Source organism: Lampetra fluviatilis, chromosome 4 (assembly GCF_964198595.1).
Source record: "Lampetra fluviatilis chromosome 4, kcLamFluv1.1, whole genome shotgun sequence".
Taxonomy (NCBI): domain Eukaryota; kingdom Metazoa; phylum Chordata; class Hyperoartia; order Petromyzontiformes; family Petromyzontidae; genus Lampetra; species Lampetra fluviatilis.
The window spans coordinates 8,254,629-8,398,807 of NC_136278.1; the positions used below are offsets into that span (position 1 = coordinate 8,254,629).

Genomic DNA, 144,179 nt, shown 5'->3' on the forward strand with positions numbered 1-144,179 from the left:
TTATTTAGCGAATGCTATTTCACGCGACTTCCCACAGTCAAAACAGCAGATACATTTACTATTTTTTTTTGTAAATGTTCTTTGCGTGAACGTCAGAGATATTCTGCAGTCTCCCCCTCCTGCACTACGCTGAGAGAGACAGAACGCGTGCGATCAGATAACGTACCAACAAATATATTCAGAGACATCGTAGATACCTTCAATGGAAGTTCGCGGGGCTTTTGGGTAGGCAACGTTACTCGATGGCAGTGGTCGAGACGAACAACGGCATGACATCTTCTTGGTTCTTTCGGTAAAGTCACGTAGAAGGGAAATAATAATAAAATAATAAAAATAAAACATAATAAAATACAATTCTCACGACGTTTCGGCCACAACGCAAGCAGCCGTCCTCAGGTGAAGAACAGGTCTGTCGGAAAGACATTCAGACGCTGTCTGAATGTGGCCGAAACGTCGTGAGAATAATATTTTATTATGTTTTATTATTATTTTATTATTTCCCTTCTACGTGACTTTACCGAAAGGACCAAGAAGATGAATCCCTGCAGTCATGAAAGCTTTAAATCGAAATTTAACGGCATGACAGCGACATGCGGGGACGCTCCCGAGAGGACCTTCGCTGCGGAGATGGAGCGAGGGAATCGGCTCGAATACGGTACAGTGTCGCATCGCCGCGAGACTGTGAGATGATGGCGGCTTTAGGGAGGCTTCCATCCAGCAGTAGAGAGAGATCGTGGATGATGTTTGTACGTCGAACTTATTTCGCACCGCACTGAGGCAACCGCGCTAAATTGGACGGCGGTGATGATGATGATGGTAAGTTGCCGAAAAACAAATTGGAGTTAAAATTTTCAATTCCTCACGTTAGAGTTCTTTTTGTGCTGATGTTTATTGGTTTCCCGTCATGTTGATGACCGAGATCACTCGCGAATGAGACTCCATCCTCGTCTCCTGAGAGTCCCCACCTGGTTCAACAAAATAAACTTGAAGCTGCGCCGGCGTTATTTATCGATGTGGTGTAGCAATTTTGTTACGAAACTTTGAATACATATTAAAAAAATGAAAACATCACAGAACGTACAAAAAAAACACTTATTGGTGTCGCTGGCAATGGCGGGATATGAATCTTGGCTGTACACATTTAAGTTGGTCATCCTCTGCAGGAACACTTTGTGTCTCAAAACAGTGCCTTGGCAACGATCCAAAAGTTATTTTTCTTATTTTCCATGCGTCTGATTTTGCCATCATAGCAAAATCTCAGAACCGCAAAAAAAGTTTAACTCTGCCCTTCCCCCAACCTCCTCCTCCTCCATGCCTCCCTAAGCCGTACCGCTCATCCACCCCCTTCCCCCCAGTTCCCACCCTGCTCTCTGTCATAGGGCTAGGGTCTGGGCATACAGAGAGCAACCAACACGTGTTTAAAGTGTAAAGGTTGAGAATGAGAACTGGCACCTTTATTCCCGCGTCTGCCTCCACCGCCAACACTCAAACACACTCCCCCAGCCAACCACACACCCACCCACCTAGCAATCAATCCAGCCACACACACATCCATCCAACCACACACCCACACACCCAGCAATCAATCCTGCCACCCAACCAACCACACATCCAGGCAAACACACACCCACCCATCTAGCAATCAATCCCGCCATCCACCCAACCAACCACACATCCAGGCAAACACACACCCACCCACCCAGAAATCAATCCCGCCATCCATCCACCCAACCAACCACACATCCAGGCAAACACACACCCACCCACCCAGAAATCAATCCCGCCATCCATCCACCCAACCAACCACACATCCAGGCAAACACACACCCACCCAACCAGCAATCAATCCCGCCATCCATCCATCCACCCAACCAACCACACATCCAGGCAAACACACACCCACCCACCCAGAAATCAATCCCGCCACCCACCCAACCAACCACACATCCAGCCAACCACACACCCACCTACTCAACCACACACCCACACACCCATCAATCAATCCTGCCATCCACCCAACCAACCACACATCCAGCCAACCACACACCCACCCACCCAGCAATCAATCCCACCATCCATCCAACCAACCACACATCCAGGCAAACACACACCCACTCACCCAGAAATCAATCCCGCCACCCACCCAACCAACCACACATCCAGCCAACCACACACACACCCACCCAGCAATCAATCCCGCCATCCACCCAACCAACCACACATCCAGGCAAACACACACACCCACCTACCCAACCACACATCCACCCACCCAGCAATCCGGTCACACACCCAACCATCCACACGTGCACCCAACCACAACCACCCTCACCCCTCCCACCCACGCATTCACCCAGCCAGCCAGACACGTCAGCCAGCAGCTCCCCCCTTCTCACTGACGTCAAGGTTCTGTTGTGGGCCCCGTGGCTCCTATGCCCCGGTGTCCCCCTCATCCCACACTCAGAGCTGCGACAGTTCATGTGCAGCAGCAGCAGCAAGCTCGGCTCCTGCAACTAGCATCACTGCCGGTGAGATCTCATGCCTTGTTTATCACACACACACATATACCTACATATAAGTAGAATCGTGAAGTGTATTTTGTAAGGATGAGATGTTTTTCATTTACAGATAGGGGCGCTTGAGTTTATGCTTATTTGATTTGTTACACGGATGAACCCTTGCTTAAATGCCTTGCCCCAACGATCCCATTGCCCTGCTGCGCGACACGCGTGTATGCGATGGAGCTGTCATTCATTGTCAAGGCTCGGATTGCCCAGGCAATGCGAGACGTGGTGGTGGCTCATGACCACACATTCATAAGTTCGCATCCGCAGACAGGCTAGACTTGCCGTTTCAATTTTCAATATCTTAGTTCTGCATCAGTCGGTGGAGGAAATGGTTGATGAAAAGGTGGAAGTTGTGTTCATTGAAAACAGCTCGGCAATACTGTACTCGCCATAGCAACGGGGAATTTCTTACACTGGCCGACAAGCTTAGGGCGGGCAACAGCAACGAGCGATCGGCTGAGTTAAGGGACACTTTGACCTGACAATGCACAAGTGTGCACACCAGAGGAGTAGCGCGTATACAATCACATACCTGTGTGTGTCTATATGTGTGTGTGTGTACACGAGGTTTTTGCTTGTCAGTGCACCTATGGAGCACTTACGCAACTGTCTGGCTCCCAAGGGATTGCCGTGCCGGTCTGTAAGGCTGAGCGAGGCGTCGTCTTTGTCCCCTTCGAGCTGTCGTTGCAGTATATATATAGCGTGCCCGTGCGTGCATACGTTGTACCCTAAGACACATATATATAGCAGAACCCTTCAAGGATGGAATTGGAAACAGGCTTGTACAGCTGCCATTTGCGTCCACTCACACTCATAAAAGGGATCGTCCAAGAACATAACGGAATGTCCCAAGGCACAAACCTCATTCACCCCGTGTTTCCTACCCGACAAAGCTGCTGCGCTGTCATGGATAGAACATTGGACTTGCAATCACCAGAGATCAATCAATTTTACGACGCAGAAAGTTCGCACAATTGCCACGTGTTTCTTACATTCACCGCCGCTAGCCGCCTCTGTCCAACCGGCGGCACGGAAGGGGGTCCCCGCGGTCGATAGGCGGACTGCGAGTGGTGGGGTCAAGTGTGGGTGCTGCACCGCTTCCAGCGCGTTTTGCCGGTGCGGAAGAGTAGACCTCGTGAGGGCTGTCCGCCAGCGGTGGCGTAAGCGGGACATTGCAGGGCTGCGCCTTTAACGTGTCATCTTGCCCGTCGGTCTGAACGTACGGAGAGCGAGCAACTGGCCATTAATTCGCCGTTCCGTCTTATTACTCAGATATGTCAGAGAACTGGCAGTATAGAGGCCTTCGGAATTGTGGGTTAAACCTTTAAATTTTCTGATTTCTTACAACATCCAGTTGCAACAACCCATTGCGTTAGTGAACGGGTTATCACAGCAGCGGATATCACAGAGTTCTCTAATCTCTGGAGATAGCACACTAATACCGGACTCTCTGGCAGTTTGTGTTTAAATTAATGAATTGGCAAGATAGGTTTTGTTCCGCGACAATACGACCAGCTTTGTGTTTTTTTTAAATTAGTATTCATGTTTATGCAGTAGGTTCAAAAGCTAAGAGCACTAAGCTCGTGCACGGGTACGAGATAGATCTTTCCGTCATGCATGATGAAGGTGATGATGGTGACCCCGTAGAAATTTAAATTTGCAGTCTTTGAAGTTTTAAAGTGGTCCCCTCTATGCTCAGACTGGCAGACCAGGTTGTTGTTGTTGTTGTACAACTACGATTGCAAGCTGAGTCATGACCAAGACAAACTAAGATGCAGACAGACGGTGGCTTAAACCCAGACTGAAAAGTTGTAAATGAAATGCACAAGAGGCCTGTCAATCATTTAACAACGAAACGGCGTCTGCGTAATGCCGCGAGTTCAACACGCCCTGCCGTCAAAGAACAACTACTTTAGAACCCGCATGAAGCACGTCGTGTTGTCCTCGGGATGTACTGATCCCTGCCATAGGAATGTGGAATTTCCAAAATTGGCTCGGGATGGATAATGGAGGCGAGCTAGGTGCAAAAAAACCCCACCTGAGTATGGGTCCATGGGTTGACTTTTTGAACGCGGGTGCATAGTGCTGGAGCACTGTGCACACACAAATCACTCCTTTATTTCTCTCGAGTACACGGAGAGCTCAGGGCCGTTCTCCGCATCGCGTCTGGCTCGCTACTTCGCACGGTAGCTGATGCTATACTCATGGCGCCACCGGTGGCGAAATGTGAACTACCTCGCCTGGTACACAGGTGGTCGTGGGTTTAATCCCGACCCTGACGCCTGCTGCATATTTGGAGTTTGCGTGTCTCTCCTCCCCGTGGTCGCGTGGATTTTTTTTCTCCGGGTTCTTCGGTATTTCCCTCCACATCTAGAATCAACGTGCGTTTAGAGTATTTGGCTGCTATATCATTTCTAAATGATAAGCTATAATTTGTGGCCAGGTCGCTTCTGAAAAAGATCTGTATAGCTCAGTGGGTCTTACCTGGTAAAATAGACATATTTCAGTTGAGTTTTAGTAACTTCGAAACGGAATCACCAAAGTTTGACGTTGCAGGGTGTATATTCAGGACCCCGCGACCTCATCTTTCACGAGCAGTCGTGCTCAATTTCTCACTACAGTGCATATTGTTTCCGGGTGGCTGATGGTCTGGAGTAGGCCCGTGACTTGTAGTCAAAGTCATGGCGAGGAGTATACTGGATGTGGTGTTCCGGCTGCGGAATTAATTCGGGGTCACTGGCCATGATGGATCGCGGTTGAAGTCGAGCCCTTGTTCACAGGAGTACACAATGATTTGCTGTGCCAATAATGAATCCATAATATAACACCAATTCCCAACTGAGTTATGAATTTATTTTTACAACTATGTATCGCTCTCTGGCTTTCCGTGCCTATCTCACAACGGAGAGCATATCGATACTCTGCATTAAAATACAAGTGAGTTGTTGGTATGATGATAAATGGTTGGAGAATATCAAAAGACGAACTGGGTGAGAGGGTGTGAGTAGTAGGTTTGTAATGAAACCAAGAGCCTATATCTGGGTGTAAATTATTTGGTTATGATTGTGTGTGTGTGTACAGTAACATTTTCTGAACTTCGCGAAGTGGTTACACCTAATGCACTAAATTCCACGTTTCTCATTGTGAAAATCCAAGTTGAATAAAAGTGCATGCCAAAGCTGTCTCCGTTCCAGCGGGGCTGGCTAACCCGGTCCAGGTTTTACGTTGCGTCGATGCATGCTGGCGCACGTTAGGTGCAAAACCCATTTACGGCTTAAACTAATGTCTAGAATACACGGGATTCCGATGAGTGAGCTGCATTCACGCCACAGCCTTGCGTGAACACGCGGGTGAGTTGTGGCTATTCAGCCCAAACTCTGAGCCAGAGGTGGGACAAAGTCATTGTTATGCAAGTCCAAGTCGAGTCGCAAGTCATCAAATTCATGACTCGAGTCTGACTCGAGTCCAAGTCACATGACTCGAGTCCACATCTCAGAGGTGGGACAAAGTCATTGTTATGCAAGTCCAAGTCGAGTCGCAAGTCATCAAATTCATGACTCGAGTCTGACTCGAGTCCAAGTCACATGACTCGAGTCCACACCTCTGCTCTGAGCCATATCGTAAACCACTGCAGCCTGCGCTCATTCAATGGAGGAGGAATAGAAATACGACACGAAATCTCTCATAAAGCCCTCTCGCGCCTAGCAGACCTCGGCATTGGAAATTATCTCCTGAATATATTGGCATGGTGAGTGGCGGTGTAAATATTCGACCCTTTATCCCAGAGTTACTGGGATAATTCCAGGCTCCTTGGCGGGTGAATTTATATCACTCACCACTGGACATTGACATTAACACAAAGGTCGCCCGCTGAGTATCTACAAATTCTACCGTGTTCAAACGTGGTGGTCACTAAACCTTTGATGTGGGTCCGTGCCAAAAATATAACCACACAATTACGTAGCCAGTTTTCAGCGGCTTTTAGCACGACGCGCACACTCGTACGCCAGCCTTTAATGAAAAATAGCAGCGGTGCCGTTTCAATTTTGCGACTGTGTTCAAGAAACTTCAACGCGGAGGTGCGGTTAAAAAAATAAAATCCTTGTCACGAACGGGCCGCGAAATTCTCATCACAAACAGCAGCGCCGTTATAAACGTTTGCATTCACTATTGTCCAGCACTGTTCAGGGCATTCCACACTAATTTATGCACGAACCGCTGGAATGTCTTTTGCGGGAATGTTTAACTTTGAACAACCTAGCCCATTATTTCAAAGGCCCCATTCTTAAAAGCCTCATTAATTTGTTGCATTTAAAGACGTTCAAACCTGGCACACGACTCACTTTACGTTGTGCCAAATAGCAACATCGGTGCACCGTGTAGACTTGCTGACGTTAGACCAACCAGCTCGCTCGTGAAGAGATTGTGGGACGCGTGCGTGCCACGTGTGTAGGGATATCGTGCTCGGGCGATAGACGCGCATCCGTGCCAGTTTTCTTTCCCGTCTAACCGCCGCCACTGCCATATGGACGGCAGTCCATGCTTTTTCCACGTGCCAGGTGTAAGTCGCTTCAGAATATATTAACTGCGCCGAATGTAAGTTCACTCATTCTTTTCGATTTAAAGCTTTCGTGACTGCAGGGATTCATCTTCTTGGTTCTTTCGGTAAAGTCACGTAGAAGGGAAGTAATAAAATAATAAAAATAAAACATAATAAAATAATTCTCACGACGTTTCGGCCACAACGCAAGCAGCCGTCCTCAGGTGAAGACCAGGTCTGTCGGGGAGACAGCGTTGTGGTCGAAACGTCGTGAGAATTATTTTATTATGTTTTATTTTTATTATTTTATTACTTCCCTTCTACGTGACTTTACCGAAAGAACCAAGAAGAGGGTTCACTCATTCTGTGTACACGACGCCGCAATATGCTCAGTTTGCAGTGGGCCACTGGCAATTTGCTTGAACTCACGCATTCGTAATAATTCAGAATCGCTTGGAACGAGCCTCTTTCCCGACCACCGTTGATAACCCACACGCACCGACCTGCCGAGGTGAAGTATGGTCAAACAACACCCACATGGCGTTGGCAGGCCTTTCACTCATTGGTGGATTAAGGATGTCTGGGAATTTGTTTCTTTCATTTATTTACAATTTTAATGAGAATAAATGTACAGGCCCTTTGTCGACGCACCGCCACCTGTGATCGGATGGGTTTTTAAATTCAGTCAAATCTCACAAGCAAATCCTTCTGCGCAACTTGTCAGCGTCATGCCATTCGTTATCCCACTGTCCAGAAGACACACGCGTGTGTATTCATATTCTTAGTTTTTTTTCGGTAAAGTCACGTAGGTAAAACATTAAAATTAATGAAAGTTAAATTAAATTAAAATAAAAATCACGACGTTTCGGAGGCAACACAAGCTTCCGTCTTCAGGTGGAACCGTCACAGCACGATAGCTGTATCAAGTTAGAGAAATTCCAAGAAAACAGTCCTTGTATATATATACTGGTTGAGGGTGGGAGGAGCCAAGGTAGGCCCTGGATATTATTGTTGTGAGGTTCGGTGCGGCTGAAGCACGCTGTTAGGAATGAGCCTTTGTTGTGTAAACTAGGTGCAGATGATGTACACACGCCGTGTGTGTTTTGCATGCGTCCTCCACACAGCCACACGCATCGAGTGTCGATGAGAACTGTGCAAAAGTAGGACGACAGTGGTCCTCAACACCAGCTCTCTCTCTCTCTCGCCAGTGTTCTTGCCGTTCATTATTCCACGTCCGAAAAAAACACACAACAGTCGCATTCACGAAGCGTGGCGTTGTTACGTAACGCATATCGTTGTACCTGGCCAGCGTGTGAACGGGGAACATTTGGCGTGGTTGAAAGCTGGACCGTAGATGAGCTGCGATCAGTGGCGTGGTCGCCACTGAGTACGCCAGGCCGTGCTGCAGCATGGAGACCCGTGGGCCACAAGGAAGACGAGTGGGGGACGGGCATTTGAAAGGCGGCTGCATTGAATTACGTTGCATCTGGACCTGTGCCAATCACAGCACGCTACTGCTTGCGAGCACTGCAGTTGATAACCAGCGGGCGGTGGGAATCGCAGCACAACGTCTGCCCCATTGAAAGCATTTCCCAAACGCCGCGCTGAAGTAGCGGGCGAATATCTATGGAGGAATTGTCCAAACCTTCCACGCGTGACCCTTTTTGAGCAAATAGAACCATCGTAAACAGAACCATGGTCATCAGCCATGACATCTACTCGTAGCTGTCAACCCCTTATCAGTGCCCTACCTTATTACAGACCTTACTGGTCACCCCGTGCCCTTATAAATCTTAATGTTTATCCTACAAGGTCCTATCACAAGGGAGAAACACAAACAAATAAAAAAAATTATGCCACTAAACAATTCTATTTTTGCCCATATTGAAACGGCTGTACGCCGTATGGACCTGAAAACTCAATTTCCCTATACAAGAATACGGGTAAACCGCATGGGTTGACAGGTATGTCCACTACTGGATGAAGGCCTCCCCAAGCCATCGCCGCCTCTCACGATTGCGCCCTGTGACAAGCCACGTAGCACGTGCACACAAGCCGCTGTCGTCGCCCCATCTCCCTTGGCGAACATCCTCTCCTCCGTCTGCCCCTTCTGTCGTCGTTCGCCTCGGTCAGCATACGATCATCCCGTCTGGCGATGTGTCCTGCCCAAGGCCCGCTCGCTTCCACCTTCAGGGTCAATACGGCGCGCGCCTAACTTGCGTGCGCGTGGCTCTCCGCGTGCAGGGACCGTGCGCCGTCTCCTACGGCGATGAAACCCCACGCGTCCCGAGCGTGCGCGCCCAAAGTCGCGACGCCGTCGCCGCCGCCGCCGCTGCTGCTGCTGTTGCTGCTGCTGCTTGGAGTCACCGGTTGCTGGGGCCAGGGAGAGGTGGACAACAGCGAGGGCGACGGGAGCACGCCGGGGGGTGACGCGGCCGAGCCCGCCGTGAAGGTCCGGCTCGCCGGACCGACCCGGCGCTACTTCGAGGGGCGCGTCGAGGTCTACTTCAACGGCGAGTGGGGCACGGTGTGCGACGACGACTTCAACCTGCAGTCGGCCAACGTGGTGTGCCGCGAGCTGGGCTTCACCGGGGCCAACACGTGGGCCCACAGCGCCAAGTTCGGCCAGGGCTCAGGTGAGGCGAGACCGTCACGTCACGCGCCGTGTCCCGCCGCTCCTCCGCAGTCGTTGATGGGATTCGGGCGGGTTAGGCCGCGTTTGTCGCCGAGGATTGTTGTGCTCTTGCCTTGGGCCTGTGCCAATCACACCACGCGACTGGTTGCGAGCACCGGAGTTGATAACCACCAGCGGTGGCAATCACAGCACAACCTCTGCCCCCTGTAAAAAGAACACACACACACACGCATCTCCAGGGCCATCGTGATGCACATATTTCTCCCACCCATGGCTTAATTTCAGCCGAGTCTGTCTGGATCAGCAACCCAGAAAATATGTATCGACCCAGCACACCACATCTAGTATGACTGTGGCTATTAGCCACGTGCCGCCTCCGGGTCTTCCTGTGAGAAATTAGGCCTCGCTCCCATCCTTGTGCAGCGGCTCGAAGTGGACTCATATTTAGATACTTTACAAGTCAAAATGTTACTCTTTTGTAAGCAAGCCCAACCATTGAAGCGGATGATGTTATATCGATGAGGGGAGGAGCGGTGGTGTAGAGGTTCACACACTCTGCTCTGATCCTGGAAACCTGCATTTTATTCCGGGTCACGGCTAACATCCGTGGCGAGTGATGTCTGAGCCGGTCCTGGGGTCCCTCCTTCGCCAGCCCACACTGACCAGCCCCCCTCTACAGGTTTTCCACTTCTGAGACATCTTCATAGTTTTTTAATATTATTTTTCATTTGTTTTACGATTGTATCACGATCGTACGTGTACAGCCCTTTAGTCACCGCTGGATGAGGGCCTCCCCACGCATCTAGAGCTGTGGGGGGTTGTTCGACCACACCTCGTCATATTGGTCACCGTGGGTTGGTGAAGGTGGGGAACATTGACGTGGGAGCATGGAATGATGGGACAACAATGCAATGCTGCACTACCCTCTCTTGAATTTCGATTTAAAGCTTTCGTGACTGCAGGGATTCAAATTCTTGGTTCTTTCGGTAAAGTCACGTAGAAGAGGTTCTTTCTATGTGACTTTACCGAAAGAACTAAGAATATGATACCCTCTCTTGCTCAACACGTCCCCCCCCCCCCCCTCTGAGCTTATAACAACCTCTCATGGATGCAGAGTCACCCATTCAAGCAATGTCCAGTCTCAACCCTGCTTAGTTTCCGGGATCCGATGAGATCGGGCGCATGCCGAGCCAATTAGTTCACAGGCGCAAATATAGTGACAGGGCGAATAACTTAGATGACTAAGAACCGTACGAATTACATTTCCTGTTGGGAGATAGATTACGTGGGGGCTCATACCAGAGCACCGAGATGTTTGGCAGCCCTCCACGACATCCACTGCCTGGGAAGTGTAACACTGGAGAATTTTGCGTGAAAAATGTTAAACATTTTTTTTATATATAAAACATTTCTGAGTATTTACATTTTACAACAACACCACAATAAATCTGCCTCCGGGCACTGGAGACCATCTGGAGAAGATTCCAGGCACGTGTTGACAATGATGACGAACAAGTAGAGACTCTTTCACTTTTTGAAGCTATTAACATACATTTGTTATCGTGTCACATTGTATTATCCGTTATTTTTCCATTAAAAACGATAGTCCCATATAAGTGTTAACATTTTTTGCAGCACCCTGTATAAGCACCGAAACACTCATCCGAGCGATCCCGAAACTGTGCACAATAATAACAAATAAGTTGACAATACATAATAAGCCGAGTCTGTTAACTCAACAACAACAAAAATAAGCGATATAGCAGCATTTGTTAATTCTAGATTTGAAGCTTTCGTGACTGCAAGGATTCATACTCTTAGTTCTTTCGGTAAAGTCATGTAGGTAAAAAAATGAAATTAATAAAAATTAAAACAATAAAAATCACGACGTTTCGGAGGCAACACAAGTCTCCGTCATCAGGTGGGACCGTCACAGCCAGATTTGCTGCATCAAGTGAATGATGCAGTAAATCTGGCTGTGACGGTCCCACCTGATGACGGAGACTTGTGTTGTCTCCGGAACGTCGTGATTTTTATTGTTTCATTTTTATTAATTTCATTTTTTTACCTACGTGACTTTACCGAAAGAACTAAGAGTAAGCATTTGTTAAATGTGGCCTGACTGTTTCAATGAGAGACTACAGTGGTCTGGAGTAGTCCTGCTCAAACAAACGCTGCTGAAAAGCATTGTGGTTCGCAAGGCCCATCGACGCACGGAGAACAAATATACGGGGTATATATATATTTCTAGTTTTTGTGTGGAGAGACACTGCTTTAGTCTTTATTTTATTACGCGCAATTCAACACTTTGGCGCACAATGCGTGAGTGTGCGCAGTGATAGATCCGCTCGAGGAGCACACTGTAATCTGATTGGAGCGTTCAAAGAACAGAGCTCGCTCGCAAGCACGGCTCTTCACCATAAACGAATCAAGGTCACCCCCCCCCCCCCGACCGACCCCCTTTTGATTTGGCTGGGTCATCGCCACCCAGACCGCCGATCGCTGCTCGGTTACTCGTGTTATGGCTTTTTTTTTTAAAGAAACCTCAACTCCTTTCGTATTGGTCGGGAGTTGATCAGCACCGTATACATGGACAGTTTTTCACTTTCAGTTTCATTTATTTGGTATAGCCCTGTGAGACATTCGGCTCTTGAATCGGGTGCAACCGCAACAAACAAAAAACAAAAACATGAACAAAAAAGCATATTAAAGTGACTATGTGCAAACAGAAAGTCCAAGAAAAGACAGCAAACTATTGCGGTCATGCCGAGGTTGGTGAGTGAGCCAGTGGATGGCTGCAGGAGTCACCTGATGAACATCTGACAATACGCTGCCAGCGAATGATGGCCAGCAGGCCGTGGTGTAGAACACTGATCTGGGGTCTCAGTGCACGCGAGTGTTACGCAAGCAATATTCCTGTGGCGTCCACTTGCTATTTTAGTCCTTGCTGTCAACTCTCAGAACGCATTCCAAACATCGAAAGTAATTTAGGATGTAACGCATCAATTTCTGTAATGATGATTGATTATGATGAAGCCTCTTGCTGACTCGCTCTCATTGATACACCAGCTAACGCTAATGATACACCAGCTAACGCTAACGCTGGTGTATCACTGTCCTATTAAACGCAATGCGATCATGAGGTCAGTTATGCGTACACTTCACCCCACTCGTAACGACGACCCTTGCCTGTGACATCTCGCGATTGAGAGGGCATTTCTTGCACGGGCCTGAGACCCGGCGAGTCAAAAGCGATCCAGTCTGTCCGCTTAAACAAATGTTGATGGAAAGCATGAGTTCAGATGGCCCAGAGGCTGATGGAGATCGTATTAAGGTGGGCAGGTGTTATTCGGTAACCGGGTGGTGGAGTTAGTGGAGTTATTATCGAGGTGACAGCTAGCTGCATGGCAGCAAAGTGCTTGTATTCAGGCAGTACAGCAAATAGGTTTCTGAGTTTGAGTGTGTGTGTGGGTTTTTATTTTCTTCTGGGAAATCGAGTTGACTCCCACACACAAAACGGCCTACGTTACCTGAACGTCCCAAGTTCTGTAGCAACTCCCTGAGCATGAGTCAGCCGCAGGATTACACGAGGCCTTACTGGGTTAGACGACAAATAACTGCTGCTGCTGTTGTTGTTTTTTTCCATTCATAAACGAGTATGAAAACATGCGTTGAGTAAAAGAGCCCAAGAGGAAGATGGGGGGAGGGGGGAAGTCCACTGTGACTCGGAGTGAAAGTACAAACACGGCCTTGCTTCCTGACCTGGATCAGGGCAGAAGAGAGTTGGTGAACACCGCACCCCGTGCACTGCAAATATAGAACAACAGGGTGTGCATTTCACGGTCCGCGTATCCAGTGGAGGGCCCTCCCAGTCTCCCGAAGGTCCCTCCTCTCTGGGTGGAATCGTTTCAAAGCCAGAATCTGAAATAGCACTCACGAGCCGCTACTTGAAAGGCCCAATCTTGATTTGAAGCTTTCGTGACTGCAGGAATCCATACTCTTGGGTCCTTTCGGTAAAGTCACGTAGGTAGAAAATAAAATAAATCACGACGTTTCGGGCGCAACACAAGCGTCCGTCGTCAGGTGGGAAAGCGTGGTCTGCTGCTGAGGCAGACTGTTTTTAAAGGTTTGAAATGGGTGTAGCTCCAGGGTTATAAGGAAGTGGCCGGGGCTAGTGATGTTAATGAGAGAAAATAGCATGGAAGTGGCTCTGTTAATGTGAGGGATTAGCATTGAAAAAACAAAATTTAAAAACCTACTCGGGGCTGTTGTATCATTTGCAAGGGTTATGCTGTCATCGTCGAAATCCCACATGTTTAAAATCACTTTTTCATGATGTCGGTTGTAACAACCAGCGAAACGTCGTACTCGAATTGTAAATGTTGTGGGTTTACTCTCCAACACACCGGTGTGCTGAACTAGCAACTAATTGGCACGTTTTGTTTACTTGAAAAACCTTACTAATTGTCTGTGCCAGGTGGTGGCGGGTTGAATGGAACATTTATATTCACGCTTCGTGCAGATGTATTAAGTTGAACGACTGTACTGCTCTATTGTAGCTACTGATTTCAAGTCGCGTAATGAATCGCATGGATGAGTAAGTAATTATCGTGTTCATTAAATAATGCACATTTATGTAAAACCTTTTTTTTTTTATCAAACTACATTTATAGCTTTTGATTTAAAGCGTTCGTGACTGCAGGGATTCATATTCTTGGTTCTTTCGGTAAATTCACCTAGAAGGGAAATAATAAAATGTTTTATATTTTTATTCTTTTATCATTTCCCTTCTACGTGACTTTACCGAAAGAACCAAGAATATACATTTATACCGTTTATAAAGTAATAAGATTAGTACTATAACAGCAAAATGCGAGAAATTGACGAAACTAAAGTTCAAGTGTAAATGAACAGATCGGAGAAGTCTTAAAAAAACACACCAACCCCCAACCCCTACTACTCCCAGGGTAAGACTTGAAATGTAAACACAGCACGAATAAAAGCAAGTCCCGCTTGCGGGCCGAATCACCACGCATGGACTCAACGCGAGACTTTCTCGGCAAACCAAAATATCACGTGTATATTTACAACAATTTGTTTTGTGACTTGTCCGTGTAATTGCCACGAGAAGAGCAGTAATAACGCATGCCAGCGGCCACAGCAGCGTCGCCTGAGGTCCATTTCTGTGAGGAATACAGATCGACACTGAAGGTCACTCGCGCCCTGCATTTAAACGGTCTGATGCTTCAGGGCTGATCGAGCCCCTCAGATAAAGTAATGCGCTACTTCGAAGGAAGTTCCTTTATCTGATCTGGATACGGCTGCAGTCAGTTTGGCAAGCGTTCTTGTACTTGTCCCATTGTGCAATGGCAGTTGGCGGTAGCGTGCGCACGCAATGCGCCGTGTACCCTAATACCCGCCGCCACGGCTGAAGTGTTACGAGAAGATATATCGACTCACGCTCTCTGCTTCTGCTTTGGCAACAGCGTCTGAGATATGCCGCACGATCGCGGCAAAGGGAGAGAAATCCCAGGCATCGCAATCGTCACCCTGTCGGTCGGCTGTCGGTTGGTTCTCCGACACATTTTGAGCTGGATCATTTGCTACAAGGATTGCCCCCCCCCCCTCTGCCCCCGCCTGTTTCCAGGACCAATTCTGTTGGACAACATTTACTGCAATGGAGAAGAGAGATCACTCATCCAGTGTCAGTCCAACGGCTGGGGAGTCCACGACTGCAAGCACTCGGAGGACGTGAGCGTCATTTGTCTGGAGAAGAGGCTGCCGGGATTCGAGGGACACGAGGACATCAGCAACATCGTCGAGGTGCCGGTCGCCGCGTCGGGTGCAGAGCAGTGCCCCCCCCCCCCCCAAACCTCCTCGCGGCTACTTGTGCCTTAGCCCCTTAAATTTCGATTTAAAGCTTTCGTGACTGCAGGGATTCATCTTCTTGGTTCTTTCGGTAAAGTCACGTAGAATGGAAATAATGAAATAATAAAAATAAAACATCGTAAAATAATTATCACGACGTTTCGGCCACAACGCAAGCAGCCGTCCTCAGGTGAAGAACAGGTCCTCAGGTGAAGAACAGGTCTGTCGGCTGCTTGCGTTGTGGCCGAAACGTCGTGAGAATTATTTTATTATGTTTTATTAGTATTATTTTATTACTTCCAACCTTACCCCCTTGTTGAAGTTTGTTTCAATCGAGTACCGCTCCCCCCGCCCGCCCGCCCCTGCTTACCTGACCCAATATGGTTCTAAGAATTACATCTGTGAATTAATGAACATCAATATTTTAACTCAATTGTTCGTTTTGTGAGGTATCCCTAACTAAGCTAGTAACTGCAAGCGAATAAAAATTAATACTAAAAGGACGCTCTGCGTGCATCACGTAATTTATAATAATAGGCCTTACCCTCTCTGCCAATAAAACAGTTGTGTTCAGATGTTAAATACCACACTGAAACCTTTTGCAAGGAATCATGTCTGCATTGACCACACACAGTACCTGTGGTGAACATGCAAACAAAAACAAAAACACGCTCCCGACGTGATTTATTCCTCAAGTATGAAATAATTTCACACGTTTAAAAATCAGCTCGCGTACCCCCGGTTCAGAACCGCTGGACTATAGAGGAACGGTGGCACATTCAGTTGCAGACAAACCTGGCCAAAGAGGTGGCTGGGTGAGTGAGATGAGCCCGGACCGGGTTCACAAATCGAGGTTTCAGCGCCACCCTTGATAATGATATACCGGTGTTCTCAAGTACAGCCAGTTTGTGGTCCCTGCTTGGTCACAATGACTACAGGAAAGCCATAATATTAGTTTTTTTTTTACTTGATTTAACAAAAATTAGGACTCACGGATAATAATGCTGACTCCGGTTTGACTGCCACACGATAAACATTTTTATACCAGGGCAAAGGAGAATGAACATTGTTCCTGAGAAGGTACTTAAATCGAGCTCAGAAGCAGTTCTATGATCTCAACTTCCGTAAGCTCTTCTCTGGTGCAGGGTGATGCACTGCTCACTGCATTGGTCCAAAATTGGCAACCTCTTTATCTCACGATATGGCACCGACAGCCCCGTTGCAATAACAATCGAAATAGACGCAAAAAAAGAGAGAAAACCCGTCCATTACGAGGCTCGTACTATGATGACATTTCCCGCGCGCCCGCCCAGTGCGATGAGAGTGCCCGTCCCACCGTATGCCATGATAGTGATTGCCTGTGCAGTCCTTCATTGGATAGAACACGAGCAGTGATCTGTTACTCTTTGTTTCCGTACACTGTGCTTACAGATGTGACCTCGCCTGTGCATTTACATCGACAGACACGATCACGTGGATGGCCTTGCTGATTTTAAACGAATGCCCTTTCTTACATCTCGGGAAACTATAAACTATTAAACTAAATTATTTTTTATTTTACCAGGTAAGGCCCACTGAGCTATTTCGCTCTTTGTCATAAACGACCAGGCTACAAATGATAGCTCAACGAAGTGGCTTATCACGTGTAACTGTGTTTGTAAGATGAAAAGTACCTGCACGCGTGCTAGCGCGGCAGCGAGTAGGCAGCCATCTGCGGTGGACCCAGCAAAACGCAACAGGCACAACGGAGATGCCCTGTGCCGAGTGTGGCAGCTGCTAATGATGTCATGTGCTCAACTGCCACAATGGGGAGGTGGCAGGCGAAGGGGTGAAAGGATGTTCCCCAAAGACCGTTTGCTTTCTCAGAAGCCGAGGTAACGCAGAGCCCCTCTGCTTTTCAATGACAAGCTTGGGCCCCGTAGCCTTTTTCCCTTTCCATCGCATTGACATGATGGGAGCTTTTTCTTTATTTGGATGACCTGCCTTAACCCCTCCGTGTCTTTTGTCCTTTGTTGTGCAAAGGCACCTGGGGTAGCCCTGAGAGCAAAGCAGCAGCATTCTTCAAACATCCTCACCAAACGTGCGCGTAGACGCGAAAACACTGCAGGCTTCGGCTCAGAAATCTGGTGTTGGCCTCGAATTGTGACCTGTGCCTAAAAATCCAATTATTGGACTCTAATTGGAATGACCTCATGGAAAAAAACGTAGGCTGCTGGCGTCTTTTGAGAGAGAGAAAAAAAAAGTTGTCCCCAGCTGTTTTTAAATCACATCCCTCCAATTTTTGTAAGAGTATAGAAGACCAGACACCGAGCCTGAATTCGTTCCCTGTTTTTGCTGACCATTACAAAGTTGGCGATTAACTAATTATTTTGTATAAAAAACTAAATGTAAAGACGTAGGTGCAGCCCTGAAATTGCTTGTTCACGACTGCTGATGGACGGGCCTCCACTCGAGGGAGCTCTTGAGAGCCCCTATGGAGGGTATTTTACCCCCTTGCCCATGCTGGTAAGGACATCTGTGAAAATGGGCTTCATAGCTATGAAAAAATAAGAATAGGTTTTACCCTTTCTGGCAATAAATCAGGTGTTAAGATGTTCAAACAGCAAATAGATATACTCTTTGGTTCTTTCGGTAAAGTCACGTAGGTAGAAATAAAATAAAATAAAACAAATCACGACGTTTCGATCGCAACACAAGCAATCTTCATCAGGTGGAACAACCACAGCAAGAAAATGCTGAAGTTGGCGAGAGCAAAAGATATACCTTTCGCAAGGAATCAAGTCTGCATTAACTACACGTACTTGTGTTGAACATGCAAACAAAAACATGCTCTGACAATATACGCATTGTATTTGAAACTGATTGTCCTACACCAGAGAGAGCAATGGTAAAACCTATTCCTTTATTCTTTGGTTTTTTCCGTAAAGTCACGTAGTATTTTTCTCTCTATGTGACTTTACCCAAAGAACCAAAGAATATGAATTCCTGCAGTCACGAAAGTTTAAAGTCAAAATTTAAGGGTAAACCCTATTCTTATTATTTCATACTTTGATACTGGCAAAAAAGCGTCCCATGATATAGCTTCATAGCTTATCGGATTCCTCATCCGGTCTAAATAAAGATGTTTGAAGAGGTGGGAGTACCCACAATTTACCCGACACCACAGCCACAACAGAGGCACAGCAGCAATTATTTTGGCCTCGCCCGAAGCCGTCGCGTGGCTTTCAAACTTGGGCGTGGATCTTCACGTCGCTATTCACGAAGCCATAACGCGAGCAAAATTCCAGACCTGCCGATCGACAACCTGTGCTGTACCAATGTACCCTGCTGGGTGGACATTGCATAGCTCCAGCAACCGGAGGCTATTGCACTTTTAAAGCCAAATTGAAAACTAATTTCTTTAGAACTACTTTTTTGTGTTTGGTTACTTGTCCTTTCCACAGCACCTCCAATACGCACGGTTGGTTGCGTATGGTTTGAATTAAGTTCAACATGCCTTGCATACATACATACATACAGAAGAAACTTTAACCGTGGTTTCCACTGATACGCTGGGAGTTGGGATCGAACCGGTGACCTCTGTGACTGCACATCGAGTGCTCACTGACCATCGCACCGCAGCGGCAGCATCCCCAATTATTGTGTAAAGTATTACATTTTAAGACCGGCTTTTTGTTGTTGTCGTCGATACTTGCCGAGTCGCAGTGGTAATAGTGGCAAGACTTAGGGTTCATCTTCTTGGTTCTTTCGGTAAAGTCACGTAGAATGAAAATAATACAATAATAAAAATAAAACATAATAAAATAATAGAAATAATATAATATATTTATTATTTTATTATAATCATTCTACGTGACTTTACCGAAAGAACCAAGAAGATGAATCCCTGCAGTCACGAAAGCTTTAAATCGAAATTTAAGACTTAGGGTTGTTCTTTTGTCTGTACTCTTCACGGGAACATTTCGTATAAACGCTGCTCTCTCGTGCACCCTGCCCCTTAGTCGTACTGTACACTGCGTCTTTGTGCCAAGCAGGGCTGGTGGTGGTGCTGTATCGACCGCCCAGGATCCCGGGTTGATTCATTTGGTTTTGTCGTCCGTTCTAAAGTTCACACGGTGCGTCAATTACGGTTCACCGTAGTCTTTGCAAAACAGAGCAATGCCGTTGCAATTTCGGGACATTCTGCTCCAATTAGCAAACAGGAGTCGAGTGAGGAATTTTAAATGCGGCGCAGACCCAGACGTGTACACCTACGTTTGTTCATACTTGCATGGATCATACGTCTGTAAAATCCGTATATTGGTACACATAGTGTACTTTAGTGTCCGTCACATAGTGCACCTACAGAGTATTGGGAAATACGGTGCGACTGTCCTTGTGTGGCGATACAACACAATTTGGATTCATACAACATTTCAATGAGACCGCATAGCAAACTGTGCGGATATTTTTTTCATACAGCGGGGGCGGTCAGTCCAAGGCAGCGGGAAAATATCTTGAGTCTGGCAGGGAGTTGATATCACCAGCGGCTGGGAGAAGCGAGATCCAGACTATGGGGGCCAGCAAAGGAGAATGAGCGACATCCCACTGACCAAAGGCTGACTGGGGGCTTCAACAGAAAAGCCTTGGTTGCTGTAGCGGAGAAAGTGCGTGGAGGCGAGTGGAGTGAGACCAGAGGGGGGAGGGTTTATGTGAGCGTTCAGAAATTCAGAACCTATTGGGGAAGCAGCATTCCGCAGTTTTGGTTCATTGCAGTGTGCAGCTGTGGCCAGGCCACTGAATTCAACAAGGCCAACCCTCTACGCATTTAGCACCAGAGACCACAATAACAAAAATAATAATTTACAGCCGTTTGCCCAGTCCGCTGATGGATGATGCCTCCCCCATACCGTATCGGCCGTGGGCGCTGTTTAACCATACTTCACCACGTTGGTCAATGCGGGTTGGTGAAGGGAGGTGCCCACGACTGCTTCAGTTATCACACGCCACTGATGTTAGCGGTGGCCGGGAATCGAGCTCAGGTTCGTGGGTCCATAGCGTGGTGCACTAACCCTCTGCATCTACCACTGCACTACCACGGAGCCATTGCTGTTAAAACAAAATCTGCCAATTTGTCTCCAATTAACAAACGAGGATGTGATTCCGCGGAGGACACAGAAGTGCGAACCTGGAGCGCGAAACCATTCAAATCTAAAGGCACCCGCCTCTACAGCCACCCTCCTAAATCTCCCACTCTGCCCATTCTCTCCATTTTTCTCGTTGAGTGGCCCTGACGCTGGCACCGAGAGCTCTGGCAATTCGCCTGGTGTCATGTGGGTGTCGGAGTTTCCCCGTCGGATTTAGACTCTGGGCTTTGATGATGTCACTTAACTCGATCCTAAATAAACAGCCTCCATGTGTTTGAGATTCCGTGCGCGCACTGCTGTGAGGCCTCCGCTACAGCCCGTGTGCGTTTTTTTTTCACCAAGAATATTCTGCAAAGGTCAAAGGTGCCACGCGCAAATTCCACGGCAGCCATCAATCGCTAATGCCCGGTGGAACGCTGACACTGTCTCCAGCCTGGGGGACGGCGGTGCGGAGGTCTTCAGCGAAGGGTAGCAGACTGTGTTTGTACAAACGCAACTTTCCCCATTGGGATTGGCAGTGAGTTCCAGAGATCTAATCTGTAATCTGAAGGGCGGGAAGGTGGGTTGCGGGGGGGGGTAGGGGGTGGAAGGTTGGGGGGAGGAAGGGAATATTTGTTTAGATTTGGGGAAGCAGCGTTCAGTCCGACGTGCACTGAGAAAGTCCACGGTGGGGGTGTTCCTGCAGCGGCAGAAGCGGAAAGGGAGAGAAGCTGAAATGTGAATGCGCGAATTGTAGGCCCGTCTGTGCCGGGGGAGTATCCGCCAGGAGATGCACTGTTCTGTCATCTGAAGTCTGCTGGAAATACCGCAAATAATCAATTCCAGTGGGATTATTGCGCTCATGCGCAATGTGTAACCAGGTAGACGTTTTTCTGGTGTTGCTCTTGGGCTTTTTTAAGATGACAGTGCCTTGTTACAATTGTTTTTTGTAACGAGTCCGATGACCACACTGTACAATGTGGAGTCGGGGTAGCATGCCAGTGCAGTGGTTTGCGCTCCACTGCACCACAAACCCCCAGTGACCTGAGGTCGATTTCCGCCCTCGGCTACCGTCACTGGCCCTGGGCCGCTACCCCGTTCAGCAACCTGCACTAACCAGCGTGGAGAAGTATGGCCAAACGAATCCCACACCTGACACGGCACGGAAAAGTCTTCATCTATTCGTGGATTGGCAAATGGGCTGTACATTCTAAAAGAAAGATGGGCATGCTGTGTGGATGCATAATGCTATTTGCTGGATGCAAAAGTTCATAATTGATTTCTGCTTGTAGGCGCTTGGGTAGGTGCTCACCGCCTGTCCAGTGGTTAGAATTCCACATTCCAATGGCTGCAAATTATATATTAAAAAACGCTGGATGTACCAGTGCTCGCGTGCGTTCGATGCTGCTCAGGGACACGGAGTGGTGGGTGTCTCACCTTATAAGAGGACACTGCTATAGGCACGCCAGTATACTGGTATCCCTATCAGATCGCTCGGCAGCCCCTCATGAATGAATGGAGACCTGGCTGGGAAGTGATAAGGCAGCTGTGTGACCCATCGTGAACGGTGAAACTGAATCCCTGTGGAAGAAAAAAAAACATATTTGAAAAATATGAATAATGTAGCTGCACGGAGTGAATGTTGTGCCGGCTGAGTGACGCTATGGCGCAGTGAGCCAATCGCAGTTGGATGGCTGGGAGTTCAAATCCCAGTCAGAGGTCAACTGAAGCCCATCATACTTCTGGAGTTGACAAATTGGGTGCCCCTATGTGGAAAGAAAGATGCTAGACGCCTGCAAGGTTTAGAGATGCGGGTGCATGCGGCGTCGAATGGAGAAAGTCAGTTGCACCGAAAGACAGAGCATTGAGGAAGTTCTAAAGTGGAGTAAGGGAAAGAGAAGTCTGCCTGAAGCAACTCAGAGAAGGCAACATCTTGCAATTGGGAGCACTGTGCTCGGGGAAGGTTTGCTGAAGGAAGCTCAGGACGGAAGCATGTGGGAGAAGAGAGAAGCAGTATAAGAAGCAAGATACATGCTCGATGAGTTTAAGAAAGAGCCGCTGAGTTATAACACGACGTGAAGGATGAAGGAAACTTGAACTAAAAACGTTGCCATTAGGCACAGACCTCAAGAGGAAGATGTGGAAAAGTCAACAGTGATTGTCCAACGTACTGGCCTCTGCCAGAGGAATATGACATTGCCATTAGTTGCTCAAGCCCATCATCAGAGATGAGCTCTGCCAAACTGTTATTGGAGTTCAGGGCCATGCTGGATTTTCTCAATGAGTATGGTGCACGTTGCCAGGGCCATTAATGGATTTGTGGAGTCCCAGAGATAAAATGTCAGACGGACTCCTCAGAGGCCCTTGCAACCTTTGTTGAGGCCCCCTCCTGATCTGAGCCCCAGAGAAAACTTCCCCACCTTGTGCCCCCGTCTTTACAAACTGCCCCACCTTGTACCCCCGTCTTACAAACTGCCCCACCTTGCGCCCCCGTCTTTACAAACTGCCCCACTTTGTGCCCCCGTCTTTACAAACTGCCCCACCTTGTACCCCCGTCTCTACGGCCCTGCGTATTGTCGCATAGATGCGCAATTGGGAATGGCAACAGATGTCGGCTGTTTATAGTCGGTGTCCTTTTCGCAAATAATACGTCAGGCCTCCGGAAGTCAGGCTTCCATTGCTTTGGCTCAGCCAAACGCGCCATGGAACAGCTTTAAATGTTACCATTTAGTTACTTGTTTTCAATTGCGCTACTGGCATCCTATTACGGGCCACAGAATCAATTCAGAGATCTCATGGAACTCTGTTATCTGTGTATCCGTGAACGGCTGTGGAAGAGGCTTTTTTTCTCGCAGACTTATCCCGAAAATCCCTTCCAGTTCCCCTTTTTGTCCTGAACACAGCCGGCACTGACTACGAGTTTGTTTGTCACGTGACAGTCAAATCAATATTTGAAAATGACACATCTTGTAATTTTGCTAAATTAAGTGCAAGACTGCATTTGATATGATGGAGCGGGTAATCTTGTTCAGACTTTGGTGACTGGGGATAAGACCGTCAATTCACTATGCCGGAGAACCAGATCTAACCACGGATGCCTGACACCTGTATTCCCATTCAGGATCTCAACGCAGCCAGTTCAAGGCTCTGAACCTAGAGCCACGTGGCCACCTGTAATGTGTAACTTTAAAGCCCAGTGACCTTTTGTGTTCCCATTCGCCATTCATCGTACAGGCACCGTACATTTATTGTATAAGCACCGAGATAGTTATCTCCCCCCCCCCCTGCCTCATTGGCTCCTCCCTGCCTAGCACCCTATATAAAAAAACACGTGTCTCTGAATAGCTCTCTTCACACGCTACAGCAATTTTACTGGAGCGGTTACACCTGATGACGGAGGGTTGTGTTGCTTCCGAAACGTCGTGATTTAATTTATTTGAATTTTCTACCTACGTGACTTTACCGAAAAAAACAAAGAGTATGAATCCTTGCAGTCACGAAAACTTCTAATCTAGAATTAACTGTGACCTTTTCTACGTGCTCAGATTATTTGCATATCTTGATGCATTGTGCCTCTACCCTATTATGTATTATCCTGACTGCCGCAGTGGTGGAAGATCAGTGCAAAACAACTCTAACAGTGCCACATGACAGGAAACAGCTTCACCCATCGTGACCAATATTGGCAAGATTTATATTACGCAGATGCCATGCGGTGCCGTCTAAAATAACTTTTTTAAAGACACAAACAACTCTGCCTCTTATTATTCATTCCCACAAATGAAGGATAATGGGAGAATAATTGTCAAGACATTTGTAGCATAGTGTTGTGGGTCCAATATACTATGTGTGGTATTTCCGGCTGGAAACAATAAACGGTTTGGTTTATTATTTGCTAAAAACCCCAAAACTCTTGATTTTTTGAAATATCCATAATTTATAGTATCCACGATTGTTAAAACCTGCAGCAGAAAGAAAAAAGATAAAAAGCACAGATCATATTTGATGCATTCTGTGGTGCAACGCTTTGCAATGGCAAAGCACATGTTGCTAAAGAAACATGGCAGGGAAAGCAGAGGCCCAGGTTTGCCAAAAGTTAGCCACGTGGAAGCAAACTGGGCCAAGTGGACTTCAAAACCATCGGAGTCTGTCCTGCATTAACGACAACCAGTGGCATCCATTCAGCCACGTTCAGAGCACATGATGTGAGATTTATTTTTTGTATACAACATGTGGCGCAGTATTTATCGTAGCTATGAAGCAGAGCAAATAAAAAAAAATATTGTTAGGCCGTTGTATACAAAATGTCCAAAACGTATCATTAGACATGTATATATATTTTTTAAAGACTGATAACATTGAAGAATAATAGTTTCATAAGGTGACCAGGTGGCTAATTAGTCAGAGCGATGAGCTGACAGCACTACGATCATCAGGTTGAATATGGGTTTCGACCGCCTGCGATTAAATCGGATTCTTAAGTGTAGGAAGTAGATTGTGTCAGCTTGGTCATCAATGACTGCACACACACATATGCCCGTCGTATTAAATGTTACACAGAAGGTGGCTCTAAGTTTCAGCTCTGAGAGTAAAAAATATCAGTTTCACTGTCGTGCGACAAATATCACTTTGTAGAAGGATAGGCGAGAAAGCTGGCCCCGAGTGTGGCTATGATGTCACTTGAAGATATTTCAGAAGGAGTTCTGTAACATCTGCTTCCGTAGAATATTCTGCTCTGTGAGAATTCACAATAGTTTTTTTCATATCATTAGATAATTCCACTCTAACAATGGAGATAGATCATGGGACCTCCTTTGCCTGTACTAAAATTTGAGAATAGGTTTTCTCCTTTTTTTTGGCAACAAAACAGGTGTTAAGATGTTAAAATACCAAACTGAAACCTTTTACAAGGAATCATGTTCGCATTAACCACAATACTTGTGGTCAGAATGCAAACAAAAAACATACTCTGATAATATATGTCTTTGAAACTGATTGGTCCACACCAGAGACAGCTTTCTTTCGAGCCTAGTCTCAAACGGTGTTAGATCAGAGGACCAGAGGACGCCAAAAGGCAAAAAGGCCTTTTGTCGGTTTTGCTGCCTTGCCCAATCTCGATCAATCAGACATATAATGAATGAAGCAGTTACTTATTTGTATTTCAATCTTGATTGGAAGCTTTCGTGACTGCAGGAATCCATACTCCTTGGTTCGTTCGGTAAAGTCACGTAGGTAGAAATAAAATAAAATAAAACAAATCACGACGTTTCGATCGCAACACAAGCGGTGACTTTACCGAAAGAACCAAAGAGTATTTATAGTTCGTGACTTGCTTAGCATTTTCTCTATTTTGCACTCCGATAATTTTTTGTTTGGTGTTGTAACTCGCTGACCCGCCCATATTGGACATCTGTGAAAAAGATCTTCATAGCTCATCGGATTCATGTAGCTTAGATAAAGATTGTGATTGCTTCCCGATGTTCCTTTTGCAAAGCGCTCTTGAGCCTGTTTGTTGCGTCAAGCCAGGTAGGAAGACCGTGCCAGTGACCAACACCGATCTAAACAAGCCACGTTTCTAACACAAATTCAAACCAATTAATTAAAAATTTAATTCTTAAATAAGGCGCTTTCCTGTGAAACACAAAGCATGGTACATTAGCTTACTTTTGTCTAAGTCATAAAATAAATTGCTTATTTGCTCAAGTAAAATGGTTTTGGACTTTATTCCAAAGACAGGGATTTTTTTAATAATTAGGAGGTAATGTAGGCTTAAACGACACACAGCTGCGCACTTAATTTGTTCAAATATTTACGATTATGAAAACCCTTTTGTTTTCATAATGAAAACCCTTCTATTTCAAAATCGGGGCTGGCACTGTCTCTTAAAACGTTTTTTTCTGAAAAAATGTTTCTTGACATTAAGAGTCCTGCTGAAATCTGCTTGTGGATAAGAACAAAAGCCCATCAATAACGTCTCACGATTCCACGCGACTATTCGCAAGACCAGACCATGGTGGAGCCCAATATATATTTTATTTTCCCCACTGCAAATTCCAAGCGCCTTCCACGCAGTAGCCTCTCCACGCCAGCTTTAAACTCCAAAGGCGCAGAGGAATTAAATAAATAGTGCAACATTCCCCGACTGGCTGACGGCGAGCTGCCTAGCGTCACGGGCCGTCGTTTCTCCTTCCCGAGCTTGCTGTTTTGGCTTCCGTCTGCAGCGCTATGCAGGTCGTCACAAGGCAGGTGCAGGACACCATGCAGGTGCCCTTTTCACCTCGTCACGTGCCATTGTAGGACACTTTACACGACTTGTACGTCCGCTCAGGTTTAGCATTTTACCGTAAGCTATATATTTTTGAATGGCCATTTAACAATGCGTAGATTCATCTTCTTGGTTCTTTCGGTAAAGTCACGTAGAAGGGAAATAAAAAAATAATAAAAATAAAACGTAATAAAATAATTGTTTTATTTTCATTTTATAATAATAAAAATAAAACATAATTTAATAATTATGTTTTATTTTTATTATTTTATTACTTCCCTTCTACGTGACTTTACCGAAAGAACCAAGAAGATGAATCCCTGCAGTCACGAAAGCTTTAAATCGAAAATAATGCATAGATTAATCAATTAAAATAAATTCTTATATGCAAGATACATGCATTGAGTTGCGTGTCTGTGTGAGATACCATTTCTGTTTTTTTTACTTATCCAAGCAATATAGGATGATATGCAAAAGTTATATAGCAGGATATGGAGTGAACAAAATAATACAAATGAAACAAAAATGATGCAAATAAGAATAGATCCTTGAATCGTATTGTGATCCCAAATTGTTCCATTTGCATGTTCGTGGCTTATTTACTTATGCAAGGTTGCTTTGAGATGTCGTGGCATTTAAGCACTCAAACATACTAAACCTTATTCATCTTTTCATCCGGATATAGAATAATACATAATGTGATGCCCTTTATAAATCCACTGCTGGATAAAGGATTCCCCATGCTGTGTTGGTCACCGGGGTTGTTTGACCATACTTCACCACGCTGGTCAGTGCTGGTTAGTGAAGGGGGCATCAAGGGACCCGTTGAGATGTCACGTGAGCCATGGCTGGGACTCAAACTCAGGTTGCCAGGTCCATGGTGCAATGCACCACTGTGCCACCATTGAGAGTGTTCAACTGCTGCTACTGTATGCCGTTACACATACTACACTTTTGTTGAGTCAATTCACATTTTTGAAACTGAGACCTTAAAAGTATGCACACGCTCACAAACAACACTTTCTTTTTCATTATAGCCTCCCCCATTAATGCAGTTACTACAGCGGTGATCCGAATGAGTAACTCACACCCACCATGGGAATGTGGAATTTCCGACAATGCCTTTTAACAGCAGATGAACGCTGCCGTGTAGTCATTTGAGATATGAAGCACTTTACTTTTTTTTTTACTGTATTTTTATTACTATCCTAATCTTGGGCAGTTGCATCGTGTGGCTTGCATCGTGTGGCCCTGGTGTCAATAATTAAATAGGGGCCCCTGTCCAATTTTCCCCGCTCTTCATAGTTCAGGGTTTGAGCCCCTTTGGCTAGTGTGCCCTGGTGCAGTTGCACTGCCTGCACACTTGCTAGCTACCCCACTGACCATGGCGAAGGAGCAGAGGTGTCGTGGTTTGCGTCCTGCGCTATAAACCCAACGGAATAAGTCTGATTCCCGGTCATGGCCAACATCGGTGGCGAGTGATATTTGAGCTTCCCCTTTCACTAACTACTGGACATCTACGAAAATGAGCTTCATAGCTCATCGGATTCCTCCAGTATAAATATTCTCGTTGTGAACCCGCACTGACCGGCATGATGAAGTATGGTCAAACAACCGCCGTGACCAACACGGCATGTGGAAACCTTCACCCAGGAGTGAATTGACAACGGACTGTTAATTATTGTGGCTATTTTGACCCATGTTTCTTTCGATTAACACGTTCCTTCTGAGTGGGCAGGTAGGAACTTGGTTGGACAGCGCATTCGTGCACGACAGACACATATGCACGACAGACAGACAAATAATCCCTGGTGGGCAGTGTGGAACCTGTTGTTCCTACCTGTAAAAAGAAGCCTTAAATGTTTAGTTGGAAAACAAATTATTCAGTGGCTTGCTCTGAAATCTTTGTTGAACTTATGAACACATATTTAACATTAGAAAGTCATATGAACATAAATAGTGCAATATATATTGTGACATCCGGTAATGAAACCCAGAGGCTCCCAGTTACCGGATGAATGTGTTCCATAAATAGGAATAAAATCAGGGCTTGCATTTCACTCTCTTGATGGACTATACAACTACTCTGTCTTATTCCTAGAGATGTTAATCACGTGATTTTTGTAAAATATATACAGTCTATTTATATGTGTGTGTGTGTATAGGGCTGGTCTGTGACGATACTTTGACATGTGGATTGAAGTTTGCTTATCTTGACACGCGGCCAGTTTGCCAGTCTTGGCCTTTGAGCGAATGCAATTACCACTTAAGCCAGCTGCGTGAGAGTTATGCAAGCAGAATTATGAAATAAAATAAATTCCGACCCCGTTTCCACAAAGGCGACCCGCTGGTGCGCGTTAAATAAATTTTCAAACGCCGCCCCGGACTGTGGTTTGCTTGATTCAGAAGTAAACGCCACTGGTTGTGTGGAGTCGGCGTTCGGCATAACCACACAGCCGCGGGAAATGAGACGCCTCGCCCGATTCGCGTTTCAGACCCCTTAACAGCAGACGCTCTGCCGTGCGAGACTTTTCCATCTTAAATTGGGGCCCCCCTTTATTTTCCGAATTGTACAAAAATATATAAACACGCGGAAACGAGGTCACACGTCCCTTCACTGTCGTTGCTCGTTTCTATCAAAGCAGTGTCGGTCAATCAAATCTCGCGAGCCTATGTGATTTTTTTATTATTTTATTTTTATTAATTTTAATTTTCTACCTACGTGACTTTACCGAAAAAACTAAGAGTATGAATCCTTGCAGTCACGAAAACTTCAAATCTAGAATTAGTCCCCGTGTCTGTACGCGTCGCGATTGACAGTCGGGAGAAAGCAGCCGTGCAGTTCCCTCTGCAGCCTGAAACAAGTGGAAAAGTGTTTTTACTGCGCAGTTGCTCTGTTTCAGGATACCGTGTTCAAATTCAACGACAATTTTGACTCAGCTCATGGCGTTTTAGGTTATGTCTTTGGAAGGCTACAATGTATGTATTTATCACTACAATTTTAGCATTGTTTTGCATGGCTATTTGCCAGAGGTGTGGACTCGAGTCATGTGACTTGGACTCGAGTCAGACTCGAGTCATGAATTTGATGACTTGCGACTCGACTTGGACTTGCATAACAATGACTTTGTCCCACCTATGAGATGTGGACTCGAGTCATGTGACTTGGACTCGAGTCAGACTCGAGTCATGAATTTGATGACTTGCGACTCGACTTGGACTTGCATAACAATGACTTTGTCCCACCTCTGCTATTTGCTCCATTCGTTCTATGTACATCATTCGCCCCGTAATTTTTCTGTCCTAAAATGTTCCCCTTCAGCTCACCTAAACCTTTGTCAAAATCACCCAGAACACAACCCGATATTGTCAGATCTCAGAAGCTAAGCAGGTGGGAGCCTGGAAATTGCTTGGAACAGGCGACTAGCAATCAGAACATAGGTGTTATAGGCTGTTGCGGTGCTATCTTTTCAGAGGAGACCAGTCCAGCAAAAGCCATGAGTGTACAGTACTATTGTCCAAATATTCCACGCTGCCCACCTTCACCAACCCGCGCTGACCAGCGTGGTGAAGTATGGTTAAATAACCCCCACGAGCCGCATAGTGTGGGGGAGCCTCTCATCCAGCAGTGGATTGACAAAGGGGCTGTTCATGTACATGCCACCTAATATACCCTCGCGGTAAATTACACCGGTTAGAGTTCATGAATGCTGGAGTTTCATTGCACTCCTGAGTCGTAAAACAAAATTGTGAACATTTATGGGAAGGCCAGAGATACAATCTTCCAATGTCTCACTCATGCAGTGACTGCAGAGAACATTCCCTGGCGGCTGGCGGGGGTTTGGAGGATGGATATATCAGCTGTGAACCACGCAGACAACCAAAGAAAAAGCCCGCTTACCCCTGGGATATGTCTGGCAAAGTCTCCCATTAATCACTCCGGGACTGTCACGGGGCTTTGCTGCTGACACTGATGCTGAGCGGCGACACGTTGTCAGTTGAAATTGTGCACGGCATGTTCCATATATCCTTGAGGTTATTGTCGTGGCAGTGAAGAGTTGGCGTACTGGTTAGCGCACTCGGCCATCAAAGCGGTGACCTCAATGTGATTCCCGGCCAGAGCGAGTGATATCCGAATCATTCTAGATTTTAAGTTTTCGTGACTGCAAGGATCCACACTCTTTGGTTCTTTCGGTAAAGTCACGTAGGTAGAAAAAGAAAAATAAGAATAAATAAATAAGTCATATATATTTTTTTCTTATTTTTTTTTATCTACGTGACTTTACCGAAAGAACCAAAGAGTAAGATATCCGAATCAGTTCTCGACAACACCATCACTAACCCACGCTGACCAGCATGGCGAAGTGTAGTCAAACAACCCCAATGACTGACACGGTTGGCTACGTACGGTGCGAAAGAAGTTCAACATACATACATAGGGCATGACAAGTTCTTCATCCAGCAGTGGATTGATGAGCTGTGCGCAACGTTGCATTCGGTAAAGGGGCAGCAGGCCTGCAAATCCTTGCTCACTCCTCTCATGGCAGAAGGGCCTCCGCTCGAGGGAGCTCCCGAGACAGCTCTCTCTGGAGGGTATTTTTGGCCTACTCATCCACACTGACCAGATATCTTGGGAGCGATGGGAGTACCCACACTTTACCCCACCACCCACAACCTGCCAACCGACTCCCAGCAGCGTGCACATGTAGATTAACTTCCCCATTGGTTCAACCGCCACGCAGGGGGATCGAACGAGCGACCTCTGGAGTTCAAGTCCAGTTGGTAACCATCACACCAGAGGTCGCAATCGGGTACCCGATACCCGTGCCCTACCCGATACCCGGCTACCCGTACCCAGTCGGGTACGGGTACCCGTTTGCTACCCTGGTGCGGCCGGGTACGGGTACGGGTAGGCCGTGAGTCACTGGTGAGTAACTGTTTGTCACTCATTTCCCAACGTCTTGTCTCTTCCCACAATGAAAGTTCCTAGAATCAACCCACCCCAGAGGTCGCAATCGGGTACCCGTACCCTACCCGATACCCGTACCCTACCCGATACCCGGCCGGGTACGGGTAGCCGGGTATCGGGTAGGGTACGGGTACCTATTTGCGACCCTGGTGCGGCCGGGTACGGGTACGGGTAAGGAATCAAAACCCGTTTGCGACCTCTGCATCACACCGAGGTGCAACCCGAATACCATTCCGTGTTCCAATCCACGAAGTTATCGTCGCCCGGTGGGTGTGCGCACGATCGGTTTTTATTCTTCGCCCGTTTGCGGTTCTGTGGCTTCTTGGGCAGGAAGCTTCTGTGGGTCCACGGGGTTTCCTCCCGGGACATCTGAGTTGTGGTGAAATCGAAGGCTGTGAAATCTAATCGTGAAATTGGAGACGGACTTTTTTTGCTCCTTGATTTATACTTCATGGCCAAAATGTGTTCATATTTACCAGACCGTCAAACAGTGACCTCTTCACAGTCGCTTGCTTTTGTATCTGTTTACAAATGTAGGTTGCTTGTTAAAATAGCTGCTTAAAACAAACACATAGAGAACCTCAAATTATATAGCAATTTTTTTGCAATTTAAAAAGTGTCCATTCGTTTGTCCAAAGTGGCTACAGTTTTATTCCATCCAGCCTACAGCTATGCGCAGAGAGAAGTAGTTTTCAAACTTTCCATTTGTCAAGCGCGTTCGGGCGTGGAACGATCAAATTACTCATTCGATTAAACGTATCTCCCCCGGCTCGCGATGCACGCATTGAGCCAAACGCACACATCGTGAATAGGAGCCGCAACGTGCCGGGAGCTTCTTCATGAACAACAGAGTCGACAACGACGCCGGGCACCGCGCGGCACAACTGAAAAAAAACCGCATCAGGGAGTCGCGCAGCACGACTGCCAAACCCAACGCAAATTGAATTGCCCATGTGGCGAGATGTTAACTACCTCATCTAGTATACAGGAGGTCGTGGGTTCGATCCCGACCCTGACGCCTGCTGCATATTTGGAGCTTGCATGTTCTCCCCGTGGTCGTGTGGATTTTTTTCCAGGTCCTCCGGTTTTTCCCTCCACATTTAGAGTAACCGGATGCTCAAATGTCCACAAGATAAGCCACTTTGGTGAGCCATCATTTGTGATAGCCGGGCTGCTTCTAGAAGAGAGCTACATAGCTCAGTGGGCCTTACCTGGGAAAAAACTAAAAAATAGTTTAATCGCTCATCGCCGTGTGACCTGCCCCTCTTTCCCAAACCCTCTTTCCTCCTCCTCCTCGCCGTCGCCGTCGTCCCGTGGCAGATGCTGCCGGGCGAGCGGCTCTTCACGGAGGTGCGCCTCAAGCCCGTGCTGAGGAACGGGGCGAAGCGCGTGCCGGTCACCGAGGGCGTGGTGGAGGTGAAGCACGGCGGGCGCTGGAGCCGCGTGTGCGACGCCGGCTGGGCCGAGGAGGAGGCGCGCGTCGTGTGCGGCATGCTGGGCTTCCCGAGCCACCGCGGATTCGACGCGCAACCCTACCGGTGAGGCAATGCTGGCGACGCGGGCGGTGCGGCAGGTGTGGGTGGCGCGGGTGCCGTGGGTATCGCGGGTGGGGTGGGTGGGGTGGGTGGCGTGGGTGGTACGGGTGGCATGGATGGCGTGAGTGGCATGGGTGGGGTGGGTGGGATGGGTGGTGTGGGTGGTGTGGGTGGTGTGGGTGGTGTGAGCGGTGTGGGTGATACGGGTGGCATAGATGGCGTGAATGGCATGGGTGGGGTGGGTGGGATGGGTGGTGTGGGTGGTGTGGGTGGTGTGGGTGGTGTGAGCGGTGTGGGTGATACGGGTGGCATAGATGGCGTGAATGGCATGGGTGGGGTGGGTGGGGTGGGTGGGGTGGGTGGTGTGGGTGGTACGGGTGGGGTGGGTGGCGTGAATGGCATGGGTGGGGTGGGTGGGATGGGTGGTGTGGGTGGTGTGAGCGGTGTGGGTGATACGGGTGGCATAGATGGCGTGAATGGCATGGGTGGGGTGGGTGGGGTGGGTGGGGTGGGTGGTGTGGGTGGAACGGGTGGGGTGGGTGGCGTGAATGGCATGGGTGGGGTGGGTGGGATGGGTGGGGTGGGTGGTGTGAGCGGTGTGGGTGATACGGGTGGCATAGATGGCGTGAATGGCATGGGTGGGGTGGGTGGGGTGGGTGGGGTGGGTGGTGTGGGTGGTACGGGTGGGGTGGGTGGCGTGAATGGCATGGGTGGGGTGGGTGGGATGGGTGGGGTGGGTGGTGTGAGCGGTGTGGGTGATACGGGTGGCATAGATGGCGTGAATGGCATGGGTTGGGTGGGTGGGATGGGTGGGGTGGGCGGTGCGGGCTACGACAGCGCAGGGGGAGAGCGGTGATGCAACCGATCGGTGTCCACCCGTGCCAGCGGCCGCCCTGGTTAATCCCGCGAGTGGAATGACCATAGATTTACGCGGTCAGCTTCACAGTGGACGCCGCAACGTTATTCGCGGATGCTATGTGTGTTGCGGCGTCACGGTCCAAATGTACAAAATTTTATAAACTGTTGTTTACTGCTTTGAGGAAAAACCAAAGAGCAACATCACCTTCTGCTCGCAGACTAACGCTCAGTTGCAGTCCGGTACTGCATACACCTTGTGTTGCACAGGGACAGCTGCCATTGGCGGTCCCCTTGGCTAAACCGTAGCAGGGCACTGAAATGGTGAAGATGTGAGACACGTAAACGCTCGAGTCGATACCGGCATCCAGATCGTATGTACGGAATTAGCGCAAAGCACGCGTCAGTGTTGCATTGTAGGCCACGTCAAAAAAAAAAAATGCGAAAATTGAAGATATGCAATTCCCCACGCGGACGGCCCTTTGTCGACCCAATCGGCAAACTCGGCGAGGCGTACGGTTCGCGCTGTGGAGTCACGTGCCGCTCGGTCGTGAGGCGTTTACGACGCCGTTGACCCGAGCCCACGCCGGCCACCGCTCCTGGGACAAAGAGCGGTCCTGAAGAGGGCCGTGTGGGTGGTCGAGGTCACGGTCAATTGAACGTCGAGGTCGCGTAGCTCCGCAGTGGTACGGGACGCTGCAGCTTTGCCTTGCGTTTTGCGCAAGTGCAGGCATGGCCCGTGTTTGTTCAACAACTGAAATGGTCGACACTTATCCCAGAGTTTGGCTGCTTGATCACACGCTGTTATGATTTGAGGGACTAAAAAATGTTTATTCAAATTCTAACGGACTTCCGTCTGCTTATTTTATGCTGGAGATTCATGAGTAGAGTGCTGCTGTTAGGGCGCTTGACTCAGACTCGAAAGGGCACGAGGAAGACATGAGTCAGTGGGTCAGGAGTAAACTCAGCCTGTCGTCTTTCCCGGAGTCGATAAACAGCAGCTTTCATGCGGAAGGACTGAATACCTGCATAGGAATGTAGAGTTTCTATCACTGGCCGAGGGATGTCACTCGAGGTGAGCACGAAGCCCGGTGCTCGTTCGAGCACAGAAGTAGTCTGACGCGACAGCACAGCTGGGATCGTTCTGGTAATACAACTGAAAAACTAAATAAGTCTGACATATTTGCGTCACAATCCCTATCCACCATTCTCAAAACTTACGCCCACCCCTTATAACACATACACCCACACACAGAACATAAAGGTCCCCCGAATAAACATTAACGAGCACCTACTAAGGCCGGAACAGTAGCGGTGTGGCCACAACCAAGCCTGCCTTTACCTGATGTTCACACTCTGCACCAGTTAATCACTTAGGGCTGAGTCTAACTAAGGGAGTAATTCACCACTGATGATCAACCTGACTGGGAATTAAACCCAGCTCACCAGAGGTTTGTAGCGTGGTGACCATGCTCATGTGTAAATCTTAGCGGGTTACCAACTGTCCTGGTTTTTCTGGGATTGGCCTCTTTTTGAGGCAGCTGTCCTGGGAAATCTATAAGTCTTCCCTGGTACAGTTTTTGTCAGTTGTATAATTATCCACCAAACATCTTAACGGATTGTCCTGCGACAAAAACAACCCTCACATCAGTGGTTCTCCCCTCTTCTGGCATTGTGAGGTATCCTTCACCTTGATACGTACGAGGTGGCAACCCCAGAGAAATCTCAACTCAACGAAACTTTACGCCGCCGGGAATCCCATCGCGTCTCGTCAGAACGTGGACGGAGAACGCCCGTGAAGGACGCCACGTGCGTGACCTTGCAGCGAGACAAAGCGGCCTTGTGCACGATCCCACGTGTGCCGTGTCTGGTGAAGCGTGCGCTCAGGACGTGGCGCCCGTCTGTGTCACATCTGCGTCTGACCAGGGTTATCATTATCATTATTATTGGTACAGTCTGTTCTCCTATAACGGGGTAGTTGGGTTCCTGATGAACACCGGGTGATGTAGAAATCGCGTTATAATGATGCAGGATAAAGGACAGTCCGCGATAACACGTGAGATGCGTATGCAGGCTGAACAAAGACTGATGCGCATGGGTAGCATCTAAAAGCATCCAGCAGCATCCCGCTTTTGGTGATGATACTACGCCAAGGCAGCGGTACGACCGCTTATTCCGACTCGTGTGACATAGTCCTGTTCATTTAATCGCATTATATCCAATTCAAATCCACGTTATAAAAAATGTGTTCCCCAATACATTCATTGCTTTATATCCATTCTAGATTTGAAGCTTTCGTGACTGCAATGATTCATACTCTTAGTTTTTTCGGTAAAGTCACGTAGGTACTTGATGCAGCAAATCTGGCTGTGACGGTCCCACCTGATGACGGAGACTTGTGTTGCCTCCGAAACATCGTGAATTTATTGTTTTAGCTTTTTATCCAATTCGTGTTATAACAACACGCGTTATGTGAGAACAGACCATATTGCTCTCCGCTTCGCTCCTAGGCGCCGCTCAGCGCGGGGGGTTCCACGTACAGACCTCGGTCGTCATCTTCAATGCCCCCTGCCGTTGTTGGCCAGACCCAGTTTGGATTTATTTTGGCATTGGCTGTGCTGGGATTATGATTTTGGGGTGGGGTCCTCATGAAGGCGTGCAGTGGCTAGGGCACTTCGCCTGTGAACGGCGTCCGTTCTAAAATAATGCGATAGCGTTTCAAGTGACGCAGTCATGGAAAGACACGTGTTGGCAATTACGGAAAGATCTCAGAGGCGCCGTTAAGTAATGATAGGAGTCATCGCTTCAAAAAATTCCGATGGTGATTTTAAATTATTTTGAAACCGATGTAATAAAAACATATTAATTAGTTTTATGCGCAGATGTCTGCAGACTACGGCCAGAAGATTATAGTTAGTGTTCATTCATTACCCACCAAAAACGCATCACCTTAGTGATGACTTTATTTAGTTGTAGATTAAAAATTGATGATGATCATAATAATGATGATGGTGGAATACAACCTCAATGTGGCGTCCTACAGCCTCCAGCTTTTGGAATGCAGTGGCAAAGCCAGTAGCCCGGTCATATAACCCGAGATGAAAATCAGACGTTTGAAGAATGTGCTCTTACAAGCATCCAAACAACTCACACAGGGCAGAATTCAATGGGGGCCCTATTCGTGTGTAGCTTTTGAATGAGCTCCCAACACGCATATTTTTGCGCGTGCGCACGTGTTGCCCAGAGCGCCTTAAACAGCGAGGAATCGCGGGGCGAGACGGGGGACAGGGCGACGAGGCCGTTGTTTGCGGCGTGCCGGCTGTCGTAGCCCGACCGCTTACCGAGCCACTCGGGAACGCGCGACAACGGAGCGTAGCGGCAGCAGCGGCAGCAGCAGCGGCGGCCAGCTACGTAAACAGGGCCACGGCATGATCCTGGAAGGGTTGGCTGGCGGTCGGCCTGTCTGTTTGGGTCTTGGCAGGTTGTGGTGTGAGAGGCACTGACATATAGAATGTATTTGCCCCTGTTTTACATGACATAATGAGGGCACGGCATCATTACATACGATGAATGGACACTCATCAATGCTTTCATTCCATCGTGGGTTTGTGGTTAGTGTACTCCGCTGCTTGTATGTCATTAAGGAGATCGTTTCCGAGGTCGTTTTGAAAATAAATGGGTGGAGTGGCGGCGCTCTGGTTAGTGCATTGCACGATGAACCCAGCGATCGGAGCTTAATTACCAGCCTTGGGTAACATCAGTGGCGAGTGATATCTGAACAAACCCTGGGTCACCCCCCCCCCTTCACCAATGTGCATTGACTAACATGGTGAAGTATGATCAAAACAACCCCCGTGACTTAGACGGCATGGGGAGACCTTCATCCAGCAGTGGATTGACCAAGGTTTATAAAACTATTGATAATGATTCTATACCACATAGCATGTACAGCATTCGCTATTGCATATACGTACATGTTCTTAGCATATAACATAAATGAAGACCTCAAGCAAAAGTCAAACATTTGTTTTTGGTGAAGGAGAAACGCGTGAGTCAAAAGCGCTGTTTGCAGATTTTCCCATTCTGTTTGTGCCAGTGACTCGTCCGTGCGGGAATGACTGCCACTCTCCAGGGTGACCCGTGACGCCCTTCCTCGCCGCAGCCATCCATTCACTGTGCCCTGCATGAGCCTCCCACACAATGCAGGGCTTTCCCAGCAAACAGCCACATGGGAACAACCTAAAAAACAATTATCTCCCAGCTCGGTCAGAGTGGTCTCCTAAAGGTCATTTTTCTCCATCTCAAGTGAGACATTTGTGGACCCACGCAGCTCCCCGTTGTGAGCAATGGCTTCCCATTTTTTCGGCTCATGGCACTGGAACTCGTAAAAGCCACACACCCCAGACAGGAATGTGACTCCAGACTTTTACAAAAGGGAAAAAAAAAACTTGCTAGGATTTAAAAAAACGGCGTGAAACGGGATTTGAAATTCCAATGGTATGAAATATTGTCTCCAACAGGCCTTTAGTCAAACGACTGCTGAATGAAGGCCTCCCCACGTCGTGGGGTATCGTTTGACCATACTTCTCCACGCTAGTCAATGCGAGTTTGTGAAAGGGAGCTCAGTACTCGTTTCGATATCACTCGACCGTGTGGTTATTCATGGCCGGGAATCGATTTCGGGTCATCATGTTCATAGCACGTTGTGCTAACCAAAGCGACACCGCTCCCCGAAATGTTGTCTTATTTGTACATTAATCATCAGTTGTCGTAAAGGGTGGTTCGAAGTAGGCCTCGGCAAGGTAAGGTAAAAGTGTAAAAACAACGAGCCTACCTTTACCCTACTTTTTACCTTTCCACAATACAATCACTCTACCCTACCTTTTACCCTTTATCAGGTAAGGTAAAAGGTAAAAAGCAACGAGCCTACCTTTTACCCTACCCTTTACTCTTACCCCTTGGCATGTCGACACCTTTACGCTTTACCTTTACCCTTTTACCCGGTAAAAGGGTACAATTACCTTACCTTGCCGGGGCCTAGTTCGAAGTCAGTTGCTTCAGGGACTGTTTTTAAAACAACGCCTGAGCAGTTATTATTTATAACGTTTTTGATAGTTTTAATACCCACTGGCACCGGTGCATCAATATAACCCGAAGCCTTTAAAAATATATAATATTTAAAGTTTGAGCTTTTTTTTATCCTACGTTGAAAGTAGATTAATGTTAAGTGGATTTCAGAAAATGATTAAGTGTTGTCCGGAAATCAATGTGACAGTGAATGGTTGGTTTGTGTTTGGTTTGACGGAACAAATCTGGTTGTCATTACTTGAGCTTCTTTATTTAGTGTCTCTTACGGTGGCTTGGTGGCCCAGAGGTCAAATCGCTGAGTCGGCACTGCTAAGATTCTCGATTCTGGGTTTGAATCTGTGTCCTAGTCGCTTTTGATTAAACCGAGCTCTCGATTGTATTGAGGTCATGGTCTCAGCCGATCCCATGGGTGATTGCACAAACAAACCCACCCATTTTCAATTGCGTTTAGCACTTCATTTGGTGAAATTTCAGCTCTGGGAGTCCAAAAAATTGGTTTGATTGTCATGCAACAAACAAAGGCATTGCAAAGTGCATGGCAAAGTGCATGGGAAAGTGCATGGGAAAGTGCCGCTCCCTATTGTGCAAAAGTATAAGGATTTTCAGGGGAAAGGCCTGTGAATAATGAATTATACAGCCATTCTCTGACACCCTGGACGCGTGCTCTCTTGCGAGATTTCAGTATTCTTCTTCTGATGACATGACACCGAGAGCACATTTGGAATAAACCGTGGCGGGAAGAGGACAAAATAAATAATCTTAGACATCCCACCGTGTAGTAATGGTGGGGACACTAGCCCAGCAGTCCAAAGGTCGCCGGTTTATTTTGCCGGCGGCGCTGCAGTGGAGACAATGGGAACGTTTCTTAAATCCTCCCGCCCCTGTCCAGCCAGCAGTATAAATGGGTACACCCAGTTAGCCAGCAATTCGGCAGGGTCACGTGTTTGGTGGGGTGAAGTGTGGGTACTCCCAGCTCTTCCAATACATCTGGCCAGCGTGGAAGAGTAGGCCAAATACCCTTTAGATAAGCAATCTAAAACTCCCCCGCGGTGGCAAGATGTTACTACCTCGCCTGGTATACAGGAAGTTGTGGGTTCGATTTAGAACCTGGAGTTTGCGTGACTGTGGTCACGTGGATTTTTCTCCGGGTCCTCCGGGTTTTCCCTCCACATTCAGAATCACGCGTTTAGAGTGTTTGCTACAATACATTTCCACGCGATAAGTTACTTCGTTGAGCTATCATTTGTGGCCAGGTCACTTCTTAAAAATAGCTATATATTTCGATTTAAAGCTTTCGTGACTGCAGGGATTCATCTTCTTGGTTCTTTCGGTAAAGTCACGTAGAAGGAAAATAATAAAATAAGAAAACATAATAAAATAATTCTCACGACGTTGTGGCCGAAACGTCGTGAGAATTATTTTATTATGTTTTATTTTTATCATTTTATTATTTTCCTTCTACGTGACTTTACCGAAAGAACCAAGAAGATGAAAAGCTATATAGCTCAGTGGGCCTTACCTGGTAAAAAATAAATATATATATAGTTTTTATATTCTTAGGTTTTTTCGGTAAAGTCACGTAGGTAAAACATTAAAATTAATAAAAGTAAAATAAAAAATGTTTACCTACGTGACTTTACCGAAAAAACCTAAGAATATGAATCCTTGCAGTCACGAAAGCTTCAAATCTAGAATATAGTTTTTAGTTTTACAGAGGGCCCTTCAGCCAGTAGTAGCATGAGCGAGCAATTGCAGGGCTGCACGTTAACCTCTTCAGACACTCTGCTATAGCTGCAGGCTACCTGAGTAAATCATCGTGGCCTCTGCACTCCGTGGTCAACACCGGTAGCTCCGTGCGGAGAGCTGGGTGGCTGCATCTCACATCGAGTTCCCTTCCCAGGTTCCTGCCAAGCACATCGCGATCCTGTCTCCAACCTCCACCCTGCGAGTGTTTTATCAAAAAAATATGCGTGTGCACACGTGCACATGTGATTCATCGCTAGCAGCTCAGCGCAAGCGCACGGATCCTGTCGTAGTACTGGCACAGCCGACTGTGGATCTCGGATCGTAAAGTACCGAGGGTCATTAGCGTCATGGATACACGTGGCGTGTTTATGTTCTCAAAGTTAATCCAAACTTCGCGAGAGAAGGGCCCCTTTATCGATTGAGTTTTTCTGCCTCCCACTCCCTTGAATGATCTTTGTTTCCGGATATATTATTTATTTACTTGATTTCAAATTGTTCTCACGATTTATTAACGGTTACACAGCGTTGAGTTTATGTCTTTGATATTTAGCCGTATTTGGACAATGTTGAGGGCAACCCGTGAACACACCCAACTGCATTGGCAACGTTCCCACTGAATGTTACGTGCATTGCAGACACAAACATTGGGGTCATTTCCCTTTATGTGATTTTGCAATGAGAAAAAAATATAAACTTGTTCTCAACACGCCCTTAAGTAAACACACTTGGCGTTCCAATGGCCAGTACAACAGCGGCACTATTTACACGCCCAAGATCGCGTTGAACGTCAGGCTTTTTTAAAAAAAATATTACGTAAAAAAAAAGTCATTAGCAGAATTTCTATGAGCGAGGCAGGTTTTTTCGCAACGTTTCGGAGCAAAGCAACCGTGAAGTTCCGTTGTTGGGGGAAGGGAAAAAAAGCCAAAGTTGGGTTGTTAGCTGGGCGTATGGGTGGCACACGCGCTGGTGACCCTGCAGAGAACACCGAGTGTGCTCCCCTCGTTTGGGTGGGGGGGTTTCTCCGGGCACTCCGCCCACGCGAAGCCAAAAGCTCATTGATGCAATTGCCCAATCGTTCCGTACATAGCAAGGAGCCTCCCAATATATGAATTAGAATGATCAAATTGAGACCTTGTGCGGCTTTCCTGAATAAATAAATTACGTCGAACGTAGAGTTGTATGAAAGGTAGTTGCCACTGAGATTTTGGCCAGGACTGCATAATTGGACTATGTGTCAAGATATTCTTGTATGGCCTATGTCACATCCACTTGTAGAAAAGTCATAATTAATCAATACAAAATAGCATAAGTGGAGGCTATAAATAAATGCAATTTAATGGTAAGATATTCTTTTCTTTCTAGGAAAAACTACAGTGTCCCTACGGTGGCTTATGGCATAATGTATTTGCCTTATGAGTGAATACCGACTCTTACTCGAGACCAGACAGCAGTGAAACCCTAGGAAGGACACGACTTAAATGTGGAAGCCTGACTGCCGAGTGCACGTGTTAGTGATTAGTCTGAAGCACTGCCGCCCCCTCTCCATGCAGTAATGTCTGGGTAGAGGACTTGCACCCGCACGTTTCCCTTTGTGGATTTTTGTGACCAATGTCAGATCCATTTAAAACCTAAATGTCGTGGAATGGTAGCGCGTACTGATGTGAATGCTTTCCGTATGGATGTTTTCCACATTATATTGGCTGAAATCTGAATGTCTCAGTGACAAATAAATATTATAGATATAAAACGGTTTCCTTTTCAGATTTTGGAAAAGAGATGTCATGATGACACTATAATTAATTGGCATCAACGTTCAGTTTACTCCGAAACTTGCACTGGAATTTGTTTGTTCATTCGCAGTAGCGAAATTACAATTTGCATAAATGATATAACTTATGACTGCATTTGATATGATATAAATATATATTCCCATTTATTATGTATTTACAAAGACAAATGGTTGTTAAATGCATCATTATTGTCAATGTTCTATTTCATACCTACATGTAAGAAACACTGAATGTAGAATTTGCCTTTAAAGGATAATTTAATTAAACAACTTTAAAATGCCACCCTTCATCATCACTGACTGCAACCATTTACTGATCTGTTTCGTATTTGTAGATTGCTTTAATTATCCTTAAATTATCAATAAAATACCTTGCTCTGTAATCATTGTGGTTTAATGGTCCATTTAGCTGAGGTCCATACTTTCGTAAATTCAAGACAGGTGGGAATTTTTTTGGAGCCAGCTATTGTGTGGCGGGGTGCATTTTCAGAACTCGACAAAATCCTTCCTGTCTGCAGCATTACCCGATTCACTCCGCTGATGCCCGCGGTGATATCGGAATATCAACGTCAATGATGTACCCAGAAAAGTGTTACAAAAATCTCACTACGCGGTTAAAAGGGGGATCCGGCTGCACTGGGACGTTTGGCCAATTCCACGAATGAGCGTTTGGTTCTGCTCGGGAAGAAAACCGGTGCACTCGGAGAAACCCCACCTCATTGGAACCTCATTTGCCAGTAAAAAAATATGATAATAGTTTTTTTTACCCTTCTATCTGGCAACAAAACTGACACCTTTTTTTACAAGGAGTCATGTTTGCATAGACCACAATACCTGCAGTCATAATGCAAACAAAAAACATAACTCTGATAATGTGCACTGTCCTTATGTTTTCTGCTTGTATTATGACTGCAGGTATTGTGGTCTATGCAAACATGACCCATTGTAAAAAAAGGTGTCAGTTTTGTTGCCAGGTAGAAGGGTAAAAAAAACTATTATCATATTTTTTACTGGCAAATGAGGTTCCAATGGTGTAAATTCTTACCCCGAGCTCTCATACTCTGATGGTGCATTGTCTCTGAGTTGTGCGCCTTTTGGCGTCATCTGGTCCAACCCATGTGAGACTAGGCTCTACGGAAAGCTGTCTCGGGTGTGGACCAATCAACTTCAAGGACAGTGCATACATTATCAGAGTTATGTTTTTTGTTTGCATTATGACTGCAGGTATTGTGGTCTATGCAAACATGACTCCTTGTAAAAAAGGTGTCAGTTTTGTTGCCCGATAGAAGGGTAAACAACCAATGATCAAACCCCACCTCGTCTATGAGAGGGCAACGCTCGGCTATACCATCCCCTGGCCACACTGCACAGCTCCTGGCATGCGAGGCACCGCAAGCCTCCTCCGGTCACGGCACTCCCTAGCGCCGACCAGGCTCGCACCTGCTTAGCTCTCCGAGATGCAACGAGGTCGGGAGCATTCAGGGTGGCTGCGTAGAAGGTCCCAGAAAGAATCCCGAGACCCCACTGGCGCTTTTTCCTGTATAAATAAATCTGGACGAGACAAAAGACTTTCTGTGTCTTCCATATCATCATATCATTGCCCAGTAGGATGTACTTTTTATGCTCAAATTAGTTAAAGAAGAATTGTAATTAACTCGAACGAACATTTAAACATTTGTATTGATATATCATCTCTGAACCATCTTAACGAGACACAAGTAGAACACGTTTAAAAACGAATTGCAGTGCCTCTCATGTCTTACTGCCCATAACAAATTGAAAAAATATTCAGGCCCCACGCGTTGTCAGCTGTTTTCATCTCTTTTTACATAAAGTTCTGGTCGAAGCCCATCCCACACTGTTTTGGTGGCTTAGGTTGTTGGACCATACTTCACCACGTTCAGGCACCCTATGGGGTGGGCGGTGGGGGTGGCCCAGGTCCAGTTCAGATATAGATTGCTCGCCACTGGTGTTAGCCACGACAGGGAATCGCATTCAGCTCGGGGGGAGGGGCTCATAGCCCATGGCACAAACCACTGTGTCACCGCTGCTAAAATAATCGTGTACTGACCATTCTTGGCATTGCCAAACACGAAGATATGACTCCAGTGGCGCGACTCTACTTTACAAAAGGGAAATCCTTTGTAAAATTCCTTCTGGTTTCCGTTTTGGGGCACGCTAAAAAGCAACCTCGCTCGCAAATGAATGAATGAATATGTCGAAATCCGCGTCGCAAGCTTTTAGCAACAGCAGACAATGAGACAGTGACGAGGGATATGGAAAGAATTGTGGGCAGTCGTGAATGCTGTGTTCAACTATTTTCCATTCTCCAATGTTCCTTTTGAATGAATCATGCAAAACATGTCCAATTCTGTGGGCGAAATGCCATAAAATCTGTGGCTGTTACTACCAACAAACCCAACAACCGAAATTGAAAAAAACCATGTCAATGTCCACACGCCACAACTCAAAATGTGACACATTTATTGTGTCCTTTTAATTTTCGGTGTCCATAACCTGAGACTATTTCCAATCTCTTCACAATTTTCCGGTTTAACATTTCCCTCCAATATAAATAGTGCAACTGTATCGGCATGAATACCCTACAGAGGGGGCAGGAAACATTCCTGAGGCTGATTTCGTGACCTTGTCTGCACCGGATCGCCTACGATCATGGCGGGGTTTTGTTGAAATTTTACGAGCGAATTCTGCCCTCTACCGTGTGCGGACCAGAGGTCACTTAAAGGGATGTTGAAGAAGTTACTCTGCGACATCCGCTTCTGTGGATCGTTCTCCAACACAAAGGGCCACACGGGCTCTGCGAGAGACCAGAATGGATGCTGTGTCTTGTGGTGTGATGCTGACAGCACAATCGGGATAAAAAAAAATTAGGGGATTTTTTTTGTTTCAAGTGTTCTTGAATCCGCACCGTTACAAACGTTCCCTCAGTCTGGTGCCATCGTGGCGCCTGTCGCAAGGTTTACTCTTCACACACGTATGCCAGAGTATTTACATTTTAGTCGAATGTTTATCAACTTTATATAGCCACACAGCAAAAATTGTATTCAATCAGAGCGTCGTTTAGTTAGTCTGGTATTCAACATATTTGGTTAACGGAAGATTGCGGTTATAAGAATTGGGTCTGATAATATAAATACAATCGACACTGGGCATAAACACAACCCTTGAGAACGAGACCATCTGGTGATTATATGGAGAAGTGTGCTTGAATCAGAATGTGCTCTTTGTCCTCCTCCCACCATTGTAGCATAAGCATGTGTTGCTTATATCAGAACTATACTTATATTAGGTGTGCTTATATCCAGCTTCTGCTATAATTAGCAAAACATTTTACCCAGTGAATATTTTTCAGGAGGATCTTGCATTGGGATATTTGGTTATTTCTACGAATGAGTCTTTGGCTTGTGGGAGTACCCAGAGAAAACGTACACTTACAAGGGGACACCATTCAAAGCTCAGCACAGAGAGATTTAATACTGCACTGCTAACTTCGGGACACCTTGCAGCCCAAGCCGACAACACCCCGGGATTCCCAGACAGTCTCCCATCCAAGAACAAACCAGGCCCAACTTTGCTTAGCTTCCAATATCCGGTGAGATCAGGTTGCATTTGGGGCAGGGGTCAGGAACCAAAATAACAAAAAGGGCCATTTTGGTCCAAATTTGGTAAAAAAATAAAACTCAATATTTCAAGAGCCGCAATGCACGTGAATACGAGGCGGCAGTCCTGAATAAATAATGTCACAAAGCAGTCCTTAAATAGCCGCAGGTTGCCTACCCCTGATTTAAAGTAATTCGTCCAACTATGTGGGGTGAGAGCTGCCAACAGAAACTTTGTCAGACAGGGTTAAACGGGCTTTTCCCAATGGAAGCCCTCCAACATCCAACGTTACACATCGGCCGCCTTCAGTCACTGCACTGCAACCTTAGCTGTTAACCAAATGACCCTATTGTACACGAGGCATGGCTCCAGTTATCAAGGCGGTACAAATTAGGAGGGTGAAAAAAGTCGGCGCACGAATTACGACGCCCTCGTGCGTAACCGGCTCGCACGTTTCCACGGACGCAAACAAAGCCCCACATTGCAGGCGAGCAGAGCTCGCGAGACATTTGGGATGTGGCACATGACGGTGAGTGCGCCGACTGTGCACTGCCCTTCGAGTTCGGTTTTTTCCACGAGTTTGAATGAACCGTGTGAGCAAGCACTCCACGGCCGGTGTACTTTACACACTAGAGACTCGTGTCGTTTAGGTCGCATTCATACCAGCGCCAACGTTTCGAGGCCCACCTTAAAAATTAAAGAGAGCCCCCTTTTTTAAACTCAGCCTAGGTGTGACCGGTACGTACTGAAGGATCAATTCAAACTCGTGAGCGTGATTTTCATGAGTGGCATTCGCCGCACCCACCGCTTAAAATTATTGCGCCATAAATGAAAAGTTTCCTTTCATTTTTTCTTAATTGCGTATTCAAAAGTAACATTGCGTACCCCTGCAAATGGACGGAGAATACCACGTGGTTAGTGGGTGTCCTGGTGCACAGAGGGTTTAGTAATCAAACTATTAAACAGTACGTAGCATCTCCGAGCGTCACATATCCTCCCTCATCAATTAACTGCTCACACCCTGTGCAGTATTTGTGCAATGTGTAACTGTCATTTTCTAGATATCTGACCTTTGATCTGACCTTTGATCTGACCTTTTCACATATGGTTTATCGAGCATATTTCTGTTGCGCGTCGTCACTTTAAGATGTTCTCTGTTCATATTTAGTTTGTTGCGGTTGCACCCGACTCAAGAGCCGCATGGCTCACAGGGCGATACCTAATACATGAAACTTGAAACTTGAAACCCCAGATCCCAGACAGTTGGATATGCAATGCTGTACTGCACTATAAATAATACAATAACATTATACATCTCGCCAATTAATCTATGCAGGCCTCCCTAACATCAGATTAGCCATCGGAGTTATTTGACCATACTTCACCAGACTGGTCAGCGTTGGTTGCTGTAGGGGACTTCCAGAAGCGGTTGAGATGTCGTTATCCTTGGCCTGGAATCAAACTAATTTAAGCAGGTTTATAATGCAGTGCATAACCACCACTCAACCCCATAGGGCCACATTACGTATTACTTTAATAATTCACAGCATTGGCGGCTTATGACCGTGATCCGATACCGTGGAGGCGAGGGTCGGTGGATCACACGAATGTTGTGAAACTTCCTTTCCGTGGGCATCGGGCTGCCATACCCCTGGCTTTCCTCGAGAACACGGGTTGACAAAGTGCGGAATAATATCATCTGTCCCATCTTAATGGGATAGAGTGTTGCTCCCTCACACACGTGGGGTTTCTCCGGGCGCTGCGGTTTCCTCCCATACGTATAAACACTCATTAATTGGTTGAAAACATTTCTAAATATAAAGGACTGCAGAGCTTGGGCAATTGTTGGCGGCGGCGGCGGCTCATCGCTTGGCTGTTGCCTTCCTGCCTGTTTGCAGTTCCTCGGCGATTTGCGAGATTTAATTTGCAACTAACGATGCAACATAACACGAAAGCATTATTGATATCATTATTTACTTATTATACCGAACCACTGCAAATGTAAAACCAAAAAAAGATACTCAGGCTGCAGAATGAGGATACAAGTTCCTGTTTTTCAAGCCAAGTGCCCCCTGGGTCAACGGCACATCGTGTCTTAAGTGGAAACGGGTTCGCTCACTCTGCATTCACTGTCAACTTTTATTCATTCAGGAAAGCAGTTGTGGGTCCCTTGTGGATCTCGTACCATTCGCCAACGGGGTTTTTTTTCAGCACGAGAAATAAAACAGATGGCACGTGAGCGATGGCTGTAATAATCCAAGCGAGGCAGACAGGTGTGGAACCTCTATAAGGGGCTTCCCAACCTCCCCGTGTCAAAAATCACTTTTGGTCCATTGGTGAAGGAGCAAACCCAGTTGCTTGTCTCACCGCATCTGTCCAGCCGTAGAGGCCGTTACTCAATACTGTAGATATGTTGAAGGTAGCACTTCTTAGAATTTAACCTTAATTAAGATTCTATGAATTTCTAGAAAAATGTATGTGTGGAGCGGTGACGCAGAGGTTGGTGCATTGTGCTATCAACCAGGCTGAGTGTTTAACATCAGTGGCCAACAACATGTCCTGTGTTGAACTTATTTCGCACCATACATAGCCAACGGTGCTAACTGGACATCTGAACCGACTCTGTGCTCCGAAATTCACCACAATCATTCGAGCATAGAGACACTTCGTCTCGACTTGAACGAAAGAAAAATACCTAAAAAAAAAACAATCTCCTAGAACGCTCCACTCTCATCATCTTTTGACGCACCGTACGGGTACGTAACCGTGTCCCAGCCGTTTGCGTACATGTCAATGAACCTCCTCGTGCTGGGAATCGATGCTGGCAGATCGCACCTGAAGAAGAGGACGCACAGCTACTGGATGCGGGACGTGAACTGCACGGGGAACGAGGTGCACCTGGCCACGTGCCGCTTCCGCACGGTGCCGGTGCGGAACAACGTGACGGGCTGCCGGGACGGAGGCCCCGCCGTCGTCAGCTGCGTCCCGGGGCCCGGATACGCGCACAGCCACAACTCGGGCTTCAGGAAGGCCTACCGCAGCGAGGTGGGGCCCTCACTGCCACCGCCGCCACCCAGGTCACTCTCTCGCTCTCTCTCTCGCGAACGAGACTCATCCCTTTTGTCTCTCAAGTTCCCACCTCTGGTTGAAACTAAATTAACATGACTTCACCTGACCACCAAACTGCTCGGAGCACAGGTGTCAGAGTTATTCAATATTAATGCTTCTCAGCTAAGGTTGAAAGTGCTTATGCTTTAGCTCTCTCCGTCTGTCTACTATTGCTCTTGTAAAGATGGTCTAATATGAGCACAACTCTACTATTGTGTTGTTCTTGGGAAATTAGCCTCGCCCAAACTTGAAGCCGCAATCCAGAACAAACAGGATTATTTTTAACTATGCAGAAGCGTTTTGCCGTGACAGCACAGGTGTCAGAGTTATTCAATATTAATGCTTCTCAGCTAAGGTTGAAAGTGCTTATGCTTTAGCTCTCTCCGTCTGTCTACTATTGCTCTTGTAAAGATGGTCTAATATGAGCACAACTCTACTATTGTGTTGTTCTTGGGAAATTAGCCTCGCCCAAACTTGAAGCCGCAATCCAGAACAAACAGGATTATTTTTAACTATGCAGAAGCGTTTTGCCGTGACAGCTACCCGTCAGCTTCCATACTGATCATTCTTCGGTAGATACACACATGCGGAAAAGCTTTTTGTCATCCATCCGTGTGTACTGGATTGCGAAGAGATACTCTGATTTGGCCTTTCGGCATAGCCCCATCTGCCTCAACACATCCTCAATACAATCAGTTGCACAGCTATGAAAAGGGGGGGGGGGAGGGGGGGGAACTAGACAGGGGCCCATTTAATTATTTGCACCAGGGCCTATACCAAGCACGTTTTGGCCACCGTATGCAAAAACCTGCTGTTCCATCGCGCAAACTCCGGTCATCCTCGCAGTGGATTTTGGCTGGCCATCGAACAAAGACGGCTACCACATCGCGCGCTTTCAGATGCGCTTCTGCGGCCGTCTGGAACGCTCTTCCTTCCGATGTTAGGAAGCCACTGGAGCTATGCACTTTTAAATATAGATTGAAAACTCATTCCTTGAGAACTGCGTTTTGTGCTTAGTTTGTTGTCCTTCCCGCTGCACCTCCGACGAGCACGATTGGCTACGTACGGTGCGAAAGAGGCTCCACATACACACACACGAACGTCCCAAGCAACCGCGCTCTCCCGCAGCAACCGCTCGTGAGGCTGAAGGGCGGCGCGCAGATGGGCGAGGGCCGCGTGGAGGTGCTCAAGAACGGCGAGTGGGGCACGGTGTGCGACGAGCGCTGGAACCTGGTGGCGTCGAGCGTCGTGTGCCGCGAGCTGGGATTCGGAGCCGCACAGGAGGCAGTGCCCGGCGCGCGCTTCGGACAAGGTGATGATGCCGGGGCTGGGGGGAGTGGGGGGCGCGGAAGGAGGTGGTGGGGGGTGTTGGCGGCGGGGTATTTAGAATCGTGCGTGCAGAGCATTCGGCCGCTATACATTTCCACGCGATAAGCCACTTCGTTGAGCTCTCATTTAGGGCCAGGTCGCTTCTGAAAAAGAGCTGTATAGCTCAGTGGGTCGTACCTTTTAAAATATAATCTAAGTTTTTATTTAGGGACAGGGCAGACTCACATCGCGGATGGCAGGTTGTGATTATTCCCGCGTGATCATCGGCATCGTCAGGATATTGTCGAGGTTGAGCGATGAAAACGTTAACGTCGTATAAAAAACTCATGACGCCATGTTGTGATTGACAGGCTTGTAATTCAGTGCGAGATCTAGGACGCCACCGATACCTCCGGCATTATTGAATAAGTCAAGTAAAATTACGTACAGACCTTTGTCAATCTACTGCTGGATGAAGGCCTCCGCAGGCCGTGTTGATCACGGTGGTTGTTTAACCAACCGTACTTCACCACGCTGGTCAATGCGGGTTGGTAAAGCGGGCCTAAGATCAGTTCAGAGAGCACTCGCCATTAACGTGAATCTGGGAATCGAACTCAGGCATCATGTTCAGTGCCCCTACCACTGTGCCACTTCTGCACTCCAATCAATCCCAATCCTCTGGTAGTCGGTCATCGCACGCACCGTAAACTCCGAGTTTCAATCAAATATGAGCAAAGTATAAAAACCGAGTATGCACCGTCGTGAAATATTATGCCCAATAAAATGTGTTAATTGAGTTATATTGATCTCTATCGGTCCGTGGACCTTCCAGACCAACATTATCCAGGAGCATACAGTATGCTTAAACAAGAAAACTCTGGAGCGGATTTGACGTCTGATCTCATCAGTAGCGTGGAAGATTTTCCCAATAGCATCTGATAACCCAACGCAATAAATAAACACAAGGTTTCTCTGACTTAAATGTGAAACTCAATGCATTATTCTGCTGCTACTGAAGCAGTCACTCTCGTATAGAGGGAACAAAACCGGCCTTTAAATGGAATTGTGCACATTGTGGAATGCCTGGACTGATTTTTGCAGAGAACCAATTTCAAACGCTCTCCCATCGAGGGTCAACATTCTTAACATTTATCAAATTCACTTTTCATTAAGGATGAAGGCAGGGATGAGAAAGTACCTTTGCGAGTTAAGTGTAAATTTAAGAGTACATTCACATATTCATGAACCATCTGTGTCTCATTCCTGGACCACCTGCTACATCAGAAGCTGCAATTCTTCACACTGGACAGGGAGAGTGCCTTTGTCAGCTGCCATACTGGTGGTGAGGCAACTGCCTGAAGCATGCAACACGTAGGTGGCAAAAAGGCACAATTTTACAATTCGGTCATTTATCTTAAGCGCAGCTCACCCGGTAGAATGCTCGGCTCGTGATCACGAGGTCGTCAGTTCAAATCCCGGCCACAGTTAACTTTTAACCTCACGTCCCTCCGGTGTTGTAAAAATGATCAATGCCTGCTGAGCATCCACCCGCTGGGAAGTCATTCGAGGTTATGGTACAACACACAACGTGCAGCTCTTCTGGCAATCCACTGCTAAATGCGGGGATTCCTTCCCATTCCATGTGGATTGTGGCGGTTATTTTACCATAATTTACCAGGCTGGTGAGGGTGAAAAGCGTACATGTGGTAGCACAGGCTCAACCCCGCTCGGCTTCCGAGATCAGCTGAATTTCGGGCGATTTGGTCAACCGAGGTTACCTTACGGATAAACTGACCTTTAACCGTAGGAATGTCGAATTTCCACCGGCTCAAAAAAAACCGAGAGAGCCCGTTAGTGCACGCGCGCCATTGGTCGGTCTGCATTCGTTTGCCGATCGCGCTCCACGCTGCAGCCACCTCCGCACTTCCGCCGACCGTCACTCAGGCCCGGCCGGACGGGGGTCTGCGGCGTCCCTTAGGGGGGCGAGGGAGCGGGCGAGCGGTGCGTGAGAGCAGCTGCTTATCACGCCCCAGCGACAGCCTTGAAAGAACCCAGGAATTTGGCAGTGGCAGACTCTGAGCCCCCGGGGGGGCAATAACGGCATCGGCAGGGGGCGCAGACGAACTCAATTAACCTGAACTGCTACAACAACTACTTAAATATCGCGGTGCCCTACCGAGAAAAGTCCTTTCTTGGCGAAGGCATCCACCACTGTTTCAATGACAGAAGCCTGTTTTATTGGCCTCTATCTTCACATTGCACCTATGCAGTGATGATTGTGGGGAAGGGCAGAGGTGGCGCAGTAGAAAGCACACTGTGCTATACACCTGGCAACCAGAGTTAGATTCCCGGCCATGGCTAATATTAGTGGTGAGTGTTATCATCTGAACCAGTACTGGGCACCTGGTTCACCAACCCGCACTGACCAAGATAGTGAAGTATGGTTAAATTTCCCCCATGACCGCACAGCATGGGAAGGCCTTCATCCATCATCTGATTGACAAAAGGGCTGTTCATGTACACATAATTTCAAAAGCATGGGTTATTGGCCAATGTAAAATCACATGGCGCGTACACGCAGTGCTGGTTGTTATGACACGGATTCCTGTGAGGTTTGTAATGCAATACGGATGGAGCATTGCGAATGAACTCGGAGTTAAGGACTAGAAACTCAGTGACCTCCAAAAATGCATGAGAAAGTCCACGTTCGCCCAGAATGCACGGCGTCTTAAAAGGCCGCGGTGTCTCCTACAACGCAGGTCGATAGGTACCCGGAGAGGTCGCGGGCTGAACGAGATGGCATTCGCTTTGCTGCAAATGTGGCGCAAGAAACTTCAACGAAGGAATGCGCTGCCAAAAAAATTACAAACACAGGAGAACCCAACACAACTTTCGGTAACCTCCGAGTTAAGAGGACATTGCAGACAATTAGTGTAAAGGCATTGTGGAGAGGACACGCTCATGAAGTTAACTTTCTTTTCGCACGACATGCTGCCTTATTCTCAGTTGATTCGTTACAAGATTCGGCTTTCCAGCAGCACTACAACAGAGAGCGATTTTGTGAAACCTTCCTACCCTGCTACTGGAAGCAGGCACGGGCTTTCTAGTCAGTATCCTCTTGCCAAGCATAAGTCACATCGGGGGCTGCAAAGAGGTCAGACTCTTTTGCTTGTAATCTTCCGTCACATTACCTGTGACTAACAAAATACGAGCGAACCAAGCACACGCGCTGGAACACCACGCGGCGATTCCGTGTGCCCTCCATCGCCCGCTCACCACCGCACCCCGTCTCCCTGCCGCACCCCACCGCCACCTGCTGCCCACCAGGCACGGGCCCTGTGCACATGACGCAGGTGGTGTGCAAGGGCGCGGAGAAGTCCCTCACCGACTGCAAGTTCAGCGAGGTCGGGGGCAACTCGTGCAGCCACCGAGAGGACGCGGCCGTGCGCTGCCACGTGCCGGCCATGGGCTTCGAGACACGGGTGGGTGGCAAATGCAGACGAGGGTGGCAGCTCGGGGCGAGGGTGGGTGGCAGCTAGATGCGAGGGTGAGTGGCAGCTAGATGAGAGGGTGGGTGGCAGATAGAAGCTAAACAGAAAGGATGGGTGACGGCTGTTATGGACAGGACCGGACAGAGAGTCGAAAAGGATTTTCAAATGCCTTTGGCGAGGTACATCCGTCAGTCACTTCTGTCCCTGAAGAGGGCCTTGCTAGGTTGCACTCTGCATGACACTCGTGTGTGCATATAAATAAATAAATAGACCACAAATATGAACGATAAACGAAAGTCATTAAGGTTGAATATGAAAATGTATTACAGTGTAAGGGACAAGAAACCTCCAAATGTTTTATTCCCAACAAAGGCAAAAAAACAACCATGTGATCAAGATTCCTACAAAAAACACATACTGCATTACATTGCACCCTTTGAATGTCCCAAAATGGAGCTCCACATTCATGCACCGGGCATGCGAAGAAACTGATATTCATTGTTTTTTAACTGGAAAGTTGTAAAAAAAAAAAATGTGGCTCAGCACATTTAAATTGTGTCCGCTAAGTAGCGCCAACCCGGTCCAAGCACAGTCTAACTTTATACCCCCCCCCCCATATATATTTCCCTTTAATCTCAGGGGCGCAGAGTTCAAGATAAAAGTTTAAAGGCTTACGACGCATGACTTTTATCGCCGCCCCGAACCCGTTGCCCGACAATCTGAATGCTGCCACACTGGGGCACGACCAGAGACATTCACATGCCTCTCTTGGTGACACCGCGGGGGGAGGGTTTGCAAGCAACATTTACACTGCAGAGCAGTGGCAAGCCAGTCCAGAGTGTAGAGAGCGTCAGCGGCTAATATTGCAAGTATTAACGTGTGCACCGACCGACTGCTGGGATGATTGTTTCTTGCCGACTGTTGTCAAAATGCTCACGCTCAATTGATCAATTGCAAATGTGTCGTTTCTCTCCTGCCTCGCGCTGAAATTGAAAGTGAGAAGGTAAGGTTTTGCGTTTTACCGTTGAACGCTTTAATAATTTTAAACGTTTATAAATAACGATTGCTTCTATGTTTTTTATGCGTTTGCTTTTCCGAGTGAGTTACCTATGCGCCGAGTTTAGCCCTGTTCAAATTTGAATGCTTTATTATTTTGCTGGATTTTTTGTAAAAAAAATAACATTTTTTTTATTGTTTAAATAACACTGCTTCCTTTACAGTTCAATATGTGTTTGACGCAAGAATGTTGTAAATGCATTAACGGTGATTTTTTTTGCCATTTGCATCTGTTCCTGAAATTGATGAATGCACGTGTGTTTTGTGTTGTATGTGCACCATGTATCAAAACGTTATGCACATTTGTACACATGTAATTTGTTACGTGTGTTTTTGTGTGTGTTTGTATACATTTAAGGACTATATTTGCATATTTTTGGACACCCTATATTCGTAATTTATGTGTCGAGGCTTGCGTGCCTGTGTGGATAAATTTAAGTACTGCGCTCTTCGTATGATCTTCGTATTCCCGCACTTTGTGTGTATCAGTATCCGTATTGTTAATCTGCACCATGTGTGTGTGTTCATATAAAGTAGCGCACCGTGTGCGTGTTTGTGCATTCACAGAAGCATTCGTAAACACGCAGGTGTCAAGCTGCCACGCCGCGTGACCCCGTGGGTGACCGGACACGACCCCATCCCTGCGATATTCACTCACTCGCCCATCCGTCCATTTGTTCCGTTCGAGAGAGTGAGCGAGCGAGCGGGCGGGCGGGCGAGCAAGCGGACGAACGTTCACCCCTGTGGCTGTTGTTCCATTCGAGAGAGCGAGCAAGCGGGCGAGCAAGCGGGCGAACGCTCACCCCTGTGCCTGTCCCCCTGTTCCCGTATTCACTGCTAATGGCACAGATCCGCCTGACGGGTGGGCGCAACGAGCGCGAGGGCAGGGTGGAGGTGCTAGTGGATAAGGGCAATGGGAAGCACAAGTGGGGATACATCTGCAGCGAGGACTGGAGGACCCTGGAGGCCACGGTGGTGTGTCGGCAACTCGGCCTGGGTTTCGCAGCCCAGGCTATGGAAGTATGTACCCGCGGGGGTTCCTCCGATCGTTGAAAAAAAAAACAAAAAGAGTGGATGTGCAAGGGAAGTTGTCGCGATGGTCGTGCCGATGGGATCGACGGCGACCGCGAGATCAAAGCGCCGCCCGTAACACCGCCGGTCTGCCGCCGCCGCCTTTTTGCCTTCACTCCGCAGGTTCCACGGCTGCGCTTTGAGATGGGGGCCTTCTTTTGCAGGAGCGAGCTCGGCTTTGTGGCTTCGTCGCGTTAAGCGAGGGGACGGCATCAGCCCGTCGCTTTGGCTGAAGCGGCCGCAGCATCTCCATGAAAGTGGAATTCGTGCCATCCATTGTTTCAGCTCTCACTCCGCTCTCTTGTCCAGGGTTCGGCTTGGGATTTCAAATCATTCAGGCGGGTGCCGGGCGCTTGAGCTCGGTGGTTTCTGTCTTTTGCCTGCAGCATAATGCAGAGATTTCAGCAGCATGGAGCTATCTCAGTCATTCCCTTTTTTGCTTCTCCGCATAGTCCAGAGGGCTCTGCCTGAAAGGTAAATGGACACCGCCACTTTGGGTGTGAAAGACTTTTTTTCCCATTGACTTGTTAATTTCGGCCAACAACGGCATTCGCTTTTGTCATCTTTGCAACGACGATCACAGTGACACGCGCTGAGAGGTAGTCGGATAATAACTATAAAATAATAACGGCTGTCATATACTCATGGCATTATTAAAATATATATCCTTGTCTAAATAAAATAAATTATACTTCATTGCATATACAAGCATAACAAAATAATGTGTATAGAGTACATACTAAAAATACTCAAGAAGGAATTGGCCAAACATCCCAAGCTTGTGTTATGGATTCGGTTACGAAAAATATACTTTTTATTTCTCATATATGTGTACCCATACACATCTAAATTTGTCTCAAGAGAGCGTAAGAAAATAAAACAGCAGTGTGAATAGCGATAATTGGCAATTTCCAATGTTTTTTCGGCTTGAACTGCGTATTGTTCGGCATGATGTCCGACGTTTTGCTCCACGTGCTGGGAGCTTCAGGAACCGAATTCAGTTCCCTAGAATTCCTGAGGAAGCTCCCAGCACGCGGAGCGAAACGTCGGACAGCGCCGCCATCCAACCCAAAAACACTTTGTGAGAGCTCTACAGCCCAACCGCAAAAAAAAAACCCAACGAGTAAATGGAAAAGTCTTTCAAGATGTCTATGTACCTTTCTGGCGGAGACGACTACGCCTCTCTGGTGAGCGGGAGGCCACTTCTCAAGTGCTGCCCTGTCGCATGAACGCCGTTGGATGAACGCACGTGGCTGCCCCCCCCCATTCCTCCGCTGCCCCCCGCTGCCCCCCCTTCCACGCTCCCTCTCTCTGCCGCCGCTGTCGCTCGCTCCTCGCAGATCCGCTTAACGGGCGGACGCAACGAGTGGGAGGGCCGGCTCGAGGTGAGGCGATCCAAAAGGTGGGGCACGGTTTGCGGCGACGGGTGGACGACGCTGGAGGCCATGGTGGCCTGTCGTCAGCTGGGCCTGGGCTTTGCTGTGCATGCGCTCACGGTATGTGGCCGGTGCTGACCCCCACCGAGAACTCTCTGTGCTGCCGTTGTACACGCCCTGGTCTCCGCGGTGTTGAGCTGGCCACAAGGATGTGCTGTCGTCGTCGTCGTACTTGCCCACTGGGCTAGCAGTCGACCTCCCCCTCCCCCGTGTTACGCACTGCTGCCCTGGCAGCGATGAGCCACCGCAGAGCTAAACGTGTCTTGGTGCGTGCCCAGTGGCCAATGTTGACCCACCTAAGTGCTGCGGTGACCTCAGGATGGGTGCGTACACATTGTCGACGGGCGCTGTGATGATCCATCAGAACGTTGTGCTGAAAGCAGAGGTCGCAAACGGGTTTTGATTCCTTACCCGTACCCGTACCCGGCCGCACCAGGGTCGCAAATGGGTACCCGTACCCGTACCCGGCCGGTACCCGTACCCGTACCCGGCCGGGTACGGGTACCCGTTCCCTACCCGTACCCGTACCCTACCCGAAAGGAGTGACAAACGGCTACTCACCAGTGACTCACGGACTACCCGTACCCGGCCGGGTACGGGTAGCCGGGTATCGGGTAGGGTACGGGTATCGGGTACCCGGTTGCGACCTCTGGCTGAAAGTAACACACGGCCGAAGATCATTGCTGACCCACCACAACACAGTATTCCCAGTGGCTATTGTTAACTCACGACAACACAATAATCCCACGGTAAATGTGCAGTGCTAATTGTTGACCCGCCACAACACTGAACTTCACATTTATATTTCACGATTGTGTAGCGTGTGTTTCGCGATACGGTCACGCCTTGGCTCAATTCAGAAGAAGTGTGGTCACTAAGGGGAACGGAATGTACTCTGTGGCCGGGTAGGTCGAATCTGTGATTAATTTTGTGATTCTTGTTTTACTTGAGTTACTTAAGGTAACGTTAGGTTACGCAGCTGCTGCCCTCTCTCACTAAACCCGCTATTGTTCTGTTCAGAGTTTCTACCAATCATGCTGATTGCGCGTGGGTGTGGGTGTGCGCGCGCTTATGTGTGAGCGCGTGTGCGTGTGTGTGAGCGCGTGTGCGTGTGTGTGAGCGCGTGTGCGTGTGTGTGCGCGCGCTTATGTGTGAGCGCGTGAGCGCGCGTGTGCGTGCGTGTGGGTGCACTACTGCTTTTCACGCACTGCGCCATGAACCCAGTGACCTGTGCTCGATTCTCAGCCAAGGATAATATTTGTGTGAACTTGTTATGTGCCTCCTCGAGATGGACGAAGCATAAAATGGGTACATGGTACCATGTGTACCACTGGAGAGACAAAGGCAGCAGGTCTGGTGGTGGTGGCCACACCATGCCTTTGTGTGCCATGCCAGCCCTTCATAGATGCTCACAAAGAGCACTTGCCCCAACAACAGTATGTTAAAGGCTGCATGGAGGACCTGTGTATTTTTGCACGTGGAGGACAGTTGCTCACACGATGCGCTATCTTTGTCTGTCGCTCGATTCTCAGCCACGGATAAAGATAACATCGTTGGCTGGTGGTGTCTCAATCTATCCTGGGCCTCCCTTAGGTCACCTCGGCCTTAAATGAGTATACAGAGGAGTGCATAAACATCAGCACTGGGGAGACAGATGCAGCCAGGCGATTCGCTGAACGCAGCATCCCTTTGTGCACCATGCTGGCAACAATTGATTCTCGCTAAGACCATTTGCCCCTGCAGTCTGTAAGGTTAAAAGGGAGAATGTCCGTATGTGTGTGTGTGGGTGTAGTCGTCTGATCAGCAACCTGCAGCACAGCGATCTGGGTAAAATTCGTTGTCAAAACGCACGCACACTACCAGTGGAACATTATATTTGGACCTCGTCGAGGTTGGCTCAGCCTAAAATTTATAAATATCTGATTCATTGTGTCCATGTCAGGAATTAGGGACAAAGGTGGCAGAGCAAAGGTGTTTACCATGGCCCGCCTTGCATTGCCTTTTGAAATGCGCAACGAAAACATTTCAATTGGCAGTTTCACAAGGCTAAAATGGGGCATCTTTGTCTATGCGTGTCATCTGGTGTTTGTGTAAATGCCTGTGGAGATTTATTGTTCGGAAAACTGAGTCAGTGTTCTGTAAAAAAATGTAATCGGGAGCTGCCCCCAAGTCACGTCTAAATAGACGGAAGATTTAGTGAGTAGCACGGAACTCAGAGTAGATCCAGAAAATTGAGACCCATCCTCGCCCCGGCCAACGGAATGAGAGGTATCAGCGAAACTGTGATATTACTGATATTGAGGTCACGTGCAGTAGGGAAAGGTGCGGGTCCCCCCCCCCCCCACTTCTTCTAAGATGTTTTACCAGTGTAGAGGAGAGTATGCCAAAATATTTTCTAGAGGCCCTTCCGCCAGCAGTGGCTCAGCAGGACATTGCGGGGCTGCGCCTTCACCACTTTTCCGTTGAAATTGCTGTCGTGACTTTAGAATTCTTTCAGGTAACTGCGTTTCCTAAAGTTGCCATTTTGGGTCCGGTCCTGGTTATTGTAATGCCGGTAGCCCATTGTGTTTGTTTGGTCAGCAAAACCTCGACCACTTAACTGCAATTTTCTTAAAAGCTGTATTTTCTTTCGAATCGAGTTTCTTTCATTCTTCACATTATGAGTGGCACAGGGCAGCGGAAAGTAATTCATCTCCGCACATTTTTCTGCATCATGTGACCCATAACTGGAGGAATTTTTCAGTTACATTTATGCAGCTGCCATGAGATTTCATGATCAGTCTAAAAGATTTTGATATGACAATACAAAGATTTCCCGTATAGCCTCAACAGGCTGTTGGGGCACGTGCTGTTAGCGAGCACCTATAAACAATGGCGGAGCCAAGATTTTTAGGTAGGGGGGGGCAACCCCTCCAGCAATGAAAAATTATAGAGGACTTGTTAGTAAGTAAGGACTTGTCCCTTGCTTTTTATTCGACACGTGTGCGGCGATGGCGCAGCCATCGATCGAGGGTCAAATTCGAACCGCGTTGTGTGATCGGCATCGTGCTCGCTGAATGTGAATGCCTTCAGGGAAGTCGTGTGCTGTATACGCAACTGCGCACAATTCTGAGTCACTTATAACTGCTTTGCCGTTATTTATTGCCAATTATGGACTCAGACTGTTGTCCTATCATCTCATAGAGTCCCTGGCACGTAATAATATGCTACACAGTGTCAGTGGGGGTCGCAAAATGCCGATTTATTACTAATAAACCCAAATGATCCGATCGAAATTAGGGATTTCGATCGGATGGGGGGGCAAGTGCCACCCCACCCCCACTGGCTCCGCCAGTGCCTATAAAGGGCGGTATGGCACGCAATGAGGTGGGTGGCCAGCACCACGCCTAGCCGCCTTTGTCTCCCTAGTAGCGATGTTTATACATCGCTCTGGGTACTCGTTAGAGGCTGAGTTAACCTAGGGGAGGCCCAGGACCGGTTCACACACATGCGCACGCACACTGTGAGCTCATGCAACTCTTGGATAGCTTCTTTGTGCACACTCAGGGTATTTTATCTGCTCCTTTCAGCAAGTAACATTCGCTTTATTTAAAACGCAGTGTAACACTGCAGATGTAGCATGTATTGCAATCTCATTTCTTTTTGAATTGTGCAATTGCACAAGTATGCAAGCTCATAGAATTGCTTTCCAGATTCAAAAACTAAAAATGTACAAATGATTAGGCTTTCTTTCCATTGATATGAAGTATAACTCAAACATTTTTTTTTCTTACTTAGTTCATTTTCAACATATGTAGATTATGCTTTTTCTTTGGCACTGATTAGTCCATAAAATTCACATTCTGACATTTGAACGTATAATTTTATTAAGCACTGCCGTTAAATAATTTGACATTTTTTGCACAGTATTTGTTTTATACCTCATTGGGAATTTTGATCTTACATCCATTACACTGTATATATGTATATGTCATCTTAAGGTCATTGCAGTTAACACATAAAATGTCACCGCCAAATGGCTACAATGTTGTATTGGTAACGTTATGGGAATTAACCTTTTAGGCACCTCATTTATATTTCAGTTTGGCCAGCGATTCCGGGTCTGACAAAATAAAAAATACTTTTTTCGTCTTCAACTTCACCTTTAAAAAAAAAAATCCCCACTCTAATCTATTTCACATCTGGGTTACGTGTTACTGTATGGCCAGCAGACCATCTTTTTTTCTTTTTACACCGGAAGCCTTGACTGCTGCAAGACAGACTCCCAGTCCAAATGGGTGCAGAGTCAGCGGAAATTCGGAGCTGGTCAGGGGACAGACATATTTCTCCCGTCACCAACAGCAGAAATAAACAGCCATGCGGAGCGCTGCAAGGAGGGGGCCTCACTGCAATCATAACTCACTGAGGTTTTGTACGCACTGCCAATTTGGTGATGTTATTTGAATGAGGATCCCATTGGCCCGGTCGTGTTAACAGTGCACCTTTAGGAAATGTACGGTCCACGTGTCAAACCAATGCCGGATGAGGGCCTTCCCATGCCGTGCTGGTCGTGGGGGTTATTGGACCACACTTAACCTCCTTGCTCAGTAGGGGGTTGGTAAAGTTGGGGAGCACAGAGGTGGGTGCATATAAGTACAGTACAACAATGGATTCTGCTGCACTGCCCTCTGCTGTCCACCAGCCGATAAAACATCTCATGCATGGTGGTCGCCCATCCACACTCTCAGGCCTCCTCTCTGCAATAAATTAAAATAGCGACAGTAACTATTTACGCGTAACAGCTCAAGTCTCTTTTCCAAGAGAATCCTGCATGGCACTTTTGGCTAATCGAGTCCAGTTGTACCTAGAGAACACCCACACACGAGGGAAGAACACTCAAATCATCCACACAGATAGGTCAGCAACTTATTTTATATGCAGTACTGCCTTGTAGAGACTACCGCCACAAGCCCTGAGATCTGTGCACAATCCACCAACCCTGCCTCCAAAGCGTTGAATTGCATCCACGTGTATGGCCACCAAATTTCTGGGAAGCTCAACACGAGGGGATGGGTGGCCAGCACCAAGCCCGGCAGCCTTTTGTCTTCCTAGTGGCGATATTTACACAGGTACTAATTTTAAGCTGAGATGACCTAGGGGAGGCCCAGGCCTAGCTCAGATAATCGTCGCTGGTGTTGGCTGCGAGCCGGAATCGAAGCTCGGATCCCGCCGGGTTTGTCGCGCAGCGTGCTAACTGCTGCGCCACCGCTCCCCTAGCCATGCACCAACTACCTTGGCGACCTCAAAGTCAGCAGCGCAGGGCAGCGCGTGAGGCTGCCCTCCCCTCAGGGGCGAGCCCCGCTCTCTTGCAGTCCGGTTGATTCATTTCATCTTTCTGTCCTTAACGCAATTACGCACTGCGCCGTTTGGCCATCCTCTTTTAATGGCAGTTTCCGTACTTTCCGAGACATAACTCATTCACCATCTCCTGCCCAGCTGGCAATCCCGCAAATAGGAAACCCAACAATAATATGGCATCACATGCCTTCTGCAGACGGCAGCGGCCTGTTCTTCGCGACTTTGCCAAGGCATGATCTCAAGTCCCCATTTTAAAATACCCTGCTTTTGTTTATACAGTACACAAATTGCAAATACTTTTCGCTGCCATGAGCAACATATGACACATTTTTTTAATGGAACAGTGTGTAATAGGCTTCCCTCATGGGGCTTTCTTCTGTATCTTCTGAAGTTGTTTTAATTGTCCTTACTCGTGCTTCTACTCCACTGCCAATGCAATCCCTGACATCTCACAAAGGATAGATATTACAACAGTCTTACACACACATTGTATAATACAATAGTTGCTATTTCAGCAAGTAATCGACCATGACAAAAATCTGAGAAGAGGATGGGCCCAGGCAGTGGAGTTTGTTTTGTGTGAAGAAATTAGCACTTGGCTCCCAGGCATGGGTGCCACGGTGATGAGATGTTAACTACCTCGCCTGGTATACAGGAGGTCGTGGGTTCGATCCCGACTCTAACGCCTGTATTTTGCAGTTCCCACGTTATCCCCATGGTCGCGTGTTTGATCCCTTCACGTTTAGAAACATGCGTTTCTAAACGTGCTCTTAAGTGTCCACATCATAAGCCACTTCTTTGAGCTATAATTTGCGCCCAGGTCGCTTTTGAAAAAAAAAAGCTATATACCTCAGTGGGCTTTACCTGGAAAAAAAAGTTGTTTCGTTTAGTTCAGTCTTGAGGTCTCGCACTGCTCCGCTCAACTTAACCATCTTGCCCTGAACCCCCGGCCGCCCTCCACCCCAGGAGACGTGGTACTTCCAGGGCGACAGCGGCGTGGAGGAGGTGCTCATGAGCGGCGTGCAGTGCTCGGGAACCGAGATGTCGTTGGCTCACTGCCGCCACCACGGCAGCCGCGTCAAATGCAAGAGAGGGGGCGGCCGCTACGCCGCCGGCGTCGTCTGCACCGAGAGTACGCCGCACAACCGCTACCGCCCCGTACCGTCGACTCTTTAAATCGCGAGCACCGTTCGTTCAGTCGGCAACTCTAACCGAGGTGGAAAGCGTTCATGCACAAGGCAGGGCCCGATGAGCAGGCCACTCACCCCTAGCGGGTGTGGTGTGGATAGTGGCTGAGTTGGGCATGGCTATGTCAAAAGCTACAAATAAATTCCTTAAAACATATATTTTTTAAACGAAGGTTTTATTTTAAAGTGCACTCAAAAATGCAAAATAAAACACCAGCTGATCAGAATATTTTTGGACATTTGTAACAAAAACATAAAACCGTGGGGGCCACTGCCCAAAACGTTGCCTATGCAGTGTTATTGACGATTGTGTTGAGTTTTGATGTTGTGTTTTTGCTTGTGCACCGCTGCCAACGCAGCATCACCATATTTGTTAAATATGTAAAGGTAGGGAGGATTGAGGGAGGGAGGAGTTGCAACATCACCTTGCATCCCGGGCGGTTGAGCCTCCCAGTATTAACATTTCGTTTTACTGTTCACCCAGAAACACCTCGCTGAGTCTTACGACTCCAGTCATTCGGTAGCTTTACGCAAACAGAAAGAGGACTCGAAAAAAAAGACACAACTGAACGTCTGCCGCTCACTCCAGCCACCCCCAATTGGACACACACACACACACACAGACACGCCGGGGTCGAGGGGGACGTGGTCCAACTTTGGGCCAACAGCGCAGAGCTCCCCGTGACCACGAGCGCCGCGCGGCTTTCCCGGCAGGTGCCCCGGACCTGGTGTTGAACGCGCGCATCGTGCAGGAGTCGGCCTACCTGGAGGACCGCCCGCTGCACCTGCTGTACTGCGCCGCCGAGGAGAACTGCCTGTCGGCGAGTGCCTCTGCCATGAACTGGCCGTACGGCTCGCGGCGCCTCCTGCGCTTCTCCTCGCAGATCCACAACGTCGGACGCACCGACTTCAGGCCCAAGGCCGGCAGCCACGCGTGGGTCTGGCATCAGTGTCACAGGTACGAGATGGGACGGCCCCGGTCGAGAGGGGGGGCAGGGGCATTTCAAGATGCGGTCTTCTCCCACTCGTTTTACGTCATTTCGCTAATACGTCGCACCTCCGATTCGCACAGTTGGCTACGTAGAGGGCAAGAGAAGTTCGGCATTGCTACGTGTATACTTTATTTAATACCACGACCTGATTTGCGTCGCCTCAAGCCCACACTTACGTCACTGACAGCATCATCTGTCCTTTCTCGTATCCATCGCCTCTCAGCCTTCACCTCCACCTAGCCTGGAAATTGCTTTGATTGATGTCGTTTCGATATTCGTCGTCACACCGTTTTGGAACGCATCCCCGACGTAAACTGAGGTATTACTGTAAAAAAGCTCTCACACGAGATCCGAGCTCTTGCAATACAACCTAGCAGCTTGTTGGGCCTTTTCTGCTGAAATAAATCAAATATAATCTAGCTATCTTGATGATGCTGGATGTAATCCCAAGCGAAACGGCATGTATACAAGTGTAAAAATGATGCTTGCCTTTCAACATTCCGGTTTTGATAATAAACCAAAATCTATTTGCATATCTGCCCACGTTACAAATTGATTTCATAGGTTGTGTCGGGGTGGTGGAGAGTTATCGTTAAAAAATGGCATTATACCTCTACGATTTAACCCAAGAGAAAACAATTACACTGTGTAACATTTTTTTATTTTTTTGTTCCTGGGTAGTAAGTGTTATTTCCTAATTGGTTATGCCTCAAAAGTATAGAAAATGGCTATTATTCCCCACAAACTTTGCTTTTGTGACCAGGACAGTGATATTTTGAAATTCACTTATTTTCCAGAACATTCCAGATAGATTCAGTGCTGAGTAAACTTGGAGTAACTTCTAGAACATTCTAGAACTTTCCAAGTATCCGGCAGATGCATTTTGCTATGTCTGCGGCCAATGTATCAAGACAAGAGCGAAAAGTACTCCGTGGAAGCATCTACTAAGATGTGTGATCATTATCAATCATATAAGTCACGAAAGCCTTACGTATAAAATTCACAGTCTCATTTACCTATGAGCTGATTGCCTATTTCAATAATGCTAAATACATAATATAGTTTTGATTTAAAGCTTTCGTTACTGCAGGGATTCATATTATTGGTTCTTTCGGTAAAGTCACGTAGAAGGGAAATAATAAAATAATAAAAATATAAAACAAAAGATCCAAGAATACATAATATAGGTTTTTTTTTTATTGACATGTTCTGTTTACGTGACAAACCTTACTAATTGGCTGTGTCGGATGGTGGCAGGTTTAACCTCCGTGTTATATAATGCTAAAGTCAAATAGTTCAAATGTTTTAAAACTTTGTTGGCAGTGGTGCAGAAAATAATCACGCCTCACTACATTTCACAACTGATGACAAAAGGCCGCCTCTCTGTATTGTTATAGCTAATGCCGATATATGCAGTACAGTATATTAAGAATATACATTGCAGCGATATATGATGGGAAGCGATGAGGCAAATGCAGTCCTGAAAAATAACCCCCCTGAAATGTAATGGAGATTCTGCAGCTGGTTTTGTGCGTGACTTCTTTTTAGTCTCCTAAATGGAAGTCGCATCGTGATTTGTGTCCCACAGAATGTGCGTGGCTAGTCCGTTTTAAAAAAGCAGCACCTTCGAGAGGCACGCAACACGGCAGATTGATGACGGGAATTGCCCAGAGTGCGCGTATGAGCAAACCGATGAGTCACAATTCCCCGAAGCAACTCCGTCTACTAACTCACAGAGGCACATGTCTGAGGTTCTCAAACAGAGACCGTGGAAAGGTCACCGTTGGACATTTTCATGGCACCATCGTGGGGTGGCTAGTTGCTTCGGACCCTCGTGATCAACCCGTGACTTCTCTCTCCACAGTTTATTGATGCTACAAGCGAGCCCCAATGCGGGAATCCTGATTAATTTGCATGACTTAGCAAGCAGTGGAAGTCTACCGATCTGTTTCGATGTGCGTATGGTATTGGTTAATGTTGCAAACATTAAAAAAATAATGCTTTATAGTGTGCCTCCATATGCACGATACACAGTTGTATAGCCCCTAACTACCGCGCTCATGAGCAGTTGTTTTACATATTAAGTTCAAATACGTACATGTCTACATCCGATTAGCACGGTAGGCTACGTACGGTGCGAAAGAAGTTCAACACGCAGTAAGTACATTAATAGTAAATGTCTTCACATGAGTACAACTCGTTGTAATGATGGTGATGTCACCACAGTGCCTTCGCCAGGACTAGTTTGCTCCGAAGGCTCTTGGCAGTTGCAAAAGCTCTCAGCTAAAGCCACCAGTCAAATCCACACATTGTTGATTTGAACAGACTTGCTTTACCGTCACACCAATCCACTGGATACTTTCCCTGCCACCACGTGTAAAGGGTTTTAATATGACTGAATATCATTCCTGTGTTCCATTTTCACCTTGTAGGACGTATCAGCAGAATCAGGCTTATTAAAGAAAGTACTGTTCGGTGCCAGATGTTATTGGCATGAGCACTCCACATAAGAGATATGTAGAGGGCCCCTTTTCAGCACAAAACAGCTGTACTGTATAAGATCGGACTATGCAATTCAGTAAATGATCATGGGGAAATGAATAATCCGGCCTCTGTTAGTCGTTCCACGTACAAATAAAATATGCCGTAGTGTTTATTTAAGCAAGTCAATGTTAGTCTGGAAGGCCTATCAGCTGATGGACTAAAGAGTATTTTATTTTCATGTACAAAGTTGGATATCTATTTTCTTACCCATAATCCTCCACTGCAGCACACGATGAGTGTTTATACATTACGTTGTTGTTTATTAATTTAGTGATAACAGCTTTACAATTTAGCAAGCAATGAAAATGCTACTCCCAGATTTGATAAACACTGCATTCTGTTGTCTTGAAAAACTCAAAGGCCTAGCCAAAGTCAACTTGAATATCATTAATACACTGTTAGAACCAGTATTAAGTTCTCAGCATTTTTTTTGTCACTCTCTTAGTCTGGTCCACTATCGCAGTAAAACATTTGTTAACGATTAGTTATTAAATGTTTGTGTGAGAGGTGCCAATTTTTCTTCAGAAAATATCTGGTCAGCCAATCAGCGAACACTGTAAAAATAATTTATTTACATATACATACATATCCAATTACCATTTTTGGCCTTCCTCAGTGCACTGCATTGTCTGATAAGATTACTCAATTAAATTTCGATTTAAAGCTTTCGTGACTGCAGGGATTCATCTTCTTGGTTCTTGAAGTAAAGTCACGTAGAAGAGAAATAATAAAATAATGAAAATTCAACATTATTAAATACTCAATTACCTTAGTCTGCATCTTCATTTAGGATAGTTAATTTGATTTCATCATAGTCATGCTCAGGTACGTGTTGGGTAGTTGCAGTCATTGTCACGCTTGAAGATTTTAGTCCACTCATATTTATTGTTGACTAATATTTTTAAAAATCTTACTTGATGAATATGACAAACCACTGGAAGGGGAGTAGAGTCAAGGATATAATGTACGTAGAAAGAAAAATGAATGGGAAAGGGAACATATGACGGGATAGAAGTTCCCAAGCCAGACAAAGAGGAGAGCACATCTCAAGATGAGCAGCAGGAATAAATAAATACATCGTAATTTTAAAAATAGAAGGAACGCCGGACAGGAAAGGGGGGAAGAGGAGAAGGAATGACCGGGAGGTGTTGGGGATGAGGGAAATTGAGAGGGAAGGAAAGATCAGGAGCAACAAGAGTGAGCTGCACGGAGGAGTGGCAGCGTGTGTTTTCATAGGGGGCTGGGAAAGGGGAGGGATTCAGAGTGACCACACAGAAGTCACGTGGTGGTTTACGGGAAGTTTGAGCTGATTTCGACGTGTCGATGTTTGTCACTGCAGTCATCTCGTGAGCACATTGAACGGCGGTTACAACTGGCGAGAGCCCATTTTGTTCACCGATGCAGGAGATGGGACTTTGCTCTGCTCACTTGTACCACCGCAGGCATTACCACAGCATGGAGGTGTTCACCCACTACGACTTGCTCACGCTCAACGGCACGAAGGTGGCGGAGGGACACAAAGCCAGCTTCTGCCTGGAGGACACGTCGTGCGAGCCAGGTTCGTGACGGCAACTCGCTGCGCCGACGCAAACTCATCGCCAACATTTGCGTTGCTGTGAATTAATTCAAGAGCGCACACTAAGAAGCAACGTGGGAGAGAAGCTTGAGTCATTAATGTTAGAACACATTCCTGCGGAGGGAGCTGGTAGGAACGTTGGGTTGCTCGATCAATGGCCAGGGTCAACGGCGGCGTGGTGTATTCCGCAAATATGCCCGACTGTGAGGGCGGGCACAAGCCGGCGTGAGTAGGTTAAACGTTGAGTTTTATAAGGGCACCAAGGGGTGACCAGCCCCTCTCCACCCAGCCCCACCTCTCCCACCCCCCACCCAGCCCCTCCCCTCCCAGCCCCTCCCCACCCTCCCCACCCAGCCCCTCCCCACCCTCCCCTCTCTACCCACCCCACCCCTCCCATTTTTGGATGCACGACGGACGGACACAATAATCCCCTGTGGGCTGGTGGAACCACTGGGTTCCTACCAGTTTAATGTTTTTTTAAACTTCTATGAACGCGGGTTCACATGCTAACCATCATAATATAAAAAAAATACGACAAACGGTTTCGAGTTTAATTCGTGTCAGAGTTTCCATTGGCATATATTAGTTTTTACTCATCAATGCTGCATTGAGTCTGGAGTTTTGTTTTCATTTGATTACAATTCATGTCATTCTGATTTTCACCCTCAAGTATATATAAATACATTCAACTCTTTCTTTTCAGGGGGAAACTGGATAATGATGTTTGGCCATATATTTTTCTCTTTAGAACTTGTCTGTGTCAAATAATGTTAATATTTGCATATTTATAAAAAAAAATAACTACAAAACTTGCGTAGGTTGATATGTAGCTTTTTCTATTTTGCCTGAAAAAATAAGGGCAACCGTTTTTTTATTTTCCTTCACCGTTTAATATTTTTGACACGCATACATTATTTTTTGTGTGCTGAAACTAATGGAATAATCGTTGTATATTTGCCCAAAATTTGTAGATAAATAATTCCCAGTCCAAACTCAACTCGCTAATCTGTTTATCTGCTGTGCCCTCTGCTGGCTAAACTCTGTACGCGAGGCAGGGCCTGCGGAATGTTGGATACCCAGTGCGGCTTATACATTCCAAAACAAAATCCCACTTACAATGTGTATTCCGCAAACTAGCATAACAAAAATAAATCTGGACACAATCTGTTAGTTTTAGTGAACTAATTAAACACAAAACCCGAGGTTAGTGTCGGTGCAGTGGTTATCACCCTGCGTAGGGGGGGGGTGTCAGACATTTGTGACGATGTGTGACGAGGGAGGGGGGTTGAGAAATGTGACGTCACATAAAAATGCGCAACTATAAATAAATATAGACAACACGTTCTACTGAATTAAATATACTTTTTAATAAATGTTTTCTCCTACAACATTAGAGTGCAGCGCCACATTAAATACGCACTACAATGACAATAGTTTAAAGCGATTTGAAGCATGTTTTATTTTCGAAATAGAAATATGGTTTTGGGGGGGGGGGGCAGAGCTTTGTGACGTCATATTTGAGGGGGGGGTCTGACTTTTTGTGACGCCGTGTGACGAGGGGGGGGGGGTCAAAAATCGTCCAACATTCAACAAACAAATGGGATGATGCTTTTCGATTTAAAGCTTTCGTGACTGCAGGGATTCATCTTCTTGGTTCTTTCGGTAAAGTCACGTAGAAGGGAAGTAATAAAATAATAAAAATAAAACATAATAAAACAATTCTCACGACGTTTCGGCCACAACGCAAGCAGCCGTCCTCAGGCGAAGAATGAGACATTATCAAGCTAGGAGCTTATATAGGTGTAGCGAGGAGGAGCGCCTTAACAAAAGAATGTGCATATGAAGAGGAATTTAGCATACCAATGGGCAATGCGTAGGAGGTGGGCGGAGGGGTTTCAAAGTCCCATTATGCCCATGCATTATGCAGGATCAACAGCACCACGGGGGGGCGCAAGGAACAGCGTTAATAAAGGAAAGGAATGTTAATGATATGTAGCTGCATTTACCAAACAACCATGTAGAAAACCAAAGTAAAAAACTACATAAAAAACTAAAATATAAACTGATACTTACTATACTCTACAATAAGCTGAGTTACTAACAACAAATAATAAATTACAATTCTACGTCGTAAGAAGTATATAATATACTTCCATCTAAACTTTATTCTCTTAGCATATACAGTACTATATACTGCCATAGATAAACCCAACATTAAATTATATACTGTATTGCTGTAAACCACCCTATACTTTATACATTTTAATATAACACTACGTATTATTCAACTCACCCTAATGTGTATCGAAATGGTTTATTACGTCCTTCCAATGATTGCTAAGCCTGAATCCATCTTCTCGGTTAAAATTGTCTCTGTGTTTGTATATGTGGATCGCCTCATGAACGAATCTCTCATGATAGCCAGATGGCTTGCAGAGAACCTCCGTCTTGGAGAAGTCAATGTCATGTGAGCCCACTGAGTTGTAACAGTGGTCTGCCACGGCTGAGGTGTTTGTCCTACCGTGTTTTAGATCAGCTTTATGTTCACGAATGCGGTCTGAGACGTGTCGTTTGGTTTCCCCAATGTAACTGCTACCACAGAGGCAACTTAGTTTGTAGACGCCAGGGTACTGTATGTCTGGAATCACATCTTTTACAGACGGTACCAGATCACGGATTTTATGTACTGTGTTGAATCGGACCTGGATCTTGTGTTTAATCAGGATTTTGGAGATCTTTTTTGTGACCCCAGCAATGTAGGGTAAGGTGATGGTAAAATAAAAAAAAAAGTTTCGTTTATAATTTTTAATTGTGGCTCCGTGCAGGTGTGCAGAAGCGCTACGAGTGTGCGAACTTTGGAGACCAGGGAATTGCAGTCGGCTGCCAAGACATCTACCGCCATGACATCGACTGCCAGTGGGTCGACGTGACGGATGTGGCACCGGGAGACTACATCTTCCAGGTCAGTGTCGTTGCCACGTGATGACCCAACAACACAAACTGAACATTTATCACAATAATAATAATATGTACAGTAAAACCTTGGATTGCGAGTAACTTGGTCTGCGAGTGTTTTGCAGGACGAGCAAATTTTTAAAATAAATATTAATTTAATAAACGAGCGAGGTCTTGCAATACGAGTAGTACGTGCATACGCTTTGTCTGCCAAGCGTCACATGATCACAACTGATTGTGCGAGTGCTTTGATATACGAGTGCTTTGGATTACAAACACGTTTCCGGAACGAATTATGCTCGCAATCCAAGGTTTTACCGTATTTGCATGAGACTCACCCAGAATACTGCCCCACCAAACTTTTGAGCCACCGGCAGACGTCTCTCGCTTTGTTTTCAACAATTCACGAACCTGCAGTTTGGAGTCCCACGTGATAAAATAAACATGATGCACTAATTCCATCTCCAAAGCACCTGAATCTTTGTTAATTTTATTGTTAGTCTCATTCAAAGAACTGGCCATATTTGTCCAGATTTAATTTTATGACAATACCAAGCAAAGTATCAGCTGTATAATGTATTAAATACAGTCTAGCATGCGTCTCATAAAATAATGAATTGTTTTGTTAGATTCTGGGAGAAAAAAACATATTGTGTGATAATGATATTGAATTGGTAAATTATAACCAAATTATATTTGACATGAAATATATATTAATTTATTCCATTACATTAATTGTGGGGAAGTACTGTACGGTCAATTATCCACATGATTCATACTGCATGGGGAGCGCTCATCCAGTAGTGGATTGGCAAAAGAGCTGTACGTGTAGATTCCACTATAATACAAATCACAGTAACTATGTAGCAAGGTTGATATTTCACACTCCATGCGCTATGTAAGTGTTTTATTATAAACGTATGAAATTGTCCAAAAAGCTTTTTAACGGAAACATGGAGGCAAAGATGCTCATGAAATAATGTAAACATTGCATTTCAATAAGCATCTGGTTCCTTTGTCGGTGTACCTGTGCATGACTCAAACCTGAACTATGTTGAATAGAAATTTAAGGAGTATGAGTCAATGGAATTAACATTCAAACTGAGCTCACACAACATCCTGTTCCCCTTTCTTATGATCAAAATATAGCCCTTCGATAATTATAATTGGTTAAAAGTAGCATTAATAATTGAGTGCGATCAAAAATGTGTTTTGTTCACAAACGAAAAATATAGCTCCTTTGGGGATGACAAGTGGCATTAATAATTCGGTGAAGTAAAGGCGCTCTGCTTTGTACACAATTCCAGGTTGTCATAAACCCAAACTACGAGGTCTCGGAAACTGACTTCACCAACAACGCCATGAAGTGCAACTGCAAATACGACGGACACCGCGTGTGGATGTACAACTGTCACAACGGTACGACTTAAATTTCGATTTAAAGCTTTCGTGACTGCAGGGATTCATCTTCTTGGTTCTTTCGGTAAAGTCACGTAGAAGGGAAATAATAAAATAATAAAAATAAAACATAATAAAATAATTCTCACGACGTTTCGGCCACAACGCAAGCAGCCGTCCTCAGGTGAAGAACAAGTCCTCAGGTGAAGAACAAGTCTGTTGTTCTTCACCTGAGGACGGCTGCTTGCGTTGTGGCCGAAACGTCGTGAGAATTATTTTATCATGTTTCATTTGAATTATTTTATTATTTCCCTTCTACGTGACTTTACCGAAAGAACCAAGAAAATGATACGACTTCTTCCAGAGTGAAACTGGAAAGCGTTGCTGTTCATCGCCTCTCTCGTTCTTCGTCTTCTTGTGTGTAGCAACTCATAAGTCCAGGTCTGACAGCTAAGTGACAGCCTCAGGGGAAGCTGAATGGAAGTCTTCAATGCCTCTGCTGAATTTTCTAGGTTCCCATGTCATTGAAAGAAACTGACTGACCTCTCACTCAGTTAAAGGTTGGCCAAAAACTGGCTTTAGTTGACCCTGCGTACACTTCACGAGTATTGTCATCAGACTTGGTGAGAATTGTGTATGGAAATCTATCAATCATGCAATTAGCCGTTGGCCAATGCGTGCAAAAACATATCAGTGTAGGTAAAAAACGTCAGATAATGTGCATAAACATGCGTTTAGAGTATTTTGCTGCTATACATGTGCACGTGATAAGCCACTTCGTTGAGCTATCATTTATGGCCAAGTCGCTTCTGGAAAAAAAGCTGTATAGCTCAGTGGGCCTAACTTACTAACATAAAAATAGTTACAATTAATTTGAAAAAATTCCTAGAGACACTATTAAGAATCGGTCAAAGTTTATAATCTAGTTATAATTTTCAGGAAATATACTGTACCCATAAACGATTCCACAAGAACAACATTTTTGCGGAATCTTACCATTTTTTTCCGGACTGCTTTTGTGTGCCTCCAGGCGATGCCTTCAGTGCGGAAGTGGAGAAGCTGTTTGACCTGTATCCCGGAGAAAACAACCTCATCTCATAACGCCACTCCACCACCGTCAACAGATCCGTGGTCTTTAAGCCACGTAACAATCCCCCCCCCCTCCTAACTCAGAGCCTTCACATCATTGTCCCATGTACGGACGTACTTTTCAAATGAAGGCTCTTCTTTACCCTCTGGTGACATGTCTTAACACTACGGTGCCCGCACGTCAGTTCAAGTTTATCCAGAGTTTATGCCACCAGCTTCGAGCTGGCACTTTCCATTAGGACTGCATATGGAGGTGGCAGGAAGGTGAGAGAGGAGACAAATTTGAATGTTGTTTCCTTACAACATGGTGTCACCAAGGTTACTGCAATAACGGCAGAGCTTTTTTTTTTATTTCATTACGTTATTATAAAACGTACTTTGGCATATGCTGCTCGAAAATAAAGTAAATTAAATATAATGCTGCATTCCATTGAATCAAAGACATGCAGCTGGGATACCTCTGCTGATAGACTCGGAGAGCACGGGGAAGGACAAAGGGGCCTTGGTTTACTTTCGATCACCAGTTTGGATTGTTGTTTCCTATTTAGACATCATATGACGACCGCTCTATTTTAAATCGGGACAGCGATCATGGTAACTGCTGTGTATAGTTTAATGTATGCAGGTAGTACTTGAGCAAATCTCGCCACGGTGGTGAGATGTCAACGACCTCGCCTGGTATACAGCAGGTCGCGGGTTCGATCCCGACCCTGACGCCTGTCGTATATTTGGAGTTTGCATGTTCTCTCCCCGTGTTTGCGTGGATTTTTCTCCGTCTCCGCTGGTTTTCCCCTCCACATTTAGAAACGTGTTTATAGTATTTGGCTGCTATAAATTTCCACGTGATAAGCCACTTGGTTGAGATACGATTTGTAGCCAGGTCGCTTTTGAAAAAAATAACTATATAGCTAAGTGGGCCTTACCTGGTAAAATAAAAATAGTGTTTAATTAATATATACAGTATTCAAAGTTATCTTCGCTGTGCAACATCTAAAAAAGGTGAATACAATCAAATCACAGCATCAGAACCAATAAAAATACACAGAAGCACTTAATAAAAAAGTTCCATAAACTCTCACTTTTCATAACTTAGAGATTAGATTTAAAAGCAATCTCTACAGACAAATCATCTCGGATAGTATTTTTCATCTGGTGTATTCAACACCCACTGACCAGCGTGGTGAAGTATGGTCAAACAATACCCAACAGTATGGGGAGGCCTTCATCCAGCAGGCAAAAGGCTGTCAATTATTCTGGGAAGAAAGGAAACCAAATTTGACATTCGTCTTGGCTGCACAAAGATTCACAGGGCACTTTATAATATTGATTTTGATTGGTTGCACTCCAGTCTCATTGAAGGTGCTCTTCAGGGCTGCTTTTGTGCTTCTCTGGATTTGTATTGGCCCTGATCGTCCTGCCTCCACATGCCCGAACTACATACTGTACTTAGCGTGCCTCCATACAGTAGGCTGCGGTTATTCCATCACTTCCTTAGCCTTCTCTTTTGACTCTTAGATGCATACAGCAAACAAAAAAAAACCTTCCAAACCTCTTATTCTCGCATATTGTACGCATTTATATCTGTCTTTTCTTACAAGTTTAGCAATCTGGTGCTATGAGCTCCTCAGTTTTACGAGGAATGCTTTGCCATAAGTAACGTTACTGTATTGATATTATTTACAGTTTACTTGAAGATAAGGTTAACAATGGTATGATTGTGGGCACGTTATTTTGGTGCGTTTAAATAAAAAAAAGATCTTTATTTTGCTGTGGTGATTGAATATGCCACTTAAATGCCTCACAACTTCATGAAAACAAATGTCATGAATTAAAATGTCATTGTTTTCATAATTGTTTCCTGGATTTTATGCAATCTGTCGTTTCATTTATAAATCAGGAAATATATTCAACCTTTGCTCATAAGGAAGTCATCAAATACTTAAACCATTATCATTGTTGTTGAGGGACTTCAGTGTCCAATATAAGTATTTAATACATGTGTAACTAAATTAAGAATAAAATGTATACACTATATGCGTATACAAGTCTTGAGAGCAGTAAAGCTTTACCCAACTCTGTTCTATTTACAGGTTACAGCTACGAAGTAAAACAAAATTACAAGTTGGGGTATACCAGCATTTCATTAATAAAAACTAGATATTTCAGCTATAATTGGGAGATTGTAAAAGATAAAGGCACAGTCCTGCAATATCTCGCTCACGCCACTGCTGGCGGAAGGGCCTCCACTAGAGGGAGCTCAAGAGATCCTCTCCCGAGGGAATTTGGCCTACTCTTCCACACGAGCCAGATGTCTTGCAAGAGGTGGGAGGACCCACTCTTTCCCTCGTCATCCGCAACATGCCAATCGACGCACTGTGGCTTGCCCTAGTATAGACTGCTGGGTTGACAGAGGCGTGGGATTTTAAGAAACGTGCCAATTGTTGCAACTGCCGCACCGGGAGATAGCATCGAACAGGCGATGTCTTAATTTCAAGTCGAGAACGTAGCATCCTGGAATGTGCGGAATTTGCCTATGACCAAATCACGCAGAATACCGCCAATCCCATCAGATCTCAGCAGGGCCCAGTCTGGATAGTGCTTTGTTGGGTGATCACAACGCACAAACAGGTTGGCATTGGGCTGTGGGCCTACATTGTGGATCACAGAAACCAATGCAACAAAAGCCAGTTGTACTACAGTACATCTACACTCCCACCTCTCTGTTCCCCACATTGACCGACTCGCACCGACTGACCAGCTCGGTGAAGCGTGGGAGGCCCTCATCCAGCAGTGGATTGACACGTACAAGGATATTGTCATCATCAGCATTATATTTCTCCATGGTCGCTACAGCTTGGCACAGGACCAAGACACAATAAGGGACGAGAAGGACAGTTACGTATAGAGCTCCATTTCCTATTGGGCCCAAAGGATAGCTCTCTGATGTGTTTTTGGCTTGTACCTAGGGTTGCCGTTGTCACTATTTCCACAGAGCAAACCTGGACATATTTCTCCATCAAAATTGTGCAGTAAACCGTAATAACGTTGAACACAATACCACCAGATCTCAGCACAAATCAATTCTTGCCACCCAAGCACAGATGCCAATTCTTGAACTGTCCGGGTCAAACCCGTTCAAACCCAGACAGGTGGCCACCCTAGTTGTACCACGTGTTGCTTGGCATGATGTCCGACGTTATGCTCCACCTTGCTTCATTCGGAACTCAATGGCTCCCAGCACATGGAGCGAAACTTCAGACATAATGCCTCAGTCGCGGTCCAACCCTAAAACACATCGGAGTGCAATGTCGCATAAACGCGAAAACCTACGCACGTCATAGGACCCAAAGGATCAACCACATTCTGGAGAAATAGACGCGCATGAAAATTTGCATTTTCGAAGCTTGGGTGCGTGAGGATGACACTGAGGTTCGGATTGAGCCATGTGAATCAGAGTTGTAGATCAATGATCGTGGAGCTGTGCGCGATATGAAATACAGTGCTGTATATTGAACATGTGAAATGTACACAATGTATGTGTCTTTGTGTATCGAGACCAAAAGTGGGCAAGTATACAATGTGGGAGTAGTCTGCATGTGTTCGTTTGTATATTGTGTGCGTATGTATATTATGTACTTGTTTATATATCTGACGCCCCCATAGTGAGAGACTCTCTTCCCCCAGCCATGCGTACCGTCGACTCGCTATCCCTGAAGTCCAGGCTCAACACCTTGATCATTTCCTCTGCTTATGACGGACTTGCTTTACTATACATAATAAATGACTCCTTTCCCTTGGTTGTCCATGTCCGATTGTTCTGTGCATCATCATGAAATGTAATGGCATTTTGACGCTATGCAAGTCAAAATTGTATTGTAAGTACGTTAATTTATTGGCTGAACGTTGACACCTAACTACCCTCCATGTGGGAGTGAGCCTGTCGGCAGTAGGACACCGGCACTACCATCAGCAGGCTAAAGGGAGGGATTATGGTGGCTATACAAAGTGAGTGGAGCTTTCGCATCGACAAAGTCTTTAAATGAGAGTAAATCCTGCATATTCCAAGCCCCGCCACAACTGACAAAAGTGGACAGCGCCTCATTTGTCAGTGCAAAGCCGGCGACTGTCAATCATCCATCCTGCCCCGACAGAAAACTGGCAGAGTAAACTTCAGAGCAGACTGGACCGGAGCAAACATCAAACGCACGATCCCGTAGTACAGCTACAATACCACAAGCTGCCGCTACGCTTCTCACACGATTTTGTGGTTGTCCAGGACCATTCCAGCACTACCCCATAGTATGGGGTTGGTGAATCTCGCTGAGAACACATTCCTGCGGAGGGAGCTGGTAGGAACGTTGGGTTGCTCGGTCAATGGCCAGGGTCAACGGCGGCGTGGTGTATTCCGCAAATATGCCCGACTGTGAGGGCAGGCACAAGCCGGCGTGAGTAGGTTAAACGTTGAGTTTTATAAGGGCACCACGGGATGACCAGCCCCTCCCCACCCAGCCCCTCCTCACCCAGCCCTTCCCCCCCCACCCAGCCCCACCCTCCCCACCCAGCCCCTCCCTCCCCACCCAGCCCCTCCCTGCACGACGGACACAGTAATCCCCTGTGGGCTGGTGTAACCAGGAGGTTCCTACCAGTAAAATGTGCTGTACTGCCTGTGTAGGTACATAACAGCCTCACATTTGCAGTGTTGTGAGCAGGGGCGGTTTCTTCACTAGGGCGATTGGGCGACGCACCACCAATGTCATTCAACCACAGAGTCACGCTAGCCGTCACTGTGCCTCTGGATATAGTCCAATCAGCGTCATGCTACGTTCTGTGGAGTACCGCCTCTTTTTGGGCGATTTCCCTCCAGCTGAGAATCGCCCCGAGTGGTCCCATAGACTTACATTCAAAGATGTTTTTTTTCGAACGGGGGCGCTGCAATGCATTCTCTATGGCTTCCGGGAGGGCTCGCCCTAACGTGCTTACGTCATCATACGTGCTTACGTCATCATACGTAAGCACGTTTCATCCAACAATATAATTTGTCGCCACCTAGTGGAATCTTTAATAAAAGAAACTTGAGTGGTTTGCTTTAATAGTGAGTATAGAAACAAACAAGATGTATTGTAAGTCACTTTATTTTTCATTAATATTAAAGAAGTGAAGTTGCCTTTACATGCTTAAGCTGTTAATGTATCCATTGCATGGGTGGACCTTATCATTATCAATCATCCAGACATTTGCCCCCCCTGAGAGATTTTGCAGGAGCCGCCACTGGTTGTGAGTGATCTCTGCAGGCCTCCCTACGCTCGGGGTTTGACCATACTTCACCACACCGACTTTTAGAAATTGGCCAATATGAAAACGTAGTTGGCATCATTTTCCATTTCACTGGGGGCGGGTGCACATATGATGGTCTCAGAGCTTTTATCTATTAAAAAAACAACAGATAATAGGAAGATTAGCATTTACATTTTCATACTCACAAATTCACAATTGATGATGAAAATGCATGCTGCCAATGCAGTGACGACTCCTTCCCCCCCCCCCCTAGGGTGATCATATTTGATTTTAAAAATGTTTTTAAAAGGATGATCGTGATAATGATGCAAAGTATGAGGGCTGCAAGACAAAACGCGGGGATGGGGGAGGGGTCATTAGACATTCTGTAGTGCATTCAGGGGCTACATTTGTGCCGCACATGCTCTGCGGAATGCAGGTGGCAGGTTTACGTTTTCACTGGCACAACTGCCAGCTTGCAGTCGCCCATGCCGTGCGGGTGCCCATTGTGCGCATTGGCCTGCTGTGCGAGGTTTCCCCTGACTGGACGTGGTCACCTGCCGTGCGCGGTCGTTTGCTCTGCTCGTGGATGAGACTGGTCGTTGAAGCACAGCCAAAGAAGGGAACGCGCCGATAAATGAATAAACAGCGATTACTAAGAGGGAAAATGTTCATCTTCTTGGTTCGTTCGGTAAAGTCACGTAGAAGGGAAGTAATAAAATAATAAATAATAAAACAATTCTCACGACGTTTCGGCCACAACGCAAGCAGCGTCCTCAGGTGAAGACCAGGTCTGTCAGGGAGACAGCGTCTGAATGAAACACCACCACGCTTGGAGCGTATATTTAAGCTGGGTTTGAAGGGGGGAAGGGCGCCTTGACAAAATAATTTGCATATCAAGAGGAATTTAGCATATTTATGGGAAATGCAGGTATGTGATTAGTACTACTTGTGAAATGCGTAGGTGGGCGGGGGATTTTCAAAGTCATATTATGCCTGTGCATTATGCAGGATTACTACAAGGGAAAATGTTCCTTAATGTTTCATGAATGAGGATTGTGGCACCGCAGACCTTTGAGATGTCAATGGCGAAGGGAAAGTATCCAGCAGTGTATAGGCAATGGCTGCTGGTAAGGATGTTTTTTTCTTCTGCCACCATTAACATTCTGCCAATACTGACACAAGATTAGCACATTACACTACACCACTTCACTCTTCCACATCATCCCAAACGTACTCACTGCAGGAGCTAAATTCTGCCTGTTAGCCATGTATCCATCGTGAAGTAGTGACATAATGGTTATATCACCGTTTTATAAACCAGGCACCCGAGTCGGATTCCACCCCATGGCTAGCATCAATGTCGGCTGATATCTTAACCAGTTAATTACCACCCCTTCACCAGCCCACACTGATCATCCTGGTGAAAGTGTCCAAATAACCCACAAGACTGAAATGGTGTCAGAAGGTCTTCAAGCAAAAGTACAATAATAAATGGCCTACAAGTTTTACATGTATCAAATAAAAAGTGTTATATTTACAAATAGAATGAAAGCTCTTATCCACACATTTTCTTAAAAGCCACAGGTATAAAAGTTACACTGTGGAAATTGTTCTGTATACATAACTGTGCATCCCATAGCCTTATCCTCCCCTCGATTGCCTAAGCGCTTACTTAAGAAAAGATTGGAAAGCCATAAAAATTGCTGTAATTCGTATTTCCAGAAACTTAAACATTTATTCACTCAACTTAAAAAAGAACACAACCTGTAACATGACACAAACAAAAATGTTAAATTACTTAACCGTCACAAATTTGAGCGTGTAAAAATTAGAACCATGTGTGCACTTCTTCGGAAATTATCATAAATATACATTAACCCATTGGACCAAAGGCCCAATAATTGTTTTATTTAAACAGTTCCCACTTTGGGACTGCATTGTGTGAAAAGCAAAAGGCATGCAAAAGTAAAAAAAAAACTTTTAACGAACATGATGCCATGCATTTAAAAGAGCATGTTTACTGTATATATCAAGATTTGAAAACTATGACTTGACCACACGGCAGCAAGGCATTTATAATGGTCATTTCCTTTTGACAATTCAATGACTTCTTTTCCTAGAAAATAAGAAATTTTTACAAAAAAAAATAACAGCATTGCTTAAGCAGGCTAATTTACAGTTTACTATACAAACCTGTGCATGTGCAAACCCGGTGCCAAATAAATGCAAACAAAAGAACAAACATCTCTGCTGATTGCACAAAGTTAAGTCATTTTGTTGAAGTCAGGCCAGCTACAAGTGTTCGTCTTTCTAGAAGTTTATATGTATGCATGTAGAACTTCTTTCGCACCACACGTAGCCAACGGAGGTGCGGGAAAGTTTGTCGTTCCAGATGCAGCAGAATTTGCAAGTTAGCAGAATCTGGGTCTGCTGCCACAAGTTGCTTTCAGCCTACACGGCTCAATAGAAGGTGCACCAGTTGCTGCCATCGCTAGGCATGAGACCTCCTGTGATGAGCAGGATCAGGTCCACAAACCACCAAATGCCAAGCCCGCCAAGCGTCAGCAGCTTGCCAACCGCCGTGCCCGTGTGGCCCAGGCAGAAGCGGTCCACCCCAAAGCAGCCCAGGAAAAACGAGTAAAGCAGCGTGGTGACAAAGTAGTGTCCATTGTACCTGCAGCAGACAAAGCAAAAACATGTTTACACACGCCAAAACGAGCAGAAATTTAAATGTTAGATTTGAACAACAATCCACATCTACTGCTCGTTTATTTTTTGTTTGTGTATCTTCAACATCAGTGTTGATGACCGCAAGGGAATGTTGCAGCTGCTCCAACATTCCCTGTCAAAGTTTGTTATATTCACAAATAGAATGAAAGCTCTTATCCACACATTTTCCCAATGGGCATTGAATGTACACTGAATTCTATTTTTTTTAGATTCAAAACCATTGTGAAACTGTTCTACATCACCATGTTGCAAATTATATATCACAATTGTATTCTTTGCCTATATCTTAAAACTTCCATATTTTCCTTAATAGTAAGATAAATATTCTCGCTCTTGCCTCTGATATTATCGGTCAACCCAGCAGCAGTTTAACGTAACTGACTCTGCTGCCAAGACTAGTTTTCCTGCTTAACAAAAATGCTGCTGAAAAATATTATCCTGGAAGGCCCATAAACTGATGATCAAAAACTAGTTTAAAAAACTGTACAATAGATGTATAGAATTTTCTCTGAAACTCATTGATACCGTCAATTGCTATCAATGGGACTTATTGGCAGTTCAAAAATATCGGAATTTGTTTATGATACAAGTAAAAAACACTTTAGCACACTTCCTGTATGCGGATGACATAAAAGCAATACACTGCACATTTGAAGTTGATATTATTGATGTGATACTTATCACTTACTTGATGCAGGGCACGTGTCCCCGAAGAAAAGTCCTTTTGCCAACGCACTCAATCTTAGGGAGAGCCGTGCAGACTACTTTAGTGTGATTCACATCCTTGTAAGCATGGCCCCCAAACTAGGATGGGAGTGAAGAGGGATGTGAGAAGTGGCACAAAGACGCATTATTCAACCCATCAAAACTGCCAATGGCTATCTTTACAACCAATAACTTTCTAATAAAACCATGTGCAAGAAAAGGTGACATATGTAAGTTGAGGTTAATGTCCATGCATTGTACAACACAATGCACATAGAACAGCATACCTGTCAACCCCTAATCAGTGCCTACCTTATTACAGACCAATTAAGACTTTATTGGTCACCCCGTTCCCTTATAAATCTCAACATTCATCCTACAAAGTCCCATCACAAGGGATGAACACAAAGACAATATATATATATTTTCCCGTATTGAAACGGCTGTATGCCATACGGACCAAAATACTAAATTTATCTGTACAAGAATACGGGCAAAACTTAAGGGTTGACAGGTATGGGACAGTCACCAATACAAAAACAATAATTTACAATACTTTGTCAATCTACTGCTGGACAAAGGCCTTTCCATAGTCAATAGTTTTTATCATATATTTGAAAGCCACAAGAGTTTGGCAATATGCATGCAGAAAATTAATTTCAGATTTTTTGAAATTCCTGTTAATAGCTGTAGAAAGTTCCTTAACGAAATAAAACTACGAAAATATGTTCTCAGTTCAAAGTAACAAGCAACATGAATGGTTCAGAAATTCACAAAAGCAAATTTTTTGCAGCATTTTCCACTTTCAATATATTGCTGCTTTTGTTCATGTCCTAGGTTTGTTTATAACAGTGCCAACTGCTTTCAACAAGGTCTGAACCAATATTCATGGGAATGTAACTCAGGATGTTCAAGAATCGTGCACGTTTGAGGTTTATGCTTGTGAGATTTCCATTACAGCAGCGAAATCAAGTATCAGGAATTGCATTTCAATAGGCTTCATGAGCACCTTTAAACATCCGTATCCAAGTTCGTGCAAGGCTGTTTCATTGCTGTTATGGTCCACTGGCTCTTCGCATTCCACAAACTCATCAGGCCTGCAATAATAGGGACAAAGTTTGCACAAATAAAGTTACACAATATATAATAACAGATCTAAAGTTCAGTAACTTACAGAAGAATGGTTCATGCCATGCTGTCATTGAATAAAAAAAACATGTCTGGGTATACAACAATGCCAGCGCTGGCCTGAAAGCCTTAGTATTCCTGAATGTTACAGGAGCAATATCAAACGATATTATTTTAAAAACTTTTGCTAGCTGGCTTCCTGACTGGGGTGGCTAGCATGCAGGCAAGTATGATGAAGACACGTCCCCCCCACCCATCTTGGCTATCATACTATCATACAATAGCATTTAAAACGTTTTGCTGGCTAGCTGGCATAAGGGGGAGAGAGAAAACATGAAGAACCTGAGAAATGGGTGATGCATAACATGGATAGCTGGGCACAATAGTGCAAAACAAGTTCCATATACATGCATGATGTACAATCCTTTTGTCATTCTCCTGCTGGACGAGGGCCCCCTACAGGCCGCCCTAAGGGGGGTTATTTAATAAAACGTTGCCACGCTGGTCGGTGCAGTTTGGTGAAGGCTCCAAGAGAATGTCTAATCAAGTATTCTTAGGTTTTTTCGGTAAAGTCACGTAGGTAAAAACATTAAAAAGTAAAATAAAAAAATAAAATCACGACGTTTCGGAGGCAACACAAGCTTCCGTCTTCAGGTGGTACCGTCACAGCCACGACAGCTGTATCAAGTAAATGAGAGATTGCAGGAGTTACCCCTGCGTTTATATAATGGTTGGAGAAAGTGGTGGGGCAAGGGCCGCATACTTATTATTAATATGGTAAGGTGAGGCTTGAGACTAAGAATAGACTGCATAACAAAGGCTGAGCCTTTGTTATGGAGAGGTGCGGTTTTTGACTCAACCTGTAACAAGAAGACCACCACTAAACATGGTAAAACAGTAATGGTTGTCTGTCAAATAAGATTGGCAAATAAGTGTAGTTAAATCTTTTTTGCATGGTTAATCACATCTTTCCAATGATTACTCAGTTTGTAACCGTCATCACGGTTTAAATTATGTCTGTGTTTGTATATTTGTATGGCTTCGTGTACAAACCTTTGATGGTAGCCAGGAGGTTTGCAGATAACCTTGGTCTCGGAAAATACAATTTCATGACAGCCCACCGACTTGTAGCAATGATCGGCAACGGCCGAAGAATCAGTTCTGCTTGTGTTGCCTCCGAAACGTCGTGATTTAATTTTTCTTTTTAATGTTTTTACCTACGTGACTTTACCGAAAAAACCTAAGAATATGAATCATTGCAGTCACGAAAGCTTCAAATCTAGATCTAATCAAGTATGTAACGATTCATCAGTTACCGATGCGTATGTTTTCATGGTTATGCTGTGTAGCTTTCTGATGTGTTTTAGGGTTGTACCCAGTGTTGTTCCGTATAACGTCCGACGTTATTCTCAATGTGCTGGGAGCTTCTTCAAAATCTGAGCTTCTTCAAGAACTGAATCATGAAGCTCCAAATACATTTAGCAAAATGGAGGACATTATGCTGAATAACACATTGTACAAACGGAAAATAAATCAGGGAGAGATATATCAATTAAGCAACTAAAATGTATTCTTCCGCTCAAATACTTAAAACTACATTACATAGTTTAATGTGACCCTGCAGCAGCCACTAGATGAGCTACATTCATAACAGAGAATGTATCTACTGCAGTTGTGAGGAGGGAATATATTATACGCCAAATGTTTGTGTTGACTGGTGAACGTTAGAGGCCATGGGTGGGTGGCTGTGGAGAGAAGCTATGTTCCACTGTATGGAGAGCACTGATTCTCACACTTGTGAAATGCCTGAGAATCTGTACTGCTACCCCGTGAGAGAGCCCAAAACATATCAAACATGCAGCATTTTCCCTCCTCACGGATAGCTGAATTCTCATTGTCTGGGGGTACCAAAGACGCGTCAACAAGAGGCCATACTTGAGAACAACAATAAACCACAGCCAGGAGGAACCGAGGGAGTTGCTCACAAGAAGCTGCACAGAACATTTGGCGAAGTGGGGTCGTATTGGACGCCGCTCGTCTCTCCACCCTCGTAGATGTCGTAGTCTTTGACTTCGGCTCCCATCGTGTCCTCCAGGACTTCAGCCGACTCCTCCGCTACTGAGCAGGATGATAAAGATCAGGCATCTGAGAAGTGTTCATCAATTAAGGTCAATCCTCATGCTTATGATACACGATTAGAATTTGGGGGGGGCAAGCAAATTGAGCATTTGCATCCATGCAATTTTTCACTTTAAACAAACGGCTGAAACAAACAAGAGACGAGTACAAACCAAATGGGCAGTATATGCGAGACACAGTAGAAACGAGATAGAGAAGTACAAATGACATAGAGCAAGACTGTGCAGAACGAGGCAGGCAAGGCGGTATGAAGACAGACAGTACTTACAGTACACACAAGTACTAAGAAATAGGCGTACAAATGATACAGAATTCGACTGACTACACACGAGATAGAACAGGAGAGAATACAGGCAAGACAAACAGTAAAATCGAGGACAGTAGAAGACACTAAAGATAACACGATAGAGACAAAGGAGATCAACAGTACGGACAGTTCAAATCAAACTATAATAGTTTATACAAATGAGACACCAACAGGATGTGTCGGAGCAAAACAAAGTGTCAAATCACCGGGTGGAGCGGAAGGATGTGTGTGGTCAGTCTTTCCAGACCTTCCCTTCTTCCCAATTGCGCCATCCGCGTCATGTTATGATGTAAAAAAATTAACCCGTAAAAACAAAGTTTTTCACTATAAATCCTTTATATGCGTGGCGGCTAGAGTCCTCTCGTCCTCTGGCTTGAGATGGCTGCCACCTATGGGTCAGATGATTGCCTGCCACCATTAAGCAATTGGTAATTAAATATAAAAAAAATCCTAAAAAGTGTAAAGTTATGGGAAAAAAATTTCACGAAAAAAAATTGTCACGCACAACGAGTCTGTGTGCAAAATGTCAGCTCGATTGGATCAAGGGAAGTGGGTTAAGCGCGCAAGCAAGCAAGCAAGTGAACTTAATATAAAGGATTTAAAAAGTATCCATCCGGATATCAAGCACAGCAGCAAAACCCTTCCTGCTAGAGAACAGCCCACGGAAGCGGATACCACAGAGCTACCCCCGAGAAAGCTTCAATTGACGTGGAACCACGTCGAGATATTCAATCCCCACACTTGCGATTTGGCTACATTTTGTGCGGAACCGCATTTAATTATGTGCCTGGTCAATGGTGACCAAGGCTAAGACCATCAACTCACTACACAACCCGGTTTAATCAAGGGCGGCTGAAAGCCTGCATTCGACCACGGGGTTCTCAGCGAGTGCTAGCTCAGCACTCTGACCTCTTGAAATCGCTTCACACCTAACAACGACGATGGTGATGATGATGAAGCCGACGACGGCGGTGGTGGGTCGGTGCTGTTCTCGGCCGCGTCCTCAGTCCCGATCTCGGCTCCTGCGTCCGCCCCGGGCTCCAGGCTCGGTGGCTTCACTGTCTCCACAGCAAAGCCCTGCGTGAGCAGCATCGTCGCCAACAGCAGTAGCTGGACGCCCACGAGAACGTAGCTCAAGGCCGCCGCTTTCATCGTTGCCAGCGCCACAAACAGCAGCAAACCCCGTAACCCACCCAACCGGGCTCGCTTGGTCGCCTCGGCCGGGCCTCGAGCGCTTAAGACCCCGCGGAAATCCAGGCGAGGACGGAGGTCTCGAGGTCTGACGAGGGGGACCTCGAGAACGAGATGTGAATGTGGCTCCGACTTGTAAACTGTGCTGCTTAAAGACGAACTCGCTCACTGTTATGCATTTGTGTGCTAATTACCGCTGTCACGCGTCTTGTGTGCGCATTCGTTAATTAATTTGTATTGAGCACGCCTCGAGAATACGCGGAAAGTGGCGAAGATGTTTTGAGCAGGACTTCCAGGTCTGGGTTGGAGAGGAAACCTGAACTGGAGTTCATGGAACGGAGTGATCTTTAACAGTGGAATCCACTGGAATGGATTCACTCACTCCAGTCCCGTATTAAAAATAACCCTTACCGGAATTTTACGTTTACCACACTGCAACGCAATATGCTGTTCCACCACGTTCGAGGAAAATGCCAATGAATTAATGTGAAAAAATAAGAGGTTTGACCCTTTCTGGCAATAAAACAGGTGCCAAGACGTTCAACAAACACCAAACACAAACCCTCTTGCAAGGAATCATGTCTACATTAACCACACGTAATTGTGGCGAACATGCAAACAAAAAACATGCTCTGATAATATACGCCACTGATCTTAACCGTGGCCGCTTTTCGAAGTCTGCCGGGTTCAAGGCGCAGTGTGTTACACCACTGTGTCACCGCTCAATAATAATCAATAATAATGCACGTACAAATTAGTGTTCGAGGTAATTAAGACTTCTATTCATTCTTACTTGAGTTGTGTATTCGCATAACCGGTAACCACATTGAAAACGGATTTTTTTTTTAAACGATTACCGGTTTTTGCCTGCATATCCACCACAAACTTTACATTTCAAGTGAAAAACGTATGGAGTTTCCGTGGTGTATTGGTTATATTAAAGGCGTCAACATTGGGGGGGGGGACCAAATCTTCCAGGGGGTCTGGGGTCCCCCCCCAGAAAAAAAAGCTAAATTTGAAAACTAATTTCCTGCCTAAAATATAAAAAAATTCATTAACACATGGGATGGACTTTTCATTTATTTTGTACAATAATGTATAATCGTTCTTAATTTTAGAACTTTCGTGACTGCAGGAATTATTATTTGGTTCTTTCGGTTAAGTCACGTCTAAAGATAAAATAATAAATTAAATTAAATAATAGAATACGACGTTGTGTTGCAATCGAAACTTCGTATTCTATTATTTAATTTAATTTATTATTTTATCTTTAGACGTGACTTAACCGAAAGAACCAAATAATAATGTATAATCGTGTATTGTATTACATTGCTGTTTTTTTACCTTTTCTTGTCTCCTTGTGTGTAATGCCAGAGATATAAAGTACAACCATAACCACAATCATATCAACAGAAATCTATAGCCTCGCAATTATTTTTAATAGCAATATATTGGGGGGGGCATTTTGAGCATATTTGATGATTGGGGGGGATGTGTGTGTCCCCCAATATATATTATAATTACGGCCTTGGTTATATTATCACAGTGGACCTTGCAGTCCAGAGGGTCTCCGATTCGACTCCATCACCCGGCGCGGTATTTAAAACATTGGTGTGAGTTTCTTCCATCCCCAGCCACCTGGCCTGTCCACCCAGCAGTCTGCAGCCACAGGCGATTTGGCAACTCGCATGCGATGGGGTAAAGTGTGATGGGCACACTGACCTCTTCCAAGACGTCTGTTGAGCGTGGAAGATTAGACCAAAACACCCTCTAGGTTCCTTCTAATCGAGGCCCTTTCACCATCAGTGGGGTCAGCAATACATTGCAGGGGCTGCATTTTTTAATCCTTTATATTAAGTTCACTTGCTTGCTTGCTTGCGCGCTTACGACCGTGCAAATCTTTCGGTCGTTTTTTAACCCACTTCCCGTGATCCAATCGAGCTGACATTTTGCACACAGACTCGTTGTGCGTGACAATTTATTTTCCAAAATTTTACACTTTTTAGGAAAATATATATATATTTAATTACCAATTGCTTAATGGTGGCAGGTAATCATCTGACCCATAGGTGGCAGCCATCTCAAGCCAGAGGACGAGAGGACTCTAGCCGCCACGCATATAAAGGATTTATACTGGTAGGAACGAAGTGGACCAGACCACCAATAGATTAATGTGTCCGTCCGTCCGTCCGACTGTCCGTCTGTCCGACAAGATGGCCGCCCGTTCCCCCTGCGATCTGTGAACTAAACAAGATGGCTGTCGCTTCCGGAGCCTCACGGCGAAACTTTAAACTTTGCTTCAAATTAACTTTACTGAAACGCAGCACGTTTTTTTAACACAGAGACAAGATACATTTATATTAACACAGACACGAGATACATTTAATCGCCTTATTTGCGAGGCCTACTGCAGAAAAGGCATCGCAAGGCCTACTGCAGAGAAGGCTTCGCGAGGCCTACTGCAGGGAAGGCTTCGCGAGGCCTACTGCAGAGAAGGCTTCGCGAGGCCTACTGCAGGGAAGGCTTCGCGAGGCCTACTGCAGAGAAGGCTTCGCGAGGCCTAGTGCAGAAGGCTTCGCTAGGTCTACTGCAGAGAAAGCTTCGCGAGGCCTACTGCAGAGAAGGCTTCGCGAGGCCTACTGCAGGGAAGGCTTCGCGAGGCCTACTGCAGAGAAGGCTTCGCGAGGCCTACTGCAGGGAAGGCTTCGCGAGGCCTACTGCAGAGAAGGCTTCGCGAGGCCTAGTGCAGAGAAGGCTTCGCGAGGCCTAGTGCAGAGAAGGCTTCGCGAGGCCTACTGCAGAGAAGGCTTTGCGAGGCCTACTGCAGAAAAGGCATCGCGAGGCCTACTGCAGAGAAGGCTTCGCGAGGCCTACTGCAGGGAAGGCTTCGCGAGGCCTACTGCAGAGGCTTCGCGAGGACTAGTGCAGAAGGCTCGCTAAGTCTACTGCAGAGAAGGCTTCGCAAGGCCTAGTGCAGCAGGCTTCGCTAAGTCTACTGCAGAGAAGGCTTCGCGAGGCCTAGTGCAGCAGGCTTCGCCAGGCCTAGTGCGGCAGGCTTCGCGAGGCCTAGTGCGGGAGGCTTCGCGAGGCCTCGTGCAGAAGGTGGTGGTGGGGGGTGGTGGGGTGGTGGTGGTGGGGTTGGGTGGTGGTGGGGGGTGGTGAGGGCTGGTGGGAGGGGTGGTGTTGAGGGTGGTGTTGGGGTTGTCTTTAAATCTCACAGCGTTTCTTGTCAAAACAAACACTTTTAATTAACGTTACACTAGAATACAGTAATTTTTTCTTTAACTCCTCTATACCCGGTCGATATCCCTGTACCGGTACTAAGTATTATTCCTACCAGCCCACCCCGCAGGGTCCTGTTAGTGAAAAACTTTGTTTTTACGGGTTAATTCTTTTTTTTACCACGCTATCATTGCTAAAAATTACTAATACGAGTAGTTGATTATAAAACGGTTACCGGTTTACCAGTTGTTTCAGAACCCTAAATCTTCCTCGTATTTGCAATAATGCTGGGAATGTTTTAAAATAACTCGGTAAATAAATGTATGGCAACGTAGGTGTGACATGTAACCTGCCTGACGTGTTGATTGGAAAACTTGAATATATTAATGGAAAAATATAAAATTGGCGTGTTTTTGGCCTAAATGATACGTGCCACACAAATGATATCTGTTCAGACACGTTAGCTGTGGCTGTGAATAGAACTAAGGTTCACCAAGATTGCCTTTCTAGCAATTTCATGAATATTTAGAGACTAGTGTAATTGCCCCTCGTATGATAGGTTCATAAAAAAATATGAAAAGGTTAAAATGTAAATATTGTATTGAATTAATGTAATCAAAAATGTCTCTGTAAATCACCTTTATCGTTACAGGAATAAGTATAGACTTGCTAGATTTTATATTGATGTAAATACAAAATAAATAACTATAAACCGAAAGGACAGGTCGGTGTTCACTAATTTTCACTATAAGTGCGAGCAAAAGTCAAAGTGAAATTGCATCGAGTTCAAAATAAGTGATGCTGCTTTTTTATTTCAATTTCTATTCTATGTATAAGAATTTTAAAAAAACTATTGTCACACAAATATTAACCGGATATTATTTATTATTATTCTGTAAAGGTGTGCAAAACGCAAAGATAAAATACAAAAAACAGGGGATCATTTGGTTTTTATTATTCTTGTAACAAACTAACAATTAGTTACCATTTTAATAAGCCTTTCATGATTTTTTTGCATAATCCACGGAGCATATCAAGCGTTACACACAGCATACAGTGAGGCATTACAGATCACCATAATTATATGCATAATGGGACAATGTACATGAATGGATTACGTGTAAAGAGGCAGGCCAACACAAAACTAGCCTGTGGTAAAATGAGTATTCTTACGTTTCTATTCACCACGGTTGAAATTCTAAATAAACACAAGCTGTACACATTAAGTTTGTTGCCCTTAAATTATTTAATGTTGACTTTAAGCAGTTTGTACATTACTACAGTACTCCACTTGCAAGGTGTTTATACGGCCACGGCTCAAGACTGCACCATATGTTGAGTTGACCGAAGTTCTGTAAGAAAACATCTGCACTTAACTGACGTAAAGCTGACAATGTTTGCAACAACCTCCATTACGGAACAGCGAGAGGAGGCCTTCATCCAGCAGTGGTATGACAAAGGGCTATTAACAAATTAGTCAGGTGACAGGATGGTAACTGATCCAGACACTTTTCCTAAGTGTAATTCCAAACTTGCATAAGCTCTACCTGGTACGTGACATATGTTTTCCATACTTGTGATAGATAAAATACGAACACAAATTTTTTTTCAACATTTTATTTGTCTTGAAGTTTAAGCACAACTTTGCATTACTTTCAAGAGTGTTGCTATTCACTCTTCTCCCCCAAATCCTCACGGCAGAAAAAAGGCCAAGGATTATTTTTTTCAGGTTGTCTTTAGCTGCACACTCAACTTTACAAGATGAGCTAAAATAAAGGCCTTTATCAGGCCCCATAGAGTTAAAAACAGACTTGCGACCAATGTTCAAATTGTAAAAAAAGGGGTTATTTGTTGTGAAATTGCTCGTTAGTTTCTCAATCTGCTTGTCCCGGTGAGGGTCGCGGCGGCAGCATGTTGAGTAGGGCGGTCCAGACCTCTTTCCCTGGTGACAAACCCTAGCTCTTCCTGGGGAATTCCCAGGTGTTCCCAGGCCAGCCGAGTGACATCGTCCCGCCAGCATGTCCTGAGCCAGCCCCAGGTTCTTCGCCCAGTGGGACGTGCCCAGTAGAGTTCTAGCGGGAGTCTACCGGGGGAGCAGCGGCTCGACTCCAAGGCTCTCCGGGATTACAGCGCTCCTTACCCGATGATGGAAATTGAGCCCGGCAACCTTGTGGCAAAACCTCATTTCAGCCTCTTGTAATCACGATCTCATTCTTTCGGTAAACCGAGAGCTGTTCGAGAACTCAGCTCCTGCTTCACTACCACAGAACAGTAAAGCTCCCACAACATGATCTAAGATTAGGAAGTGCTGATCCTCATCCCAGCAGCTTCACACTCGGCATCAAACCGTTCAAGTGCACGCTGGAGATCACAGACCGACGAGGGAAAGAGAATGTCATCTGCAAAATGCAACGACGCCACCTCCATGCTCCCGTACTGGATACTCTCCATACCTGGGCTGCGCCTTGATATCCTGTCCATGAAAATCACAAAAATGAGGAGAGACAAGTTGCACTTTTGGCAGAGTCCAACACCCACAGTGAACGACTTCGATTTAACACCAAGAATACACACACAGCTCTCACTGCGGGAAGAGGGACCGGATAGCATGCAAAAGCAGCACCGGTACATCATTCTCCCGCAGCACCTCCCACAAGACATTGCGGGGAACATGGTCATATGCCTTCTCTAATTCTAATAAGCAGAGGTAGACTGGAGAAGCATACTCCCATGACCCCTCAAACATCTGAGAGGCAAAGAGCTGGTCCATTGTTCCACGACCCTGACGGAATCCGCATTGTTCCTGCTGAATCTGAGGCTAGACCACCGGACGGGTAGCCTTCTCTCCAGCACTCTGACATAGGCTTTACCTGGGACGCTGAGCAGTGGCGTAGCTAGGATATTTTGCGCCCGGGGACGAACTATAAAATTGGCGCCCCTCCCCCCCGTTTAATCACATACCAAAATGTAATTACATGACATGTAGGCTGTGTGTGGCGGGACATATAAACGTTTAGGTTGAGGTGTAGATTTGTGCAGTAGTTTCAGGCTGCCGCGCCCGCCGCAATAAGTTATAATGTAACGTTGTAAGCCTCATTTTGGCGCCCCTTTACCTTGGCGCCCGGGGACATATGTACCCCCTTGCCCCCCCCCTAGCTACGCCTCTGACGCTGAGCCCTCTGTAGTTGGACCACACCCTCTAGTCCCCTTTCTTAAAAATGTGGACCACAACCCGTTTGCCAATCCAGAGGTACTGTACCCACCTCCCATGCAACATTGAAGAGGCGTGTTAACCATGACACTCCTACACTTTCCAGCACTTTTAACAACCCTGGGGGAATCTCGTCCAGCCCAGCAGCTTTGCCGCTACGAAGGCCCTCGACCGCTGCAGCGACTTCAGCAGGTGGATGGATCCCCCCGCCCCCCCGCAGCGGTTTCCAGGGCTGCCTCCTGAGACAAGGGCATTTCCACGGCGTTGAGGCGCCCCTGAAAGTGTTTGTTCCACCTCTCGACCATCTCCTTGAGTTCAATGTTACGCCACCCTTACTGAGAACAGCCTTGGCCACGTCCCGTCGACCCCTCCTAAGGCATCGAATGGTTTGCCAGAACATCTTTCAGGCTGCCCGATAGTCCCTCTCCAAACTCCTCCCACATCCGGGCTTTTGCGACTGCTACCGCTTCCGCCCTCTTGGCAAGCCGGTACCTCTCAATCGAGTGGAGACCTTTTTCCTGAGCATAGCTCAGAAAGCCTCATTCTTCAACTTGACAGCTTTCCTCACCACTGGTGTCCACTAGCAGGTCCTAGGGTTGCCACCATGACAGGCACCAACTGCCTTCAGGCCACAGCTTTTTGTAGCTGCATCGACAACCATGGTCCTGAACATCATCCACTCGGACTCAATATCCATGACCTCGAGTGTAGAATAAGTTTTCTCGGAGGTGGCAGTTGACATCTTTCTGCACTGGGTCTTCTGGCAACCGTTCCCAGAAAACCCGCACTATTCATTTGGGCCTTCCATGTCTATCTGGTCAGTGCCCCAAGCGTTGGATCCAACTTCCCACCAGGTGGTGATCAGTTAACAGCTCTGCCCCACTCTTCACCCAAGTGTCCAGAACATACAGCCTTAGGTCCGATGATCCAACTATCAAGTCAATCATTGACCTTCGGCCCAAGGTACTCTCGTACCAAGTACACTTATGAGCATCCTTGTGTTCGAACAAGGTGTTTATTGACATTCCATGACAATTGCAGAATTCCAATAACATCTCACCATTTGGGTTCAGATCAGGGGGGCCCCCATTCCTCCCAATAACACCTATCCAGGTATCTCCATCATTTCCCACGTGAGCATTGAAGTCGCCCAGTACGAATATGGAGTCGGTAGGCAGCACTATCGAGCACTACACCCACCGTCTCCAAGAAGGCTGAATACTCTGAATGGCTGTTTGGTGTATAAGCACAGAATTTTCCTTTCCGAGACGCAAAGTCTCATTGAGGTAGCCCTCTCATCCACTGGGACACTCTCCAACTGAACAGCACCCAGCCGGGGTCCTTGTGAGTATCCCCACAACCATCCAGAGCCTCTCATCAGGGGATACTCTGGAATAGGAGAGAAACCACCCCCAATCGAGAAATTTGGTTCTCGTGCCAATTCTGTGTGTGGAGGTGAGACTGACCTCCTCCAACAGCTCTGGCTCATTCCCCCCAGCGGCCTGACATTGGACGTCCCAATAACTAGTATACATTGCCAAAGTCCAGTCCATCCGAGACCATCCCTCTCCCTGCTATACTGGCATCCCAACCGCCCTCACCCTTCGTCCTGCAGATGGTGGGCCCACAGGACGGCACCAAATAGCCATTTTGGGCTGGGTCCAACTGGGTTATGTGGGTCACCCAGTCACCAGGCGCTTGCCAGCGAACACCACCCCCAGGCCTGGCTCCGGGGGGGGGGGGGGGGGGGGTCCCCAGTAAACCTTGTCTGGGCAAGGTTCTCAGGATTTTAATATTTCAGAACCATTCATAAGGGGCTTGTTTTGGACCGTTATTTGTCTGGAACCTCCCCCCCAGACCTGTTCACAAAGGGAGACCCAACTCGGAGTACAAGACTCCAGGCGACATAGCTCTGAAGGTTATTGGAACACACAAACCCCACCACCACAATAAGTTTACGATCTTTCGATTTAAAGCTTTCGTGACTGCAGGGATTCATCTTCTTGGTTCTTTCGGTAAAGTCACGTAGAAGAGAAAAAATAAAATAAAACATAATTTTATTATAATAAAATAATAAAAATAAAACATGATAAAAGTATGTTTTATTTTTTATTATTAAAATAAAATAATAGAAAACATAATACAATTTTGTTTTATTTTTATTATTTTAATAAAAATAATTTTAAAAAAAATTCTTTTTTATTATTTTATTATATCCCTTCTACGTGAATTCACCGAAAGAACCAAGAAGAAGGTTACAATCCTTCGGTGTATGTAATGCAATAAAAACCCTCAAGTTGACATCACCATTCCCACGTGCTGAAACTCATGCTCTGGCAAATCAAACTAGACCCTTCATACCAATTTTAATATTTAGTGGACTACAGTACAGTATTCATAATCAACGTTTTTGGGTTTAGATCGCGTTATTTATAAATGTGTCGTAAACCCCCACCACCCGACACGGCCAATCAGGAAAAACGTGTCACATTGACAAAAGACAAATAGTTCACTGCTTTAGCCCACCGGTGTGTTGAAGCGTGAAACCACAACATTTACAATTTGAGTACGACGTTTCACTGGTAATTGCATCCAACATCATCGGGCAATTCGAAAGAATGGTGAGGCTCTGCTCTGTCCCCCGTTGTTTTATATAGAGCAGCAGCAGGGTGACGTCATCATTAACTCATTAACTCGTCAGGTGCAACGATTTGAGGGGGGGGGGGTTATTGTAATTTTAACTGCATTTGGTATTACCTTCGAATCTCTGCACCTTTTGAGGAACGCCAATGAAGATATCAATTTCATCCACTTAATGCGGAGCTTCTCCAATTTTCTGGTTTTAAGAAAAGTATCCTCCCCATAGAGGTTAGTCAGTTTAATATTTAGTGGACTATAGTACAGTATAGCGATTCTTACACCCCAACTTTATTGTTTGTTGAATTAACTACCTAATGTAATGAAAAAAACACTCATTTGAATATCTGAAACGCATTATGTAAAAAAAAGCTAAACCAAACATTTTATCCTTACATACTGTAACTATGGACGTTTAACTTTTTCCACACCGTACTATAATAGGTGCCTTTTGAAAAGCTTTATGCAAGTTTAAAACAAATCGAGCATGACTTATTTTACTACATTAAAACACAATATATGGTAAATACACTAAAGACTAGTCAATCTATTTCAGCAGTGAAGCTTTTAGATTTGTATATCGTAAGCAAAGACAGACTTGTACTGTAGCAGAAACCACATCAAAAGTGGGAGGGTGGCAAGAGATGGTGTGACTGGAGGTGTTCAGAGCCACTTTGGGTCCATGCCAGGAGTGGGTTCTTCGGCGAATGCCTCTTCTGATGTCTCAGGCTTCCATTCCTCATCTTTCCCCTCAGCGGTGGTGTCACTGCTCACTGGTCGTATTGCCGATGTTTGCTTCAGCCTGCAAAACAACCACAAAATAATAATCAAAAGTCTCGACTCGGTTTTGTACAGGCTTCTCTATAACTAAAACTGTAAACAATCTTTTTCCCTAGAGTGTCCAGTGGGAGGCGTGTTTGGTCGCTTGGGATTAGATGAGCTCAGAGGGACGTAAAGGGCAGAATAAAAGGGTAGGGGACAATTATGTTGAGCTGCAAGCCATGATCACTGGTGGAGGATGCAAAGGAAGCGAGGAAGTGGTAATCGTGCTATATATGCATACATTTGTGTGGGAGCCATGAGAACATATGCATGTTGTGGGAGGGGCATTAATATAATTAATTAATTCGCACGTCAATATAATAAAGTACTAACTTCCGGCTCCCGTACAGTCGGTCTATATTTATTTTATTCTTTGTGACCAGCAGATGGCAGCAAATAACCATTAAATGAACGAACGATTCTTCAATTATAACTTATGGTAACGCTCACACAAGACGACATAATGAATCATGCATATCTGAATGAGGTATTTATTAATTCATACAAATTATACACAACGAATAATCAAGACAAAGGCAACAGATGGTCAAAAAATTATTAAATATAATCCGCTCAAATCTAATCATTTCACGATGTGTCAAAGGGAGAGGAATTATTTCATGCATACTAGCAAGTTTCTCACATATGCCGAGATGTTTTACTATATCCCCAGGTATATAGAGGAGTTTTCTCCAGATAATCAGATTGTCAAATACACAAAATAAGAAATTGTCCAAACATCTCAAGACTTGTAAATGAAAGCCACGTAGAACTGAAGTATTTTAGTGGAAAAACTACATTATATGAAGTTGATCAACCTTTCCAACGTGTCAGGATGAACATGCTTGGCCTGTTTAAATGTGACTATTACGACAGTATATTGGAGTCGAGGAATATTTATAATGCTAAAAGGTAGTATTTTATATTTAGCTTTTTATAGATTAAAACATGTAATTAAAAATGCTAAATAATTTATTTATGCACAAACAATATATGGACAGAGTTTTCATGTTGAAATGCATCAAGGACAAATTATAAATTGTGCCTCGTACAAAAGCCTTAAAATCAAAATAATTATGGTCGATTGCATTTCAATACCACTGTTAATTACATGAAACTAATGGTAAGAAATTAATCTTACATATATAAAAACATTATTTGTATCAAGTGCTGCTAAAGACCGCTACTTACTTGTTTTGATGTTTGTTGCCTTTGAGATGATTCTGGTATTGATCCATTGAGTTTAGGTTCACATTACACAAATCACAGACATAGGTGGTCTTGGCGGCTAAAAGAAAACAAATTACACTGTTAATCACCACAAGATGAAGATATGGCCATTCCTTAAAATACATGTGCTTTCAACACTATACATACAAATATTTTATTTAAGAAAGTACTGCATTGAAGAAAAACTAGTATTATAAAGCAATGTTGACATGAAATATCTTATCCAGTACAGTGTTAGCTTCACATTATGCTGTATATTAATTTTCGATTTAAAGCTTTCGAGACTGCAGGGATTCATCTTCTTGGTTCTTTCGGTAAAGTCACATAGAAGGGAAGTATTAAAATAATACAAATAAAACATAAAATAATTCTCACGACGGCTGCTTGCGTTGTGGCCGAAACGTCGTGAGAATTATTTTATTATGTTTTATTTTTATTATTTTATTACTTCCCTTGTACGTGACTTTACCGAAAGAACCAAGAAGCTGTATATTAATGTAAAACTACAAAATGATTTCTTACGTGCAGGGGTAGGAGTTGTGACCGCACTTGCAGGCTCCCTTAATGTTTGAGCGCGTGCAGCATTCTTTCGGTGCTTCTTTCCTTCATAATGTTGAGCTGCCATTCCAGGATTATTAAAAAATGCATTACAAAGCCTGCACAGCTTTTGTGGGTCAGATCCTGCCAGAGGAGAAGCATTGACCAATGCAGCGTCTTCGACTGGGCCCGGGTTTGCAGCACCACTTGGAGGGATCACCACTGTAGATATAAACAGGCAACACATGTGAATTACTCTATACTTTAACACCAGTCTCCTCACTAGGCCTCGGCAAGGTAAGGTAAAAGTGTAAAAACAACGAGCCTACCTTTACCCTACCTTTTACCTCACCACAATACAATCACTCTACCCTATCTTTTACCTTTTAGCAGGTAAGGTAAAAGGTAAAAAGCAACGAGTCTACCTTTTACCCTACCCTTTACCCTTAACCCTTGGCATGTCGACACCTTTACCCTTTTACCCAGTAAAAAGGGTACAATAACCTTGCCGAGGCCTACTCCTCACTCAACAAAATATACTGTATTAAATATATTACCATATTCTGCAGATTATAAGACACTCTGGAGGGTTAAGACACCCCCCCCCAACTTTTGCTTTAAAATACAGAGAGAAAAGTGTCTTATATGAGAATAGGTTTTCCCATTTTTTCTGGCAAAAAAAACAGGTGTTAAGATGTTAAAACACTAAATTGAATCCTTCATGTCTGCATTAACCACAATACTTGTGGTCAGAATTCAAACAAAAAAACACTGATAATATATGCATTGTCTTTGAAACTGGCGTCCTCTGGTCTAACACCGTTTTGAGACTAGGCTCAAAAGAAAGCTGTCTCTGGTGTGGATCAGTTTCAAAGACAATGCATATATTATCAAAGTATGTTTTTGGTTTGCATTCTGACTGCAAGTATTGTGGTTAATGCAGCCATGATTCCTTGTAAAAGGTTTCAGCTTGGCGTTTTAACATCTTAACACCTGTTTTGTTGCTAGAAAAAAGGGGAAAACCTATTCTCATATTTTGGTACTGGCAAAGAAGGTCCCATGATGTAGTGTCTTACAACTCAGAGAATACAATAGCAATGTTACAAATTACATACACCCGATCTCATCAGATCTCATAAGCTATGCTCGCTTGATCCTGGATATCACTTGGATGGGTGACTACCGTGCATAAACATAGGTATGATGGGCGGTTGTGAAACTACGTTGACAGCAGAGGGCAGTGAAGCACGATACATTGTTGTATTGTACTGTGTTCCAATGCCTAAGGTCCCTGGCTTCACAAACCCTGACCAGCGTGAAGGATGGTCAAATAGCCCTCGTATCACGTGTGGCATGGAAAGGCCATCATCCAGCAATAGATTGACATTTACAAATTCCAATTAAGACAATCAAGTACATACCGATTAAGTTATTTTTCCCAATTTAAGTTCGATTCCGTTTTGGGCATTCTGGTGAAGAAACTTGAGTGTTTGCAGGGTTTTCATGATTCAATCATGTACATACATATTAACAAATTATTATACACAATACATTTAATGTATTTTGCAAGAAAATGTATCAATTTTACTCTACAGTTCGATACACAGTTACATCATATTTTATATAACAGCTGATGCATAATGATTACACAGCCTCAAAAATACTTTGAATAGATATTGAATAAGCCACATAGTATATCATTTTCAAGCTAGTTTGTTGGTAAATTATTGCCTATTCATGTGTATCTATTGGTGAACACAACCTTACAGTAACTTTCAAAATATGATTGCTCAATCAATGTCTTTTGCAATTATCCTCCAAATATTGAGAGAAACATTCAATGTGCCTTCAAATGGCTATAGCATGTTAATACAAGTTGTTGTGCATAAAATGTCCCAATTGTTTGCGAATGCCATTGTGTTAAAATCCTTCTATTCACTGCAAATGCACTTACCCCTTTTGGACGCAGGGCTCACAGTAGCAGTGGCATCTTCAGTGCCTAACATCAGCTTCAGCTTCTTGGCATGGGTCTTGCCTTGGTAATGTGCCTGAGCCACTACAGCTGAATTGAAGACCATGCTACAAAGGGTGCATGCCTTCATACGTTCCACTTCTGTGGAATCCTCAGTGCCGCCAGGCTGCCAGTGACACAGTAAATGCAAAAAGTAACATCTCTGTACGTGACAAATCCCAATTACAGAATAATGGAAATCTTTATTAAAGAACTAGATAAAAGTGATATTTTGTGTATATAATAAGAGTTGTTATTTAGTGGCAAGGCCTCATTTCCATTTGTTAAAATATGCATGACTTGTGGGACAATAAAAACATTTCACAAAGCAGTCACCAAATTATTTAAACCATACAGCAGTTAGATACAGTATTTGACATGTTTTTAATGCACGTGAATAAAAAACACTTATCATTGATTCCTTAATACATTCGTGTAATTTTACTTAGTATTTCAAAATTTGTAGATAAGATTGCAAAAAAATGAAGCAGACAGTGCATGTATTGTCATCTGTTTGGCCAAAACAGCAACAGAACTTCTTGCAAAAAAATTAAGTCCAAATAATTTTATGAATCAGACTTACCACCTCTGTTCGGAGCATCTTTGGCACAGGACCTCCATCTTCTGAGTTCAGCATTGAATGCATGCGCACTTTATTGGCATGCTTACGGCTCTGGATAAAAAAATATAGGACGGGGACATGAATATATATTAGCGTCCATTTTGCGCATATGAATGTTGAAACATACCACAAATTAAATTAGATGAAGAAAACTGCACCTGATAATGAGCCAGGCGCTGTGACTCGGAGATGAGCTTTGCAGAGCAAACTTTACAGAAGGTTTCAGTGAACAGGACGCCATCCAACTCGAGCTCTGGTTTCATCTGTAAACAAAAAGTGTCATTTGAATGTATTCAAACAAAATAACTACGTATTAGCTTTTAACATCTGACAATTTTTATGACAATATTTACACATTTTCTTCATTTGTGGTTTAAAATGTTGGTGTTTTTGTACTTTCGACCACAATGCTTGGAGGGCATGTGATATATAGCAATACCCTTAACTTTTATTTCTGTGATTGGTTTCTTACAGTACTGCATTTCCGTCAGCTTTCGTTGGAACAAAATATCCTTCTAACCATTATACAGCCCCAACTGCTTTAGTTACATTGCAAGCCACTGTCCCTCAATTTGCATTCATCCATGAGATGAAGTGGCTATATCAGATGTCATCTTAAGTCCCTGGCAAGTCAGCTGGAAGTCTCGTGGGCCTGCTGCTTTTCATTTCAAGATATTTTTTTTTTAACTCAACTTTCAAAATTAACCACGAACTACAGCTTGTAGTTAATAATGTTGAATTAAATTGAGTAATTGGACATGGCTAATCGTGCTTGTCTGAAATCTTTTGCTTTAAAATGTTTAAAATTATGGTAGGAAGTGCTCACTCCAGTAGCTCAGCTCCATGCTGGCCCCAGATTTTACCTGCCTTCGACTCCACGGTTATAAAAAACAAAATCAATCTGTGTTCTTGATAGTAACATCATCATCCTCTTCAGGTCTTAAAATTTTCATTAATATGAATAGTCCAATGTGAATGTGTGTTATATTAAAGAGGATAAGAATGTGACATTTGGTTTTAAGATTAAAATACAAAATCGTTTCAGCCAGGTGATATGCAGCCAACGAAGGTTCTTGGAGTGGGCCTGCTGCGATTTAACCCAGACAGATTGAGATTTAGCGTACAAACTAAGGTTACAATTATGCAATTATTTATTACTCGCAAAAAAAATACGATTCGTGCATCAAATCTCAAATTAGGCGTGTAACAGTAAATACTGTATATGCATTATCAATCAGTAGTACTCACAACACATGTACTCAATCGCATGTTTAAAAAATAATGGTCTTACACATGCAAATGGTATGTAACTGTAGCTAATGATAAAATACACAAAACGGATAATATAGAAAGTAAAAACAAGACACAAAATTGTTGATACTTGAATCAAGCTATTTAGTTTCTGTACAGTCATAACCCTAAAAAAAGTTGTTTTTTCAAATCATATTTAATGTGTTAGCCAAGCATCTCCTGCAGCTGCGAAAGACCATCACGACTGTGTTGAATGAGAACATCTCTGCATTGATTCTGGAAGGCGTTTCTGACATTGGTTTGCTCACAAGTGTTCAATTAGCGATAATAACAAGCCACATAGCGAGACATCACACGGCAGATGACCTACGAAGTAGCTCAAGCAAACTTGTTTATCCGTATTCTTGTACAGGAAAATTTAGTTTTTAGGTCCATACTGCGTACAGCCGTTTCAATACGGTAAAAAAAATTCTATTTGTTTGTGTTTCTCCCTTGTGATGGGACTTTGTAGGATGAACGTTGAGATTTATAAGGGCACGGGGTGACCAGTAAGGTTTGAATTGGTCTGTAGTAAGTTAGGGCACTCATAAGGCATGCTCACGTGTTGGGGAGGAGAGGCTTAAGTACATAGCATTTTACATCATTTCCTTGTCGAATAATATACTTATTTAGCACTGGTTTTCATGATTGAAACGTTTTTAGGCAACTCTTTGATGAACTGATCCAGTTTGCTCTAAGTAATAATTAATGTACAGCATAGCTATAGTCGGCTGTCCCCTTGCAAATTAAATCACACATTGAAACCTTCTCGCGTGATCGGAAACACGTGGAGCTTAAAATACCAGAACTTCATCAAAAGCTGGTGTCAAGCCAACATTACATGAGAAAGCATAACTTACTATTAAAAACCATATCGCACCCCACTCTATATTTAAATGTGCCAATATCAGTAACATTACTAAACGTATTAATCCATCCACTTTGGAACTAAATAAGGGTGACTGACCATCAATAACAGTTTAACAAAAGCCCTTGCTTTCTCTGCACTGTGCCTGTGATAATTACAAGATAGCTTACTGTCCACTATTGATACATAATTTCGTCATTCCAGTGGTTTGCACTCTGCAACTTAAGATGTATAACGTAACTGGGCAGCAACGCACATTTATGTGATAACCTTGCAAAATCGTGACTATCGCAAACACAGTTTAAGCGCAATCTCCCCTCCTCCGACTTAAAATACCAGATACCCGAAATAATAACCTATCAATCACAGATAAATGTCCCCTCTAAGGGTGCACACAAAGGTAGTTAAATAGTAAAGTCGTCTTCTCTACGGTGCCACTTGGGACACCTTCAATGCCCGCTGTGTTGCATCTCCCCATCATCAGGACAATGAACAGCAGCAGCAGCAGTGATACACAACACAAACACCGCACCGCACATCAACATTCACATACACGCCGGCAAACATCACTAATCAGCAAATTAAACATCGGTATTTCAACGCGCGTTGCGACACCAATAACAGAGTTTATTTTATTTTTACATTTAGAAAATACCGAAGCCGTGAGCCAAGGCCTTAGGCCCGAGGCTTCGGCGTCAATCGCCATTACAAAACCCGCCGCGCTCCAAGCCGCAGCAGCAGCAGCGTCCAGACGACGCTCAGAGGAGCGGCTTCGTCTCTCGCTCGCAGTAGAAACATGAAGACAAAGCCTCCCCCTCCCGTGGCTCGCAAACAAACCTTGTTGTTGTTGTTGTCGCCTCCGCCGCCGTCGCCAGACGTGTTGGCAGGCGAGAGAGGCATCGTGATGTGCGCCGCGCTGAGGTCGCCCGCGGCTGCTGAGACCTTCGCCTGAATCGTTTCGGAGCCGCGGTGGAGAGACCCCCACCCCCCATCCCTCATCCCTCCCCCCATCCCCCCCCATCCCCCCCCATCCCCCCTCATCCCTCCCCCCATCCCCCCTCATCCCTCCCCCCATCCCCCCCCATCCCCCCCTCATCCCCCATCCCCCCCTCATCCCCCACTCCCCACCCACCCCATCCCTATCCCCCACCTCCCACTCCCCACCCCCATCCCCCCCCATCACCCCACCCCCCATCCCTCCCCCATCACCCCACCCCTCATCCCTCCCCCCACCCCCCATCCCCCCCCCATCACCCCACCCCCATCCCTCCCCCATCACCCCACCCCCCATCCCTCATCCCTCCCCCCATCCCCCCCCATCCCCCCCATCCCCCCCTCATCCCCCACTCCTCACCCACCCCATCCCTATCCCCCACCCCCCACTCCCCACCCCCCATCACCCCCCCATCACCCACCCCCCCATCACCCCCCCCCCCGTCCTTGTCAGGTTCTCGAGGGTTTCCCTCCAGATTTTTTCAAATTTAAAAACATTTATCGAGATTTTTTTTTATTTAAAATCTCGATAAATATATACAGGGTGTCATAATATTCTTGGTTCTTTTGGTAAAGTCACGTAGATAGATCAAATAATTAAATAAAAAACTATAACAATTTTATTATTTGTAAAATAATAAAAATAATAACAATAACAATTTTATATTCTTGGTTCTTTCGGTAAAGTCACGTAGAAGCGAAATAATAAAATAATACAAATAATACATTTAGTTCTCACGACGTTTCGATTGCAACACAAGCAATCATAATCAAGTGTGAAAATCACAGCACTTTGATAAACAAAAAAATGTATTGCCGTGGTTTTCACGCCTGATGATGATTGCTTGTGTTGCAATCGAAACTTCGTGATAATTTAATTGTTTTATTTTTATTATTTTATTATTTCCCTTCTACGTAACTTTACCGAAAGAACCAAGAATATTGTGGTATTGTTGCAAATTCTCAGATGTGTTTCACATTTTTTTAAAGCCCCTTGTGAATATTTAAACGACTAAAATAGATACGCCAGCGACGTGTCTACGTCGCGTTATACGTCGTGTCCGCGTTCAAATAAATGAACGATATTCTTGGGTCTTTCGGTAAAGTCACGTAGATAGGTTCAAAGAAAATAACAAGAAAACTACGAGGTTTCGATAGCAACACAAGCAATTGTCATCAGGAGAGAAAAAATAGCGTGAAAGCTGCCGAGGCAGGATGTTTTAAAGGTTTGAAATGGGTGTAGCCCAAGGGTCATAAGCGAAGTGGGCGGGGCTAGTGATGTTAATGTAATAAATTAGCATGTCAATGTAAGATCGGAGAGCCACCGCCACATCGAGGAAAACGAGCAACGGTGGCTGTGTTAGTGAGACATTGAACCTGTTAATGTAAAGACATTTAACCTGTTAATGTAAAAATAGAGAGTCGAAAATAACTACTAACATCGGAAGGAAGGATGGAAACATCACAGCCAGTTATGACTTAAACTGGTTAATAACGTCTTTCCAATGATTGAGTGGGAGGTGCTAGTGATGTTAAAGTGAAAAATTTGCATGTCAATGTAAGATCGGAGAGCAAGATAAATTAACGAATTATAAGTTTTATTTCGTAAGCGACCCATCGGCCACTCTCACATCATTTCAGCACCATTCGCATACCCTGTTAACCCATACGGTTTACCCCGTATTATTGTACAGGGAAATTTAGTTTTTAGGTCCATACGGCGGACATCCGTTACAATACGGGCAACATTTTTTTTGTCTATTTATTTGTGTTTCTCCCTTGTGATGAGACTTTATAGAATGAACGTTGAAATTTATAAAGGGCAGGGGATGACCAATAAGGTCTGAATTGGTCTGTAATAAGCTAGGCACTGATAAGGGGTTCACAGGTATGCAAATTGGTTCTAACGAAGTATAATATCTTTGATAATATTCATAGGTGGCGTTTGACTTCTATATTTGGGGGAGCAGGGGTTCGCTTTATTCCTCACATTAGGAATCGAGGGTGCATATTACGTATTTATTTTTAAGCAATTGGAGGTTAAACATAACTCACATCAAAGTTAATATTTCTGAGCTTCAGAACTCCGGCGTATAAAAGTTACATTGTCGTTGCGGTCAATGTTACTTGGAAGAGACAGAGACATCGCTAACTGGATTAAACAACATCCCAGTGATGCATGCTAAAAAAGACCACTGCTCCAGGAGCAGATCACTGCCTGAACTATATACGTAGACGTAGAAAGTATTATTATCAGCGACACATATATAGACATCAGAATCGAAACTTCAAGAGATGATGGCTAAAAGTGTCGTTAGACATTTTGATGAGTTACCAAGTAAATTATAATTGTAACTGTAATACCTTATTTGTTAGGATGCATGACTACCCAATATACAGGAACACGCGTTTTCTTTTAATATATTTAATTGATTAAGTATAGGTAGCTGTGACGATACAAATATTGCATAGGTTATTTCAGGTTGTCATTGTTCCTCCCCTTGTTCAGGAATTTAATATAAATCTGCGATAATATAGTTTATGTACGCAGATTCAGTCATGTTTAATTGGTTAATACATTGTCAATGGTGCCATCTGATGGTTTACACTTTAGTGGACATACACACCAACAAGGCAATTAGGATACTTCTATGCACATGCTCAAATCAATAGCATGTCTATATTAATGTATTGATAGATGCGTCGTTTGAAGGATTACACGTAACCTGATTAAATGGCACACACCTGAGCAGATACATACACACTCCTACACATTAACAAGGCAATTAGGACATCCCATATCAACATTAAATAATCTATTTGGAGACGTCCATTGTAAAATGGTGAAGTCTGTATTCCTTAAATAATTATGTAGCTACAGCCTACAGCTCCGCGAACAGTCAGTCCCGCGATGTCTTCCACGTTGTAGTTTCTGGTCCCATGCCCTGGGCTGCTCCTTTATATTGTACCTTCTCTGCCCGTCTTTAATTGGACAGCGCCCTCCGCCCCTGACTGCCACGTGCCTTCAATTATCTCCATATGTACATTTCGCTGTCCCCATACAGTCCCCTACGGGCACCTGTTCCCAATCATCTCAAAGTGTGCACTTTATAATTTCTCCAAACAGTCCCATACACATGCACACGTAGATCGCTTAAACACATCAATTGATTGTTGCATCCTTTATCGTGGAATCACAGCAATCGAGAGGATGTGAAGTCATCCTTCCAACAACCCTTTGAATTCAGACCACAGCAGAACAAGCCGCAAGGTTGTTTGCGGGCATAGACAGTGCTAGGCTTGTCCATTTTACCACGTCCGAGTATGAGAGCGGGATTGATTCTCGAAACGTAACAGAATTGAGGTTAATTTAAAGATTGATCGACAAAGCCCTCCATTCCTGTTGATCTGTAGCGTCAGCGCATAACGTGGCAACTTATAGTGGGGATTCATTATGTATATTCAAATTGTCATTTGCAGGTTATTCCGTATGTATTTGTACAAATGCCATACTTTTGAACCCCTTATCAGTGCCTACCTTATTACAGACCAATTCAGACCGTATTGGTTACCACGTGCCCATATAAATCTCAACGTTCATCCTACAAAGTCCCATCACAAGGGAGAAAAACAAAAAGAAAAAAAATGTTGCCCGTTTTGAAACGGCTGTATGTCGTATAGACCTGAAAACTAAATTTCCCTGCACAAGAATACGGGAAAACCGTATGGGTTGACAGGTATGAAATGTGTATGCATTACTTTTAAGCCCGGAGTAAAATATATGACTAATGAGATATGAGACATTAATCGGTGTGGTTATAAGTCAAATTATGCATGTTTTGATCATTCATGTTTATGTGTTGGTCTTTGTCAACAATTGAATTGGTCGTGGATAGCACAGAGCTACCTCTGAGATCCTTTCAAGCTTCCACACAGTAGGGGACATTAACTGCTCACCCACCTAGACATATATAGTGAGTGACTTCCTTATCTTTTTCTCTATTTTGCACGACTATCGTCTGTTTTTGTTTCTTGTAACTTGACCCGCCCATAGCTCGTTGCATTCCTCCCGTCCAAATAAAGATTTGTATGCTGATAAGCCAGCAGATGGCGCTACAACCACAGGCACACGGCATGAATATTACAGTGCTTAGTAACGCAGCCCAACTTGGCTTGCAAGAATAAAGGGATGTTGCCAGTGACGACGGGGTTAGGGGCGATAGGCACTCCCCACAATCTCCTTGAGGCCCCAAACATTTGCGATTGTATTTCCATTTACCAAAGAAAATATATTGAATGTATATTTTTATGTAGGCCCCTGTTTAAAAAAATACATTTGGGACCAACACCGTAGTTAGACTTGGGACAATGTAATTTGATTCTAATCGTTAATTATTGTCCACATGCATAGCTACGAGATTTGTGTTTTCCGAATTAATTCGCTCAATGAATGCACTCGATTTTTCAAATCACATTTTCCACTAAAGCCACTAAGAAATCTGGATTAACAACGCCAATGTACAATTTCAGATTGAGCAGTCCTCGGCGGCATAATGTGGTTGGCATGGGTCACCGTGGTTAGAAATGGAACGGGCCCCTGCTGAACAATTCCCCCCTCTTCGTAGCTCGGAGCCTGAGCCCTTCCGGCGAATGGGCGTCTGTGCAGTTGCACGGCCTGCACACTCGATAACCTTTACAAATTACAATTATAGTTCGATATGCGGAATGTGTCGTTTATACTTAAAAATGTGGTTCAAAGTTTTTACCTGAACAATACTGAAAATACAGTACTGCACAGTATACTAATGTTACATTTAATCACTTCCATTCAATGAATTACTACAATGGATATCGTCAACCAAGCTGCCACCCATTTCCAATTGCACCATCATCTTCAAGTACTCAGGACCAGCACTCGACTTGTGAAATTGGGTCAATGTATTTGATATTTTTGGTGCAATTTAAAAAAATATTTCTGGATTTGTGAATGCAGGCACTGTTACTGGGTCAATCACTTCGGGCGAATGATTCGAGCTAGTGAAACATGAAACGTGGCTCTTGAACAACACCACAAACAGGGCTCTGTATAGGCGGTGCTTACGCAGTGCGGCAAAACATTTAACTTTAATGATAATTAGTAAGCCTGTGACCAAATCACACAAATGTGTGCACGTCCAGCTTCTTTCTTTCGGACCGTACGTAGTCAATCATCGAATCATGTACCAAATATCAGATCTCCGAAGCTAAGCAGCGTTGAGCCTCGATAGTGGTTGGACGTGTGAACACCGTTTGAACCGGGTTGTCATGGGCAGTTTAGGGGCTGTGCTTTGTGGTGGGAAACAGTAGGCAGTGCAGGAAAATCAAATGTCGTAGTGAATGTTATTGCTCTCATGTATATACTCCCCACCTTGACCAATGCGGTGAAGTATGATCAACCAACATGTATATACGTGTACAGTTAATGTGCATGACAATCACCGATTAAAAGTGGTAGAAGGATGACTGCATCGCCAGGATTGCGAGAAATGGTGACAACTTGAGGTGGCCTTCATCCAGCAGTGGATTGACCACGGCTCATGATGGTGATATAACACAATAGTTCAAATGGCAAGGTTGTTTCACCAAAGCCAATCGATCACAATTTTATCATTTTATTTATCTATGTCCAATTAATGTAATTCCTGCATTTATAAATCTTACTTAATAAACGGTCCTGTTTAATCAATAAAGAAGAAACAATTGCATTTTATCTAAATGTGCAGGAGAAAAGGTGCACGGGATTGATACAATTTGAAATTTCTGTTTAGAGCCAATTGGTCCGTGATATAAAGGGCATATTGGCAATGCTTTTCGTACGAGGGCTTCATTTAAATTCCCTGGTGCCACCATGGCATGAAAGTGTGGTCTGATTTGTTCATAGTGCGAGTACTGTTTCATCATATTTGCTCATGCTGGCGTGTCAACCTAAGCTTCCCTTCCAGCCATAACCACATGCGCCTCTTCCGTTATGAGTATACTGTATTTTCGATGCCGAATGTTATAACTGAGTGGAGTAAAGATGAATTTCGAAAGAAATGTTCAATTCTAACGAAACACTCATGACGACCTACATTTCTCAAGTCGTTGGTTACTTCACACGACCCAACATGAACCTCTATTTTTATGGAGCTGTTTCCAAAGAGCTCCCTTTTCAGCCAGACAGTTGTGGGTCCAAGTGCTGATAGGCTCGTGCGTCGAAGAGCTGTAAGGTACCTATTAAGTGTGGGACCAGTGGTTTAGTGTCATTGCCATGGACCCTGGTGCAAGTAATGACGTAGGGCCCCCTGTCCAATCAAATTCCCTCTATTTTCGTAGACTGGTGCCTGGGTCACTCTAGCCCGTGGGTCCTGGTGCAGTTGCACGACATGTACTCCCAAGAGCTATGCCACTGCATTTGGGCATGGTTCTGTCAGTGCGCACTTGGGACTGCAAAATAAGGTGGCGTTACCAATACAACAACCAACTTGCCTTTATCTCCTCGGTAGTAATTGCACACCACACCAGGTGTTCATTTGTCAACCTAGGGGTGGCAGAGGACCGGTTGAGAGCCCACTTGCCACTGATGTTAACCATGGGTGGGATTTAACCTTAAGTCTGCAGGTTATCAGGTCAGTGCGTTAATGGGCCACTATACACACATGCACTTTTCTAAAATGATAAGGCTAAAGTAATTCTCATAGGAATTTTAAATTATTCAGTTGTCTTTATATGCCGACTCTTATTAACCTTCGTGGACTCTCCACGTTCGCTCTCGCATATCGGGTTTCATGGCAGAGAAGCTGTGTAGTTAGCTTACATACACTATTTTACATTTAAAACGAGCCCTCTGAAATTAAAGCCTGCAGTCATTTTTTAAACGATCCATATCATGACGCTCCATTTACTAGTCTTCCATATGTGGTGCTTCATAAGTACTGCCTAGTCTTCAACACTGAAAATTAGTTGCACACTTCAAGTGCATATATACAATACTCAGTGCTAAATATGGCATTTCAAGTATAACTAAGGTGTAATATCCTCACTGGCTAAAATATACCTGATCTTGTTTTGGGAGAGCGGTATTGTACTTGTTTATACACAACTGACATTACATATTACTAAAAATAAGAAAATCTTATAGTCTGCGTAACTGTACCATACGGGAGACAAAAGTACTGCAAATTCTGTTTCACAATGTGTTGTGGAACATTTGCCTACGACCAAATCGCCCCGACTATAACGATGTCATCTCGTTGTGCCTTGCAAGCTAAGCAGGTACGAGCCTGGTTAGTATTGGGATGGGTGCCTGCCAATACATACGAAGCGTTGTCGTCGTGGGGGCTGTATGGGGCAGCGAAATGGCAGTGCGGCAATGTGTGGGGTTTTACGGAGTGATTTAGTCCAGTCACTGGATTGAGGCGATAGATTGAAGCTGCCTGTGTGAACACTAAAGCTGTATATCCCCCGATATGGATGTTCTGCTGGTATTGCAGTTGCCTTCCACACTCCAAATAACGGAGTAATGTAATTGGCTAGAAATCAAATTCTCACTCCTAAAAAAAAAACTGAGACCCGTGGATTTGCTTTGTAAATAATTAAATCAATTATCATAATTAAGCAATATTTGGGGTGTTTTGCTGAACGCCTCATTAACTGTCAAGCGGTAATTGTATAATAAAGTGTATACAGTACTTTCCCTTTTTAATGGGTGTATGAGTGAGGCGTTTGTGAGTTTAACATATCACACGGAGTCTTGGTGAGGTATAGTTTGTAAAAATGTATTTTTTTTTAGAAAAATCACAGACCTGCTGTTTTCACACATCACAAGTCTGACTTTGGCACGTGTGGACAACTGCACAACGGAACACAAAAGGAACTCGACATTACAGTAACATTACTCGCTTACAAAATCGACAAGGTTTCGCATTGTCAAATCGTTACACCATCATTTTGAACTATATAATAGTTCAGAGATAATCGCGTAAAAAAAAATCTGCGAACATGGTCTCGTCAAATAAATATTTATGGGTAACGGTTTTAACATGTCATTTTTTTTGCACATGCGCTTACATTGCATAACAATGAGGTGCAGCACATACTATCGATAGTAAAATGGCATCATCATGTTATGCCTCAATAGCAACAGTTGCGATACATTGTGTTAATTAATCCAAGCGGACACCAATACGCGCGCCGTTGCAAAGAGCGCAATGTTTTCTTGTGCAACGTGGTCCATTGATTTTCCACCACTTTCGGCCGGATATCTTTTTTTTTCGGCGCTCCGTAATCTTGTATAGGGTAAGGTTCACAGTCTGAAATGAACGCTCTTTCTTTCCTCCATTTTCCTCTTCCATCTTCACATTTGCGCACCGATGCGTCAAATTACGCCGCCATGGGACCTCTTCTTCTTCCACCCGGCCACGATTTCGTCTCAGCTTGCGGACCACCTCGGGCGCGGAAAACGCCGGCCATCGATTCACGAATCAGTTGCGTTTTCATTTCACCTTCATCTCCTCCATATATTTCCTCCCCAACAAAGGAGAGAGAGAGAGCCTCCTTCGCGCTCCAGATTTCTCGTGCAAACTCCGTGCTCTTCCACCCGAGCGAACGAAGGATGGCGACACCGGGGAAGCAACGATGAAGACGACGACGACGCAAAATAATTCGAGACCGGCACCTAGAGGGCTTGGTGCAATGCGTCGCGCGTCTCTCGTTTGTTCGCACGTTTCACCCCCATCACCAGCCACCACCCCCCAGCGCGTCAACGTGGCATCGACCCAAGGAGGGATCCCACAGCCACTCGAAGCGGGCTTTTCTTCAGATGATTCTTAGCGAGCGTTTGGTGAAGCGCAGCAGCTTCCTGAACCCCGAGCTCTTCTTCTGCTCCAGTGCGGCCAGCGCCTTCACGGTGACCGCCAGCTGCTCCTCCGTCTCCTCCGCGGCGGAGCCACCGTACGCGGAGGCGGCGATGCACGCCAGCCGTGCCCTCTCCACCGCTTGCTGGTCCCCGGCGCGCGACAGCAGACCCCGCACGGCGCGCTCGTTCACGCCCGAGAAGATGTGGCCGCTCGCGCCGCGCCTGCCGGCCACGGTGCTGGCGCGTCCCGCCGGGGTCACGGCCGGGCTCACGGGGCTCACGGGGCGGCTGCTGCTGCACCCGCCGGTGAAGGTGGCGGCGGCGGTGCCGAGGGTGGCCGGGTGGCAGGGAGCCAGCGCGTGGAGGACGACGCACGTTTCGCCCTGCATTGTTCAGCCAGCCGAAAGTCGCTCAGCGATGCCGGTGCTGTGAGCGGTTGACACGCTGTCGTTGTTGGCAGGATCTCTCTCATCGCTCGGACGGAGTGGTTATGGGCTGGACAAAGCGCCGGGCTCGTTGATTTTATAGCCGCGAGAGCGCGAGTTAGTACCGCCCACCTCGGCGAACTTGAGCCTCCCAGGCGGAGGAGGGGAGGTCACAGCCACCCACCCACCCACATTGGCCGTCACCCCACAATCCTCCTCCCACCACCCACAAAATCCCCCAATCCCCGGGCGCGTCATCCCTTCTCTGCTCGTGGCCGCACCCTTGCGCCATTGGTTCCATGCGACAGGATGTGTGGAGCCAGCAGCAGCAGCAGACATGAAAGAGACGACGAGGGTGGTGGGGAGAGGGAGGAGAGCAAGGGCGTGGGGTGGGTGGCAAGACGGGGCTGACCAAATCGGCGGAAACGTCAACTCCGAGGGGGGGGGGTCCTAGCCCAGCCAATGGATAAGCCCGCAGAGAGGGGTCCTGAGTTCGCGAAAAATAGCCCTGGCTATAAAGGCGAGCGAGACGACCACATTCAGCTCTTTGGTTGGTGTGGTAGCGTTATGGGGCTGTGTGGGTCAACGTGCTCTGGGTTGGTGCATGCCGACAATCTGCCACCTTTACCATCGGCTGGATGGATGTGTTTGTACCGTACGTGTGAGTGTGGAGTTAATACATACAGTATACCGTACTGTGTTTAAGTGGCCAAGGGAAAGAACCCAGTTATTTAAAGTTGTTGTAGTGGTGGTAGTGTGCGTACAGCCCTTGGCGTTGTCATATTTAAATACATCACTCACCCTGTGACCCGTGTCAGAATTCTCGTGTGTCTGTACACCAAAAATATGCCTTTAATCCATCGGCCTATTTTCCTTTCAAAATGTTTGTTCATCATCAGCGTTTGTTTAAACGCGTATATTTTGGGGGCAGTTTCACCCTTCTGGAGCTCATCAGCAGTCATCAGGTGTGCTGAGCAAATATTGCCGGTTTACCAAAGCAAATCCTCTCGTGGTTGAGTGTCCTCTATCCCATGGAGCGCCGGTGCCAAAAAAAATCTAAACAATAAGACGGATGTTTTTTTGTTTTCACCGGTGTCTCTGTTCTTTGGAGGCACACCATGTCCTGCGTGTGTTCTATGCACGCGTCCTCTTGTAAGTGCGCACGCGGTAATTCTAGAAGGATATCTCAGGATAATTATTCACGGTAAAATTGGCATCTTGAACAATACGCTGTTCTCTGCTGCGAAAATATCACATGTCTGGGTACACTCAAAATGTGTTTTATTCATTAATCAGGTCCTGTATTCGTATTTATATTCCCTCCTTATGTACGATTATTATACGGATACGTTAATGTTAAAGAATTACGACTGCGTAATGAAACTATAATCAGTCGACAAATAAGCGTTTTACTAAAGTAATAATTCTAATCCACAGCTCCTTTGTCAATCCACTGCTAGATAAAGGGCTCCCCACGTATCGATCATAGGGGTTGTTTCACCGAACTTAACCACGCTCGCTCGTCAGTTGCGGGTTTGTGCCGAGGGGTGATTCAGGTAATCCTTACCGCGAATTTTAGCCATGGCCTTTATTTGAACTCAGGTGCTCGGTATCATAATGCGTTAACCTCTGTGCCGCATCTCTCCTGCAAACTAAAAGGCCCATGGTTGGACTGGAACCCAGACGTACATCAGTGTGAGGTGCTCAACATTCTACTGCATCACACAACTCTTTGGTTCACAATTTTAAAACGGATCCCTCTCCGTCTGTCTCCGTATGTAACTACAATACGATACATATCAAACATGGACATTGTACTATATTGACATGAACCATTTCTTTATTTAACCGGATGATCGTCATTTGAGACAACATATCTGTTACAAAAGGGAGACGTGAGTTAAGATAAATGAGAAGTTATTGTAGGTCGCGCTTTCCACAGACACACCAACCCCAAACACTGGCTTCCTCCCATCGAATGCATATATACAATAGTGGCCGATTGAAATTAATGACTTACAGCCCTTTTGCCAATCCACTGCTGGATAAACGCCTCCACTATCGGTCACAGGAATTGACCCAGGACCGGTTCTGATATCATTCGCCATTGATGGTAGTCGTGGTGGAGTATCACCCTGAGGTAGGTAGCCTGGTTCGTCGGCCAGTGTGTTCATCGCTCCCATCCACTCGCACGACCGCAGTACAAACATAGATAGAACGCAGTTGCTCATGCGATGTTTGGGAGAGGCACATCTCTTTCTGGGCCAGTCGTGGACGTTCCATCGCTACACCGTGAGATAGCGACGGCGTGGTGGGTGGCCGAAAATCTAGCTGTAAATTATCCAGAGATGATGATGATGATGTGACAAATAGTAGGGGGGATGGGGGCGATCATAATTTGTTTAACTTACAGAGCAAGCCATGTGCCAGGGAGTGCCTTTGCAAACAGTGACCAAGTGTGATAATTTACAGGACACTAAATCATTCGGTCTTATCTCACGTCAAAGCGCGCTATCGTGACATGGCAGGGCTTTTCCAAATAGCCGTGCTGAGAATTTTGCTTACGTTTTACGAGCACGCGGTGAGTCACGCCTCTCTGCCGGCAAATGACGCAGGCTGTGGTTGAACTCTATCCATCCGTGTGTCAAAAAGACAAAGATTCCCCCCCCGTATAGCCGTATACGTTGACTCAAGTACCGTTATTGAGCGCCTATTAAGACCAGCACCACGCAGGAGTGCGTGGTGTGGGCAACGCCAAGCCCTTGATAGTGTGGAGCCGGTGGTGCAGTGGTTAACGGATGAACCCGGTGACCTGAATTAAATTATACTTCGATGTAAAGCTTTCGTGACTGCAGGGATTCATCTTCTTGGTTCTTTCGGTAAAGTCACGTAGAAGGGAAATAATAAAATAATAAAAATAAAACATTATAAAATAATTCTCACGACGTTTCGGCCGCAACGCAAGCAGCCGTCCTCAGGTGAAGAACAGGTCTGTCGGAAAGACAGTGTCTGAATGAACACCACCAGGCTTGGCAGCGTATATTTAAGCTGGGTTGGAGGGGGAAGAGCGCCTTTTTTCGGTAAAGTCACGTAGGTAAATAAATAAATAAAATAGAAATAATAATAGAAATAAAATAATATATCACGACGTTTTGTTGCCTCCGAAACGTCGTGATTTATTATTTTATTTCTATTATTATTTATATTATTTTTATTGTTATTGTTTTTTTACCTACGTGACTTTACCGGAAAACAAACCTAAGAGTATGAATCCTTGCAGTCACGAAAGCGTCAAATCTAGAACTGAATTAAATTCCCAACCACACTTAATATCATTGACAAGTGATATCCCAACCGATCCTGGACTCACCCCTCGCCATTTACCGATCCACGTTGACTAGCGTGGTAAAGTATGGTCGAACATTTCGATGTAAAGCTTCTTTCGTGACTGCAGGGATTCATCTTCTTGGTTCTTTCGGTAAAGCCACGTAAAAGGGAAATCATAAAATAATAAAAATAAAACATGATAAAATAATTCTCATCTTCTTGGTTCTTTCGGTAAAGTCGCGTAGAAGGGAAATAATAAAATAATAAAATAAAACATAATAAAATAATTCTCATCTTCTTGGTTCTTTCGGTAAAGTCGCGTAGAAGGGAAATAATAAAATAATAAAATAAAACATAATAAAATAATTCTCATCTTCTTGGTTCTTTCTGTAAAAGTCGCGTAGAAGAGAAATAATAAAATAATAAAAATAAAACAATCAAATTATATAATAGAATAAAATAAAATAATATTTTAAAAATACTGATATAATAAAATAAAATAATATTAAAAAAATACTGATATAATAAAATAATGTCATAATATTATACAATTAAATAATATAATATTATATTATTATATTTCGAGTTAAAGCTTTCGGGACTGCAGGGATTCATCTTCTTGGTTCTTTCGGTAAAGCCACGTAAAAGGGAAATCATAAAATAATAAAATTTCACGTAATAAAATATTAAACATCAAACATTACATTATGTTTAATATTTATTATTTTATTACTTCCCTTCTACGTGACTTTACCGAAAGAACCAAGAAGATATGGTCGAACAATTTGCATGACCGAAAAAGTTTAGAGGCCTCCGTCTAGCAGTAGATTGACACATGGTTGTACTGTATATAGATGTGTCCTGTATATATATACACAAACTACCAGGCTGAGTCGACCTAAGGGGAGGCCCGGAACAGGGTGATTTTATCACACTACTGATGTGACTCGTCGTCCACTGACGTAAAGTGGGGTCAGGGATCGAACTGTGGTCGGTGTTGTCGTATAGCGGCAGTGGGTTAAAACGTTATGCCGACGCTCTCCAGTGACGCACACGGGCATTGCTCAGCTGGGGAGATACTTGCTGGCACTGCGAATTCACGAAGACTTAGATGGGTTTTTTTTAAATCCCACGACCGCAGTTGCCGACCCACCACCACCTTCTACGGCAGGCAGGCCGTTACTCACCCTGGAATCCGTCTCTAGGAGCGGCGGTCAACACCGCGCGCCAAACAAACGCTTCATGTTGTCGCTAGGGTCAAGTGTCACTTCTTATCGGTGGGTGTGAGCGGAGAATATAATTGTTTCACTACGCAAGTCCTGATTGTTAAGGAAATGACAAAATCACCCGGTTAGGTGCCAGATTTCGCGGCATCTCGAAAGTTTGGCGTGTTCAGGCATGGGCAAGTGAGTGCTTAGATGCGCGACCACAATTGTATTTTCCCGAAGGGAACTTTCAGTTTGAAGACACCTACAATCTAGATAGGCGCTGCGTGACCACTGTGCACCGTATGTTGTTATTTAGAGGTCGCAGGGCTGCGTGGTGAGTCGTGCAGCAACGCTAATTATTGTACTGCACTTCTAAACTCCCACACCAAGCCGCATTAACTAACCAGTGCAGTGAAGTCCGGTCAAATAACCATCCACGACCCGCACGGTTTGAAGTCCCTCTTTCGATGAGCACGATTGACACCTCCGATTAGCACGATTGGCAACGTACGGTGCGAAAGAAGTTCAACATACTGTACATACATTCAGCAGTGGATGGATAAAGGCCTGTGAGATAAAACGTATTCAGGAAGCTGACAGGCTCTTTATGCTGTGTGACATTCTGGGAACATCTGTGTTATCCGCAAACAAGCCACACGGTTTCACAGGAAACTACAACACCCCAAAACCAATTCTGCGAAATTCTCACCACACAGTTTAACACGTAGGCTTTCGCGACCAATATCTTTAATACAGGTTTTTGGGTAAGATCGCGTAAATATATCGTTCAACCCACCACCGCCCGACAAAGTCAATTAATAAGGTTTGTCACGTAAACAGAACATGCCAATTCGTTACTGGGAGAGAAAAGCCACAACATTTACAATCTGAGTACGGCGTTTAGTCCGTAAATTTGAGTACGTAACATCGTCCTCATTGTAAATGGTGTGGCTTTGCTCTCCAACACACCAGTGTGCTGTACTAGTAACGAATTGTCATGCTTTGTTAACGTGACAGACCTTACTAATTGGTGGTGGCGAGTTTAACTAGACATTTATATATTTACGTGATCTAACCCAAAACACATGTATTTTGGATCACACCACACAGCTCACCCACGCCAATGACGAGGTCTATGTCATTTTTGCATAACATTGGAAGTGAAAAACTATTGTCATTTTCGAGTTTCGCCACGTTTCTGTGCATCTCTCAGTTACTCTCGAAGCGTGTCTCTGCTGCTCAGTGTCTCATGTCTCGTTTCTGTGTTTCGTTGTGTCCCCGTGTCTATCTCTCTTCATGTTTTTTCGTCTCATTGTCTCTCTGTGCCACTCAGTGTCACTGTCTTTTATATCTCTTCACGTCTGTCTTCAGGTCTATCTCATTATCTCCTTCCCTGTCCCTCTCTCTCCATATCTCTTCCTGGGTTTAAAAATAATTATTTGGCTGATTCGTAAACATTCAAATAATTTGAGTGGCTTAGGTATCCTATGCGGAATAGTATCTCTTTAACGGCTGCTATTGGTGTCATATGATGGTGTATGCATAGTTTTTTTTTAAGAGTACTGTATTTCCCAATTATAGCTACTGTCTGTCATTCGCCAAAATGTCACGTGGCTTATTTTTAAATAAAGCATATTCACTGAGTGCAAAAATAATTTTTCGACAATATGTAAAGGCGGTACACAATTATATGCTGTTGGTGAACAGGATACGTTCTTTGGAAGGATGTAGACATTTTCTTCTATCCTATTAATTTGCCAATAAAGGATATGCATTAATTTGTAAAAGCGGTGTCTGGACTGATATTGTTCAGGCTCCGGCTCTGAATCGCTGGTGACGTCGCTAAGCACAGAGCACGTTGTGACGTAAAAGTGTGTCGAGCACAGAGCAAGCTGGTGTGACGTCAGAGCACATACAGCAAAACGTGGCGTCACACAGGACACGGCATGGGTTCAATTCCTAGCCACGGTTAGCATCAGCAGCGAGTCATTACTGAACCACCCATTTACCAACCAGCACTGACCAGCAGAGGTGGGACAAAGTCATTGTTATGCAAGTCCAAGTCGAGTCGCAAGTCATCAAATTCATGACTCGAGTCTGACTCGAGTCCAAGTCACATGACTCGAGTCCACATCTCATAGGTGGGACAAAGTCATTGTTATGCAAGTCCAAGTCGAGTCGCAAGTCATCAAATTAATGACTCGAGTCTGACTCGAGTCCAAGTCACATGACTCGAGTCCACACCTCTGCTGACCAGCATGGTGAAGTATAGTCAAACCTCACGACTGATACGGTGTGGCAAGGCCTTCATACAGCAGTAGATTGACAAATTTCAATACATTGTTATTCATCTATTTTTTGTAACAGGAACGTTATAATACTGCGGGGGTTGGTTTACACTTTACATGGTTGTGCAGTGGAGCTCTCCAATGTGTTTTCGGGTTGTACCGCGTGATGTTCGGCACAATGTCCGACGTTTTGCTCTATATGCTGAGAACCCACTAACTTCAGGAACTGAAGAAGCTCCCATCCCAGCACGTGGAGCAAAACGTCGGACGTTATTCCGAACAACACACGGCATAACAGGAAACCACATTGGAGAGCTAATAACGTTAATTTGCAATCCGGGAAGTGTGATGCAACATTTGGCGTTCTGCCTTTAACCCAGCAGCCAGGTCGGTAGCGGTTGCAGTGTGGACCTAAATCAGCTGATTGCTTTCAACCACGTTTCCTGCATATCCATGTTTAGAGCAGAGCGCCTATGACTCAGGGAGGCTTGTGAAACTGGAAACAATTTTTCCAGCAGGCTTTAACATTCTGTTACAAGAAGTCAGTTTCGCGTAAGCGATCACTTTCATTCTAAAACGTAATGTGTCACATCTTGGCTATTTGTTTTCCATCATCGCACTCATTACTGCGTTAGTCACTGGATTTCCACTGCTGGATGAAGGCCTCCCCCAAGCCATCGCCATCTCTCACGGTCTTGTCATGTAAAGATCGAGAGCACCTGCGCACGATATGATTTAGTCGTTCCATCTCCACGGTGGAGGTCCCTTTGGGTGTTTTCTCTCCACTGGCTGTCGCTCCATTTTCAGCCTCGACCTTCATCCCATCTAGCGATGTGGCCTAATTAATATAAAAGTACGAGTCATAATATATAAATAGTATCCCTTCTTGCGACGTGGCCTGCTCAAGAACACTTTTCTTAACAATCAATGTTATGATTAGATTTTAATAATGCAATTTGTAACGCGCGCAAGTTTGCGGACGGAACGGCCGCAACTCAGAGGTGCGGAGCCAAGCTGAGTCACTCGAAAGTCAGGTTGTAGAGGTGAGTTTTTAAGTGTCTCTTGAAGGAGATGATGGAGGTGATGCTGCGAATGTGCAGAGGGGATGACGTTCCAGACTGTGGGGGCAGCCACCGAGAAGTGGCGCATAGCCGTGACCTTCCTGGATCTTGGTATCGAGAGGAGGTCGTGAGCCGCACTGCGCAGGCATCTGTCAGATGTAAAGGCACGGTGATCTTGTGTGTGACCCTGCTGGCAATGGGGAGCCAGTGGAGGGTGCGGAGAGATGCAAGTGAGTCGAGCCGAGGATGAGTGTGGCCAATGATGACGCGTACTAGGTTGTTTTGAAGTCTTTCAAGTTTTTTGAGGTTGCCAGAGGAGGACCGGACTAAGACAGAGTTGCAATAAATTTCGAATTAAAGCTTTCGTGACTGCAGGGATTCATCTTCTTGGTTCTTTCCGTAAAGTCACGTAGAAGGGAAGTAATAAAATAATAAAAGTAAAACATAATAAAATAATTCACACGACGTTTCGGCCACACGCTGTCTCCCCGACAGACCTGGTCTTCACCTGAGGACGGCTGCTTGCGTTGTGGCCGAAACGTCGTGTGAATTATTTTATTATGTTTTATTTGTATTATGTTATTACTTCCCTTCTACGTGACTTTACCGAAAGAACCAAGAAGAAGAGTTGCAATAGTCGAGGCGAGACCCAACTATGCAACATGCTATAGCCTTAACAGACTGTAGGGGCAAGTGCTGTTAGCGAGCACTTATGAAGGCCCGGAACGGTACACGAGGGAATGGGTGGCCAGCACCACAACCGACCGCCTTTGTCTTCCCAGTGGCGATGTTTACACACCGCACCAGGTACTCATTTGAGGCTGAGTCGACCTAGGGGAGACCTAGGACCGGTTCAAATAATCGTCACTGGTGTTAGCCGTGAACAGGAATCGAACCCGTGTTGCTGGGTTCGTAGCGCAGCGCGTTAAACGCTGCACTACCCACAACATAGACCCATAGTCTATAACACCTGCTTATGCGAGATAATTGCCCATCCATGCACTATCCGGGCTCCAGCATGATTAACATTCCGAGTACGAACTTACATTTTTTTCCCAGGTAAGGCTCACTGACCCATAAAGCTCTTTATCAGAAGCGACCACAATTGGTAGCTCAACTAAAGTGACTTATCACGTGTAAATGTAGAGCAGCCAAATACCCTAAATGCACGATTCTAAATGTTGTGGAGGGAAACAAACTCCAAATATAGAGGCATCAGGGTCGGGGTCGAACCCACAACCTCCTGCATACCAGGCGAGGTAGTTAACATTTGACGAGATGTGGCGCATTTCGGGAGATTTGGTCATATGCCGTGATGTGTTATGGGAACTGAAATAGGTCAAATGTTTAACTAACCACACTACCAGACATAACTTTGGCTCATCAGCCTACGAACTTTCTGTCGCCAATATTTTCCAGCCGCATGTATTCACGCTGGCAAAGTCCGAACCGGTTTCAGCTTTCAAAATTCTGAGCCTCATCGCAATTGACTCGGCAAAAACGCTGCTTAAATCCCTCCTAAAAGGAGCACCGAAATGTATAATTTTAATTTCACGTGATGAAACAGAACCCCCCCCACCCCTTACATTAATAGCGAGAATATAAATAATAAAAATACGGCGTGGCAGCAACAGCAGCAGCAGCCAGGAAACGGAACCCGAAGCCTGCACACGCACCAACAACAAAAAAAAACCGCAGCCTCACGGAAACCCTCGGAGACAGCCAAGCGCCGTGATTCTGCAACACGGAACCTGGGCAATCCGTTCGTCCACATGATCGACGCGACAGGAGTCGTGGTATCGGTCAGTCCACAGTATACTTGGCTGGTTCCACGCGTGGTAGTGGCCGAATAAAGCAAACCCAAGACGCTTCGGGGACTGCGGCAGTGCGTGAAGGAGAGTAGCGGGGAGGGACGCGCAGAGAGACATTCCAGCGAGCCGCGCCCGGCTGCAACCCGCAGCGCAACGGACAAAGGTGGGAACCAACAAAACCATCACCACCACCACCACAAATCTACCAGCACAAGTACTGTGAAACAACTAACAACCACCACCATATATCTACCAGCACGAGTGCTGTGCACTAAATAACAACCACTATCCACCACCACAAGTACTGTACGAGAAGACTAACCACCGCCACCAACAACAACCATCCACTCAATCTGAAATCGACCATCCACACAACAACAACAGCCGACAACGACGCATCGCCGGCAATGGCTCAGTCACCGAGCGGCCCCACGAGCGGCCAACAACAACAACAGCAACAACAGCAGCAAGCGGCCACTACCAGCAGCACCAGCAAGGCGAGCCGCCTCTCCGTGGACCGAGCCTACGCCCGAAGCGTCCCGGGCGCGCTGCGCGCCGCTCAGCTCGTGGCCAGCACCGCGGCGTGGCTCTGCGTGGCGTGCACGCGCTACCGCGGCGCGCTGCATTTCGTCGTGTTCGCCGCCGTCACCTCGTGGCTGCTCACGCTCGCCGCCTACGCGACAGCCCTGCTGGGGCTGGGATTAGCGCGCAAGCGACAGGACCGAGGAGGTGGAGGTGGCCACCGGCTCGGTTGGCTGGCGTGCAACGCGTGCGGGGACTGCGGGTGCGCTCTGCTCTGCGTCGCCGCGTGCGCCGTCGCTGCGCACGCGGCGCGCGCGCACTCCTTTTGTGACGTCACGGGCTACCGATCCAGCTGCCCGCATCGCGCGTACGTGGCAGCCTCGGTCCTCTGCGGTGTCTGCGCGCTCCTCTACGCCACCTCGGCGCTCCTGCACGGACTCAAGTGGCGGCGGCTGCGGCAGGAGGAGCGGCAGGGCAGCGAGCGGCCGGCTGCCCTCGCTTGAATCACGTGGCAGATGTTTGATGTCGTCTTTCAGTCTGCCACACCCTATTCTCTGTTTATGCCCACCGTCCTAGTGTTCGTCCCACTATCGTTGTTGACCCTTGTTTGGTTTTCTCACCCTGCCCACGTCCGCCCAACCGTCTCTGTGTTTCTTTTGTTCTTCCCGACATTCCTCTGTCCATCATGCAAACTCTGTCCGTCCCACAATCCTCTACGTTCCTCTGGACTCTCTTTCGTCTTTCCACAATCCCTTTGTCGGTTCATCTCTCGCCGCGTCAATCCCTCCTGCTGATGCCAGCTACCCTGTACTGTTACAAACTGATTGGCTGGCTGGCATGGAATGGGTCTTGATTGGCGGCCTCTGATGTTACATTTCAAAGTTTATAGTGCCTGTATCAGTATTATTTGTTTAACTGCTCAATCCTTTATTCAAAATGTCAACTGCCTCTTTCTGGCAACTTGATGTATTTGTTTAGGTCAGGGGTCGGCAACCAAAATAACAAGAAGAGCCATTTCTTTCCAATTCGGTACAAAATTCAGTATTTCAAGAGCCGCAATGCATCTGAGTACATACTGTACATACGTACATATCGTCAAGAAGCAGCCCGTAAAGAGCCGCATGCGGCTCCGGAGCCGTAGGTTGCCGACCCCTGGTTTAGGTGGAGCCATATGTGGCTTTTCCAGAAATGTACATATATACCACCTATGTGATGTCCATGGCAGGGTCATGTAGCATGGATGCCTAACCACAGGATGCCCAAGCAGGTTCTGTTTTTTCCGGATAGAGTAGGATAAACGGGCATGACACGGGCTGGAGAAGAGATGTACTGATGCGGTACGGGAGGATGTGGAGCTGAGTGGACTTGCCGAAGACTGGTACCAGCGGTGTCAAGATCGGCCTCTATGCAGGAGGCTCGTGAAGGACGCTACTGGTCAGTTGGAGACAGTCACCCTCCAGCAACAACGGAGGGCAGAGGAGTGACGCTCACAACAACGAGCGGAGCACCGGGCGGATAAAATTAAGCAAGTTGGCAAAGTAGGGGGCACAGTTGGTGCATCTGCCAATCGTCTCAGTCAGCCCATGTCACCTGGGTCTGACTCGTGACCTGTCAGCGAGCCTTCGACACTTCACGTGGCCTCAAAGTGCACCTGACCTGGCACAGGTGCCGTGGTGGCGGGTATTGGTATATATTGGTATTGGTTCATAAGAGCAGGGAGTGACTACAGATTTGGTGGCGACTGCCTTTTAATCATGTATTACATATTGGGCTATAGGAAGTCACAAGAGATTAAGAATTCCATGTCCTATAGAAGGGAAAGATGGCACCCTCATCAACAGTCTCATAGCAAGAAAGGAAAGTGAGTGACCACAGACGTAGTGGCAATGACTATTTCAACCATACGTGGAACTTGTAAAAGAGCCATATGAGGATTACAGCCATATGAGGCCTACCACTTCCAAATAGCCCGTAATGACACCTATCACTACAAGCATCTTAGCTGCACTAATCGGGTGCAAGAGGGAAGTTTCTTTCAACCATTTCTGATTTCAGCATGCTCAGTCACTTCTGTTATCTCAAGGGCCTTTTTCAATAACAACATTTGGGTGTGGATTAATGTTTGGCCTACCAGATGTGTCTGGAAGTCTGAGATTTGACCCTCAGTATTTATAAATAACTATAATAGTCTGAATACAATATAGGCAACTGGCAGAATATTTTGTTCTGACTGGAGCAGTAAATAACTGTTACATTAACAATGATGCCAAATAAAATACCACAATAAAATTCTAGCAATTCACTTAGCAACACACCAAGTGAACCAAATCAAAATAGACCACGGTCAGGTTAGGGTATTTCCAAACGACTCACGTAATGACAGTGATTGCCTCTGCATTTTGGTTAAAGACTACCTTTTTACGTGTAACAAACTTTGTTACAAATGTTATCCATAAACTGGCATGCTTTGACCCCACACCTATTTGGCAGTTGTCTGGCCAAACCGAAAGTTATGCAGTAATCTGAACCACAAGTCCTGTACGCGATGTGCAGACAGAATACTACGAATCTGCAGATCAGATAGTGATTTCTGACATTTGCTCACGAGACAACTTTATTTGATTGGCTATGTCGGGTAGTGGAGGCTTATAGTGAAAAAATTGTATTATACATTCACGATCTAACCATAAAAATGTTTTATTAATCATTGGTCGAGAAAGGCTACGTATAAAAATAAGCTGTTTTGTTGAACGTATTTATATCATTTCGTAGTGAGAAATATAGCATGCTAAGGTTGCTCATGTAGTGTAAAGTATTCAAATAGCCACGCTTGCGTCGTCATAGCTTGTGAAATGAACACGGTATCGCAGAATACAGGAGCCTTCCATGAGGAGTGAATGTACCATTCCAATCGGTATGTTTACTGAGTATACTGCTGTGAACTCTTGTCAAATGCAATGCACTGTTTATACGTATAACGATGGTACAGCATAATTTACATTTGAGTTATGCATCATTATTCCATGTGCATAAGCCAACTCTAGTCAAAGTGTTGGATACATTTACAGTTTTTATATTACATTGATTACATTGATAATTATTACATTGATGCCTTCTAAAGCACTACCATCAATAACTGGCTTATGATATTGCGCTGCCTCCCAACAACATGAATGTTAGTGGTATATATAAATAGCCATTGTTAATCCACTGCTGGATGACGGCTTGCCCACACTTTGTCAATCATAGGGATTGTTGACTATACTTCACCACGCTGGTCGGCGCAGGTTGGTGAAGTGTTAGAGGAGGACAGGAGTAACTTGGATATCGCTCGCCACTGATGTTAACCGTGGCAGGGAAATAAACTGTGGTTGCTGGGTTCATAGCACATTGCACTAACCACCGAACCCCTAGTGGTGTACACATTTTAGGAATGTGCTCATGAGCATATTCAATTAATAATGAACCAAGTACATGTTTTTATATTTGTTAATTTTTTTTTTCATTTATCTCCCTCATCGGAATTCCAGCCTTATCTGAAACTGACCAAAAGTGACCAATTCCTAAGCAGCCTCAGAATGAACAGTACTGTTTTGTATATTTATTACGTTTTCTACCAGCATAGCTTTTTTTAAATATTAACATGAGGTTTTATAAATGTGTTAGCGGTGTGTCCATGTAAAATTACGCGGGAACAAAATGTACCAAATGTATTCGTGGGCAAAGAACACAAGCTGAGACTCGTAACATTGAGGATATGTGGCTCCATGGTTTTTAGCCAAACCAATGCAATGAAAAAAAATTTCACCAGGTAAGGCCCAATGAGCTGAATAGCTCTTTCTCAGAAGCGACTTGACTATCACAAATGATACCTAAAAGAAGTGGCTTATCATGTGGACACTTAGAGCAGCCAAATCCTCTAAACGCGTGTTTATAAACGTGAAGGGAAAAACCGGAGGGCCCGGATAAAAAAAAATCCACGCGACCACAGGGAGAACATGCAAACTCCAAATATATAGGCGTCAGGGTCGGGATCGAACCCACGACCTCCTGCATACCGGGCGAGGTAGTTAACATCTCGCCACCGTCTAACAAAGAACGTGGCGGTGGATATTCCGTTGGAAGAGGTGCACAAGCACAATTAACAAAGACACGCAACACACTTGTCAACAACACTCCCTTAAAAACATTAAATCTATAGGGTGGCCCAAAAGGCAGGACACAGGGTTATTTCATTTATTTTAACACTGGCAATCAAACATTGCAATTGTTTCTTCTTTCAGTTATTGTATTTTGTCTATTATTATCAACATCATCATCTATTTTTCTTCTGCCTGTGGGGTCACTTCAAATCCGTCGCTTACAAAATTTACCCAAAAACCCCAGAATTAATTGAAACAAAAAATAATTGATCAATGTTCGAAGATAATCTTTTTTTTAAAGTCCGAAATACATTTCAAATGATAATTCATTCACGCATTAATGTTAACGGAAGTCAGTTTGAACATTCGTTTAAAAAAATAAGCCGATATGATTTATATTCTTGGTTCTTTCGGTAAAGTCACGTAGAACGAAAATAATAAAATAATAAAAATAAAGAAACAATAAAAATGATCACGACGTTTCGACTGCAACACAAGCATTTATCATCAGGTGTGAAATCCACAGCCAGAAAATTAATGGAAGTCAGTTTGAAAATGTTTTTCTTGCTGTGGATTTAACACCTGATGATGATTGCTTGTGTTGCAATCGAAACGTCGTGATAATTTTTATTGTTTTTCTATTTGTATAATTTTATTATTTCCCTTCTACTTGACTTTACCGAAAAGAACCAAGAATATGAATCCCTGCAGTCACAAAAGCTTAAAATCAAAATAAAAAATCCGATATGATTTGTTAAAATGAATACATTGACACTGTCTCCTGACATTAGGGCCACATACGCTGTACCAAATTACATTCCCGCATCACCTGCACGAACATTGTATTGACACATGTACTCCCCTCATGTCAATCCACTGCTGGATGAGGGGCTTCCCATGCCATACAGGCTATGGGGGCTGTTTTGACCGTACGTCACCACACTGATCACTACAGTATCGGTTGGTGAATGCAGGGAGCATACATGAGTACAGTATAACAATGTATATTTACGCACTACACCTTGGCTTGTCAGCACATAACCCCGCGGCCTATAGAACCTGTCATGCATGACCGTGTCACTACATCCAAGCACTATCCAGGCCAAACCTTTGCTTAGCTTTTGAAAACTGACGAGGTTGGGGTGCATTCTGGGAGATTCGGTCACAGTCGTAAGTTATTTGCACGACTGAAAATAAAACACTTAATCGTTCAGTGTGGTGCAGTAATGAACAAATACACGGTGTACAATCTCCACAAGTAAATCATGGGAGGAGATATTTGTTTACATAAAAAAATATATAACTGCCAAGTTGAAACATTTGTTGGGTTTTTTAAAAAAAGTATTCGTTGAAATTTTACATTTGAAATAACATGCCATTTTTTTGTAATGTCCGTTAAAGGTACATGTTTCTTTGTTATGTTTACATTCGCCGTTAAAAAAATAATTGTAGAACACAATTTCCGTATAGGCTACGGACTGTATCATCATTCCCAACGTTTGCTAAACCAATGCAGTTTTGTACAAGGGCTATGTAATCTCTTACCGTTGAAACAGCTGTCATTTTAGTGTTAATACAAAATAAATCATTACTACACAACGGCCTTTTGTGTTGCCTCTAAAGTGCACTTTGGTGAGAAAACACTGAACATACACACACATTTTTCAAGACCACGGTATGTTCAATGGAGGTGAGGCCGTGTTTGACTAGCTGTGTTGATTCTGTGAGTGTATGTAGGCAAAGTCAGCCTAAAGCCTACTTAGAATTTTAATAAATCACATTCTCCAGGTGCTGTGAAGCAAACGCAACCATTGCAATTCACCAACGTCTGCCTACCAGAGGTGTGGACTCGAGTCATGTGACTTGGACTCGAGTCAGACTCGAGTCATGAATTTGATGACTTGCGACTCGACTTGGACTTGCATAACAATGACTTTGTCCCACCTCTGAGATGTGGACTCGAGTCATGTGACTTGGACTCGAGTCAGACTCGAGTCATGAATTTGATGACTTGCGACTCGACTTGGACTTGCATAACAATGACTTTGTCCCACCTATGAGATGTGGACTCGAGTCATGTGACTTGGACTCGAGTCAGACTCGAGTCATGAATTTGATGACTTGCGACTCGACTTGGACTTGCATAACAATGACTTTGTCCCACCTATGGTGCCTACTGTATGTGAAAATATGTCGAGTACTTGACACTTTTTAACTTTTGCAGTCACTCATATGCTATACGGATTCTTAAGTTGCATTTTAACATCAATTGTAGTTGTCAGATAACCAAAAACACACACTTGTCTTAGTGGTCAAAACGAAGCATTTGAATCTATTTAGTTTGACACTTGTAAACCGTTTGAATGATTAAATGTAACGTTGATCAAGATAAGCTGATAACCAATATCTCCAGCAATAATCACATCACGGAATGTCGATTTGAAAACAACAGTAGTAGCTGGTTAACACATTTTTAAAAATAACTCCACATTTGTAGGGGCACACGTGACGTTGCCTCCATAGTTGAACAACAAAACAAATACTTCATTGTGAAATAGGAATCTAGTGGTTTGTCCAATGGAAGGAAGAAGACCTCACAGAGAATGGCTTGAGGGCGACATTCGAGATTGGTGCCAGACAAATGTGGCACTGCCTGAGCATTATGGCACAAAGACAGAGAGCCAAGTGGACACAAGTGACGAAATGTGCGGTGGACACGAGTGATGTTGTTGTACATTGCGTGCACACGTCGCAAGTATTGCTTATCTCGTCCAAATACAGGGCGAAGCATTTATATTACACGCTTTCTTCTCAGCACGTGAGTGAATATTGTGAAAGCGATAAGCTTCGTACATTACAGAGGAGACAGTGGTAAACATGAATCATTCATGCATTGGGTGGGGGACAAGTGGAGGCTCAGAAATTAATTGTCTCACTTCTCACTCTTCATTTTATTGTGGTATGGACCATCCTGTAGACTCACTGAAGTTACTTACAGTGGCCTGTAGATGACATTAACATAAATTAATGTGCAAAAAGGAAAACATGTTAGGGGTCAATTAATTTGGGGGTCACGAGACATCTGGACCACGCTGTACATGTCTCGTCACCTACAGGCCACTGTAAGTAACTTTAGTGAGTCTACAGGGTGGTCCAGATGTCTCGTGACCCCCAAAATAAATTGACCCCTAACATTTGTTTTCAATTTTGCACATTAATTTATGTTTTAAATAAACCTTACTTTTAAATAAATAAATACGTTTTAGAGAATTAAATGTGGGGGGGGGGTCACGAGACATCCCGACCACCCCGAAGAAAGGAAAACATTTACACAGGCACTGTAGCAATGAAATGATGAAAGTAGCATCCAGTGGTGGGGGGGGGGCACAGCACTGGAGTGAAAAGACACACACACAACGCACACGCCTAGTTGTGAGCTAAGGTTCAAGGGACTTAAGCAAATATGTGTTGTGACTGGAACTCTCCTACATACAAACTGAGCAAAAAAAATCAACAGCAAATTCCAGTAGCGTTGGGCAGTGAAGAGAGTGGTTGACTGGGGGATGGGTGAGAATGATTACTCAGTGGCTAGCAGCAAGGGCCATTTCGCCCTTACATTGCTCCAGAGAGAGTGTGTGTGTGTGACAAAGCCAGCAAAGACAGCAGCTTCTCGGGGAAAAGAAGGAAAGGATTGCCTATTTAGGGCCAAAAAACGCTGCAGCAGTCTTGGACCCCCTCCTCAATTTTGGTAAGAAACAAGAACAGCATTTTTCAACATTCATTTGGCGTCGAAGTGGTCATGTGCTTCAGTTGTAACGTGCCAATTCGGGTGTGTGTGTTTTAACACAGTGAGTGGTAATCGAACCCGGGTCACAGGGTTCGTAAGCACAGCGCGCTAACCGCTGTACTCACCGCTCCCACCGGCGAGGATTATCTGAACCGGTCATGGGCATTCCCTCTAGGTCGACTCAGCCTCAAATGAGTACATCGCCACTGGGGAGACAAAGGCGGCCGGGCGTGCCGGCTTTCATAGGCGTTACTCGCTAACAGCACTTGCCCCAAAAGTCTGTTAAGGCTACACGGGGGGGGGTGGAGGTCTTTGTCTTTGTTAACACAGCAGTACAGCGTTACAACGTTTTGGTCATCCGTGCATAATCGTCAAGTCGGGGTTCCGGTGCTTTTGTTGCCCTCTGACCCACGGCTAACATCAGTAGCGATGCGACACGTGGACCTGTAACTTTACCCCACTTCACTCCTTAACCCGCGGTGACCTAGAATTGGTGAAGTATGACCAAACAACCCGCCCCCCTGCCCCCCGTGGCTATATCTCGATCTTATATTCATTCGCATCTTCCTTTCGTATACGGGCTGATGATGTGTTAACGTGCAGAGCGACGGCTACAATGTCACGACATCCAGGTGGTCAAGCCGAGATAACCGCGACAGGAGCACGTGGAGTGGTTTCGCTGGAGATGTCCCCTTCGTATTTGTGGATCGGGCGTTGCTGTTTCGTTATACGTCGTTACCGGTCTGTTCTGGGTGACCCATACCTATCGACCCATACGATTTACCCGTATTCTTGTACAGGGAAATCGAGTTAAACATTTGGTGCCTGCTTGTTTGTGTTTTTTCACCTTGTGATGGGACTTTGTAGGATGAACTTTGCTATTTATAAGGTCACGGGGGTGACCAATAAGGTCTGAATTGGTCTGTAATAAGTAGGGCACTGATAAGGGGGTGACAGGTATGATAACCACAGTCGTCTGCCGTCCGTTGCTGATGATTATATTGAGTTGGTTGCTAAATGACTCTGTTGAGTGAGCGATAGGTTTCTCCCTGTGATTGTGTAGGGTGGGGGGGTTCTGATGTCAGTATTAGCTGGTGGGGGTCTTTAGAACCACAACAACACAAATCGTGAAATCGTCGAAGAAGATCAAACGTGAAATCGTCACGGATACGAAACGTTTCCAACACTTGTCCCCCGAGGTTGAGCGCGGGCGTGAGCTGACACATTCCGACACAGTAGGAACAACACTTGTGGTGGACGGAGCGGTGGCGCAGTGGTTAGCGCACTGCGCTGTTCATTGCCCGTGCGTCCACGTCCAAGTTCGATTCTCAGCCACGGTTCGTTCGTCCGTTTCTCAATCCGCTTGTCCTGGTGACGAGGGTGTTGAGTAGTGGCGGTCCAGACCCCCCTTTCCCTGGCGACAGACTCATCACTATACATCACTATACACCGCTATAGACTACTACTAGACACTACTACACTATACACTACATTATACACTACCACACTATACACTACTACACTTTTGCTGGGGAATTCCCAGGCGTTCCCAGGCCAGCCGAGCGACATCGTCCCGCCAGCGTGTCCCTTGGGTCGGCCCCGAGGTTTTCACGCACCCGCCAGCCAATTAACTAACCCGCATTGACCAGCGTGGTGAAGTATGGTCAAACAATGCCATGGTCAATCCACTGCTAGGTGAAGGCCTCCGTTATCCCTCTACGATCCTGTGATTACACAATCCATCTCGCTTCTGTGCTTGAGCAGAAGTCATCAATCCATCTCTGCAATTCGTTCCCGGCATTTGGAACATATGCCGAATTGAACACTTCATTTGGAACCCGACATTTGCAAATAGTCAAATGTAGTTTCCCCATATTTATGTCTTTAACATGAAGCATGTTTGGTCCTTTTAATTATCAACGGGGATGTGACGAGTCACCCCTTGGCGAATCGATTAAATAATCAATGACAATTTGTACCGTAGGGCTCGGCGAACCCAATACATACATTTAACCCTTTACATTGCAAATCAAATTTCAGTTGTTCAGCGATTGTTATTTGCTGTGGTTGTCCTCACCTGATGACGGACGCTTGTGTTGCGCCCGAAACGTCGTGATTTAATTTAGTTATTTTTATTTTCACCTACGTGACTTTACCGAAAGAACCAAAGAGTATGGATCCTTGCAGTCACGAAAACTTCAAATCTAGAATCAAACTTCAGTTCATCGACACGCGATTCATGGCATGGCGTGAGCGTAGATAATTGACACGAACCAATGAGGACCTATACCAATGTCATCTGTTTTCTTTAAGCACAGTGCTAGCGATAAGAGTATATCCAAATTCTATAAATATTTACATATGTTTGTTTTTATTAGCTAAGCCAAGGCTGGACATATCCCTGTAAACATGTGACGTTGGTCCAACGGTGGCATGTTTGCTTGAGTGTTGGCACCAATATAATTCACCCAATCTTTCATAGACAGGTTCAAATCATTTTAAAACATAAGCCAAGGGCAAATGAGAACAGCTGAAAACACAGTGCAGCTGGGACAATGGGTCAATTACGTCGATCAATAAACCAAAATGTACAAATAAATAATCACTTTTGTGGTCAATTACTGAAGGCAGGAAACCCCCCTACAAACCACGCCTGGCGGGATGCAACTGATAATACTGATGACGTAAACAATCCTTGTCCATAACCTGCCGTCCAGCGGCACACGTGGGTACACAGTTGAGAGCTTTCATCAACTTTTTGCACGTCATCAGATATTTACAGAAATCTAACTGATAATCGGGAGAATAATCGATGGCTTAAATAGTCGGATAGAGCAGCTCGAATAGAATATGGACTTGTTCATTAAATGTATACAACGTGTAAGCAAATAAAGTACAGTACTCAAAATTGATACACACTTGCTCATTTATACATTAATATTTTTTTATAGGTTTGTGCATGGCATATGTTGACACGGTAGTTATGCAAATTGTAATTTTTTACACGTTTTCCAGAAATAAAATGTGTTGACCAAATTTAGTAGCCCCATGTAACGCAATGCGTCATGTGAACCAAAGGCACGTCCTGCAGCAATCTCAGCAATCGCTTCCGGTACACTCGGCCACACGGCACCCTACCAATTGCATCATCATCCAGTGCTGCTATTTTAAACTTTGTCCATATTTGTCATAGAATTCATCCTCAAAGCCCTTTTTCTGAATAGTTCACGTAAGGTTCATTCGGCAAATATAAACTTTGATTGAATCTACGGATGTCCGAGTCCCCCCACTGCATGACAGAGGCACTTCATATCTATTTAAAACGTTTAGTGAACAAGTCCATGACATTTATTCCAACAATTGGTCCCGATGCTGTGAGAGATGATGATGACGACTTGGGGAAGCCTCCATCCAGCAATGGATTGATCATGGCCGATGATGATGAGCATTCATTACAGTGGCAATCTTCTTGGTTCTTTCGGTAAAGTCACGTAGAAGGGAAATAATAAAATAATAAAAATAAAACATAATAAAATACAATTCTCACGACGTTTCGGCCACAACGCAAGCAGCCGTCCTCAGGTGAAGAACATGTCTGTTGGAAAGACAGCGTCTGTCGAGGTCTGCTATCCACGACGAGAGGGCTTCTGAAGGGCGTTTGTGTAGTTTTGTTATTTTTTCTAAGGAGTGCAGACTACAGTAGTTTACTATGTGGTATATAATTTGGGTTGCATGGACACAATCGCACGACTTTGCCTTGTATTTCATTTTCCGTTTATGAAGGATATGTGCGCAGCGGTTTCGTGTACACTGACAGATCCTTTGTTGTTTAACAAGGCAAGAACACTCAGAATAAAATCATGGGGGTTTTTTTCCCAGGAAGAATTGGGTTACATGTATTACAGTGGACGGAATGCATGCGTTCCGGTTTGGAGCGGTGGTGCAGTGATTAATGCACAGCACCATGAACCCAGATACCTAAGTTAGATTCCCGGCCATGGCTAACATCAATGGTGAGTGGGACCTTGACCGGTCCTGAGCGGGGGTGCAGTCAATGTGGGTGTCCTGGGTGTCCTTTACACCCTCAACATTGTTGGATATGGCTCAGAGACACCCACAATATTTTTCACCCCTGGTCAGTACACACAGCACAAAACTGGACAAATATCTCCCTGATAGCCTTAACAGACTGTTGCGGCAAAAGCTGTTAACGAGCACCTATGAAGGCCGGCATGGTACACGAGGGGGCGGGTGGCCAGCATCACGCCCAGCTGCCTTTATCCCCCAGTACCAATGTTTTCACATCGCAACAGGTACTCATTTGAGACCGAGTCAACCTACGGGTGGCCCAGGACCGGTTCAGATCATCGTCACTGATGTTGGCCGTGAGCGGGAATCAAACTCGGGTCGCCGGGTTTGTTGCGCAGTGGGCAAACCGCGACACGAACCGGTCACCTTTTGTCAGAACGCACACCATCATTCGCACAGAATACACGCACACACAGAGTATTCAACAGTGCAGAGTGTGGACAACACGCGCATTCACACAGTCGGCCACACATTACCGCAAGCCAGCGCACGCGGTCAACACGCACATTGACTTAAGCGCCAACGGCTGTGCACACACACACTGCACCACTCTCCTTCATGGCGTCACAATAGAAATGCAGCGTCCCAGAAACATCCCACTCCTCTTGTCCGCGTTTTTTTGCGGATAGGAGTTGAGTGGCAAATTGATCCTATTATTTGCGAGCAGCCGTATTTTTTTTTGTCACGGATAAGTGATAGAGTGCGAATCACCGGCGGATCCGCAAGTTGTAAAGTATGTTTGTATACGGTACAGGAACGTAACTTAATGCATAAATAAAAACTATCCAAGACTGTCATAAGTGGAAATAATGAGTGGATATTTGCAATGCAAAGTCTCAAGAAATGTGTCTTTTTAATTTTATTGAATTACATTTCGTTATGTTCATAAACTTATGCTGCAGTAGTTTCACAAAAGAACACGTCTTTTTTGTCCCCATATCTCAAACACAAGTGAAACGAACGTTGAATAGGGTTTGCCAATGCGACGTGTATCATGGCTCTAGATTTGAAGCTTTCGTGACTGCAAGGATTCATATTCTTAGGTTTTTTCGGTAAAGTCACGTAGGTAAAAAATTTAAATGAATAAAAGTAAAATAAAAATAAAATAAAAATCACGACGTTTCGGAGGCAACACAAGCTTCCGTCTTCAGGTGGAACCGTCACAGCACGATAGCTGTATCAAGTGAGTGGAGTGCTTTCCCTCACTTGATACAGCAGTCGTGCTGTGACGGTTCCACCTGAAGACGGAAGCTTGTGTTGCCTCCGAAACGTCGTGATTTTTATTTCATTTTTTTTACTTTATTAATTATAATTTTTTAGCTACGTGACTTTACCGAAAAAACCGTAATAATATGTGTATCAAGGCAACTGTAATCAATGGGAGCATGAACAAATAATGGGCAACAACTTTATTAATTCTAATTTTTATTAATTTTATTTTTTTACCTACGTGACTTTACCGAAAAAACCTAAGAATATGTGTATCATGGCAACTGTAATCAATGGGAGCATGAACAAATAATGGGCAACAACTGTGCAATCTGTAATGTGGCCAAAACCCACCGGGGGGGGGGGGTGCCCCCAACCTTCCAATGTTTGGCTGCTCCCCCATGATCCTGAGCCCCCCCCACTACCCCGCCTCTCTTCACCAACCCACATTGACCGCCGTGAAGTTTGGTCAAATAGCCCCCACATTTGATGCATCGTCGGGAAGCATTCGCTGAACGGTGTACTAAACAAAGGGCTTGAACGTACCGTCGTCTTATCATTTGTTATTGTTGTTGTTGTTGCAGTGGCCTGGAGTGCTTTCCCGACTATTGTCCCTTGGCATCGGGTCACGCTGCGTGTTTTCCCCACTAACGCAGCTCCGTTTGTGTAATTACTGGAACACTAATTCTCGAACGTCGTGCACGTCCGTGCGCACACTTTATAGTTACCAGAAATGCAGAGTATGAGCTTAATAGGAACGTTACAGATAATTAGCCGGAAGCTTTGGATATACACAAAAACAATCCGTTGTTTTCAACGAGCCCTAAAAACTGACCCAATTATTTTCTAGGAAGTCACCAACATCTATTCACGTTGTGTTTACGCACTAATTATGTTTACGCGAATGTTGCTAAATCTGGACCTTAATTTCTTCCCTACATAGTTACTGGTGGGGATATTTTTAGGGATGAGGATGAGTAAGAGCTGGAGGTGACGGGGGGTGCAGCAATTACATTTTCCTCGCTGATAATTTTTGGCTGCCACCTCTCAGAAACGAGATCTACCAATGAATGACCATATTGCCGCTAATGGCGCCCATTAATGTGGCCTCGAACCAAGAATGTAAAACGTTCTGTTAATGAATATTCAACTACAAGATCAGCAAGGAGAGGCACTGTTTGCCCATGTTCATGAGTTGTATAATAAGGGATCTGTCCAACTTTCAGTGTTAAACTTGATTAACTCTTTCATTGTGATGTTTATAAAACAGAATGTTTTTTTTTATTCAACTATTAACATGCCAATACCGAACATTATTTTTAAAATGTGGCAGATAACTTCACATTTCAAAAAAAATGGTACTCTTGTGGATGTTATGTTACGTGTGATTTAATTCTGAAGCTTACAACTTGGCACAGTTTAACACGTAGGCTTTCGCGACCAATATTATTCATAATACAGGTTTTTGGGTTAGATCGCGTTATTTACTTGGCACAGTTCACAACACAAGTCTGCAACCAGTACAGCTGCCTGATAATAACTACATTGAATGTAATCATATAATCCTCTTTAAAAACCCCATTACTATAATTAACACTTGGGGGTGGAGCGGTGGCTTAGTGATGAGTGCACTATGCTACGGTCTCAGTTAAATTCTGGACCACGTCATCGGTAGTGCTTGATGTCTCTGATCGTGTCCTGGGCCTCCCTAACCCAACTGATCAGCGTGGTGAAGTATGGTTAAACAAGCCCCAAGGGGCCGTCCATAAATGACGTCACGCACCTGGGGGGGAGGGGGGTCAGACATTTGTGACGATGTGTGACGAGGGGGGGGGGGGTGAGAAATGTGACGTCACATCAAAATGCGCAACTTTAAATAAATATAGACAACACGTTCTACTTCATTAAATAGATTTTAATTAATGTTTTCTCTAACAACATCAAAGCGCAGCGCCACATTAAATACGCACTACAATGACAATAGTTTAAAGCGATTTGAAGCATGTTTTATTTTCAAAATGGAAATATGGTTTTGGGGGGGGGGGGGGGGCAGAGCTTTGTGACGTCCAAAATCGCGTGACGTCATTTATGGACGGCCCCCAAGACGTGAGGAGGCCTTCATCCAGCAGTGGATTGACAACATTTGCGTAAATTATAATTATTTACACCTTTGTTGCGAGGACATTCAGTGCTGCAATGATTAGTGTGGAGGGTGTCTTGCCCTCAGTGAGGCGTAGTAGAGTCTGTGTAATTGTACACTGCTCTGTATCTCAATACCGCGCTTCATTTATTTATTTAAGCAGGTGAGAGAACGCTATGAATTGAGTTTTCTTGGACAGAATGGCCCTGCCAACGACAGCACAAACACACAAGCTGCTTAAATAACAAATAAACAGCCACGCAATAATGCAAGTACACTGTGCAATTATACGTGAACAACGCAAAACACGCAGCTGGTATCGAATGATACCGGTAAAGAGAGCGAATACATTACCGTACCATTACATTGAGAAGAAAAAACAGGAAACGGCATACAAAAACCTAATATATATTCCATATAAATTTTCGAAATCTTTTGCCGAGGGTAATCCAAACTCAATACAGCTGTTGTAAAACAACATTTTGAATGTCCTACGTGAATGACCTGTGCTCAAGAGATCCGTTCTTGGCAGGCAGCTCTGCATCATCAATAGGAGGGCATTCACGTGGTACAGAATGTGTGTGTGTGTATCTTTGCCTGCCAGGCACATTGGATGCCTTTAAAAAATGTCAATACTGTACCCACTAAGGTACCGGGGCCCTGTTTGTTTGCTAAATATAGTGTACACTGCACATTTGTTAAGCGTGAGCTGTTTTAGCAATATATTCATTACTAATACGCGCTGTGTGTATTTACGTACAGTACTCTGTTTTGGGTGAATAAATAAATAGGCCAATGGGCAGGACGTTTTAGTTGAATGCTTGCCAATGAGCTCGTCAATATTTTGAGTTTCACTGCTGCGGAATATGAATGGGTGTCTTGGAACAAAAACGTGTCAACCCCCCACATAATACATAAATATGAATAAAACCATGCGAACTTGATTGGAACACGTTTCATATTAATTTTTATGGTATAATTTCCCCATGGATAGGCGCAATGGATTTCATTATTACTGTTTTTCATTCAATAAATCCACCTACTCTCACAAAAGCCTTCTTGGTTCAAGTTTGTATAGGGCACAACTCAATTAGTAGAGTTAACAAGATAAGAGCCTGTGATGCAATCAAGAGTCGGCCATTGTTTGACGATGAGCCAATGGTCTAAAAGCTTTAATCAGAGATGCCCCATTTTACAATCTTCTCTTCATTTGCAATTAATATACCAAATGGAAATACCACAAATTCCGTACTCTTTAGGCTCTTGTGAGTTGGTGGCAATCGCAAGGCCGTATGCAGAATGTGCACAAATCATGGTGATGTCATCTTGACATGCAAAGCATCTGGGACACCTGTTATAATGTTGCTGGTGAATGCTACTTTTTCGTGTAAGTATATTATAATTATCACACAGCAGTTCAGATTTCCTGAGTTATGGCTTTTTGTGTTGAATTGAAATTATCCACTCTCCACTTGTTCTAAACGTGTGCATGATATTTCATGCACGGTTAGAGTGTTAACTGTGCAATTGGCTTGAGAAGAAAATGTGCCGAGGTATTGTTTCATTGATAAATTGTATTTCATGTATTTATTTCTGAAGCCCCCTTCGGCAGTCCACTGCTGCATAAAGGCATCCCATACTTCACTACGCTGGTCAGAGTGTGGGTGACGAAGGGGGAGCGATAGTGCAGCGGTAACCACGCTGCGCTACGAATCCGGCCAGCTGAGTGCTCAAGGCCAACACCAGTGACGAATATCTCAGCCCGTCATGTGTATCCCCCAGGTCGACTCAGCCTCAATGAGTAACTAGTGCAGTGTGTAAACATCGCCACCGGGGAGACAAAGGCAGTCGGGCGTGGTACTGGCCTCCCACCCTGTCGTGTACCGTGCAGACCTTAATAGGTGCTTGCTAACAGCACTTTCCCCAACAGTCTGTCAAGGTAATAAGGGTAATCTTTGTCTCAGGCCTGGTTCTGATACCACTCACAAGCAGTGTTAGCCATTACAACGAATCAAACTTAGACCGTCGGGTTCATAGCGCAATGAGCAAACCCCAACTCTGCCTGTCTCCCTTCCATGAACTGTTGTGCCATTAGAACAGCCAGTCATTCTGGAGCTCAAAAACAGCCATTGGAGACATTGCTTATATATGTTGTAATTGTATACTCTCCACAATGATGCAAATGCTAATTTAGAATTATGTTTGATATAATTTCGCGTCGAACTGGGACTCAGTATCGTAAGGGGAGGGGGGGGGTCATTGCCTGTAAGGTCAGCAGTTCTCCAGCATTGATTAAAGGAAGCATGACTCTGCTGATGAGACACTGTGTTGTTGAAGCCGGTCCAGAATTTGCTTGTTATGAAACAATGTGCGCCTTTTGGCGTCATCTGGTCCAACCCATGTGAGACTAGGCTCTAAGGAAAGCTGTCTCGGGTGTGGACCCATCAACTTCAAGGACAGTGCACATTATCAGAGTTATGTATGTTATTTGTATTATGACTGCAGGTATTGCGGTCTATGCAAACATGACTCCTTGTAAAAAGGTGTCAGTTTTGTTGCCAGATAGAAGGGTAAAAAAACAATTATCATATTTTTGCTGGCAAATGAGGTTCCCATAATGTTGCTGGAATTATGCACTCCCAGAAGGCCGTGTGGCTGATGGGTTGTGGAAGAAATAATTTTATTTCTTTACGTGGAGAAACAAATATGTGAAGGAGACGTAAAGTCTGCTTATTTATTGTGTACGGTAAGTATTTATTTCTCAACAACGATGATTACTTTGAGTATATAACATTGGCAGCTGTTGTCTTCACACGGTTAGTTATCAACCACCATAAGTCATAAACAGTTTGTACAGGGCTGCTCGTGACATCACTACAGCAACTGGTCTACGTCAGTAAGGTTGTACGTACGCACTTCAGTTGACTTATCTTGCCATAAATGTCCTTTGTCTGCCCACCCACTCCCTTCACAACAGCATCACACCACCACATCGTAATTTGCATTATATCAAAAACACGTTCCCAGCGTGGGCGATGACACCCTTCTGAAGATGGGATTATTGGACTGCTTAAAGTAATGAAGCAATTCATCACGGATCACACTTTTGAGTAAATAAATCTAGCAGATGACCATGGGAAGTAACGAGACACTTCTCTCGGAAAAAAAAGCCAATCGGTAACTAATGAAACTATTTTACAGGATATAATTAAAAGCAAATGAATATCCAGGTTAATAAGTCCTCCGA

The 144,179-nt window shown here is 45.2% G+C and overlaps 4 protein-coding genes across 8 annotated transcripts; 2 read left to right on the forward strand and 2 right to left on the reverse strand.

The window, feature by feature from the left end:
• The first annotated feature begins 2,363 nt into the window (after positions 1-2,363).
• LOXL4 (lysyl oxidase like 4) lies at positions 2,364-76,991 on the forward strand. 3 transcript variants are annotated; one of them, XM_078855506.1, is made up of 15 exons: positions 2,364-2,525; positions 9,349-9,740; positions 15,387-15,562; positions 33,267-33,484; positions 49,409-49,625; positions 50,817-51,000; positions 54,324-54,478; positions 56,393-56,563; positions 57,955-58,110; positions 64,354-64,519; positions 65,289-65,532; positions 69,553-69,668; positions 72,512-72,648; positions 73,949-74,060; positions 75,070-76,991. In XM_078855506.1, exons 2-15 carry the CDS (start codon positions 9,374-9,376, stop codon positions 75,138-75,140), a joined length of 2,490 nt encoding a protein of 829 aa, XP_078711632.1. In that variant the 5' UTR covers positions 2,364-2,525; positions 9,349-9,373; the 3' UTR covers positions 75,141-76,991. The 3 variants fall into 3 exon arrangements, with proteins under 3 accessions (XP_078711632.1, XP_078711629.1, XP_078711631.1); XM_078855503.1 differs by lacking the exon at positions 57,955-58,110; XM_078855505.1 differs by lacking the exon at positions 56,393-56,563.
• Positions 76,992-80,298: 3,307 nt separating this feature from the next.
• On the reverse strand, positions 80,299-88,896 carry TM2D2 (TM2 domain containing 2). 2 transcript variants are annotated; one of them, XM_078855499.1, is made up of 5 exons: positions 88,344-88,896; positions 86,954-87,083; positions 84,850-84,937; positions 83,824-83,939; positions 80,299-83,079 (listed from the first exon to the last, which is right to left on the reverse strand). In XM_078855499.1, exons 1-5 carry the CDS (start codon positions 88,564-88,566, stop codon positions 82,866-82,868), a joined length of 771 nt encoding a protein of 256 aa, XP_078711625.1. In that variant the 5' UTR covers positions 88,567-88,896; the 3' UTR covers positions 80,299-82,865. The 2 variants fall into 2 exon arrangements, with proteins under 2 accessions (XP_078711625.1, XP_078711624.1); XM_078855498.1 differs by having other exon boundaries at positions 86,954-87,086.
• Positions 88,897-97,387: 8,491 nt separating this feature from the next.
• ZMAT4 (zinc finger matrin-type 4) lies at positions 97,388-106,044 on the reverse strand. Of its 2 annotated transcripts, none has more exons than XM_078855501.1 (7): positions 105,893-106,044; positions 103,056-103,160; positions 102,862-102,948; positions 102,219-102,402; positions 100,250-100,486; positions 99,689-99,785; positions 97,388-98,477 (listed from the first exon to the last, which is right to left on the reverse strand). In XM_078855501.1, the coding sequence occupies exons 1-7, from the start codon at positions 105,953-105,955 to the stop codon at positions 98,339-98,341; spliced, it is 912 nt and encodes a 303-aa protein (XP_078711627.1). In that variant the 5' UTR covers positions 105,956-106,044; the 3' UTR covers positions 97,388-98,338. The 2 variants fall into 2 exon arrangements, with proteins under 2 accessions (XP_078711627.1, XP_078711626.1); XM_078855500.1 differs by having other exon boundaries at positions 102,859-102,948.
• An 18,775-nt stretch (positions 106,045-124,819) lies between these two features.
• On the forward strand, positions 124,820-131,288 carry MARVELD1 (MARVEL domain containing 1). The gene is made up of 2 exons (XM_078855502.1): positions 124,820-126,543; positions 126,727-131,288. Exon 1 carries the CDS (start codon positions 125,451-125,453, stop codon positions 126,066-126,068), a length of 618 nt encoding a protein of 205 aa, XP_078711628.1. The 5' UTR covers positions 124,820-125,450; the 3' UTR covers positions 126,069-126,543; positions 126,727-131,288.
• The last annotated feature ends 12,891 nt before the right edge of the window (positions 131,289-144,179 follow it).

Bases quoted from the DNA above. Each gene is read 5' to 3' on its own strand.
- TM2D2 (XM_078855498.1), bottom strand. From the start codon at position 88,566: ATGAAAGCGGCGGCCTTGAGCTACGTTCTCGTGGGCGTCCAGCTACTG. The intron at 87,087-88,343 runs GTGTGAAGCGAT...CATCCTGCTCAG, and splicing joins ATCACCATCGTCGTTGTTAG to TAGCGGAGGAGTCGGCTGAA. The intron at 84,938-86,953 runs GTGAGCAACTCC...CTATTATTGCAG, and splicing joins AATGTTCTGTGCAGCTTCTT to GCCTGATGAGTTTGTGGAAT.
- LOXL4 (XM_078855506.1), top strand. From the start codon at position 9,374: ATGAAACCCCACGCGTCCCGAGCGTGCGCGCCCAAAGTCGCGACGCCG. The intron at 9,741-15,386 runs GTGAGGCGAGAC...GCCTGTTTCCAG, and splicing joins CAAGTTCGGCCAGGGCTCAG to GACCAATTCTGTTGGACAAC. The intron at 65,533-69,552 runs GTACGAGATGGG...GTACCACCGCAG, and splicing joins GTCTGGCATCAGTGTCACAG to GCATTACCACAGCATGGAGG.
- ZMAT4 (XM_078855500.1), bottom strand. From the start codon at position 105,955: ATGCCTCTCTCGCCTGCCAACACGTCTGGCGACGGCGGCGGAGGCGAC. The intron at 102,949-103,055 runs GTGCAGTTTTCT...TTTTTTATCCAG, and splicing joins AGCGCCTGGCTCATTATCAG to AGCCGTAAGCATGCCAATAA. The intron at 99,786-100,249 runs GTAAGAAATCAT...GTTTTCTTTTAG, and splicing joins CACAACTCCTACCCCTGCAC to CCGCCAAGACCACCTATGTC.
- MARVELD1 (XM_078855502.1), top strand. From the start codon at position 125,451: ATGGCTCAGTCACCGAGCGGCCCCACGAGCGGCCAACAACAACAACAG.